Source organism: Centroberyx gerrardi, chromosome 13, assembly GCF_048128805.1.
Source record: "Centroberyx gerrardi isolate f3 chromosome 13, fCenGer3.hap1.cur.20231027, whole genome shotgun sequence".
Lineage (NCBI taxonomy): Eukaryota > Metazoa > Chordata > Actinopteri > Beryciformes > Berycidae > Centroberyx > Centroberyx gerrardi.
Window position 1 is genome coordinate 12,184,459 of NC_136009.1, and position 129,463 is coordinate 12,313,921.

A 129,463-nucleotide genomic window follows, 5' to 3' on the forward strand; every position below is an offset into this window, starting at 1 on the left:
AACAAGACAAAACCTCCATGGAGAAAGGGAGACAGGTATTTGCCTGTGGGAATGTGTCATTGTTAGGGCTAATAACGCACAAGGTGTTCAACAGAGACACAATGCTATTATAAATAGGTTCCAACAAGGTTACTCCAAGTGTGTGTGTGTGTGTGTGTGTGTGTGCATGTGCGTGTGTGTGTGTGTGTGTGTGTGTGTGTGTGTGTCTGCTGTAAACTAGGTCCTGGGGAGATTGGGGTTAGAGCTGATGGGGGGTTCCTTTCCCTGCGGGACTCCCACTGCCTCATTAGGAACATATTCTACTTCAATTTCCAGCAAATTAAAGGAGGGGGTAGTTAGAAACTTGATTTGTAGATTGGGGCCATAAAGGATGGACTATTCTCGGTGAAATGATTAACAAATTGAATTCTCAAGTTGTTGATGTGTGCTGAAATAAATTGGACCAGATTAGACCAGATAAGAGCAGATCAGCGACCACCCACTACTCACACATACAGACCAACACTCCAAGACACACTTCAAGATGTAGGTCATCTTTTTAAGAAGAATCCGATTTGTCATCAGCTGTGATTATCTTTAATTCATCCATAAAGCGCTTGCACCATTTTAGCTTTCAAGATAATGGAGGTAGAATTTGTAAATGTAGTGGTAGTGAAAGTGAGCAGAACTAATTATCATTACTGAGAAAAATTGCATGCAGGATATTCAAAACTATTTCCTAACCGCTTCACAACCGCTTCACTGTACTGTGCTAGTTTCCTTCAAGTATTTAAATATAATTTCTCAAGGAATTGGTTTTTATCCTGTTGACTTGCACTAACACTGCTAATAAAGTGTAAACCAATGGCAATAACCTGCTCCTAAAATCTAAATAACCAAAAGACTGATGCAAATACTTTCTTGGCACTGAAAAGAGTCAGACTTCATAATAAACCAGACAGGATCCTTGAAAATCGTATCCATCCCTTTAACTTCACTTTCCTTGTCACTGGAATTTAAAAAAGACCTAATATGCATCTCCATCTCCCCAAATTCAGATATTCTCAATGTACAGTTTGTGGCAGTTGAGGTGTGAATGCCACCACTACTCCTTGAGGTTTGACATTGCAGATGAAGGTGGAGGAGCATTTCAGTGTCGCACTAATCAGCTCTCTAAAGTATTCCACTTTATTTTAGCTAATCAGCAGTATTGCCCTATTCCCCTCCATAGACTCCCATTACGTTTGATTGCGTGATTGACGCCAGATTTGTGCTGATAACCCCTACGTGAGGAGGCGGACCCGGTCCTTACACACACACACACACACAGAGATGTGCATCTTCCCACTAGCACACAAACAATAATGTATGTGCTCAGGGACACTGGCACACACACACACACACACACGCACTAGGCCAGAAAAGCTTTAAAATATAGCCTGGGTTGTGTAGACCCAAAAGACTAAACCATCTTCATTAGGTGACAGTTCCCCCGGTGGCTATTTGACATCCCAACAGGCCCACTATGGTCATATATACTTCACAGACATTATCACCCTTAAGTGCCCTATAACCCACACAACAATCACACAGTCTTTACCTCTTATGACACTGCATTCACTATAGTGCAATCCAACAACAATATCAATGTATAAATGCCACCCACCCCCCCGCCAACTTCTATTTTCATTGTGAGGGGATTGTAAGTCATTTGAAAACGAGCCCTCAGTAAATTCAGGCTGAGGCAGTTTCTTTCTTTCCCTGAGGCAAAAACATCAATAGCAGAGAGAGAGGCCAGGACAACCTATAGCATAGGACAGATCGATAGCGCAACAAACTCAGTAAAGATTGACTGGAGAGCTGCCTGGATACGTCCTGCTTTAGATTTATGATAGGAGGAGGACACAAGCCAACAGCAGAAGCTAGAGGACAGGGAGGGAGAGAGAGGGGGAGCGAGGGAGAGTGACGGGGAATCGGTGTAATTCTCATTTTTTAGCATTTTAGGGTCAAGTGAATCCTCACCAATGTCTTACAGAGAATATATCAATTTCAAATACCGATGAATTACACGAATGGGCTTTGTTTGCGCTTTTTTGTAGAGAATAAACACCAATAAAAAAAACAACTCAAACTGTGTTAATCTGAAAACCATTCTGTCTTTATCCCTATGTTTTTAGCTATCTTCCTTCTTCCCTATTCCTAAGGATAAAATAAGATGAAACCTTTCCTGTGAGAAAAGGAAAGGGAAAAAGGCGATATCCACAGAAGCAGATAGTATATGTTCGACATTCCAATGGGAAAATTACTGAAACACAGACAAGATGAAATGAGAAAGATATCAGGTTTCATTGCTCCTCCACTCTAACAGAGAAGCCGTGCCGTATGTCACCCGGCTCCTGCATGCTCTGACTGGTGCAGCGGCCTTCCATAGACTCGAGCTAATTGAATATCCTTATCTGGCTCCGAACCCCCTTTTCTCTGGTAAATGAAACAGAAGCCAGTTGGAATAGCAGCACATTTGTATTCACCCACAAGCCCTCACCCACGGACGCTTGCAATGTCTCTAGACGTAATGTAACACACACACACACACACACCTACTGTACTTTACTGCAGCAGCACGCAATCTTGTTTTTAGGTTGGGAGATCAGTGAACCAGAACCAGACCCAGCTATTTTGCACTGCACTACAGTCAAGCACTGTCCTCCATAGAGAAGCTGTCTTTCACACTAGTCTATTACGTCTCATATGATAAAAGTTCTGGGAATTGTGCTAACAGCCTCAAGCTACAGTTTGCCTCCATGATTTTTTATTTTTTTTTGGTTATGAAATTAAGTGCTGCAGTTTTTTTTATGCCCCCTGGGCCCTTTAGTGTAAATTGATTCTATTTAAAAAGGCTTTTTTTTCCCCCCAGTCTGACAGAGAAAAGAGGTGGCTGGGGAGCGGAGGGGAGCGATAGAAAATGGACTCTCGAGGAAAAGAGAAGAGAAGGCGAAAGGAAAGGAAAGGAAAGGAGGCGGCTGCTTTGTTCGTGAAAGGGTTAAAAAGAAAATGGCAGGGACAAAAGGGGGGGACTGCGTAGACCGCCAGTCCATTAAGGGGTTAACAATCGGAAGCAGGCCTATAATGGAGGCTGGAGCAGCTGTATAGGAACTACATCACACAGAGAGGCGAACGCCATAGAAACCACTAACACAAAACACAGGGAAAGAGACAGAGAGAGGAAGTGAGGGAGAGAGCTACATAAACCAAATATAATAATAATAATAATAATAATAATAATAATAATACAAGTAACAGCACACTTGAACCCAAGGCTTATCCATGGACTTCCCAATCAGTACTAGAAACACACACACACACACACACATGAACACATACATTCCCCCTCTCTGTAAACACATGACTGTAGATGCATAATTGAGCATGGAGCCCAGATGCTATGAGTCAAACAGGGAAGCGTTCCTGGAGGCGAACACAATGCGATGATATTCACATGCTGGAGGATTCCTGCAGGAGAGGAGAGGCTCTTCCAAATGACTAGAAGCAGCAATAGAGTTAACTTGACCTTTACCGTCTTAAGGCAAGACTGTGGCATCAAGATGATAATGATATACTAAAGCCATCCTCCCACTCATTCACTCACTTGCTCTCTCGCTCGCTCTCACTCTCTCTCTCTCTCTCTCTCTCTCACACACACACACACACACATGCAAACATACAAATGTTCCCGAATACACAAAAACAAACGCATGCATCCGCACACGCACGCACACACGCACATGCACACACAGATATACACACATACTCAATACCCAGAAAAAAATACTATGATATATATATCATATGATATAACCGTTTTTTTCAGTATTGCAGAGAGGCAGCTTACTGTACATCGCCTGTGTTCAGCCTCAACAGATCACCATGGACAACACAGTCACATTGTTGCTGTATTTTCCATGATCGCTGTATTATATTCTCCAATTAGGTGATATGAGGTAACCAAAGGGGGAAAAAAGGAAAACCGACAAAGCTAAGGAAGAGCAGCTTCACAGCTTCAGCAGCTTGTTCTATTCTAATGTTAAAGCTTATAGCAACCATAATGGCTGGGGATAGCGAAGCACACATATACACACATGCGCACAGTAATTTACATATATTAGACATACATATAGTACACACACACATGCATACAGTCATAGAAACTGAGCCCATCTTTTTTTTCCACAGCAACATTTCTATGTGAATAAAGGTAAGAAATAGAACTCATATTTCTCATAAACAGCTAAAGGCAGACTAGATCGTGAAAAAAACAAAAACCTCTCCTTCCTAGCAGCTCAGCTGAGCCTTTTTGTTCTTCACTGAATATTTGTCTGTGGCCAGAGGAGGCTGTGATTGAGCTTTATAGAGTAACGGTTGTGTATCATGTGCTGTAAATTAAGTGGTAAGGAAGCTCCAGGGATCAGCAGTCAAACTCTAACCTAAAGGCATAAAGACCTGATGAGAACGAGGGCAAGATCCCCGCATCAAAAGAGAGCGTATGGGCAGGGGAGAGAGCTCACAACGCATATACACATTGCAGAACACACACACACACACACATATACACTCACAGAAACATACACTACGCATAAGTGCCACACACACACTGGCGTGCAAAGCAAGCACACACTCAGAGAAGCGTCTCTATATGGAATTTCAAAATGGTGAGAGAAGCTTTCCAACTCGCATTTTCAAGGGCAGGCTGCAAGCAAAGCGTGAGTCTATTGTGTGAGGGAAAAGTAGTATGAAACCACATACACACACCCACACACACACACATCTCTCTACTGCTGCTGCACTCTGCTCTGCTACAAGACAGTTTGACAAACATTTAGAAACAGCCAGTAAGCAATATTGTAACGACATACGAGCTCGCAATATATTACAATATATATTATAAGATATGAGGAAAGACGCACACAAGCATGCACACACACACACACACATATGAAGCCATCACTGTACGTCTGACGCCTTCCAAGTTCCAGCATTGTAATGAATGACGAATATCTGCTTACAGCTGCATTACTCATACTCTCTCTACTCTTTTGTCTTGTGATAATGCCCTAACGCAGGAACAGCCTGAGATCAATAACCTAATTAGCCATAAAGCATATGCATTGCCGTGATACATTATATGCCTGACATCACTTGGCTAGCGTCTCACAGGAATTACCATATAAATGAACTCCGGTCATTTATTAAGCAAAGAGCCGTGGTAGGAACTTGGCTTGCTGCGGAGTAAAAAAAAAAAAAAAATTGCAAGTTACTACACACATTAGAAAAGGGAAACATCACAAGAGGTCGAACAGTCAAGCTACAAATTGCATTCACTGCTGGCAGAGCGCAAACATCTGCCATGCTGCGTCTCTACCCATGTAGCAGGCAGTAAGCAGCGAGGCTCACGGCTACTGAGGAAACCCCCAACACTCTTTGTATTTAACTGGACTGCAAGTAATTCAATACACCTCTCCTTGTAGAGACGCACTCAGACGTAACGCAAGGCGAGAGAGAGAGAGAGAGAGAGAGAGAGAGAGAGAGAGAGAGAGAGAGAGAGTGATGTGAACTATCAAGTGGAGCACTATTTGAACACCACTAGTAATATCAGTGTGTGTGCGTGTGGGTTGTGTGTGTGTGTGTGTGTGTGTGTGTGTGTGTGTGTGTGTGTGTGTGAGTTCACACGTGTTCAAGCACATATGTGTGTGTTACATGTGTGAAAGGCAAGTGTGAAACGGATCGCAAATCTTAAAGATAATCTTGTTCTGTACGTGATTCTTTGAACAAACTCAATACCACAGAGGAAGAGGAGAGCGAGAGAGAGAAGGTGAGACAGAGAGAGAGAAAGGGAGAGAGAGGGGGGGTTAGAGAGAGAGAAAGAAAGAGAGGGTGAGAGAGAGAGATGGAGAGAGAGAGAGACAGAGAGAGGGAAGGAGAGAGGGAGAGAGAGAGAGAAAGAGAGAGAGAGAGAGAGAGAGACACAGAGAGAGAGAGAGGCCTCGCACCGCTATACAATACCAGCCTGATCTCTCCATAGCAACAAACATGGTAACACAAATCTATTTCAGAGCAGGAGTGCAGCGTAGCACTTAAATGCAGTGGACAAAAAATAGGGAAAACAGCGATCAATTATTAAAAGACCTTCGTGTTCATACTTACTGTCTCCGTGTTGCAGGCCACAGCAGAAAATAAGAGGCTCACATAACTCTCTTCATACAATTGCCGATGTTATCAGAGATCTGGAGCCACTCCTTCCTCGTAAACACAGGATGTGAACTAGGAGCTGCCCCGTTTAACGAATGTGTGTGACATTTGTTCAGCGGCGTGTTTGCTTTCAAGGTGTTGGCTGCCCTCGCGGACGGAAAGGTACGGCAGTGGAAACACCGACGCCTAATGAGCGAAAAACAAAAGGGGGCCCTGTAACCACGCTGGGGAGATGACCGATAAGAGAAAGTTTAAATCAACGTAATGTTTCTCCTGGCAAAAGCCTGCCAGCAAATCATAACACTTCAAGCAGAGCCGTCTGCGTCAATTGTTCTGAGCTCCAGCGTTCATAATTACCTCAGCGTTATTACACAGCCAACACAAATACACAGCTGATAAGTTAAACTACTTTTTTTTAGAGAGAGTGGGCAGTCCAATTACCTCAGCGTTTTTCTTTATTTAGACGGTAGGAAAGCTGAAAGGGGCACAGCAGATGAGGCACAACAGCAAAGGTTCTGGCAGGATTCAGTTACAGCATCCTACAACATCCTGGCTCAAAGTGAAACTAGTTAATATAGGCTTCAACAGCAAACATGTTTACAGCGCTGAAAAGTTGCTTAAAAAAAACAGAGGAACAAGTGAAATACTAAACAAGAAGCTTCAATGAAATGAAATCAGTGAAATTAATCAATGAAATCAGCAAACCAGGCAGAACTGGTCAAACTGGTTGGGAAAGTTCAAGTTTCTGGGGAGCAAAATCAGGCAAAATATTCTAAACTACTTTCAAATATAGCAATTGTATTTTCATACCGGTCATTGCTTTACACGCACAGCTGCCATTCCAGTGCACTAAATCCTCCAGACAATGTCAAAGAGACAGTAAGTTGGTTGCAAGTGCCACAGTGATATATACTGTGTTGACCTTTCCCAGATCATATAGGCTGATTATATGCGTGTTGGACTACGGTTTGGCAGGAGCTGCACAAAAGGCTTTACTGTAATAGCTTTTCTCCTCTTTCTGCCCATCCATTCTGCTGTGACACATACGACCCCGTACTCTGTAGAGAGGGGGGCCCGGCACCTGCCTCGCCTCACACACGGCTAGAGCTGCTGACAGGCCCTCTGATCCCAGCATAGATGGGTGCTTTGACAGGGGATGAGAGGGATGGCACCGGGGGAACACATTTACAGTTTTGTTTTCATTTTTATGCCCCCCTCAGCCGATTTTAGGGGCATTTTGGTCCTTTTCGGGGGGCAATTTTATTGAACTGTGAAATAATACGCCGCATATTGGCAAATAAACACTCAATTTGGACCATTAAGATTTGTTAGACCATCACATAAACAATCAGAGATGTTTTCTACTGCCTCAGACTGCCTACTCGGTTGTTTTCTGATCAAACACCGCTCCAGAATCACCCAGACAAAGGCTCCCGTGATTCACCTATATGGTGGCCCACGAGGGACAGCGGTCACATTCACGCATGCATATTTGACAGCTCAGCGAAAATAATGTGGACAGGGTGCAATGCAAAAAAGGGAACTCCTAATTATTGGGGGCATTTTTTGCCTCCCCATTTTTAATTTCACAAGCATTTTATGTACTTTCAAGGGCATTTTTTCCCTGAGCCCCGTTCTTTTCTGACCGTGGACGGTACCTTCCCTCTCAAATTGTGAAAGAATAAACAGACAGTTGTCGGGAAACAAGACTTCTGTATCTCCTCAAAAATCAGCCATGTTAAATGTGAACAAATCCAGCACTGTTTACGCTGCTGTACTACAGTGTCCCAGCAGGGGATATCACCATAGCAGTAAGTGGCAGGAATTAGAGTACTTACACAGGGCATCACAATAGAAGCAGCAACGTGCCTTTCAAAGCACAATGTTAGTGAGGCAGGACACAATATCGTACTACCTACCATCAGTTCAGTTGGCTAGCTATTGGGTTTCGGGTGTGTTGTGGGATACTGTAATTGTATACACTTTATCAGTCTTGCTGTGTCACAAGTGTTTTGTTTAAGGGATTTCAAACGAGGGGCAGGGAGGGGCCGGCTCATTAGGGGCAAGTCAATAAGATGTAACCAGGATCCTACAAATAAACATGAATAGATAAGCATGTCTAGCCGTATCAAAATACTTGGCAGGGTCTGACCTGAGCGAGTGGAAAAGGTTTTGATCCTTAGACAGGGCCGATCATGTGAGCAGGTCTAAGATTTCTTTTTTACGGATTTGTTAGGTCATGACCCACATGGAGTATCTGAGTATCTGATAAATGTGTACAGTAGTTTACAGTCAGAATGAAATATTAACTGACTGCAAAGCGGCAATTATCAAACTAAACTCAAATTGCCATTTTAAGTTTGATTATTTTTAGTGTTCACCACGTTGCCTTGGAGATAAGGCTTTTCAAGCTATATAATGACTTCTTCATCTTGCTAGTTTTAGTAATGTGTTCATGACTTGCATCCTGTGCACTTACATCTCTGATTATTTCCAGTTTTCCAATTTATTTTACCGGTGAGAGCCAGGCAGGAAGAAATGGAAAGATTCCCAAAGTGATAAACAAAGTGAAAGTTCAAATAAAAGTTTGATCAGTTTTAAAGAAGAAAAGGGCATCCTCCTGTATTATGATCAGTAGGGATTTAGAAAGGTTCCAGAGATCTAGTTGATCTACAACTTGGTCCATAGTAAGGCCCAAACAAACTGGAAGCAATAAGTGACACATATCATTTGAAACTACTAATTTGATCCTTCTAAGATAGACTGCAAGCAGAAGATTGGAAGCATCAGAGGCCCTGACAACTGTGCTTCTCATATGATGTTGTAGTATTACCTTCATATATTAGGAGACCAGTTAGCAGACTATATGGTGGTCATATTTTGCACATTCATCTGAACAACTGTGATGCTATACTGCTAGCTATATTAGCCACTTAGGATATATTACAAGACATTTTTGGATTCTTAATTTACCTCATTCATGTCATGGCTTCCTGTCGCCTACTTCTCACAAAAAAGCCCTGACTAAAAACATGCATAATTGAAATAGGACAATGGTAACTGTGGGTCCAGAAACATTAAGTAAATGTTCATTTCATTTCAGTCATTTGGTCATTTTGGTCTTCTGCTGATACTCTAAAATCAAGCCAAGTTCAGAAGAGTCACTTCAAGGTGGTTTGATGCGCCACCTCTTGCTTTTAGTGCCAGCTTGGCCACTGAAAACAACTGCCGCTTTTGAAAAAGCAGTCTGATGCTTTTATTTAGATGCTGCAGCCTCATCAATGCTTCCTATTCTTTTTTTCTGATATCAACTTCATCTTGAAAAAACTTCACCTGCACCTGAAGTAAATGCTGGTCTAGAAAAAAAATCTCAAAATGGTGCCAACCACACAAATTATTCCTAAATTCACAGCAAAAACAAACAAGAAATACTGCAAAACAAATGCCCATATTTCCATTGCTAAGTACAAAATTTGCCATGTTTCACCAACCAGACTGTTGGTGAGTGAGGATTGATGCAATTTTGAGCTGTTTTTTTTTCTTTTTTCTTTAATTCCACTGTGTTTGCGATAAAGTGACAAAGTCTGTAGGTGTTAGCAGCATGGTTCATCAGAAATGTCTCTCTGTTATAGTTTTATTTACCCTAGCATTGCATACTGCAGTGTTGATTGGGTTTCCAGATTTGCTACCAATCTGTTCAAGATCCATATTGTACAGAAGTGATTTGTTTGATTAGCAGCTTTGAGCAGCCAGACAGAACATTCAATTTTTCATCGACTAAATATTCTGTCTCCAACAAAATATATAACTTGTACTTTTAAATACATCCATCCGCACTCGTCCCTAAAAGTTTACTTTGGACTGAATTCATAGCTTCATATTCATAACACCAGACACCAACACAGCACAAACCACTCACAGTCAGTTCTCCATAAGATATAAAGGATCTCGACTGGGGAATAGTTACATTCCCATTCCCAATGAATCTACAGCTTTTAACAATTTCAAATATAGATTTTAGGCCTGTCTGTTGAACCAAGCTGCTCCACGTTTTCCCTTAGTATCATTAATTCTCTCCCTCCTTCCCTCTCTCTTTCTCTTTTTGAACACATACATGCTAACACACACTCCCACACTTTCACTTCCCCTATGACTTCATTTTCTGTAGAGCTATTTTAACTCATTTTATTTCACTGACTTGACATGATATATGCATCTTGTTATACTCTTTTCATCCATGTTGTCATATACTGTCATCAAATTCAGTCGTGTCCTTGCTTGTCATTTGTTTGGTGAGATGTTTTAATAAGGCCCTTGGGCCCATTTGTTTCTCTTCTTCTGTGTTTCTATCCTTGTGCTTCATCGCTGTGGTGTTAGCACTTGGTTTCTATGTTACATCATTGTGCAGCTAAACTAAACAAGCACCTGCAAAACAGCATGCATATTGAATACTGTGCGCTGTGACATGATATTGACTGCGGTTGAGAGCAAGGCAACTTTTAAAGCAGAACATGCAGATTACAGAGTGAGTTTTGAGGTGAGCTCCCGAGGAACTGGCCTTACTGAGAGGCAAAGATTTAGCACAGACCATTTTGTCAAAGGCCTAACGGTATCTGGAAGCCAGAAGCATCCAAATTCCCTCGCTGAGAGACCCTCTGCTCGGAGGAAACAACAGACACTTTGTCTGTTCTCCAGCTGCCAGGGAGCATCATTTGAATATTTTCAGCCTGCTACGCAAAACAAACGGAGGCTTCAGCAGCTCAACACTGCAACATGGAACAGGTGTGTGTGTGTGCGTGTGTTTGTGCGTGCGAGTGCGCGTATGCGTGCGTGTGAAACCAAATGAAACAAAGATAAGTGAGAAAGCTCGCGCATTAGGTTACATGTGTCATACTTTACATTGGTGCTGTTGGAAAAGCTATCGAACGTAGAATGACAGTCTACCTGTGCAAAGACACATCTACCCTATCGATCCGAATACCCCCTCCCCTAAACACACACACACACACACACACACACACACACACACACACACACACACACACACACACACACAACACGCACGCACGCACACCAGACACGCGCGCGCGCACACAACATACACATACGCGCCTGTGTTCTATCAAAATCATATGACAGGCGTGGTCATTGAGTGAAAACGTTAAGGACAATTTGATTTTTGTTATCAGAGGCTAATTAGCTTCGATATCGCATAGCCTACGCAAATGAAAAAAATTCTACCTTATGGTGATCGATGCGTATCCTCTCCTCTCCTTTATGCGGGCTCTCTGGCCACAGGTGATAGCTCGAGCCGTAGTTGGGGCTGTTTTTGCTGCTGTTGCTGCCAGTCGCAGACGAGTTCCCCGCGTATGCCCGTTGTGTTACCGGGGGGGTTACACGGGAGTCGCGGCTGTGTGGCTGCGCCTGATCGCCTTGCACGGTGATCCTCCCAGACTTATTGCGGTCTTGTTCACAGTGCTGCGGACGCTGGGGACAGAGCCCCAGTGCGCCTTGCTGCTGCCGCTGCCGCTGCTGCTCTTGCTGCTGCAGCAGTGGAGCCTGGTGAGTCCTACATAGCTCTCCTGAGCCGCTGGCGCAGTAGTTGATAGGCAAGCTGCTCCCCACCAGTAGCTGTTGCTGCGCTCGTAATTGTGGGAGCTGTTGCTGCTGTTGCTGTTGCTGTTGCTGCTGCTGTTGTTGCTGCTGCTGTTGCTGCAGGTCCTGAGTCCGAGACTCGAATGCTCTCCTGTTAGCCTCAATTGACTCACATACATCTAAAGAGCGCCCTTTCTGCGAGTTTGCACGGATTCCTTCAGGGGAGGGGTCCCTCTGTTGGAGTCTTAAATGACTGTGCTGTTGATGCTGCTGCTGCTGCTGCTGTTGCTGCAACAACTGCCTGTGGTCTCGGTGCCCTCCTGCTCCTCCTCCTCCCCTGCAGCGTTCCACGATGCTCGCCTGTTGGTGATTATTGGCACTCCTTCGGAAACGATCCCCCCTTTTAGATTCCTGGGAAAACAGCAGAGAGGAGGAGGACGACGTTGGTGGCGGCGGTATCGGCGGCGGAAAAGATGGGGAGGGCTGCGGTGGGAGAGGATCGACAGGATGGCGCTGGTTTTGAGAAAGGCTTGCCTCCTGCTCGGAAAAACTGCAGTGGCAGCTTGGAAAAACAGGCTGCTTCTCCGACTGCGGCGGCGGCTGCTGCTGCTGAGAGCCGGCCGCGGCCCAAGGATCCTGCTGCAGGTGCGCCGGCTGCCCGGTACTGGGTTCACCGCCCCGGTGTGAAGGTCGCTGGGCGGTGTCGTAGCTCGCCAGAGGTAGTGGGTCACCGCTGCGAACAGGTCTCCGAGAGGGCTGGCTCAGACACGGCAGCTCCTGGAGGCTCTGGCGGTGAGCGGCGGTGGTCGAAGAGCGGTCTCGGTGGTGAGAAGAGGGCGGGGGCGGCAGGCTGAAAACAGGAGCGACTGGGGCTCGGCTCTGCTCGCTGCTTCCTTGCTTTTCGTCGGGGGTTTGGTGCTGATGGACAGCTCCCGAGTACCGATGCCGCATCCCCTTGATCGCCGCGTCTTGCTGTGGTTGCTCCTTTGCCGTGCAGAGCTCCGACACCCGTTCATTGCGATCAGTCCCAGCAGAATAGGACCGACTTGTATCATTGGTAGGTTTGACCAAGACCTGCCTTAAAACGTCACCGTACAGCCAAAACACCGCCTTCGACTGAATATCGGTCCATTGCCTGCTATGCGCACAGGTTGCAGCGGATCGATCACTCCTTAACGGTGTTAGGTTACAAGAATGAGATTAACAAGATATCGGAAGGTGTTGTATATGGTCGATCATCTAAATCCACTGTGGATCCACTAGATCGACTTTGTCACTGTTGCCATAACCACCATGCATAATCAGAAATCACTTTTACTGCTAAAGCTCATCGGCCCCACAATACCTCCCCCAAATACATCCATAGGCCTGTCAAATAATACGCTTTGCCCACATATAACCCGAACGTCACTATAGTTTATGATCAACTCTAAATGATTCATTTCCCTCCTAGTTTGATGTGACGTCTATAAAGCATTAGCAATAGCATTAGAAAATATGAAAAGAACATTGTACTAAACAGACTTTGAACATATTTCCAAAGCCTATTCCCACTTGTTGGCCCATAGAAATGCAAAAAATGAACAGGGTTGTAGCGATTACCTCATGCCATAAAGCCTGAGCCTCGCAGCCCGGTATTTAATAATTTAGTAGAATATGCCTGGTTTTGTATTACCAGGCAGAAAAATTTAGCATGGGTGCTGCATGCAGAGCCTGCAGTCAGCTCGCAACGCGCAGCCACGCTCACTGCTGCTACTGCATGCTCTTAGTAACATGGTAGGGCTTTATTGTCACCACAGCTAGGAAACCGGCTGCTAGGAGAGTGAGTTAGAGGAGAGAGAGAGAGAGAGAGAGAGAGAGAGAGAGAGAGAGAGAGAGAGAGAGAGAGAGAGAGAGAGAGAGAGAGCGCAGACGGCGCTGTCCGCGGTACTGAAAGAGTTAGGAAGCGCGTCACCAAAATAGATGTTCCTCTGTTGTGGTGTCAACTAGCCAGGGGATGGACAACACTAAAGGAAGGAGGAGCAGGAGAAGACGGTCACAAATTCCTCCTAGCTGTAAGTGGTTTATTGATGGAGAGCCTAGGTTGGTAGAGAACTAGCATTTTACAGCCCTGCAGCATTTTCACGTGTTTATTGCCCTTTACAAGCGGGTTATTGTTTGAAAAAATGAGCAAAAACAACACGGACACACAATTTTAGCGCAAGAGAGAGCAGTTGAGACTGAGCCAGAGAGACTCGGGGGGCTGAGAGAGGAAGGGAGGATAGAGAGGGAGCCAACTTTTACATCATACATTAGCCGTTCTTAATAAGTAATAATACTTTCCTAAAGCTGGCTCAGCCATTTGGAGTTTTGATGGGTCTAAGACTGCAGCGGAGGCACACTTTGCCTAACCACTGGAAGAAAACTGGGTACACTCTGTTTTATAGCTCCGTGAACGACTGCAGGAATTTGGAGTAACTCCGGCCAGAGCTGCATTAGAAACCTGATCATTTTCATTAAGTAATTGGTCGCTGTGACCTGTGTGAGTTCCTTGGCAAGATGGAGTTTCATTTGCTGGTTTGGGAAGCAATGTTACTGCTTCCACATGAATAATTAAATCAAACTTTACAACTCCTATACACACACAAACACTCTCATTCACCCACGCCCACACTCACATCTACACACACACACACACACACACACACACATATATGGCCTCTGAATTCCATTCTTAATGTTTCTGTAGGGTCAGTTATTCTTGAGAAAAAATTAGTAAAATGCTGACAATTAATGTGGTTAATAAATTAATTAATGTATATTTATTCCAAAAATTCAGCACTCTGCAGTTAGGTTACATTAAGGAACATCCATACAGTTAGAATGGATAGAAAGGACTCTTGGTGTATAATGACACACATACATGCATGTATATGTGGGCATATACACACACACACACACACACACGCATGCATACACACATACAAACACAACACTACAACACTCCACTCATTCCCGTCGCCTCTCTCTAGCAAAAACTGCCACCAGAATTTAGTGCCTCTTGGATTTATCCCACATGCCCGGCCCTCTTGGCGGGACCGCCTGTGTTAAAAAGCATATTGTGTGTCAGTCCCTGGTGACATACTGTATTGGCTCCTGGAAGGAGAACAGCGGAAGCTCCGTGACACTAAAATGGTAGAGGAGGAAGCATGGAGGAGGCCAATGGCTCCACGTAACATAGGAAGTAGATAAGAAGCCTGTAATTACAGAGAAAGAGAAACACAACCAGGGCGAAGAGATGTGTGAGCGTGAGTGTGAGTGTGTGTGTGTGTGTGTGTGTGTGTGTGAGAGAGAGTGAGAGAGAGAGAGAGAGAGAAATTGATAGAGTGTGTGTGTGATAGAGAGAAACAGGAGAGAGAGACAGAAAAAGAGAGAGATATATCTAAAAAGAGCAGGTGCACCAACACAGAATAGATCAAAAGAGTTCAATTGAAAAGAAGAGGGGGAAGACAGAAAATATGTTGCACTGTGAAGTAAACTAAAAATAATTATGCATAGGGAGAAAGATTAATAAACTACTACAGAATCAAATATCTCAAAGCAGAATCAACCCCGCTGCAATAGAAAGCAACATTCATATGTGTTATTCTTATAATCTCTATTCCTATATCAATTCAATAAATATCTGGAACATCTGGAACATGAATACCTCTTTATGATACGTTGGCACCTCATTGTGTTTTATGGAATGTGTTCAACTTGATGAATTTGAATCTGAGTTCAAATCTGAATCTGAACTCTTTAGGCCACAACCAAGATTATCATGTTTCATGTTGCTTCAGTATTTTCATTTTTCAGCATGGTGATGGTTTTGTGGTTTGTTATTTTGGAAATTACTTTCTGCTGAATTGTTCAGCATCACAGAAGTAACGTAAGTGAATTTAGTTCCAGGTTAGAGGTTCCTGTGATAAAGGGCAGGATGGTAAGGGAATTGAAAGGCTGAGCCATTATTTTTCCTGAATCAAACAGGTTTGATTAATAAAAGTTACTGGTTTCAATCTAACAAGACATTGTTATTGTATACTGATGGCCTCTACATGAATTTCCCCAAAGGAGATATGCTCTCTCTCTCTCTCTCTCTCTCTCTCTCTCTCTCTCTATCTCTCTCTCTCTCTCTCTGTCCCTCTCTCACTCCTTCTCATATTAAGCGCTTTTCTCTTTGTGTCAAACAGTGCAACCGACAGCTGTTGTGGAGACAAGAGCACACGAGAGTGAGAGAGAGAGAGAGAGAGAGAGAGAGAGAGAGAGAGAGAGAGAGACAGATAAAGAGAGAGAGAGAGAGAGATGAAGAGTGACAAGGAAAGAGAAGGGAAAGCTGTAGAGTGCTATGAGGACTTTGCTGCTGCTTTTAAAGAGACACGGCAGACAGACAGAGAGGCTTTCACACACACTTCTGCTCCTCGGCCCTGTGTGTGGTGTGGAGCAAAGTGAGAGCCTCTAAGCTTCACTTCGCTTTGCGTTTGCCCTGTGAGAACCATGGAGTGGATGGCAGCCATCTTGGATTAGCCTGTCAGTTCACGACATGCCACGGCTGTGGCTGGTACAAGTGCCGCCTCACTCATGTGTGACTAACTGGAGTGAAGCCTCAAGGGTAGAGAGTCTGGGGCCGCCGGAGTGACAGCAGGCCTTGATACAATGTTATGACTTGTGAATAATGTGACACATATTCAACCGGACTGATGCAGCTGGCCTGCGTAAACGCTGATACGCTCCACACATGATAAACAACCGGCGATCCCGGAGATAAGGAAGGAGTCGTGACTCAACCCGGGCCCCGGCGTCGCGGCGCTCGGTGCAGCCGTGAGATGATACAGAGGGCAGGCTTGAGACGGCGCGTCGGCCAGATACAGCCTGCCAGCAACAGCAGCGGCAGCAGCAGGGCCCAGCGCCCAACGGTGGAATTTATCTCTGACAGCTAAGATCATTAGTTAGATTTGCTCCGGCTACTCAAATGACTAAGCAGCTTTGCCATCATTCAGGGAGAGGCAGGTACACGGAGAGCCATTGTTAAATATCAGCTGACACGTTAGCATCCCGAGCTCCAATAAATGAGTGGAAAGATCTGCGCGAGGCGGACAACTTTGATGAAGTGTTTTCTATTACCGCCACAAGCAAAGCCAAGGTGCAGGGAATGATAAAGTGGCCGGCGCAGGCAGCAGCTGTAACGCACAGCCATGCCAGGTAACATCCGAGATGAGATGAGATCCCATTGAGGAAATCAGGGGACACTCAAGAAGCATCCTGGGTAATCCTGTGGAGAATCTGTGTGACACACGGCCATAAGCGTAGAAGAGCGGAGGGGTGGAGTGTCATCCATCTCAGAGGATGGACAAGAGGGCAATTAGACACACACACACACCACCGTCTTAACTTCCTTACTCTGCTTTTTAATTATGAGATTATGACTGACATTATGACTCCTGATTAGAGGAGAATCCAATTGTCAGTGGCAATTATTTCCACAAGAATGAAAAATGATTTGGCAAGACACAGATTGCAATACAGAATACATATATCTATACAAAAATATGAAATCTTCATGTAAAGGAATTGAAAATGAATTGCTGCAAAGTTATCAATAATTTTGTAACGTCTACAGGGTTTAAAAGAGATATATTTAACTCCATTTGAAACATTACCCCACTAGCTTTAAACAGGGAACATGATCCTTTCCTGCCTTTAATTAAGGTATGGCAGTGCTAATGTTTGGTTTGTGCAGGCAATACGACACTGAAAGAAGTGTGAAAGGTGTCATATGAGAGAGCAAATTGTTATTCTTCTCTTCTGACCGAGGCAGCGCTGCACACTGGGTGGCTGGTGGCTGTGCATGAGTGGCTTTAGGTGCACTACAACAAACATCTCCCTCGTTTTCTCCGGCGCGGCCCATAACAGAAGAATTGGACCATCAACCTCTGTTCACACAGCACAGTGATGTCATCAGATAAAATGGGGCAGTCGATGATAAGGGGAAGTGAACGGGACAAAGACAAATATAGACAGAGAGAGAGAGAAAGAACAGGAAGAACAGGGCGAGGTCCATTCATAATGCAGTCTGGTGCTGGAGTGTGTGTGTGTGTGTGTGTGTAAGGTATGTGTGTGTGCGTGCGTCTAGGTGTGAGGATGCTTAGGGCTGGTTGAGTACGTGCGTGCACGCTTCAATGTGTGTCTGTCCACGTGTGTGTGTGTGTGTGTGTGTGTGTGTGTGTGTGTGTGTGTGTGTGCGAGCATACGTGCATACCTGTGTGGGCGGATGGGACCAGTGTGTGCGACAAGAGAAGCTCAATTTATCCGGGTGCAAAATATGGTGATGAGAGGTAAAGAGAGGAGAAAGCTCATCACTGATGCAAAGGTTCAAAGACTCGGCACCCGTCTCATCATCAGAGCCGCCACAAACACAAAGGAGATGACCAACTGACCCCCCATATTCACCACCAGCAGGCAGAAACGGGCTGCCACTGTCCCCTATAAAAAGCATCTTCTATGATATATCCTTCATATACCCTTCTGACAAGATGACACATTTCCATGTCTTCCCTGCTTAAATTGGCCACCTTACGCCATCTGGACAAGGACAGAAAAATGTATATAACACCTATGAGCAACCTTGCATAATCAGACTAGTCTAATGCAGGGGGAGATCCCTTTGTATCACACACACCTCACACCCACAGCACTAACACAGAACTGCTCCTTTTTTTTTTCTGCTTCTTCAAGGTCTATGTCAGATAAGGAAATTCAGTCCTGAAAAAAAAGTCATGCACCAGTACTGTTAGGTGTGAAAATGCAAATGAAGTGGGCTATAAAGGTTATTAGCTACAGATATTAGACCCTGCAATTGCAATTTCATCATGCAATCTTTTCACACCCCTTTTGCCCCGTGATGCTGATAGGAAAGAGAATGAATTAAAAAGGAAAGGAAAGGAAAGGAAAGGAAAGGAAAGGACATACCTTTTATCTGATGGAGGTTGGACAGCCTCTCTCCTTGCAGAAGACACATCAACGATGATTACAAATGACAGCAACAAAATCAATAGTCTCTTACCCAGAATAGGGGCTCTCCCAGTCATTCAGTCTCCTGTCGCTTGTACCATGAAGCAACGGGGAAAACACCCACTGAATTATAGTTGCAAGCACATTCTGAGCTTATTGGCTGGTCCCCCTTCTCTCCTTATGTATTTTTTTCCTCTCCTCCACGTGTTTGTGCGTTGATAAACGCAGGCTTAAGCCGTATAAACACGTTTTGGTTTTTGTGTTGTTGTTTTTTTGCCTGAGCGGGGTGAGCCCTTGAGTCGGCAGTGAAGTCTCATTCCCGCCTCAGTGACATGAAATTAATTATGGGAGGGGCGTTTAATATGATTTACAGGGGATCGATACCATTTCGACTTTTATCAATTCAAGCCGATGAAATGAAATTAGACAAGGTGTAGGTCTCCCGGAGAGAAAAAACGCTGATGGGAGCTGTGACAAATCAAGAAACGCACAGGAGGGGGGGTTTATGACCTTGTGTGTGCTGACGTTACCCGTTACCCCCCCTCCCCTCCCCTTCTTCTAAATTGATGCGGGGATTCCTGATGCTATTTTTAGACTCTTGGTCGTGGAGAGCCGTGCGTGGGCGGAGGAGAGGAGGAGAGGAGGAGAAGAGGATGGAGGGAGGAGAGGAGAGGAGAGGAGAAGAGAGGAGAGAGATGAGGGGAGGAGAGGAGGAAGAGGAAGGGAGGAGGAGAAAGAGGAGAGAGAAAGGGGGGGTTCCCATGCGGACTTCAACTGCAGCAGCATCAACACAAAGCTCCCCGCTGTGAAGGCTTTGAATCGTGACCAGACAGCCGGGGAAAACAGAAAAGGGGGCGCCGTGTCATTTTCTCCACACAGGACGGTATTCCTCTCTTTGATTTGGTATTAGGCTATTTTACACTGCTATTACATAGCCTAGTCGTCTTTGTGGATAACATTTACACAATAGATCTGTGAAAACGTTTAGAGAATTACGTATAGAGTCTCATTGTATTGTAGAAAATGACGGGGGCAGAAGGACGCTGATCAGGGAGCGTATTCAGTAATAATAAACCTATAATTGTAGCATTTAGGTTTAAAATCTATGGCATTTTCACGGCCATTATTACTGACGTAGGCCGTAGCCCTTTCTGTGTCATTAAAGGCTTTAAGCCAATCACAATCAAATGTCATCATCTTGTTTAACCTAATAAGATTAAAATCACTATAGGTTAACATAATAATCGTATAAACCTGGGGACTTAATGTGTCTGTGGTATTCAATAGTGAGATTATAGTGACCTTAGCACACTTTGTGGTAGGATATTTTTAATCTCCCAGGGTATGACTGTAATATTTCTATAATAATCCTATAATATTTGTATGGCATAATGCTTAGATTTATTCTGGGATTGCTAAAGGTCTTTTTCATTGGATATTTCTTCCTCTTGCTGTTTTAGCTGAGCAAATGTCCCTTTATAGCCTATACACCGTTGGGCACGTCTGCTTTGGGAAAGAGAGACTGACAACAAGAAAGGCCAACCAATGCACACAGTTAACAGCCTACAGTATACTAGGCCTACTTTCAGATTTATCTGCAACATGTAGCCTACTGAGATTCAACGAATTGAGCCTACACAATTATCCACAGGGACTGGAATTATGAGAAAAGGAGAGGACGCCAGGCATATGGGGAGAGGTTTTATTATTCATCACCAGCGGACTATTTTTAGCTCCCGCTGCCGTTGGCGTCGAGGGTTTCCGGGCACATTCATAGCAGGTTTCCCCGTCACCCGCAGGTCAGCACGGTGGGGGGAGACCCGGGCATACCATAAAGCAGAAAAACGCAGGAAATGAGAATGAGGAGCAGGCGTCAGAGGAGTCCTCCAACTGGCTGCATTATTCAGCCAGGCGCTTAATCAGAGGTGTGTAATTACCGGGAGAGGCACAAGCAAGCAAACAGCCGCAGAGGGGACGCGGTCCATGTGACAAAACACAAATTATAAAGCACGTCTGATAGACTGTCACGTTTGAAGCCGTTGTAAAATAAATTTTAAAAAAAACAACATACCGGACAAACGCACACCTGTGACCGCATAACAGTTAATTTAATGAGGCTATTAATGCGCCAAGACGATCATACCTGTAGGTTATGTGTCGCTTAGCAACCTCTCTCTTTAGCTATACTGTTCAAGAACTATGTTGCTTGGCGGGAGAATAGCGCTTAATTAGTAGCCTACTGATTAAAAAATTATAATTTCTTCAACATCTGCGTTCAATTGCTTTGCGGTTTCATTACAATGGTGTTACGCACTGCCCTGCTTTGCTTCCTGACCATAGCTGTTGTAAAATCACCGTGAATCACGGCCTCTCGTGGCGTATTGCTTAATCATGGCAGGTTTGGCAGGCCATAAAGAGTAAACAGCAGGTAGAATGCACGAATGGTTCAGGACTTGTACTGTGTTCGCGTTTGTATTGTCTTAGGTGCATATGGCATTTGAAATGTAGCCACCATAACTCAATTAGTGTAAGCTGTAGAAAAAAAACACCACGCGGCTGCAAATACAGCTCATGATACAATGAATAGCCTTCATAAGCAGGTCAGGAAAAAAATATTCTCACAATGTTACTGAAACAGCATTTACATAATTGTTTAAGCTCCTGAAGTTTAATGCTTTGAACCTTGCAGGGATTGGCAAAGTCAAGTCAAGCTGGTGGTGATTGATCTCTTCAATGCACTGTCAGCACAAGTGTGAATAAATGTTGATAGATATGGATTGACGAGGGTATAGGCAAGCTATCTTGGATTTAAGGGGCACCTTGCTACATTCTTTAATCAAAATGAATATCCCACACTTCTAGGGATGAGGAACATCCAGGAACAAGGAAATATCAAGTTCTCACCTAATAGAATTTAGACCGGTGTGAAAAACACAGCTAAAAGGATCTTGAATATAAACTCAATGGCATTGTTTTTCCTTCCAAGTAGGGAAGTAAAGAGAGCAAGAAAGAGAGAGGGGAATAAAGCCAGAAAGTGGGGGGAACAAAGGAAAAATTGAGAACAATGGAGGAGTCCAATGAGGTAAGGGATAAAAACAGGGGGTTGTCTGATAGGGAGGGAGAGGGGGAGAGAGAGAGAGACAGATAGCATCAGAAATGATGGGGAGAGGAGCGATAGAAAGGGGTAGTGGATGGGGGTAAATTCAGATGTTCTGGACGATAATGCTGCCTTATGTCCTAATGAAAAAACCCAGATCCTATCTGACCGCTGGAAAATGTTTAACCCCTCTCTCTCTCTCTCTCTCTCTCTCTCTCTCTCTCTCTCTCCCTCTCCCCCTCTCTCTCTCTCTCTCTCTCTCTCTCTCTGCTGGGGAGTAGAGCCAGGTTCTCCTCTTGAAGGGCCCTAGCTGACTAATCACAGTTGGGGATTAGCTTTAGCTTCTCCTCTCTACCCAAGTGTCCTCAAGGTGTGGAGAGCCTGCATGCCATGTCTGTCCCCCCGCCTGTCGCTCTGTCTGCCCTCCGTCTATCTGTCTGCCTCCCCTGCACACATATCTGGATCTCTTCCAGCCCGCCTGCCTGCGTGTCTGCCTGCCTGTCTGTCTCTCTGTGTGTCAACTTGCCTGTCTCCCCATCTGACTCGGCGGCTGGCTGGCCAGCTGTTTGTCCAGTCTGTGTATTTGTATTCCATGTGTATCTTTCTGCCGGTCCAGCTTTTCTCTGTCTTCCTCCCGGACAGCCTCCCTTTCTTATATGTGGGACTGCGTATCGACACTGTATGCCTCTCTCTGTTTGACTACCTCCATTTTGCTGGGCGTCTTCCCTGCTTGCTGCCTGTCTGCTTCACTGCCTCTTTGCCTCTCTTCTGCTCGTCTGAGAAAGAAAGTGTAGAAAGAAGCCTCAGCCACACCCTAAAGCAACGCAAATTAACCCAACTGCGTTATTTGTACTGCAAGTTTTATACATACAAGTCCAGAACTGGATTGATTTTGAGTTGCTGTGGCTAATTTATAAGGGCCCATCACCAGAGAATTGAACTCCTCATATGGCTGTCATAGGATGCAGATAAATGTCAGAGGTGACATCATCATTATCGTCATGAGCTGAGGTACAACAACTGTCAGCTTTCAACGGTATTGTTTTAGTCTTCAAGGGATGGTTTGACATTTTAAATTTTAGTCTGTTGTATTTTGTCACCAAGCACTTAAGGCTACAGAGCTGTTTTTTTTCTTTTTTTTTTTACTTTTTAGCATGCACATCTCCATCTCAATTGCCCTGGAGATCCACTGTCACCACCAGCATCTCATCTTTTTTCTCGATTCTCAAAATCAGCGTGTGCATACAAGCAAAATTAATTAAGGGCCGGAAAACAGAATGGAATAATGTTACCCTCTGTGTTCATATGTGTTAGAAATATGTTTTTAGAGTATTTGTTTAAAATGAAGGTATAAGACAGTGGTGGTGACTACTGGCCCAGAAACCAGAAACAAAACCGTTCTACCGCAGTGAAATGTCACTTTAAGGCATTCTGCAAAAATGTCTTTTCATTGGTGCTTTATCCAAAAAAATTGCTTATTATCTTCTTCAGTGCTGATACCAATGGACACTGCAACTGTAGCAGCAATATAACAAGATGAGACAATACTGACAACTTGTTGTGAAGTGCAGAAGCTTCTTCCACACAAAGACAAAAAACAGAATAAAATTAAAATTGTGATGGTCCCTCTAATGCTTGACTCAATATCTGTGTTATCATTATGTAAAGTTGTCCTATCATTACAGTTTCATCACATCTACAGATTTCTGTATTCTGGGCCTGGCTCTGTATATCTGTAATGTGACACATCATAAGGGGCCAGACAGACAGATGTGCTTGCTATCCATCAGCCCACAACATCTTCCAAGTGTTGCCCACAGTCTATTTCCCCACGGTGCTGCCACTCTTTAAAATGTGTCGCTTTATTGTTCTGATTTCGCTCTCTGTCTCCGGGGAGCGGAATATGATTTCACAGGACATTAAGTGGATGGGATCTAAGGGAATAGTGTGAAGAGTAGGGGATGGTGAGTGGCGGTGCTGGTGGTGTTGATGGTGGTAGTGGTGGGGGGGATCTGGCCTAATTAATCCCCCCCTCCTCCTCTCCTTCCATCTCCCTCCTTCCCCAATCCACCCCCCTATGCTCGCTGGTACGTTGGTGACTTTCACCGTCGAGTGTGAAGGGCAAAAGGAGTATTCCTCAAATCATAATCCGCCTGACTTTGGGAGAAAAAGGATTAGTCTAGCACTAGCCTGAGCAGCCATGCAAAGGCTCTCACGCACGCTTCAGCATCCTGTGTCTGTTTAACCGTATTTCCTCTCCAAAGACTCAGGGAGAGAGAGAGAGAGAGAGAGAGAGAGAGAGAGAGAGAGAGAGAAAGTACATGGAAACATTAAGGCATCAGAGCGGTAAAGGTTATTCCTTGTTGGTCTTGGTGGGCTGGAATTACATCAGCGCTGGCTGGTGATGAAGCCACAAGGTCCTACAAATCAAAGCACTGCATCCAACCACTTGCACCTTAAATACTGGATAACGCAATCTGGTATATAATTTCATCGGTTTATGATCATGTTCCCTTTGTTGCCTCTCCAGTGGGGGGGTTACATACAGTATATCTCATATAGAAGGCGTGACCTCATGTTTTCTTAATGGCTCTGACCCAAGTATCATTGCACGGGTGAGTGGCGGCGGGTGAGCCTAGCCAACTGTACACAAAGCGTTTGCTCTTTTTCTCCCCGGCCTTTTACCCCGACAGCAGCACAAGAGAACAATTATCTCCCGTCCGACCCGCTGTCAGTCAGCAGCACACCTTCCACCACACTGAGACTGAGAGAGAGGACGCTCCAGCAGAGGTCACAGAGGGTCGGAGAGCACAGGTACACACACATGCTACAAACACACCATTCAATTGACCAATAACTTGAAGCTGCAATAAGCAAAATTTTCGGACCACTAGAGGGCGACAGAAACCGCAACACATTTGTAAATAAAGCACAGCAAAGCCACTGCACTACGGAGGTCTACCAAGGACAAACCTAGCAAAGCACTGTGAATAAATGCTAACAGCTAAGCTAACCGTACCTACAGAGAAGTGTCGCTGGTTACCAGTCTCGCTTTGCTAGAACTTTCACCCGCTGAAGGTTACATGTCCCACAATGACAAGTGAAGAGGTAGGTAGCGAGTTTAATAGTTTAACAAGGTTACTCGCTCGCTTCATCGATTCCGCCATTATCAGAATTTTTTTCAGTAATGGGAGGGGGTGAGCGCCACTTTTAAACAGCGAGGGACCAGCCAAGCTAGTTATAAAAAAAATGAAAAGCTACTGAATGGAGCAGGAGGAGCTTCGTTCCAGAGCGGAATTTGACAACAAGCTTTAGAAAAGAGGTGAAAACAGCAACACAGCTGGCAGTGTGTGGATATTGGTTTATGTCATTATGTCTCAATGAAATCTCCACATAGCACACATTAGTTTCAGGACTGGTTAAGGTCTGATAACGCTTATTGCAGGTTTAAGGTAAGGTAAGGGAGAGGTGGAGGGGAGTGTGTGGTTGGAGGGGGGAGTCCTACGGCTAACACATGCCCCCTCCTGCATATCGGGCACGGGGCTCGGGCAAAGCACAGTCTGATTGATGGCGGTGCCAAGACAACATCTCGTCAGGGGCCCCGCTGCACAAGGGTGCCTAGCAGAGCGATGATGGACGAGGCCGTAGACGCTACATAAAAATCGAACCCCGCATATATAACACATTCCCAGCTCCCTTTTCTTAACCCGTAATGTATGTGATAGAAATTTGTTTCGCAATCCATTCCCGCGGACAGTGATGGATGCCGAAGAGAAAGAGAGGCAAAGGGAAGGAGAGAGAGGGAGAGAGATGGATGGAGGACTGGGAGGGGGGGGGGGGGGGGGAGATTCAGTTGTGTGTGTGTGTGTGAGACACACTGTGGGAATGTGAGTGAAAAAGTCCTCTGTCGATTGTCTCGCCGCCGTCTATCCGTTTCTGGCGCTCACACACACGGACACACACACACACACAAACACACACAGACACTAGGAAAACAGTGTGGTGTTATGGAGTGCCAGTTTGCAGTCGTTCTTTTCGATTATTCTGCCTCTGTGTCTCTCTGAAACAGTTCATATAAAGACTATAAAGGCATTATCCTATACCTGGATATAGTGTGTGTCAATTATATTTATTTACTACATGCTGTATGTTTGAAGCATTTACATTACTCTTTTGTGATAAATTAAAAAATAAGTGTGGCAGTGTCCTGGTGGTTCACTGACCTTAGGTTCACACTATGTTCTAATATGAAATTGTATATTGAAGTTCAACTCATGATCTTTGTCACATGTCATCCTCTCTCTTTTTATATCTCTTTATCCTAATTTTTACTATCAAGCCTCTGGAACCACATGTCAAAGATTCGAAGGTTGAATCCGGCGTCTCCCTCTCTGCTTTACTACTGTCTGAATAAAAAATATACACTACCAGTCAAAAGTTTGGACACATGCAGTTTTCTTTATATTTACTATTTTTTAACATTTTAGAATAATAGTAAAGACATCAAACCTATGAAATAACACAAATGGAATTATGCAGTGACCAAAAAAACTATCTTATATTTTAAATTCTTTAAAGTAGTCTACTTTTGGCTTGATGGAAAGGCAAAGGCTTTGGAAAGAAATTCATACATAGGATCAACTTCACTATTTATATTTGTCTAAAAAACGAATTTCAAGCATTTAAGCATAAGCCTTTAGATCAAAATGGTTTTAAGAGAATGAAAAACATAGTACATTCAATCAGGCGTGTCTAAACTTTTGACTTGCAGTGTAGTTATTGTACACATGTGCTGTTACACGCCCCATCATCACACGTCACACTCTCCCACGCACATGCTTTGCCACACTTGAACACGAACAACAAAACTGTGCATGTGCTCCCCCACGTGTGTGCCGGCTCTACTTGTGGATGTGGACCCGCACACCTGTGCGCACACACAACAACACCGACCACCTCAGCGCATTGTCAGCCTATCAAATTGATTTTTCGTCACGAATCTCCGAGTAGCTAATGAATATTAGATGGGAGCAGATAATACCTCGACCGAGGAGGCCTCCCCCCACTAAGGCGAGTGGGGCTGCACACTCAGCGGTGAAGCGCTGCCCGCTGAGACCAAACCCAGGCACTTTTAAAAAAAAATCCCTTGCAGTTGTGAGCATGATACTGTATAACTGTGGGTGGATGTCATGTGACTGCGAGAGTGAGAGAAAGTGCGTGTGTGTGTACGTATGTGTGCATGTGTACGAGAGAGAGAAAGAGAGAGGGAGGTATTCATCTCCATCTATCTCCATAAACCTCCCATTGGATTTTACAGCAGTTGCCTCTTCATCATGAACTGCGATGGATTGTATTCCAAAGCCCTGGCTGTAAAAGAGGGATTTCAGGGCTTAAATTTTTTACTTCTGTGTGAGAACGAGAGGGAGGGGAGAAATAGCTATGCGTCAGAGATTTTATGTGTACGTGCATGTGTGTGCCTCTGCGTGTGTGTGTGTGTGTGTGTGTGTGAGCACGCATGCGTTTGTGCATGCGAGGAGGAATACTGTAATATGGAGTTGCTCAGCATACATTTGACATGGAACAGCTTAGAAGCTTGTTTCTCCGGTTTGCCCGGCCCCTAAGAGAAGTGTTAAAGATGGAGGTCCTTTTGACAATGTTCCCATTACGTCAAGTCAGTCCTTTTTTTAGAGCAGTGACTAAAGCCCTTGCTGGTGATTTGAATAAGTAGAGTGGTAAATTTGAAGGAAGAAAAAAAATAGATTGAAACAGAATGCACCTACAGCACATCATTTCTTTAACATTGAGTATTTTAGCTCGGATTTGTTTACATCAGAATTTGCTTTATTTTTTTTAGATAAATACACATACAATGTAGACAAGACATACTGCGAGACAGAAGACAAAACAAACACACAAATATACATTCAAAGACAAAGAATTGTACGTGGGTAAAAGCACTGGCGTACATAAGACGGTTTCCTACTGTGAGAGCCAAGACTATAATCTGTGACATCATCAAGTCATCTTTTTTCAGGCTGCTCCGTGCGCAGCCGGAGGAAGACCCTTGTGGTTGAAGCGCGTGGCGTGTTTGTTCTGAGCCTGAGTAGTTTTTCCTGTGCTTTCTGCCTCGTGGGAGATGTAGCACACTTGGTAAAACTGCTATGTTTCAGTGTGTGCTTACACTCAAAGTAAAACATGTTTTGCATCAGATTCAAAGACGCTCCTCTCTACTTTGTTGATTACTGGCCTGCCTTCTGTCGTCCACTTTTTTTGTTCCCAAGCTGCTGACACTAATGGGAAACTGTGGACAATGTAACAATACACGGGGTGCTTTTCCAGGAATATGGGCACGTTTTTGAGTCAAAACTGTTGGTAGCAACATGAAATAAAGCACATTGTAGTGTGAAATACCAAGCAAACACTCCCATACACAAACAGTGGAGCAGCTCCAGGGAGTTCCAGTTGACGTCTTGGTACTTTTGGCCTGTTCAAGGTAACTGGGGTAAAACTTGTGATTTCATGTCCCTTCACAGGCATAAATCCTGCATCTTAACCAAAGGTGTTCACCCTAGACACAAAGATTTATGTGTTTTAATAATGCATCATCTCTAAAGGAAAGGAGGGATTGAGGAGTTCACACGTGTAACATAGCCTTTAAAGGAAGGGGTTTGCACAGGTCCAGGGATGACAGTCATTTTCCTATAAACTAAATTAATATTCAAATCCATCTGTGATATACTAGATCTCCCCTATTCAAAGACATTGGCAGGCCTCAATTGTAAATGGAAAAGATTGGCACAACCTAATTAGCATATCGAAGGATCTACCCAACAGATGGCCTTGGATTATATTCAAGGCTTGGCTCAAGTTGGTGCTATGGAAATGTCTGACACAGGAACTGCCTCTCTCTGTGCTCATGACTACTAGAGACATGTTATGATCATGAATAAACATGTATATGATTTGCAATAAGAGTTGTGTTTTGTTTGGACTGATTCCGGTAAAAGCAAGTGGTTTCAAAGGCTTGTAATTCATCAGTAAATCTTTAATAGTTTTATACTCTAATAAAAAAGGATAGAGTACGAATAAATAGCTGAAATAATTTTCTCTGTAGTGTCTCAGTGTAAGTTGTGACTGAGTCTTGGCCAAAAATTCTATATGATATGTTACAATCCAGGCTTTTTGAACTACTTTTTGCCCATGTAATGAATCACTGATATCCTACCCTAATGTCTGCTATGGCTGAGCAACCAGCCAGGTACATTACAAGTCTAAATCCTGTAAAGCCTTAAAGCTGGTGACAGGGCCGCCAGTGGGTCACTGGTACAGTAGCTGCTGGAAAATGCATTAGCTGATAAGTTGGGCTACCTTGACTGTCTGTGTAATAGTACTAATACAGTATAGGCTGACAAACTAGTCACCCATCATCTCCAAGGGTTACATCAACATGGAGACAGAACCTGAGGGCAAAATGATCAAGTCACAATGTAAACAACAGCATTAACAAGGAAGGGTGGAAGACGTAACACCCAGCTTCAATATCGTACTAGTAAGTCCACATTTTCAATTTTAAATAATCTGCTATTCAATTTATTTCAGTAAAAGAGTACACTATGTTCAAAAGTTGAAGTAAATGTTCAACGTGGCATCCTCATATTTGTGTGTTAATAATTATTCATTCAATATCATAGTTAGCTGGCTTAAAATGCTAAACCTCTTCCTTCAGTGTATCTAGCAGCTACAGGTCTTAGATGCATAGTGAATTGAAGAGCAGGATATTTGCTTTTAAAGGTAGTGAAGTGGAAGTTACCCATAATCTCTAAGTGTTATTCTAAAGGGGAATATCTTTAATGCACAAAACCTTTATTTTTATACATATATATGTATATATACATATATATATATATATATATATATATATATATATATACGGTTCATTCTTAATGCTAAACCTTTTCCCTCAGTGTAACTAGCAGCTACAGGTGTTAGCTGTATGGAGTGAATTAAAGGGCAGGAGATTTGCTTTTAAACATAGTAAAGTGGAAGTTACCCATCATCTCCAAGTGTTACTTTAAAGGGCAATATTTTTAATGCATAAAACCTTTATATATATAAAAGGTTCGTTCTCTTTGGAGCAGCTCCAGATTTTAAATTCTGATGACATCCTAGGTTCATGTCTTAACTCTCCGACGTCTTGCTTTGAGATAGAGTGGTTCGTGTTCACAAAGATGGACTTAATACCATGTGAATAGCTGCTCGCACCTTTGGATTCTGAATGTTAGCGGTATTGTATTCTCCCATATCATGGAGGGAGAAGGCGAGAGCAAACCTGAGAAACCCAGAACTCGACCCAGTGTTTTTACTTGCTGAATAAATGAAAAAGACATGTAACTGAAAGAAAGAAGGGAGTCTGATACTTCAGTGGTGTGTGGCCGGGAAACTCATTAACATGCACATTAACATGGCGTTGGTCAGGCCCCAAACATAGTCCTGACTAAAGCTGGAAGAGAAATACACTGGCTGATGGAGCTCCCGCATTGTGTATTGATGAGTGTGACTGGATAGGATGACAGCGTAAAGTGAAACCAGAGACCCTTCGCAGTATGAGGCGGTGAGGGAGGGGTGGGGGGGTGGGGTGGTGGTGGCTGTGGTGTGATTTAGCATTTTAACATTATCACTTAACAAGACAGGCCTGGCACTCAGCCCCAGTGTGGGCCCGAGGGGGAGAGAGAGAGAGAGAGAGAGAGAAAGAGAGGAGAGAGAGGTCCACCCTATCTCTACCCTCTGGCTCCGTGGTCAACCTCCCCTCTCCTCAATTGCAGATGGAGAAGAAAGGAAGAGCGAAAGAGGTGCAGAGGAACAGAGGGAGAAAAAAACAGAGAGAAAGAGAGGGAGAGAGAGAGAGAGAGAGAGGGAGGGAGGGAGGGAGGGAGGGAGCACTTCCAGTAGAAACTTAATTATGCATGGCAGGGCAGCTGGAGCAAAAGAGAGAAAGAGAGATGGATGGAGAGGGAAAGAGGAGAGCACCCACCCACGCAGGTGGAGAGGAGGGGGTGCAGGAAGGGCAAAGGAGATAAGGAGCGTAAGAGGTGGAGGAGGAGGAGGGGAGGGGGGGGCGGTAGGGGGGGGGGGGGGGTCCGGTGGTAGTGCTCAAGGGGGATTGTGGGTGGTGGAAGTTACGAATACACAAGAGAGCCGGCGGTGTCGACCTCGCTATAGGTGATTCTGCATTAGCACAGTTATTCTGGTCTGTTAAAGGAATAAACAGAAGGAATAAGTGAAACTGAGAGAAAACGAGCGTTGGTCATTATTCTGTATTCTGCAGTGACACTGGCAGACTTCTTTAAATTCATACAGCGCAATCTATCAAGACCCGGCAAAAAAAAAAAAAAAATACTAAAGGAAAAAAAATTCAAACTCATCAAAGTGTGCTCAGCATTACATTTGAAAATGTAAAAGCAGATTTGGAAGCTACGCTGATTCAGAGCTCATCACACACATATAGCCTAGACTTAAAATGGAGGCAGATGGAAAACCAGCAATAATCATGGCAGTCTATATCACTCTTCCAATTCTGAGCTATTCTTTTACCATGACTGCCCCCCATCACCCAGCTTGGTTGAACATGATGTGTATTGTCCCCCCCCCCCCCCCCCCCCCCCCCACCCCCACCCTTTCCTCCTATTACACCTGCCAGTTTCAGGTGAACCTTCTTTAATGGCACATTTACCACAGAGGGGGCCAAAACCATTACGCCTGTGTATTCCTTAATGGGGCCACTTACTGGAAGTGGCGGGGAGGCAGCGTTTCAATTTCTTAAAAAGCTGCCTTACTGTACTAAGATACTGTACCTGCTGTGGTGCTTCTACTCCCCTGGGGTTAGGTGTCCCACTGTCACACACACACACACACACACACACACACACACACACACACGAACAGGCGTCTGCGCATACACACACACAAATCAATGCACAACTGTGCTACACAATACACAGAATCGCACAAAAACACACACACAGAGACACTCACACACGCATGCATGCACACACACATACACACAAACACATACACATGCACACACAGGTATACTAGCAATCCCATGCACTCTCATTCTGTCTTCATCACACACATTGATGGGGCAGAGAACTGGAAGTTACACAAGCAGCTTAGCTCTGATTAGGTGAAGTGTATTGAATGGACTGCTCATGTTTTAACAGCAGCCTCCCCCTGAGATGAACCTGGCTGATAACAGTGACAGGAATATCGAAGGAGGCGAGCTGAACAAGAATACTGTGTGTGTGAGTGTGTGTGTGTGTGTGTGTCTGTCTGTCTGTCTTTACCATGATTGTAAAAAGTGGAGGTAAATGTGGCATGAACAAGAAGTGTCAAATTTAGTGTGTCTGTGTATATGCGCGTGCATTCGTGCCTGTGTGTATGTGTGTGTGTGTGTGTGTGTGTGTGTGTGTTTCCATGTATGTGTCAGTGTGTATCTGATGTTACTGTGAGGCATTAGCATTTCTTTGGTTCATTGTGCAGTATGGCGTTTGATTATATATTTGTTCTGTGTTGCATATAGTGAATAAATGTGTTAATCATGCAATACAATATGACAACAAAGGGCAGAATGATATCTCCACTAAAGATTTTTTTATTCTGTAACATTGGTGTAAGTGAGATTTCAGCATCCCATCTCAGTGTAATTGTCTTGCAGGTCTTGACAGCTCCGTCTTTAGATGGTACATCATTGAAACAGTGTGCAACACCAGCTAAGTAGCACCACTCAGGAGTATTTTGTCAACATTGCATCAGCCACAAACAGCCCAGTCACACACGAGTGTATGGAGGGATGAGATGGAGGGGTGGAGGGATGGAGGGAGTGACGGACAGAGGGAAAGAGGTGCAATGGAGCAATTGGGAGCAGCTGTGAAAGAGCAGCTGGGGTAATCGTTTCTGGGGCCCTGCCTACTCTCTCTCTCTCTCTCTCTCTCTCTCTCTCTCTCTCTCGCTCTCTCTCTCTTCTCTCTTCTCTCTTCTCTCTTTCTGTCTCTCTCTCTCTCTCTTGCTCTGTCTCTCTCTATCACTTTCCGTGTGCCTCTCTCTCTCTGTGTCTCGCCTTTTCTCCTCTCGTCTCACCCTTTTCTTATTCGCTCACTCACTCACCCACACACAAACACACACACACACACACACACACACACATTTTCCATCTCTGTCTATTCCCTCTCTTTTCATTCCACTGGAGTCTAATTTTCTGCTGTGTGTGTGTGTGTGGCCGGTCACACTGTCTGCTACAAGTGGAGGGGGGTATTTCACTGTCTGTATTCCAGAGCAGACACACACACACATGCACATGTACAAACACGCGACACGCATGCACACACACACACACACACACATGGGGCAACAGCTGAGTCTGTATGCCCACTCCAATCAGCCTCAACTTGCAAACGCTTCGCAAGACACCCGCCACGACTTCCGGCATCGGAGCGGGAGCCGGGCTGAGGCCGCCGCCGTAATTGCATCACGTTAGACTTGCGCTGCCAAGTGAAGTGGCATCACGTCGCAGTTATTGCAGCGCGCGCAGGGTGAGAACGTCGCTGGAGCGCAGGCTGCGCGGCAGGCAGCGCTGAGGAAATGAAGCACTCTGCTGATGTGTGTGAAGGACAGCCACATAGGTTTTCACTCTCTGGCCAAGCCGCAAAGTCAAAAAGTACTTCTCTATATCATCAAAAATGGATTAGCCTAAAAAGTGATTTTTGAGGTTAATTAAGGTTAGGGCTGGGCATAAGGTTTCTAGGGAAGTAAGGGGTAGATTTAGAAAAAAAGGTGAAGAAAGGTGAAAAAAGGCCACAAATTGCACAAGCACATGCTTCTGAGAATTGGCCTCAAAAAGGTTATTTCAATACCAATAAAGAATAGAAGAAGGAAGTATGTGTTTTGCACTACTTGTACAGTTGCACGTCTTCATAAAAGGAAGAAACAGCAGGGATGGCAGAAGCTACTGAGTCTCAGAAAAGGTAAGGGGAGGGGTACAATTGTTTGTTATTTGTAACCCCGTCTTTGCTGCCTAGCCAAAAGCATCAACTAGTCTCACACACACATCACATTCATAGCTAGGGTAAGCAGTAGGATTAGGGGAAGATTTGAGAGGGCATGATGGGAGAGGACGTTCCCTCTTTAACACACAATATGAGATGTGCTGCCTTTGTTATCTATAAACTGAAGTTATTAAATTTTAACAAATCTCACACTAGCCTGAATAGCTGCAGGGCCAGCAAAATAGTGTAACCTTCTTCCATTTAATATTGGATTTTGGCCGTTTGTCTACACAGTGACTCACTTGTGCCTGGCAAATTTTCCAATGGAGCAATAAAGGTTTTTATTTTAATGCATTTATTCATCCAAGCATCTTTTGAAGGTCAGAGGACAGTCCAAGTATATCACAGCTTGGGCCACATAAAGGCTGTATAAAGACTCCTAATAATAAAAAAGTTTATTTTCTTTTCTTATATTACTCCACTGTACATTACAGAGCAGGCCACTGATCGAGAATTATTTTCACATTAGTAATCCCTTCTTTCAAATCAGTGAGGCAAATGCTCAGTATATCAGCAACAAGAATAAAAAACAGACTATCAGTATGATTCACACTAGGCATTAGTCCATTATAGGAACAACATTATAAGCCAGGTATGACCATGGTTCTGGGTTAAACAGGCACAACACACATACAACACACATACAGCTACTACATTATTCAGCCTTCAACACAGAGAGCGCTGGCATCAGATCTGGCTCAAGGCAGCGGCGTAGAGCATCACATTATCTGTGCTATACTGCGCTGTGCTTCGCTGTGCAGTGGCATTCAGCTATGCAGCTCTAGATGTACAAAACTAGCCTGCAGTCGGGTTTAGTGGCTGCTGCTGCTGCCGCCACACTGCCCTCTACCAGCTCAGCTCTATTAGTTCAGCTTCACCACCTCCCACTGGCCCCAAGGTTGTGGCAAAGTAGTGGTTAACGTGTGTGTGTGTGTGTGTGTGTGTGTAGGCATGTGTGTGTGCATGTGCATCCATCCCATCACTGGCCTGATTAAGTGGATATAATGACTTGCATATGGATGAACATATAGGGCTAGAAGGGAATTAAGGGAGTTGAGTTAGTAATTGACTTTGACTCAGAGGCCACCGAATACAAAATCCTGGGGACGTTTAAGTTGTATAGAAGAATAAAATGGAAAATGGTTGCCGTATATTAAACAATTCGCATCAATTTTGTTTAATGCTGTATTAGAGCAGTTAAAGGCAATTTACAAAATATGAGTCAAGACCCCCATAACAAAGATTTTATAGATTTTTTTCTCCTTCGTAGTTGGACCCGACTGCTTCTATTTTAAGGGCTGAATAATGTTTGGTTATGAGGTGACAAGAGATAAGGGAACCCCAATACGTCAAAACATTGGTACAGCACTGGAGAAATCAAAAGGACTGTCAACTAGACAGGACAAAAATACCAAAAATGCCTTCTGAGAGGCGTGTGCACAGGATTGCAGGAGAAATGTAAATAAATGCAGAAAGTAGAGAGAAATGTAAATGAGTCAGTGGGCATTTGACATTTGGATGTCAGAGCAGAGAGCGGGCCGATGAGAAAGTGACACCAGCAGCGTCGTCTCTGAGGGAGCGACAAGGCCAATGATGCCATCCAGTGATCATATCTGCGGCGTCTGTGCCACAGCATCACTCATCACAGAGAGGCTCCCGCTATAAAACCAGGGAGTCACATCCGCCGTGATCATTTCTTTGTCAGCTATTTATACTCTCATTCCAGAGATATGTAGACTGGCTGTATAGTTTCTGACATGGCCATAGCAAGGCTTTATGTTCACATTATACGATTTGTTTGAGTCAGTATAAAAATGAAGGGCCTTCCAGTCAGTGTGCAGTTTATTAGATAATATACTATGTGGTGAGAGGGTTTTTTTTTAGTCACAGCATGGCTGTTACAGTAATGTAGACCTAGGCAAAAATGTGAATATGGTAAGATATGATTGATCAAGCTGCATTTCATCAAGTGCTAAAAATAGATTCAAGTACTACTACTGTTTGCTCCAGCCTGAAACAATCTATATTGTATTATACATAATGACATTATCTGATAATAACAAGGCCATAGATAGTGAAACAAGAATCCCTGTCATGCAGGGAGGTAGATGAGAGATCAGAGCGCATGGAAAGACAACAAGATAGTTCTTTTGGTAAATCTGTTTTTCTCTCTCTCTGCCGCGGTTCCCCTGGGATCGTCTAATCACATGATGCTCCTGGAGCTGTCACTGCTGGTCAGGCCGTCTAAATGTTGTCACGCAGAGAAGAAGACAGAGCCGTGAAAAACCCCAGGAGGAGACGGTGGCTGGTGGAGAAGGAGCGATAAACAAGGTGCGCGTTACACAGAATGATGTTAGGGGCTGGTTTCACAGGCATGGATTAAACTTATGCCTTGACTGGACAGTTCATATCAGCGGAGATGTTCATGTCTTAACTGTTTAGGACGAGGGAGACAGAGTGGCCTCAAGGTGCAGCTGCAATTCATTTGCAATAGACTTGCATCATGAGTCCAAATGTGATCAATGTAAACCTTTTGAGGAAATCTTGAGGAAAGCAGACAAGACGCAGATTGCTTCTTCCTTGAGTGAAAATCAGACATTCAAAAGTTTGTTTTTGTTATTAAATTCCACTTTGAACATCTCAGAAATGGACCATATGTCAAAGTCTTCAGAAATGTTATCATGAAGAAGAAGTGAGGCCTAATGGACCGATCATCAAATCAGGTTTTTTCATATTACACAATTCCACTCCACTGCTCCAACTTTTTTTTTCTCATAATCATAGTAGATGAGATCTATGTCATAAGCCTGTGGTGTAAATCTCACCTTAGAGGTTACAGTCTTGGTCAAGAGTCAAAGCCGTACAAGGCAAAATCAATACCATTCTGCTGGAGTTTTCTTTGACACGAGATCTGAAAAATAATAAAATTAATCATATGTTCTGACAGTTTCCATTACATACAAGCATGCTTAGAGCACATGCAGGGGCACACAACATTATGGACACACAAAAACTGGCATGTCAGTCTCCATGTTCACTTCTGCTCCCACACCCACACATGCTCACTGGTAATAGCATGACACACACAAGCACACTGTTTTTTTTTCTCTCTCTCTCTCTCTCTCTCTCTCTCTCACACACACACACACACACACACACACACACGCCTAAACACATTCATACAAAAAAATGTGCTTTCATGGATAAGTTTACACATGGCTTTCAAATGTGTGTTTGCCACTCACACACTCACACGTATACATGCACACACATACACACACACGCGCATGCACATACACACGCATGAAAATACACACACTCTATAAACACATGCACAGACACTTAAACCAACTATAGCATCTTTAGCCTTGACACTTTTACTGTTGGAAACAAGAGCACTGAGAGCCATTTCATTTACATGCAAATTGACACCCACCAGTCCACCGCACTCTCCTGCCTGTTGTGCATGTGTGTGTGTGTGTGTGTGTGTCTACAACTGCGAGTTTGTGTATGAGCGTTCATGCATGTGTGTGAGTACTGTAGCTACTCTGCTGGCACTTAGTGAAGGTGCTATTCTGCCCTGCTGCTTTTCCTGCTCACTAAAAGTAGACCATAGAGAGAGCGAGACAAAAGAGAGAGAGAGAGAGAGAGAGAGAGAGAGAGAGAGAGAGAGAGAGAGAGAGAGAGAGAGATACTCCGAATTCATTTACTTTACTTGGTTCAGCAGCTTTTCAGTTGACAAAACAGGCAGGAAGAGGAGCCCATCAAAGAGGCCCCATGCAGCCACGTATAAAAGGCTATTTGTCTTCTCCTTGGTAGTGAATAATGACGGGCTGGTGCCTGGAAGTGTCCTCTGATCAGATTCCTCCTCTTGTCAGAAGGAGATAAAGGATCACTTGAGGTGATTGAGCATTTTACAGTAATGAGCTTTAAGAGACTCATCATCGCAGCAGGAGGGGAAATGTGACAGACTGAAGGAGGAATGCAACCGAAACGATTGAACCTGAGTACAGTGAGATGAATATTCTTATGGATTATTTCTAATTTGGCAAAATTAAGCAGCTCTTCACCAGTATCAGGTGAAAGGTCAACGCTAGTGTATGTGGAAAAAGCAGTGCAGGAAAGTGAAATGTTTAAAATCAGATATCTGTCGCTCTCTGCTGGTTAACATGAGACACTGCAGGAACCCTGCATGTCCAGGCCTGCTGTCACATCATGTCCCGGTCTCAGCCTTTTCCTTCAAATGTGCATTTTGCCACTGATATGAATACATGTAAAAGTGCATGCATGTATTAATCCTATGTTTTAAATCCGGGTTGTGTTTAATTTATAATTCATTTGTATATTATTTCCCTTTGTAAAGCTCTCAGTGGGTACAGTGCATCTGAATATGACTGTAATTATAAACTCTAATATATTCTGATTTGGGTTTTTTTAGCCTCCAATACAGTGAGACAAAGAGTAGATTATCAATGTCAACGTTTAAGAGTCATTTGGAAAATATTGTTCAATTTATCAGTAGATCTGTGAATAGAATGAATGTCGCCGAATGACAGAAGAATTGTTTTTTTTTGTGTTTTTTTTTACCACTGTATGATGATGCAATCATCAGCACAACTGGCTCAAAGACACAAGCTTAGAGTAAAAGAGGTTTAAAGGTCAAAGGTCATGTAGAAATAAACTCCATGGCAGTGAACATCAAAAGCATTAGCGTTGTATTATAGTCTGTAATCTGTGGATACAAAGATTTGTGACTTTTCTGTTCCTACTGTGAGTTCCTAGTCCAACATTCACAGTAACACTGGGGACCAGATTCACCTTTTGATGCTTTTTCTGAATACATAGAAAGTAAAACCAATTATACAAAAAACAATTGTACATACAACCCAGTCCCTCCCTCCCCAAATAAAACCAATTAACCAATCAATTAATGTAGGCTGATTTCATTTGCTATGAAGAGTCATTTAGTGAAGGCCGCAGTATAGAGTGGCAGATAATCAGCAACATATTTGATTATCCGTCGAGAGAATTATTCACTCCCCAGTGTGAGGCCCTGGCCGGGTTAGAGAGATTATTTCTGTTATTATGGTGTTGAATGACTTGGCCAATGGCCTCAATCCGATTTAGCGCTATCAGAGAGAGCGCCACTGTTGTAAACCGTATTCCTCAAGTGTGTGTCTGTGGGCTTACGTGTGTGTGTGTGTGTGTGTGTGTGTGTGTGTGTGTGTGTGTGTGTGTGCATGCGTGTGTTTATACTTGGAGCTGTAATCTTGTTTAATTAAGCCATTTGCAATTTCAGAGATATTTTCTCTGCAGGTTTCAATTATTCCAATCAACACTGGCATAACGCAGCACAGACAATTTGCCAGTGTTACTAAGTGTTGATTTTTCAGTGACAATTATTTGGAACTGACAAGTGTTGATTGGAGTGTTGTTTGTTCATTCATAGAGCTGACATGGCTCTGGAGCGGCTGTTCAAAACTATCTAAAAGTGTTAAATTAACTGTGATGGGTGTGAACTGAATAAACACTGGCATAGTGTTGATTTTTACACTCAGAGTTAAATTAGCACTGATGATGTTGCTATAAATATAGTGAGTATAATATGATGTAATATGTATAAAATTACTCTAACTTATCTCATTTGGGCTGTAAGCCTGGAGCAATTGCAGAAATCCCACTTTTTAAATGTTTGCACTTCTCGCACTTCTCACTAGTAGTGAGATGTCATGTGAAATGATGAGGAAATTACAAAAAACAATTGAATCATGAATAATCATCAAAAGCTTTATTACAGTGTAGTATGAGGTTTGCAAATAAGTTAGTGTTTGAGAGTTTGGCACATTTTCTGTCATACAGATAGAGGATAAATTATATTCATACTTGATATATTCATCAAGATAAATAATAGTCTCAATTTAAAGATCCCTCTATAAAACCGCTTATTGCTGTGATTTTGTCCATCTTCAGCACTCAGTATGGCATAGCAAAGCATTTAATAAATAAGATAATATATCTATAATTACTGCAGTATTAGGAAAATTACTTTATTTCACTTCGAAGTATCTCAAAAGTTAGGCAACTCGATAAAGGTCGTTTCAAACAACCTTGCACCACAGATCACAGTATTTAAAGAAGAGGGAAATTTTATCTTGATACAAAAAGTGTAACAACTTAAACCACATCTAGCAAAACTGGATCAGCTCTTTCACGCTGCATCCTTTCTCACAGCAGATGTCGGATAGTCTTCCAGCAGCACGTCTCACGCGAGAGGACTGGGGGAACCAATGAGGAGCCAAGAAGAAGTCGTCGCTCTCCCCGTCAGACGGTGCAGGGCTGCCGAGGATCTCTGAAGTGGCCTGGTGCTCCTCTGTGGAGAATCCCTGCTCCCCTGTGCACAGAAACAGAGAGAAAGACTGAAGCTGTCATCTGGGAGTTAGAGGGATAGCAGAAGAACACAGGAGATTTCTAGTTTTCCCCTTATAATCTCCTACGATACTCCAATGAAAATACTTTACTCTCTTTTGGATTCAGCTCAACTGAACAAGGGTATGCGGTTAACAAGAAGAGGCAATGCAGACCAATGAGAAATAAACAAATAATCAAGAGACTAGCCTTCCCAAATATCTAACTCACATGAATATCACCTAGAGCTTTGAGAATTGTACTGCTGATGCTATGGTGCTTATTGAATGAATGAATAAATGAATGAATCGATGAATGAATCAATGAATAATCCATGAGAATATTTATCTTATTGTATTTGGGGTCAGATATTCATGCAAAGCTAAACATATTGCAAGACAAGCCCAGTGGCAACATCATTACAGCATTGGAGATAATTATGTTGCTTGGAGGAATGATCACTTCTCACACATTGCTCTAAATGTTTAAAACTTCAACTATTTCTTACATGTATTCCTCCATACTTTAAATAAGCGATGTCTCTCAGTCAGTTAACCCTAGGTATAAGGCAACATACAGTACTTACTGAGAGAGTTGCCGTGATGCTGGTCTAGCTCCAGGTCCGGGGTGCTTCTCCTCAGTCGGGAGTTGCCACAGGACGAGACGGCCAGACGGATCAGCTCCCTCCCGCATATCTTAATCCTGTCCTGAGCGTGGACCGCACACACTCCGGCCACCAGCACCACCATCAGAGACACCACACACTTGGTAGCAGACATGGTGCGATGTGTCGCTGCGCTTCAGTAAGTCAGCGGAGACAGGCAGAGGGAGTGAAACGAAGGAGTGAATGGATGGATAGATGGGATGGTTGGACAGGTGGAGAGTTCAAAGGATGGATGATGACTCCTGAGGCGATCATGAGGGGTTTATATAGTGAATGAGTGTTCGGTAGGCAATGCTGAGCCGACAGATTCTTGTAAAGATTCATTCAGCCTTGGTGAGAGAAAAGCATGTCCTGATCCTGAGCTCAACGTGAGATTGGTGTGAAGTCCCTTCAAGGCTGGAACTCTCATTGAGATAAAAACCTGTCAGGCGATGATCTATGGCCGAAGGGTTAAAACGTTTTAGGTCCAGGTCCTAAATGAAATAAAGTTTTGGGCCTTGTTCTGGGTCAACGAGCCTCATGAAAACATCCCACTGCTCTTTTTATGTTGGGACCCACAGACGAAGTACCGTGACCCATTTTGATGTTTGGTCCATAGTTTAAGAACTCTGCATTTTTGGGGGCATCAATTCCACACCACAGGCTTTTTAACACAACAGGGCTGATCTGCACGTTTCATCTTCATGCTACAGAATTTCACCCACTGTAATGAATCAGCAGGCAGCACTCAACTGTACACTGCTGTTTGTTTTGTTTTGGTTTGGTTGGTAAAAACTAGGTTATTACAAGTAGAAGTTAGATGAATTTCAAGCATAGTTCAGATGCCAGTAGGCCCTGTGCTTAGTCTTTATTTTTCTAACTTTGTTGAAGATCCCAATTTGTCAATTGGCCAATGTACAAATGTCAACATTCATGTATGTTTGGTTGGAAAAATGTCCTCATTCTAATAATTACAGAGAGCTGATTTCCTTGGACATGTGCTGCTTTTACCTCTTATCTTGACATATCTTGAGGGATTGGAGCTAATTGGAACAGAATGCAAGCGGCACAGAAGATGTCAAGGATACTGACGCAACCAACCAGAAACATCGTCACTCCAGGCCGGACTGTAGACGCATAATCATACTAGAGATGACTGTTTCATATTTCAAACATTGATGAAAAATGTACAATTCAGCATTTTAAGTTCTTCAGTATAACTTAATATGCCTTTGTTTGGCATTTCAACCTCTAATGACGATGTGGCTGCTTTAAAGTTCCCTCAGTGGTGATCAGTGATCCGTCTTTTGTTTCTCAGCTGCTGTGCAGGAAATTTGAATTTATAGTAAGATAAGGAGTGGAAAACACTTACTTTGTTCATTCCTTTTGCCTTGCTGATTCTTATTTCTGTATTTATTTTAGAAGGCATCAATAAAATAGAAATTCATAGTATACATCACAGTAAGTCATATCAAACTGATGTAAGTTATATGAGAATACAATTTGATTCATATTGGTGGTTGTCTGCCTCATGATTATCACTGACTGGAGGTCATAGTTAACCCACCTTTCTTATTTATCACCGCATCTCTGCCTCTGTGTGTGTGTGTGTGCGTGAGTGTGTGTATGTGTGTGTGTGTGTGTGTGTGTGACACAATAGAAACATTAAGAATTGAATTCACAGTTGCATGTGTTATTAATAATAGATAGATTGATAAAAACAAAACAAATGTATAAAATATCAAAGGTCTGATCAGAGATGGGTGGAATGAGAAATTTGGGGACATTATTAAGGATCATCATGATACTGGACTTCTGTACCATTGACTCCTGAATACTGAATACTTCTCTGCTTGGACTGCAGACAGTCTACGGTTATCTCTGAACAAAAACAAGGGATTTACAAGTTGCACGACCGCATTTGTCTGTCAGCATACAACATATACGGTGATAGCAGATAAATTAGTCATACCTTCATGGAAAAAATGTTTAAGTGAAGTGTTTGTTTTCTAGTTCCAGAGCTATTTTTCTCTGTCCCGCTCCTGAGGACAACACAAAGTTTAAGGTCATTCTAAGTCATAAGCTTCTGTATGGATGTAACTTGTACACTAGTTTTAGGTGTTTTACTATGCATACTGTTTCAAGAGGATGAAGCAGTTGTAACAGCTTCCAGTCAGTCATTCCATGTGAAAATGTAAATGTGTTGGAGTGGGTTTATAAAACCTGTAGCCTCTTCCTCCTACAGCATCCTCCATAACAGCTATTACCATCACTTACCATGTGACAGATTCTCTCTGCCCTGATTCATCTTCCTAATGCTTTGATTGTAGATGAGATGCAAGGTCATCCTCTATAGAGCGAGGAAATTCCCCACACATAGCTTCTACAGAGAGACATACGGTTGCGACCTTAGTGAAGGCAATGCCACATTTATTCACTGAGGCAAATGTCACCTTTATCCTGCCGCTATTTCCTTTCTCTCTAAGATCCATCATGCTTTTAGCTTTATTATCATATTATTATGCACACAATTATGCAAATACTCTAACAATGTAATATAATACACTGTAATAATTCAAAGGAAAAAATAAATGAATAAAAAAATATATGCTGATATAATATTAAAGGCTATTAAATTGGTTTGTAAATTAAATTGCTATTAATCTGAGTAAATTAAGTTTGCTTTTTATCACAGTATTTACAATACATACAGAAGAATATATTGGTCTGTTCTCACTGACTGAAAGGTATACATAAATATTAGTTTTTTGCATGCAATAATTTATTTAAACTAGTTGTTGAACTATATGTAGTTATCAATTCCCCACCAATGTGTGTGTGTGTGTGTGTGTGTGTGTGTGTGTGTGTGTGTGTGTGCACATTCATGCATGCGTGTCCCTATTGTCCCCACTGACCGCACCTATTCCTGTTTATGGTGCAGACAAATTCAGCCTGGTTGAGTAATGGCCTAAGCCAGTGACATGAGACGGTCAGAAGCTCTCGGTAGTCTTGAGGTTTAATTGATGCTGACGACGCTATTAAAACCATTGGCATCTCTCCCGTTACCTTATCCTGTAATCCTATTAGACAGGCAGCCATCGTCTCTCCAGTGAATAAGACTGGTGTCTGCCAGCAGAATGGACTCCACAGTTTACAGGCTTTGTGCCTTTTGAGAGGAAAGTGGATGGTGTGTTAAGATAAAACAAGAGAGAGAGAAAGAGAATATTCTGGTCTGAACTTCAAGTACAAAGTAGAGAATTTTTATTCAGCATGGAAGATTTTTTCTCAGCTTTTTTTTCTTCAAATATGATAGAGAAGTGAGACTATGTATGTACAAACATATTCACACAGAACATATTTAAATCTAGGGGTTTGGGGAAGTCAATCTATGAAATAAAAAACTGATTTTCAACCTTAAGAATCCAAATGTTATCGTTATTGTTATATATATATATATATATATATATATATATATATATACAGTATATATATACAGTATATTGCAAGAAAGAAAAAATAATGACACAGTATTCTGCAGTATTTGCATATATTTTAACACTGATTGATAGATTGTACTTCCATCTCTGAAAAAGGTATTTCTACTTATAAACAGAAAATATATTAAAATAAATAGAAGGGCTGTAAAATGCAATATACTATAAAAGAGTGTACTTTTTTCTCTAACCTTCTGGGTTACTGTTGCTTCAACATTACTACAAAAAATGTAAACAAAAAAGAGACATCTGTCACTAGTGGACAAATCCTCAGCATTTCACAAGCAACTTTGTACTGTCACTTGTAGAAAAGTCTGGTTTATATGCTAAATAATGTTTTCCTTGTTATCCTCAATCCTCAGTAGTGCATAATTACAATACTGTCTTCAAATACATTTTATGTGGTTGAAGTCAAGGACTCTGAGTGGTTTCCATTGCTTATACACATCTTTTTACATAAAAAAGCAAAAGACATTCTGTCTGACTTGCTGCCTGGTATTGGCTAAACATTCAGCATTTGATTGGTTGAAATAAAAGTTAGTTAATTTGTCTTGATTGTAAAGGAAAATGTGAATGTAAGAAGTCAAAAATAGTTCATTCATAGCACTTCCAATGAAACAGCTGGTCACACAGATCACACTGCCCTTAAAGTGATTAGTGTAACATTGCTCTGTTAATAATATTACCACTTGATCTCCTCATGGCAAACATCTAGCTCTGTTCAGCCAGAATTAGTCGCAGTCAGGTGCTATTCTTGGAAACAGATAACACGCTGTCCGGGAGAGTCATTGATTCCTGTCCATTTGACAGAAGAGTCATCACCCATAGCGTGCAAACAGCGCCTAAAGCTATGGTTTAAAGCTTATCTCCACTTGCCTCTGCCTTCATTTCCCCCCTTAGATTGTTTACTTTCCTCCATCGCATAGGCTCAGGGTTGGAGGCAGATGGGGTCTTAGACTCTCTAGCCCCGTGGGTGATAAGGCCATTTAGGGTTAGCGAGGTCGTGGATAGGCAGCTCTTCTCAATCCACGGTCTCATGGGTAGTGTGCCTTCCAGTGGGCCGATAGTGTATCTCATCATCTGACTCCTCTGGCTGCGGTTCAAAGCAGCTGTCAAACTTGCGCCTCAGACGTTTCCTGAGCTGGAAGGTGCGCTCGATGTTTGAATGGGTGTATTCCTGCTCCTTGAGCTTGGCGTAGTAGTCGGAAAACTTGTTGAACAGAATGGAGATGGGCATGCCGTTGAGGATGATGCCAAAGGAGATGCAGCAAAATGCCACACAGCGGCCGAGGTAGGAGATAGGGACGACGTCTCCGTAGCCCACAGTGGAGATACTCACCTGCAGGAGGAAAAGAAAAGAGTGAAGGGAAGAGTGCTGAGTTGCATTCTCAAGAACAGACATTTCCAATTCAAACCAACATTAAGCCAGTTGAACTACATGGCGTCTGACTGCAGTCGTGTTCCTCGGACAAACCTCACAATCATGTTTTTCACAACTCCACCCCTATTTTCAGATAGGTGTTTGGCCTTTGCATTTCACATGAAAAAGTATAAAGGCTTATGAAAGCCATCACTTTGTTCAATTTTAATACAGGGGATGGTGGGAAGGTAAAGCATTGGGTTTTCCTTCATTTTTTCCCTTTCAACCTGCTTCAAATCGCCCCTTGTCCATGAAACTGGCTTTCTGACAGTCCAATAATTAAGATGTTTTTTGTATTGACAGCACTGATCAGTTCTGTTGTCACATGTTTATGTAAATACTGCTGAGAATAAACAGTATCAAATAAACTTCCAGGAATACACCGGGACTCTTTCCTTCTCTTGACTGCAATCAATGTGTCTGACCAGAGAGGATACGCATTACACCGTATTAGACAGGATTAGACACGTATGAGTTAACAGCTGCCACCAGATAAATAAAAACCAAATGTCCCTAAATCAGAGAATCACAGAGAACCGATACTGATGATGTCTAAACACACTGTAGTCTAATGCCTTGTTTCAGGAAGTTAAAACAACAAGTACATTTTGAAGATTATATTGTTATTATATTGAGCAACACAACAAAGATCAGAGGAAAATTTTATCATCTTGCTCAATTGGCCATGTAATGTTTTGTCACTTATGAGGAGAAACAGGATCCGAAATGGTATCCAAAATATTATTGAAACAATATTAATATTATAATGATGTAATTCCACAGATGTAACAGCTTTCTCTTAGTACCTTTACTTTAGAGACTAGAAGGGGTTTTTAGACATTTTGTCTACTCATCATAATCACTTTTGCTAAAGAGGAAGCACTGAAAGGTCAGAGACTGAAGCACTGTGGTTTTCCTGCTATTTTGTATGGTTTAAAAACCTCAAGAAAAAAAGCATCCAGAACCAGAACCATGCTTAGTTTGCTGGATTTTGGAGGTTGTGGTGAAGCCTACTCACCGCAGCCCACCACCAGGCACCTGGTATGCTGCTGAACGGCGTGCCGGGCTGATCCACCTCCACAGAGTGCATCAGAGCGGAGAAGGTGAAGATGCCCATGGCAATGAAGAGGAACAGACAGCACACCTGAGGGAAAATAAGGAAGTACACTTCAACAGCAGGGTCCATATGCATCTGAAAATGAATATAATTACTGATCTAGGATCATCCATCAGCTCACATGATGAGCTTTACTCTGACTCTGCTATTTTACATAATATATAATACATTTATGGCCCCCAGATACAGTACTTGTCAAAAAGTGTTGAGCCAAAAACTGACAGATATGCTCCAATGAAGACTTGTAATATGTGTGTGTGTGTGTGTGTGTGTGTGTGTGTGTGTGTGTGTGTGTGTGTTTGTGTGTGTTCCCTCATTTGTATATATTGAAAACTTGCATTTATATGTAGTATATCGGCGCTCTAGGGTGAAAACATTGTAACTCCAATTTTGTTTAGGATTACATGCTCCTCTATGGGTTGAGAAAGTTCTACAATCCTTGGGTTTATTAATCCTGTTCAAAACCAATTAGATAAATTAAAAAATGCCTGGCTGTCAAGGTAAAAATTAGGCTGTTTTTCTTAGTTCTTGAAAAGTTGACAGTTTGAAGATACAAAGTTCTCACCCAACAACAGCGACAACCTTTTTCTTTTGTTTGTTGTTCCTACACGCAGCATACCTGCTCAGAGCACTGGCGGATGGTGAAGCCAAACGCCCTCATGCCTGTGGAGTGTCGAGCGAGCTTCAGGATACGGAAGATGCGCATCAGCTTGACCACCTTGAGCACCTTACTGACTTTGCTGACCCTAGCCATGGTCTTCAGGTCTTCCTGCGCACTGACGTCTTCGGAATCTACAAAAAACATCTCAAAAACGATCTGGATGAAGTAGGGCATAACAGCCACCAGGTCAACAAAGTTGAGGGAGCTCTTCACAAAGTGTTTGATGTTGGCGGTGGTGACTAGGCGCAGGAAGTACTCCATGGTGAAGAACAGGATGGAAGCGACCTCGACCCACTCCATGTAGGTTCTGCCAGAGACTTTGTACACCCTGAGCTCTTTCACTGTATTCAGGGTCATGGCAACGATAGAGATGAGCACAAACAGGCTGGAAAACACGGCAAAGGCTTTGGCCGACAGCGAGGAGTAGGGATTCTCCATCAGGTCCCAGAGGGCCTTCCGGATGACTCCAAGAAACATGATCTGGTAGCCCTTGTCGTCCTGGTGCGGCTTAATCTCATCAATCAGCTCCTGGTTAACCTTTAGTTGGTCTCTGATATCGTCCACTTTCTCCTCAAACAGAATGCGGCAGCACCTGAGGAGAAGCAGATAGTTTATTGCCCCAACAACAGGAACTAGTTTTCACCCCTTTCACATACACATACCAATAGCCACACACAGACAGTAACACAGACCCAAACCCCACTACATGTACTGAATATTGAATATCTAGAAAGGTCTTAGCATACCTTGGAGTGTCCTTCATTTTTAGCCCCCAGAACTTCATCTCCTCCTCAAAGTTGATGGGGCAGAGGCTCTCCATCACCCACATGACGTTGCTGCAGTAGAAGTGGAAGATGTAGTGGAAGAACATGGGGTCCCTGTCAAAAAAGAACTCATTGTTCTGAACATTGTAGTCATCACAGAGTGTCAGACGCTTGACCGGATCATTACAGAGGGCGAGGACTCCAATCCTGGTTTTTGGGTAGCGGAGGACCAAATGCTTGGGGATGTGAAAGACCTTTCCCCCCACATTGAGGTTGACGATGTTTGATTTCCTTGGGTTTGGTATGGCTTTGTTGTGGTCTTCACTGACACCTTTGTTGCCAACAGAGGGGGTGTCAAGATTGTCCATAGATGTCCATGCTTTCACGGAGCTGTCCTGTGAAAAAGGGAATTCGCTCTCCTCTTCTTCAATGCTCTGAGAAAAACTTATGTCTCGTTTTACCGTCGCAAAAAGACTGGAGCGGCGCTTCTTCAGCACTTTCAGCTTGGGCTTTAGAGCTTCCATGTCGGCAGCTCCTTAGGAGACAAGCTACTAACGAGGCCGCAGTTATCTCTCCAACAAAGCTCTCTTACCAAGTCCAGGTCAAGTCAGCGAATGAATGAAAAGAGCTCTACAATGGCGACAGTATTCCACAAGATCTCCATTTAAACAGGATATGGTCCTTCGATAAATTCAGCCATCAGGGTGAAATAAAGAAAAGAAGATAGAAGGAAAGAGCTACCGTGTTTGCCGCTCAACGTGCAAGAAGATCAGCAGCATGAGTTGGGGATTCATCCTCCTCACTGATTCTCTAATCCTATTGCTGTTCTTTCTGTCCAAACGCAAGTTAAAAATACTGTCTGTGAGGATTAGTGTTGTGATTTAAGGCTTTGAGTTCTGAGAGGAGGAAAGACAGAGAGTGGCGTGATGGCAGTCTTCCATTGCTGACTAGGCTGTTAAAAGCCTTTGGACAGGAAGTTCAGGCAGAAACTACAGTAACCTACACTGGTTATAGCTATAGACTTTTTGATGTAGGCATTTGTCATAGCAGCTTTTTACTCTAAGAGAGAGTTATCTTGGACAAATATAAATGACACATAACAATAATTGCAAGGGGAGCAGATAAACTTTATTATACACAAATTTAGAACCAGGTGGTTTCACAGGCCCTATCCATTATGTCAAGTTTGTGTGTTGTAATTTATAATGTATGAAATATCAAGAAGCCAATAATTGGTGTAGGTTTTTCTCTATGGTCTAAACACAGAATTAATGTTGTTCTTCTTATTTCCCAAAAAAATACGATACAATAAGGTTTATTCATTTAAACATTACAAAACTCAGTTTCATCTTTTATGTCAGTAATGGCAAACTTATTTATTTGGAAACTGAATCATTTTCATGTTCAATTGAATTAAATGTATTCTGTAATAATATATTAGATAAAATCCCCTATGGAGAAGTCAAGTTTTTCTCAGTGACCTTAACCCTAACCCTAACCACCCTCGGCTGGTTCCCTCTAAAACAAATTAGATAAAACAAATTAGATAAAACAAATAAGATGAAAATGAGAATATTACGAAAAATAGGTCTAAATGAAGTTAGATGGCCTGGGTTCTCTGGTTTTGACAGGACAGTCCATGGCTATATGGATAACAAATATGAATTCTTCAATTGGATGGTATTGCCTTGTTGTTCATTGATCTGCTGACGAGGCCTATCAATCACATTTATTTTAAGTGTCTTCTGCATTCATTTGATTAGCACAGAGGTGCCACCATATGGGGCCCCATATTTTGAGAGGGCAAAAGAATCAGAATCAGAATCAGAATCAGAATTCTTTCATTATGCCAAGTATGTTTGCACATACAAGGAAAGTGACTTGGTGTGGTTGGTGCGTACATAAATATAGCAAATACAAGAAATATCAAAATATTAACGAAATATTAACAAAATATTAACAACATATATACAAAATATATACGATGTATTGCACATGTTAATTGTATGGTGAGGTGGGAGATGTTGGTGTTGCAGGAACAACAGTGCATTTGTGTGTGTGTGTGTGCGTGCGTGCTTATGTGTGTGAGTGTTTGTGTATGTGTGCAATGTCGTTGGGTCAGTGAGAGGCGCAGAGAGGTGCAGTTGTTTGTGTAGAGGGAGAAGAGTAGAGGAGAGAGCACACAGCCTTGTGGGGCTCCAGTGCTGATGGTCCGGGGTTCAGAGACAAGCTTGCCCATCCGCACGTACTGCTTCCTGTCTGTCAGGAAGTCAAAAGAGTGCAATGACACGCTTCACCCATGTGTCATCAAAATGACAGATTATGCAGACTCTAGATATGTCACTGCTTATATCACTGGCAAACGTGACATGTTATAAATAATGTGCACATGCTGCTTTTAATGTATGTGTATGCAGACTACCATGTGCAGCTAAAAGAAAACAAATCATGACACCTAGTGAGACACAATAACTACGTTCATTTTAGCATTAGTGACGAAAGACACACAATGACAAATTTTCTGGGGGGTAAATGAAACTATCCCAGTCCAAAGTCTGTGAAAATAAAAGTTCAATTTAGTTTTTTAATTGCAAGAATTCAACATACAATACCAAACAGGGAACATATAAATTGCATTCAGGCATGTAGCCTAGAAAAATGGGTTGCAAACCAGCGGATTAAAAAAACACACAATCACAATCATATCGTTCTAATTATAGGCCGTAAAAGGTTATCATTAGTGATATTCGTAATGGTACGGCCCCCTTCGCACCCGTTTTGTGTGAATGGTATTGTCCAAACGACCGGAAAAGGAACTGCGAATCTAAAATATAATTTTAATCTTAAACGTTTCTTTTTTTATTCTTTATTGTATTCAACAGCCTTATGATTAAATAGGAAGTTAAATAAAATTGGTAACAAAAGATAAATTGAAGGATTGAAGTTGAGATATATACAATCCATGCACCACGTGACTTCCTTTCCGGTCTAACCTGACAACATGGACGCCAGCCGCGTGCAGCCGATCAAGCTCGCAAGAGTAAGAAAATGTCTTATTTGGTGGAAATAATGACATCTAAGCAAATTTGTGCTAACATTAGTTATTAATCTTGCATACGGGTCCAAATACTTGAAGCTAAAATGACTCTGAACGTCTTTATTTTCAAACGGCTCTTCGGCCGTAATTCTCCCATCGTGGAGGCCCGTCCATGCTACAGTTTTAGCTACAGCACAACGCGTCAGCTAGCTAGCACATCGTTAGCCTGTTCGAGTTACTCTTGGACACATGCTGCCATAATAATACACGGAATTAACTTGTTAATGTGTGTAGTGCTCATCTAAGTGTATATCTTCATTTCAGGTCACCAAGGTGCTCGGAAGAACTGGTTCCCAGGGACAATGTACACAGGTATGCTAATAAGGCTAACATTTCAGTACTCGTTCTGTAGATTAAACGTTAGCATTCTCTTTTTTGTTTTACTAGTTAACTTTGGCATCACCAGATGTACGTCTTGAAATATTGTGGATGTAGTTTTAAGTCTTTGAGCACTATCACATGCTCAATATCTGGCTACTAATAGCTGTTTTTTCTGGAGTTGCTGACTGTTAAGAAATATTTGTAATTTCCCAGTGTCATTAATGTTGAAAGTCAATTCAAGCCAGTGCTTGTGTAATGTTAAATGTTCTAAAGTGGACCACTATAAATTCATGAGAAACCTCAACTTAATTTGCTCCATTAACCCTAAACTTGGTGGCATTTTTTTCTCTTGTGCTTTCTGCTTTCCTGCAGGTCCGTGTTGAGTTCATGGATGACAGCAACCGCTCCATCATCAGGAACGTAAAGGGCCCAGTCAGAGAGGGAGATGTGCTCACGCTTCTGGAGTCTGAAAGAGAAGCCAGGAGGCTGCGATAGGTGAGGGGACACAAACCCAGCCATGTGTTAGCCTGTTAAGTAATGGGCATTAGAATACAGCTGACAAAAGTATTATAAAGTGTATATATCAGTTAGAGGAATATTTAATTTCTAAATGTTTAGACCATGTGCCATGGAGTGCCGAGTATGCAGGTTTTTGTCCCAACCAGTCACTACACCAGGTGGTTTCATTGATTAGTTTGTCTTCTCTGGTTGAAGGTGTGCTAATCAGTGAAATCACCTGGTGTAGTCTTTAGTGGAACGAAAGCCTGCATACACACATTTAGTGTGGATTGGAAGAGACTGAGCTGTAGGGCTGTCAACAAATATTCTAAATTCGATTATATAATCAAATTGTAAAAAAAAAAAACAGACATTCGATTGTGAAAATTAATATTCGATTGTGAAAAAAAGCAGCACTACCGCGGCTGTCTGCCTCGCGAGGGCCTGAGCCGCTGCACTGAATGCACTGCATGACGGACAGAAGTCACACAACGTCACTTTCATTGATTGAAAATGAAATGTAGGTCAAGCTGAAACGAGCGAATAATTCAGCAACAACCGTGTGGTAATGATGGCAGAGAGTTCACAACCCCCCGCAATCTAAAAAGCCCTGTTTGGAAATACTTCGGATTTTGGTCAGACGGCAAAATTGTGGAACCTCGAGATAAAGTTGTATCAAATTGTTTATTTAAACCAGTATGAATATTACCTAACCTGTATAAAAATTTGGCTATCGAATAACATATCAATTACGAATCATTCATTTGATCTCGCTCCGAGAGACAGCGCGTTCTCAGTTCTCACTCTAGCAGAGAGAGAGAGAGAGATCTACGGTCTTTAAATGAAGTTTTACGGTATAGGACATTATTTTATTTGTTTATTTTGAAATGTGTAGGTATGTAGATCTTTTATAGGACATAAAAATAGATATTCGAATGGTTCGAACCTATGTGTATTTTTTGAAGGAATAATCAAACGTCATTTTTGGCCAATTTTGACAGCCCTACTGAGCTGCTGTCTGGCTCTTGATGGTGGGTGCAGCATTCTGAGTTAAATGGCTGAAAATATGGCAATGGTGTCAAACAGCCCACCACGTCTCAAACTGAATCCAAGTCCACTAACTGGTTCGCAAAACTGGTGCCACAAGTAAAATATAGAATTATTTTGCTCACGGTGCCAGTAAAGACAGACACTCAGCAGACATCAAAACTGCAGTTGCCCAAAACTCCTGTACAAAAGTTGCTACAAAGCTGTCCAAGTCAACAGTTGTAAGGCTGTGTTCACTTTGCGGAGCAGTTTCTGCTAAAAACTCCATTATTTCCTATGGAAGGGCTCAGATTCTGCGCTCACTGCTGGCTGCGAGGGAGAAGAGGTGAAAATAGTTCAACGTGAACTAACATTTCTCACAAGACGACCAATCGAAATGACACGCTCAGGGCTACTTGGTTGCCTGACAACAAACTGAGCACCACCCATTACCGCTTCGCTTCTGTTTGTGCCACTTCTTTCAAAAGCGAGACAGATCACGGATTTTAAGCAGACACCGCTCCGCAATGCGAACACAGCCTAACGCCTTGCTTCATGGGTTTTCTGTTTCCCGTGGTGTCTTAGTATTAAATATTAAGATGCAAAGCACCTCATGGATCCAGAAAGTAACTCGCTCAGTCATTCCTTCATTCACTCGCGCACTGTTAGCCAATCTGCCACTGGTGGCCGTTAGGAGGCATGGCACACAGGATGCTGAATATCACTGAATGGCAGGGTTTTCAATCATGTCCCACGGGGGCCGAGTGTATGCAGGTTTTCATTCCAACCAAGACTGCACCAGGTGATTTCACTGATTAGCACATCTTCTACCAGAGAGGAAGAACCAATCAGTGAGATCACCTGCTGCAGTCTGTGGTTGGAATGAAAACCTGCATACACTCGGCCCTCCATGGTTGAATACCCCTGCTGCATGGTCTGCAGTACTGCTGAACTGTGCGCTTCACATCTGTGACACTGTGTCCTTGTTAGATATTCAAAGTCAAAACTGTTGTCACTGTATTGTCACAACACTACATTAAACCCCGAGTAAATGTAGGTGGTCTTAGCCCAGTGGTTTTCTGTCCTTGGGACCCAGACTCATGCTGGTTTCCATTCTAGACTTCTAATCGGGGACAATTTTACACCTGGGCTGCCAGGTGAATGCAATTAACTGCCTGGAAGGATAGAAAACCAGCAGTACTTTGGGCCCCAAGGACAAGGATTGGAATCCACTGTCTTAGACTCAGAATATAATATCTGCTGCTGTACAATCTGTTACTTTTATCTGAACTGAGAGACTCCATGCTGTGGCTGTTATGTCCTAGTATCTGCTGTTTACACAGATGCAAGAGACTGACACAGCTTAAATGGGACACTTGCTGTTTATATATTGACAGAACTACAGTAGTCTTACTCCAGCGTTTTCTCCCAAATCTGTTTTTCCTGGATGAGTTAAATGTTTGATGGTATGTGACTTATCTCTTGTCTTCACAGTGCCCGGTGAAGCTGTGAGGTGCCGATCCAACGCTTGTGGGGCAGAAGTCGTTCCCTTGCAATGGCCTACATCTCACTTGTGCAGATGTTTTGAAATAAATTTGGTTATTGAGGATGGAATTCCTGTGTTCTCATTTTACAGCAGAACTGTTTTTTCTAACCAAAATAATTAATTGAGAAATGACATTCCTTGAGGTTGCAGCAGTCGACTGGCTCTTTGGACTGAGAGACAGGAGAGTGTTGTCACAGTTTGCTAAATCTTACTCAAATCTACCAGTGTATTTCCTTATGGGTGTTGATTTCAGTTGACAGTGGTCTAGCTACAGAGGTACTAGTCATTTAGTGCAGTGATTCTCAACCTTTTTCATATCAAGGACCTCTAATTTAGTTCACATTAGGGCCACCGACCCCCATTTGATGAGATTTTGTCTCTTGGACCCAAATCTGAGAATATTTTTATTGTTAGATATGATTTTGTCCAGAATTCCAAGACTATCTGTACTGTAGATAGAGGGATAACGGTGAAACTGATCAAAACAGTCATTCTTCTACATTCTCTAATTCCATTAATGTCTTATAAATGAAATAATATTGATGTTAAACAATTCATCAATTTCTTCAGGACCCCCTAGAACCCCCTCAAGGACCCCTGGTGGTCCCTGGACCCCACATTGAGAACCACTGATTTAGTGCTTGTACATAAGTGTGCAAATGTACCATGGACTGTGACAAAATCTGTAGAATGTAATCTTTTGCAGCAATTTTTCAATAATCCAGTAATAATATAGTGTGAATGCTCAAGTTAAAGCTATTTATGAGGTGCTTGAGTGCTCAAACTTTCATTAACTGAAAGTGATATCAGCCCATGTAGTTTAGTGTGTGATGGTCTGGTTGTACTAGCATAACTGCATATTTCATGGATTATTCCCCCAAAATTGGTATTCAGATTTTGTAGCTGTATTGTAAATATCTAGTACCTGCAATAAGGTAATATGAAAAATAATGTACACTAGTAAATAAACAGCCTAGAATCAGCAGTTAATCTAGCTACAGTCCCCAGAGATGTTCAAAACCTCTGTTAAATTGCTTAAGCACATTCTATTTTTGACTTGCCCTAATGACATCTGGACACTTCCAAAATCTCTAGTTTCAGTGAGGCAGAAATATCACACTGCTGTTGATTCTAGAGATGTTTGTATCACCATGATAAAAACAAAGTGTTGGGTCACACCACTGTTGTGAGTGCAAGACAGATTGCATCAGCTGCTGGTATTATCTAATCCTTGCTTCTTCTCTTACAGTTAGAATCTTAATGTGGTTCAGTATGTCTAAATCTTAAAAAAGAGATGGAGAAACAAGGTTCAAGTTATACATTTTCCATTCTGCCCAGTAGAGGGTAGCATCACTCCTAGTTTATTTTAATTAGAATTTACATTGATCATGTCGGTGGCCTCAAACGGTTCAAACAATGTCTATGAACATGATCAAATGTTTCCCAAAGTGAGAAACCAAGACCAATCTGATGTGAACAAGAAACACTTTTAGGAGCTGCTCCAGTTGGCGATGAATTGAAGATTTGTTTGAGGACTCATAACTTGTTTGGCTCTCACAGCCAATAAAAGGTCTATTCATGGTGGTGCAAGATGTGCCGATACCCCAGGAAAACCACCCATGTTACTGTGGTCGTAAAAGTTGTTTGATTGCCAATGGAAGCACTCACGATAAGGATTTTTTTTTTGATGACAAAGAGTCTTTGTACTTTTGTTTTTAGCTTTGGGAGAGACTTGTTTTTGGCCACAAATATTGACTGAACTGTGCAGGATCTTGGGAATAACAAATGACTAGCAACCAGTGATATTTCACACCAACCACATGGTGCAAGACAATCTCACGCACCAATGCTGCCTGTGATTTGTGCAAATTATGTGACTTGATATTTCAAGGTGTTGATTACAACCAATTTATATCTAAGCACATTGTCATTAACAGCATGATTTACAACGATTAAAATGATTGAAATAAACCTTCCAACTTGGTTTAAATAGAATGCATTCTGCAAATCTATACTCCCGTGGTTTAAAGTGAGAGTGTTGAGGTCACTGGCTGAAATTCCAGCTTGACGGTTAAAGTAGGCAACTCAGTAGTTGTTTGAATAGAAAAGCAGGTCAAGCCATTGACAGTTTGACTTATGGGTGGTGATGTAGTGCTTTGGCTGCTGTAGGTATACTGTATGTTTTAACGACCCTGCATTTGGCAACATTCTCTATTTGCACTTAGTTTGACCTATTTTCTGCATTACTTGGAATGGACCTGCTGTTTCAGACCAGTGCATTTATTGTGGTTTTGGAAAACAGTGATATTAATTCAGGGTAACTGCAAGATAGTGCTGTGCTATAGCATACTTAAAATTGTTACAGTATACAGTATATAACAGTGCAGGGGGAAGTTAACATGTAGTTCAGTTACAGTTTAGTTACATTTTGCAGTAGTTTACAGGTTGTTTGACTAAATCCCATAATGTTTTGGTTTCGTGGGCATTTTGCTGTTTGTTTTTAATTTACCACCAGATTTAATTCTGAATAAGAGATTCAACATTGTCATAAAAGGTACTGAGGAAGATCAACAGATTGGTATAATTTCTATGGTGAGTCATTCCAAAAACTCTATAGCATCGTCCATATATTCAATTTTAAAACAGTTTAGGTTGTCATTTTTTCTTTCTTTTCTTTAAATTCCAGGATGTAATACTTATTTCCACCTTGGAGAGAGTAGACTTTGGGGAAATACTATCAACTAGCATGTTACAAAGCTAATCATAATGATGTGCAGTTGAAGTCAGTGTGTTTAGTGAGTAGTATTCTCCTTGCAAAATGGTTACCACTGTATACTGTACAGTTGAAGTCAGCTTGCTGATTATGTGAGTATAAATACATTTTTGATACACTCGTGTCTTGGTATGGTAAATCAAGTCTTTGTAAATCAAAATCAAGGGGGAAGCACAACTGTTACTGCTTTCTTATTGGAACATGGAAAAATGAGTTTACATTTATCAAGATATGCTAAGACCCGAGAAAGAGCGGGTCTGTTCATAGCTTAGTTAGTTAGTTAGTTAGTTAGTTAGTTCATAGCTCTGTACACCAATGACGAAAACTACAACAATGTACCTGTTTTCCCTGACTATTGATTATTTACCCTCACATACTCCAGTGCATGCAGTGAATGCAGTTGCCGTTCCTGAGGCTTAAACGTTGGGAGAATTACTGTGGCTGAAACCAAGAGGGTATCAACAAGTAATGTGACTCTAAACTGGTAAACTGACACCGAGCTACAAACAAGTCTTGGCAGCATTTCATGAACTCGCAGTAAGACGTGGAAGACCAAGAACAGCATGCTGGCACTTGACACCCCGGAAAGAGAGAGAGAGACAGATAGTAATAGAGAGAGAGAATTAGAATTTAAAAACAACTTTGACCTCTTCGGCTTACAAGTCCATTCAGAAACCAATGCATAAATCAGGATGAGCAGTGTTTATCTTACACTACCTCCACACATGAACAGAAAGCAAAACCGAAAAAGGAAAAGCGTAAGAAAAGCAAAGATTCAAGACAGAAGACTGCATTCAAGAAGAAGTGGTGGCATCATCCACAACTGTATATAATACACCTCCAATGCCCCATGTGAGCATAAACAAGTCCAAGTTGCCCACCAGTCTACAGCAGACATGCTCCACCCTGAGGCGAGCTGCCAGGAGACCGGTTGTCATAGAAACCAGATCTACAGAGCCGGCGCCCTGGCTGCCTCCTCTGGCTGTATCTTGACCCAAAAAAAAGAGAGAAAAGAAAGAAGAAAGTAAGACAGAGATTCCAAGTAGGTTATTCAACAGGTTTCATAGTCAACAACATCTCCAGAATGGTTGAAAACAACTTGGTGTCGCCTTACTCCCCTGTCATCATCACTCCACACCTCCGCCGTCTCTCTGCCTCACCCACCCATTAGGAGCAGTGGGTGGCATGTGTTTACCATCTCTCTCTCCCTCCCTCTGAAACAGATACATATACACACACACAGTGTTCAAAACAAATATATTCCAAGGCCACTCCCTGTTTGTCTGCATCGCCCTCAAGGTCGAACCCAACTGGGGAAAAACATCAGCAGGGTGAATGGCAGGGGCATGTCTGTCTGCAGGCAATATCTGGAATCTGCAACACTATGCCTGTCCCTGTCATGTGTGTGTGTGTGTGCACGTGTGCATAGGTGTACGGGCAATTAGGCATGGGTGCAGTCTTGCTAATTTTGTTTTGTCTCTCTTTATCTTAATTATATCATATGGATTGGACAAATTATGCATCCAGCTCCAGTGTGTAATTAGACTTGTAGTATGTGGATTGAATGATCCAAGATCCAGCATCATCATAAAGCAAAGTTTTACTTTGGCAGAAGATCTTCACTTTTTGACACGTATTCTATTCTATAGTATAGTGGGAGTTCCTAACAGTCAAGCACCAACATGGCCCAGCATGACCAACATGAAAATCTAGTCTCAAAATCAAACTTCTATCTCATATAAATACCAAGCAAAGTAGGCCCCCATACTATTATTTTATTCTCTGTCCAGGGTCACACTAGTTACTTCCTGCAATTACCAGTATAAAGAAAGAAGAAATTTCAGAGGTTAACTGTTAATGAACACCTTAGTGTGTTTGTGTGTGTGTGTGTGTGTATGTATGTGTGTATGCTAAAAAATGAGAATGTTCTACCAAAGGGAAATACCTCTTTACCTCTTACCTACTTTTTTACTAAATATCCAGGAACACTAGTTAAAATCGGAGATCATTTTGTGGCAATGTGGAAGGCTGTTGGAATTGGAGGAACTTGGCAGGAGGCGTCGTCCCTCCGCTCCTGCTGGGTAACAGGATGTGCAGCAGGGAGGTCATGGAGCCTCCAGGGGGAGAGAGGCCTCTGATTTACAGACCTTGACCCCCGGCTATGACTTAGGTCACGGCCCCGAGGTTTACGAATGGGGCCCATAGGGGATGGCAAGAAGATAGTCGCCTCTGAGGACATTCGCTGCCCCTCTCTCTCTCTCTCCCTCTCTCGGTTTCTCTTCCTCCCTTTCTCACAGTCTCTATCTCACCCTTTCTCGCTGTTACCCTCTCTGCCCCCCCACCCCCCACCCCTCCAAGCCCCCTCATCATTGAACTTTAGTGCACCGTGCCTCTCTGCAGATTATCCTTGTTTCCTGCCACTAATTGCAGAAGGTGAAAATCTTAAATCAGGTTTAATCTGCCTCCAAGAGAAAGGCCAAGTTTTTGTAGCTTACGGCAATGGGGCGAGCGTTAGAAAGCAGGGAGAGAAAAAATAGACAGGAGAGATGAAAACGTGAGAGCTTACTCTGACATTAAAAACATGGTGTGTATACAGTAGCACTTCCCTCCCCGGTACATGCTAATTATGTTTATTATGTTTGAAAAAGCAAACAGAGCTTTAATTCACTCCTGTCCAGTAAATTATGCTCAAATAACACACGGGACCTTGAAAGGGGAACATTTCGAAACAAATAGCTTTGGATGTAAGCGTAAAAAGAAGCCCTCACATATGTTTGTGACCAAGAGAAAGGTATCACAGGGAGAAAGAAATATACACATACGACAGAAAGACAGAAAGAATGAAATGAAAAGAAAGAAGACAGCTTGCAGGATGGGGACAAAAGCCAAACCAGCATCATCATTCTCTTCTTGTGCAGGCCTGCATTCTTGTTTCAATCACATGTAAGCCAAAGTGCAGAAAGGGTGGAATGCATAGTGTGAAGGTCAGAAAAACAAGCAAGTCGTTTATTTTTGAAGGTGGCGTCCCCCACAATGCATATGAGTTGAGAAATATCGGTTTCCCACAATTCCCTGCACAACAGCGCCGTGGCACAAACAGCAGGTGCACAGACAGACAGGAGAAATGAAGAGGGGCAGACAGAAGTGTGGCTGTTGTTGCCGGGCCTGTTCTTGAGTGATGGCAGCGGCGGGGGGGCGGGGGGGTAGAAAGAGTTGTTTTGAAGCTCTGTGACCTCCCTCCTTCAGTAAACACTGCTGAAACAAAGATTTGTGGACTGTGTCCCCTGGACTGCCATCAACATTGCTGCTCAGCCATTGTAACAGAGTCAAGTATTGTTCAACAAGCAGCGCTTTGTGTGGCAGTAAGGGCAAAGCTGCGATGTGATCAGGCATGTTTTATGGCTACGGTAACAGGAAACAGCAAACCCATGATTTTAAGGTGAGATATAGTTTCAGGGATTACTCCGGGTCAGAGACACGGTGCTTGATCTCAGTATTCACCTGTTACCCTGTTACCACACTGATTGTTAAATGTGAAATGTTGCATAATTGTTGCTGTCCTTACCCAGTAACGTACAGCAGACATTAGTCAGTCTTAATTTAATCGAGTTGAGTCTTGCTAGAGAAAAGGAAGCCACGTTATGTAGGTTAAAGGTTGTTTTGATCTTTCATCTGTTACTTAACCGAACAATCAGGTTTGTTCCCTCTGCCAGAGGAAGAGACAGGCTGTGGCCATTTGAAAAACAAATGCCAAACATCACATATGATACAACAGTCAACTGCACATGCCGAAACCCTAAGGGCCTTTTGAATGATTCTGGCTTGATTTCTGTGAGCCAATAAAGATCCTGCAGGAATTTGGCGCGCTTTTGCTGTAATTTCACAGCCGTCGAAAATCAAAGTACAGCAATAAAACTGCCTGCTGTTGACACACCTAATGAGAGATCGGGACACACTCTCCACAGCTGGGTCAATATTTAGCTGGAACAAACTTTAATGGAATTCGACAAGTTAAGATCCAGTTAAGGCGAAGAATATTTGCCCAATCTTTCCATCTGCGATGACAGGTCACTCTGACCTTCTGGCTGTGAACGGTTGCTCTGACCTATTGTTTATTCCAGCATTCATGTATCAAACTACTGACCCAGGAGGACAAACAGGGGGAAACAATATTGTCATGGCCTGTCAGAATTTGGGGGTGGCACACAACCCACCTCTGGTTGCCAGTGACCACCTGTGTATTTCCCACCCTGACACAAGGTCTCTATATCTAGAACAGCATCCTTCACTCTGTATTACCAGTTACAATACATAAACAACACAATGTAATATGATACAATTTATTTACCTTACAATTTATGATGCAATACAATTTGGTACAATGAAACTTTTGTGTGCAGGATCTATCATTGGGAGCTGTATCCTCTATATAGATTAAAGGTGAGGGACTTTCAATGCCTGTAAACAGAATGGTTTTAATATTAGCAGAAGTGGCCAGAGACTGGACTTGTCATGTGTCTGCTGACAGCTGTGTGCGATGGCAAGCACACTTTAGTTTCAGATTACTAAAAATATGAATGAAATATGTAACTGTCTGGAATAACATCTGGAATAAGAAAGAATCAAAAATAACTTCTCTAGTTCAACCACTTGAAATCACCAAGGCTCATCTCAATTTAACAGACAGAAAATATTACAATTTAAAAAACATTCAAGGTCATTTCAGCTGGAAGTTTTACAGGAATAGCTGAGGAAAATCACTGGCATGACCGCAGCCAGGATAAAATTCATGCAGGACTCGCAAGACTGCCTCTGGTAGTTCCATCCAGAGATCACTTACGTGTCACAAAATGAGGATGCATAGGTCCTACTTTACAGTATTTACAATCAACTGTAACCAACTTCACTGAGTGAAACGTATAATACTTCACAGGGCCACTTTTTTCCACAATGTCAGTTCAAGATCATAGGGATTAAAGATGGAGCTATTCAACAGATGGTGAGGGATCGTGGACTCAGTGTGACATTTGACATTTGTGTCATTGAAAACAAGCCCAAACCAACAAACATAAACCTCTTTTTATTAAAACTAATGTCACGTAACTTATGGCAGAATTGAGCCCAGGAAGTAGCGGGGGGCAGAACTTAAAACTGCTCCTACAATACAAAGGCCTTTTGATACTGTATGTTGCGCTACAGTGCTTATGCATACAAGTGAGGAACCCCAGAGAGTGAGTAGATTCAAAGCAAATGCAGCTAAGGTACTGTCCTTTACATGCCTCTTGGAGCAGAAAGAAGCGTCATGAGTGAATCAGTCCCGGGGAAATGTCAGCGCTTGTGAAGAGAGCGCAGCTGCAGTGCAGTCACAGGTCAGATCCCCTACTGTCCTGGAAGAACACTTTGTTACTCAAGTCTTCTTTAATTTTCCTTCTCTTTCGCCCCAAACCCTCCTGCTGCTCAGCACTTGACAGTAAGAGGCTGACTGCTCGCTACCCGCATCTTTCCCAGACCGGGCCTCATTCACAGTTAAATCCCACTCCAGTTAAGAGTGTCTCCTCCATCTGACCTGCTTTCCACCTCCACTCCTGTTGATTAAATAGGGAATTAACGGCGTAATGAATTCCAATCATTGTGATTAGTATATCCAGCGGCCCCAAGTGGCCCTTAAACATTGTATGCATGCTTGAATGTTTAGCAGGGGGCTAATTAGTTCATGGGAGGAAGGACGGCTCGATAAACAGAGGCACAAACTGAGGGGTTGATTTCTGGGACAGGCCTGAGGAACAGCAGCGTGCTCTCAGGCTCTGGGGAGACTAAACAACTATTGCTTATCACGTCTGAGGCTTTGGGTCCAAGAAATGTAAAGTTGCGGTCTGGAGAGCTCGTTTAACACCAGCAGCTGCTCCATTTAAACACAATTCCCAGACAATAAAAAAAACCCACACAAGTTATTTACAGCTAATGACTTTAGCATGAAATACATCCTTGACCTTGGTGACTTGTTCTGGCCTCCGCAGAGTGAATCTGGGGTAAACAATACATCTGGCACTGCAGGGTTTCTCATAGTTTACATATCACACATACACCATGTTCTTTATATGCAGCTATAAATAACTCTTATGTTTTCAGTGTATTCAGTGTATTTTTCAGTGTATTCATAAGCTATTACTACACTGTTAACCTTCACCTATAGTAATGCATCATATACTGCCATAAACTCTGTTTTGCATAAGATGCAGAAATGGAGTTTCAGTTTCACTATTAGTGCATTATTTTACAACTTGAGTCATGCAACTCTGGATTTATTTGCTGGAAGTGAAGAAAGGTCAAGGCAAGAAGGCAAAATGACTCAGATTTTCAATGCAATGTGTCACACAGCTGCCCTGATATTAAATGTCAGTACACTCACTCAACAGAATATTGTTTTCCTCACTGTTGTCTTTCCCAAATGTAGCCACTGCACTGAGCCTATATGGATCAATCCGAATATTGATTGCAATCTTAAACTGGCGGCATGTGTTTGCTCAGTGTGCTGTAGCAGGGCCTAACCTAAATAAATGGCTCTAGATTTGCAGCACCATGTAAAGAGCGGACAGCGTACACAGCTGCTGAGGTCAAGCGCGCTACAATTATTTACTTTTCCCAAAATGGGTTATGTGTACATTCTGTACTTTTCTGTTTCCTGCCAGCTGGGACAGTCATTCAGGCTGTGAGGAGTGAAGGAACTGAGGGAGAGGCATGCACAGCGTCTGTGGAAGCGGAGACATGTATGGCTCTTCCATCAGTGACCGAGATTCAAGACCCTGAAGTAAAAGTATCTCATAGGCAAAAAAATAAAAACACGTTCCTCTGTATCATTTACCACACATGTCTATGCATGTGTATGTAAACCGATATGCTATGGGATGTAAGGAATGTAAAAGGAGATGAGTGTGTGTGTGTGTGTGCATCCAAGCATGCATGCAAGATAGTGTTTGTATATGTGCATGAGTGAAGTATGTTTATGTGTAGGTAAAGTCTCTGGACAGCTACCCAAAGAAGTCACTGGAGCATACAGATAGTTTGAAGTTCATTTATTCGGTGCACGGACTAACATTTCGACGCGACTGCATCTTCATCATAGTTTTAGCCTGTGTTTATGTGTATGCTCTGATACACGTGTGCATATCATGCACTAAACAGAAAACACACTCTTTATGCCTGTATTCATCCCTCCTGCCAATGTTACAGCTGACACAGGAAAGCTGAGCTGCAGCTGTCATCCATGTTGGCCAGGCGTGCGGCCGCATGCTGTTTTGGTTAAAACTGAGCCAGATACCGGCGTGTCCAGCCCTGTATCCCCCTCGCATGACTCAGACACTGACATTAGACATGACCTGACTAAGACTGACCGCTCTACACTATACACATTATACACCAGGACACTAATGCACAAATGCAGACACATTTGCACGCATTGTGCAGAAGAACACGTGCATTGGCACACGCGCACACGTACAAACACACAAGACCATCCAGCAGCCACAGATAAACCATGACCTGAGCAAATACCACCATGCATGGGATCACAAGGTGGACACTCGTCCCTCTGTGGCACATGTGAGCAAAGTAAAGAGCAGTACCACAGGTTGACAGGTTGGCATAAAGGGTGCAAGTCTGAAAGTCTTAAAGCTTGAGATGAACCATTATGTTGTTGCCACAACTGCAGAACAATTTCAGATTCACATTACCAGTTCACAGGAGCCTCTGTAACACTTGTGCATCTCTTGTGTGACAGTCTAACTCGGGGTGACTAAGTTATGAAATCGCTTGTTTATTCGAAAAGGTCTGGTGTAATTGGTAAAATATTTGTATGACCTTCAGTATTGTGACTTTCACCTCACAGAGGTAGGTGTACTCAGTGCTACACAGACCTATTAGTTGTGAGTTTAGAGTCAGGTCAAGCAAATGTAAATAATTTAGACAAACATGAAAGATTAAACATGTTGTTTTTTTGTTTTTTGTTTTTTTCAATGATTAGTTTCTGCCAAGCTAATCAGTCAAAAATATGTTCTAACCATGCTCATAATTCCCATGATGCTTTTCTGGTTTCTGTGCCAACTCTTGGTATTAGTTGGTAACAGCTGCTATGCCAACTCTGTACACCTCACTGTCAAACCCATAATAACAGAAAAGCACATATTTCAGTTTTAATATTTCAGTTTTATATATATAAACATATATATATAACTGAGATTAAAAACGTTAAATCCAGCTATTACGTTCAACAAAGCAATGTGACATCTGTGGAGAATCTCACTAAATGGACACCTACCAAAGTAAACTGACCTAAACTAAAACTATTAATCTATACACAACCACACATTCCTGGGTCTTACATAACTTCATCATCAGTCATATATCACCAAATTCTTGGCCTAAAAGGGTCTGTCACATGTTTCTCATGTGGACGTTTTAGTGTGCATGCTTGGCAGGATGTTACAAAAACAAAAACCCTGGTGGAAATTTGGAGCAATGCCCTCATAAAAGGCAGTGGTCAAACGTTCGTCTGGGGAGAGAGAGAGAGGGAGCCTTGGGAGACGCTTCGATACGGCCTGGGGACGGTTCCCATCCAAGGACAGCATGCTGGCGTCCTCACAGGAAATCTCCAGATCTCTCTCAGGATTGCCTGGGAGGTGGCGACCGAGGCTGTGGTCCTGTTTGTGCACGAACCCGAACACGCCTCGTCTCTCAGGACCGCAGGCTTCCATTTGCCTCGGTGCCACGGCGGATGCAGTATGCGGGCCAAGGGGCGACAAAAGTAGATCAGTCACTAAAGGGGCCTCATAGGATAAATGAGCAGGTGTCAAGGCTGAGCACATAAACTGACATGCTCCCGCTTGCACCACTAGGAGGCGGTAGCGTGTTTTACCAAGCTCATCTGCTGGCCTGCTAGCGAACTGGGCCTCTCACCAGAAAATGGGAATTGGAAAATTGGTTCGAGGCAAACGTTTTCCACTGCACGTTCACAGGCACATTTCTTTGCACGTTTCTGTGTGTGTGTGTGTGTGTGTGTGTGTGTGTGTGTGTGTGTGTGTGTGTGTGAGCGCAGACGTGTGTCTGTCAGCCTGTGTCTCCCCTGCTGATGACTCAGGAATTTGTGTGCTTTTTGACAAATAACAGAGACAGAGGAAATGTGAAAAGTTGTGGTCTGTGTGCCTGTGTGCTTATTATCTATCCCAAGTATGAAGGCCTCTGTAAATGGTAAAATACACAGTTTAGTTATAGTTTTTGAGGAGATTTACTTCTTAATATCCTGTTAGTTCCTATTAGTTAGTTGTTTAAAATTGAAATACATAAAAAGAAATCTGTGAAGTACAATACACAAAATCCGTGAGGCAATCAGGCGTGACCATTGTGGGAAGTTCTTATTAATAAACACATTACCCATAGAAATCTGTTGTTTGAACCATTTCCCTCCTACAGTTAGTGTACCATCCCTCCTAAAAGAACTTTTTCCATGTTGATTTTGTGCTGACATCCCACCTAGAGCAGAGCAGAAGGGAAACACTGACTGACACTACACTTCAACACCATGTATGAAGCCCAGCATCCGTCCTGTAGAGCTAAACTCCCTGTGATATCTCAATTAGCACAGCGCTCCTTAATGCGGAACCTATCCTGAGTGACTTTTCTGCTCAATCACAAGACAGTCATGAGCTCCGGTCACTAACCCTAGACCACTGTGGCGATGCAGTCATCTAAAATATCACCCCCATGTCTGCTGCTCACGAACATCTCAGTCAAAAGTGAGGAACCTCTCATTAAAGGTTGGCAGGTGATGCTGGGTGCGCCTGGGTCCTTTGCCTCAGTCTTATGATGTAGAGGCTGACTATTATAATGTTAAGTCTCTCATGACTATGTCCACTCAGTAAAAATGTGATCTTGTGCTGGGATACGGATCATATAATGTCTAATACAAAAGTAATTTCAATGAACAGTTTTTCCTGTTCTAAAATGTTTAAAGTATTCAAATTATTAAAATATATTCCGATATGTAAATCTGAGAAACAATAGTGGGACAATCAATGAAGATAAAACCCAATTATCTCAATCTTCTTCTGATAAAAAAAGACCCAAATGGACAAGAGGCTCGCTGCTTGACAGGCTCCAGCACCTGTTTTTTTTCCTCCCTCTTTTTCTTCTTTCCATCCCCTCGTACATGAGCAAGTCCGGGGGCTTCACTGGGATTTACAGATGTTCTGTGTTCAGAATCTGGGTAAAAGGTCGGCATGCCGGCTAGGATGGGAGCGGCCATTTTGGGAAATTGAATAAGCAGCTGTGTGGAGGTGTGGATCCAGTGGCGATCAGTCACAGACCGACTAACTGCTGGGCAGGTTGGCTGGGAGGAGAGAGAGAGAGAGAGAGAGAGGAGACAGATCCCAGCAAACCTCCTCCACTATCCTTGAAGTTATACAGTTACACCTCCTATTCATTCAAACCAATTGTTTAGTCTCTCCCCAAGGAAAGACTTAAATATTTTTATTAAATATTACAGCTTGTTTTATTCCAGAAATCCTCTTTCCTGCCAAGATGAAATCACAAGGATTACAGAAATGTTTAATGACAATATCCTGTTGAATTCTTGAAGCACTGTGTAATTCTGTTTTCAAGCCACAATGGAAGCAAACATGACTCATCCCTTTATTTGACCTCAGTGCACTATAATTACAATCTCAAAGCAAAACCTGGGAGTTTCCTATACAGTAAGCGCGTCACATAAAGCGGCCTATTCTCGTTACTCATGACTACACCTCATGACGACTACTACCTGCTCCGTGTCACATAATTATCACGTCAAAACAAGGATCAATCAAAGTCTTGCAAATATACATCAGCTACAGGGAATGTCTATATGTCTGCGTAAGCTTCATCAAGTTTCCATTACTATACATCCAACTCCTCCTGACTGACACACGTCTGTTATTTAACTGAAACACTGCGACGGCTTGGATTTCACTTATTTCCAACAACATAAATGTCAGAGGAAACAACTAATGTTCCTTTACTGTTAAAATGAATTAGCTGTACATCTGTCGTGATGCAGACATCAGCAGATTTCTGTGACCTCTCATATCATTATCAAGCTCTGTAATGTCCCAGAAGAATGCAACAAAGCACATATGCTGTTTCCATGCAAAGTCATGTACCAGTGGGTATTCAGGTTCAATTTTTGTTTGAGTTAACATCTGTATAATCAGCATTACTGGGGGGAGGAATTCCAGCAGTTGTGTGGTTAGGACATCACGTTCCTGCTTGTACCGGCTACAAACAGATACTTCTCAACCCTTCAGGCTTTTCTTCATTTACGAAAAGTGCTTCAGCAATAAAAACATCTGAAGGGGTTTCATTCCAAAACGCCATACGTATATCCATTTTGGAAAAAAATGTGGCTACCTGAAACTCATCAGGCATTATTTGAAAAACATAAATGATTCTGTCCTCAAAAAATGAAGTATTTTATAAGCAAATGTCTTACGATGGCTTCTAACTTCAATACAAACCCATAATGTGCTTAACTTCCGTCAATATGGGAAAGTGGGTGTCATTTTGGAACGAAACTCTTCATCTGTTTCCATTCAGTGAGAATCCTGCAGTTACTAAGCAATTGAAACAATATGAATCATCAACACACTTGATAATAAATCCTGTCAGCTCAAACAAATAAAAGCAAATTTGACCTCAATGCTCTTATTTAGAGGAAAAGACCAGCTTCGACTGAATGAGAAAAGCCTATTTTTAGCCGGAGCACAAGCCGTCTTTGGCCGTCTTTGTGGAAACCCCTCTCTGCCAAGGCTCGGGCTGAAATAATGCATGTTTGTTACATTCCAGACACATAAGCGAGGGCTCTGTAATGCCGCTGCACTGAGTTTCCCCTCTCCGCACTGTAGGCAGTCTCCCAGTTACCTTTCACCTACTTAGCCTCCGCCGCAGACAGGAGAGGGTTAACCAGCTCCTTCTTGTTCCTTTGTGGTCTGGCCCTGGATCACGTATCGCCTGTGAGCTCCCCAGCAGAGGGTGTTAAGAATCTGGGCCTTGGGAATTGCCATGGGCCTATAACATGGGCATTCTCTGTGCTGTGAACTTTCCCCTAATTCTCACAGTCCTCCAGCCTCCCAGCAGCAGATCTTTGCTGAGGAGCAACTCGGGCCAAATCATACGCATGTTCCCCTCCTGACGTGCGCTGCGGTGCCAATGACTTCATTCAAGCACAGCATTCCTCCTTTTATCCCAGCAGGATGATTAGGTTTATCTCTCTAGATCAGTCAAGTGACATGATATCCGTCTGCTGTGTTAAGTGGAGAACAATGTAACTATTCTACGTTAAGGTTATTAATTAAGAATAAGAGAAATTAGTGATTAAAATAATTAACTTCTCATGAAAGGAAGTCAGAGTAATTGTTTTTACGGCTTCATCATCATCATTCAAGTCACGTATATTATCTGTCCAAACTAGCATTTTGTGCTGAGTAAAAGTTGATTTGAGTTTCCTTTGGTTGTGCAGATCAATACATTTGTTATTTTGTAAGAAAAACTATAATTTAATGGACAGCTTCCTTGATAAGCACATATGAATCACAATAAAGTATTTTTCAAATCTTTCACTGTCTTTATCATACCTCTCTATATCAAACTATTCATGTATGAAACTGTCTCACATTCAAGACTTTATTGTCCCAAAGGGAAATCATCTTGCGGCAAGGCATTCAATACAATACATAATCAAAATCAAACAGATAAAATGCAGAGACATACATGACATACAATAGCAAGATCAATAGATTGAATGAGGAGAGTGGAGGTTATCTTTCTGTTACAATGAAGCAAGTTTACAGCACATGGAATAAAAAGAGAACTTCAATCTCTTTGGTCAACGGCTGACCTGAAGGAAGTTCAAATTCTATAGTCTATAAATTCTATAATGATCTGAGCTTTGTCTAGGACCTGTCCTGTATCAGTGAGGGTGGTGAGCTTGAATCAGGCTTATGATAACATTATCAATATAACATTATCAACAGCCAATTTCAGGATGTCCCTGTCCTGATGAATGAATTCTCCAACTTATTCAGAGTGATTACAGTCAGTGACGAGAGTGTTCATTCAACAATACTTCACAACCTTTTATACAATAATGTGTAATAAAGGCTTTACATTTATCTCACATCTGGGCACATCAACTGTAAAAGTAGAGCCACTTGCTGGAGATAATTTTCAGTCTCTCTCTTGTCTTCAACTGTGCAGTGATGGAAGCCAACCTTTCAGTTACATCATGTCCCTCCTCCTACGCCTCTAACATAAAGAGTTAACAGAGAGGTGGAGGAGGGACAGAAACCTGAGAGTAACTCCACTCCTCCCTCTCCTCAGCTAGCCAATAGCGAGCAGCTTGCCGGTTAGAGTTGAGGGCTGTGAAACTATATAACAGTAGTGCTGTGCCCATTCAGCCAGGAGCTAGAGCTCTCAAAATCAACTCAAGGAGACAGGACAGGTTGCTGCACACTTGTGCAACAATAAAACACAGGATTTTAAGCAAGCCTTCAACTATCCAGCTAAACAGCAGCAATGAAGACAACACTGGCATCTCTGACACTTTGCCTGGTGGCGCTCATGGCCACAGGCTTCCCCTTTGAGAGGAAAGGAGGCTCACCGTCCAGCGGCACCAGCAAGGAGAAGCGTGTGCGGTATGCGGCGTGGGACGACGTGAATGTGATCGCCCACGGCCTGCTGCAGCTGGGCCAGGGGCTGAAGGAGCACGTGGACAAAACCAAAGTCCAGATGAGGGACATTTCCACCAAACTGAAGGTCTTCAACGGCACAGTGACAGAGCTGGGGAAGGAGAGCCAGAGGCTGCGGGCCGAGGGGGAGGCCCTGAAGGCTCGGGCCCTGGGACTGGAGGACAGAGAGGGGCGGCTGCTGAACGTCACGGCCGAGCTGAGGGAGAAGACGGAGGAGATGCAGCAGGAGAGGAAGACGGTGAGCGAGAGGATGAGCCGGCTGGAGGAGAGGGTGGACAGCATGCTGCAGGGAGACGGGGTGCTGCCTGACACCAACGCCGCCAGGAACTCCAGTGATGCCCGCATCATCCAGGTGAGAATGGAGAAAGAGTTTCTCTCTGTGTGATAGTGAAGTTGAGATTTTGTTAGAGAAGGCAGCATGTTAAGTTAAGGAGAGTGAAGCTAATGAGTTGGTTAGAGAGGACAGGGAGGCTGTAAGAGGATTATCTCTTGTCTTTGTCCATAGAAGGTTTCCACTGTATGCAACACAGTATTCCTGCACTCATTAGATAAAGATATTAACATACAGTACACACTTTTTGCAGGAAGCAGACTGTTAACTTACTTACCATGTGTTAACATGGGCAACACCACATAACAATGTCTTCAATGATTTAAAGTGATGTTCTGCAAGTACAAAATGTATTTTTACATTGCAGTAGATGGTTAAAGTGATTCTCCAATAGTGAGTGAAGGCATCTGGAAGTGAAGAGCGACAGAACAACTAGAGGCAAAGCAAGAAGCTCCTTTTGATAGACAAGGACAGTTGGCTTGCATGGTGGGTTTTTTCTATGGGCTCAAAGGGACTGAATAGAAAGGCACAGAGGGCAAACAGCGGGTGGGTGGGTCGGTGGGGGGGTTGCTGGTTAACTAGCCTGCACTGCACTGAGGAAGAGCGTGCAGTACGTGCAGGGAAACACTAAACGTTGCCGGACAAAGGGATCTGCACGCACCAGTTGCAAGAATGTGTGAATCATTTTTTACAGCAGTGATATTTCACAACCTGGAGAGCACATGGGCGTGTGACACAGTTCATTCGGGTTAAGAGATTTTCTTAGCTTTGCTGCTCTGCATCTGCAAGCCAGTGTTTATGTGAATTTGAAAGCTTTTGTAGTGGGATGGAAAATCCCGCGCGGTGAGTGAGTTATGTAACCAAAGCACAGCCGGCCGGGAAGGACAAATGATTGCTATTCAGGGGTGGAAATGTATTCAGACGTTTGGGCCCCGCGTCATGTCCTACTGTTCAATGAAACGCAACGAAACACTGTAGAAATCCGAAGCAAACACACTATTTGGCCTATTCTTTGTGTAAATACTGGTGAATCTTAAGTGATGCGTTCTAAAAATGCGCCACGGGCATGTTTTACGCACAGGCTCGACATGAAATAAAGTTATGATGAAAAATGCTAAAGAAGGGTGTACCTTTGTGTTTGTTTCAGCTGATGCTGGAGGCTCAGAACAGACGCATTGATGACCTGGTGGAGCGGATCCGTCTCCAGCAGGAGAAATTGGACAAGCAGAATGTGCGCATCAGAACCCTGCAGAGCCAGGTAATGATGTATTACAGTCATGCATACAAATTGCAAACACACATGCTGCTCTGTGAGCTTTCTGATGTCCTGCAGGGTTTTGTTTTGTTTTTATTTTATTTTGCGCAATTTAATCAATGATTCGCAACTTTTTTCAGATTCAGCAAACAAAACAGAGGCCAACCCTGAAGAGCAAGGCCGACGGTTCAGTGCAAACTGGCAGCACGGAGCAACGCGACTCCCCCGTCGGTAAGTAAAGCCAAGATGCGTCCAAAATCCCCCTTGATTGCACTGACTTAAGTCGCCTAGATCAAATCTGACGCCAAATGTGGCATGCCATCTGTTTAGTAAGGCCATAAAGAAGCTTAAATCAATGGCAATTAAAATCAAGGAACCTGCTCAGTGTGGAAACACGTTTTTCAGCTCAGTCTGGCGCCAGAAATAACAACTGGTCGAGGCTATTTAGCAGTTATTAACAGGATTATTCAGTTTACCCACCTCTTTATCTGCAGAATGGTTTACCCACCTTTTTTAGGCTGACATAAATCTTAATGACACCAATTCATAGTATGCATGATTAATAGTAATAGTAATTATTAGGTGAAGTGAGTAAAGTAAGTTAGGCCTATATGAAGATATAGGGACTTTAAAAAATGCATAAATCACTGCTTTTCTAAATATATATATATATATATATATATATATATATATATATATATACGGTATATATAGATTTAGTTGGATTTTGGTGGTTTGTCTTATGATCAACAAAGAGGAGCTTGAGAGGCACAGAGAAGGCCTCAGATAAACAAACACAGGACTTGAGAGACGAGACATGGGAATCAACATTGTCAAAACACAAATAAGGCTCAGTTGAGTCCTCCCACCGCATTCTGCGGTGTACGGTAATTGCAACAGGCAGTAAATGATGCCCTCAGCCCGTAGCCCCGCCAGGCAGCTGCTGCTCCCATCTGAACTGAGCCATGACTGGCCCAGTAGTCATAATGCCTGCTTTCATCCGGGTGTATTGGACTGGAGGCAGGCCAACTAGGGAAGAGTTGAGACGGAGAGGTTTCTGGCTCACCACATCTCAGTCTCACTCCAGGACTCCTGTAGTCTTCAAAGAGGAAGAGAGCTTGATGTGTGTGTGTGTGTGTGTGTGTGTGTGTGTGTGAGGGGTGTGTCTTGAGTTAAAAGCCTGTGAATGAATGAATCTATACATACTGAATAAACAGAGCGCAATTCTATTTACTGTTTTTTTAAAGGGCTGGTTAAGTGAGCAGGTGTGGCTATAGGTAGAAGGAATCGATTCTAGCTCATCCCTCTGTTTCTGATGGCCGTAGAAGACAAGTAGGTGAGAGGTGAACACAGCAGAGGGAACAGTTGAGTTCAGTCAGCCAGTACAAATCACAATAAGACCTCTGATGGCAGCGTTCTGACATCAGCAGGATTTGAGGAATGCCGTAAAAGAAACAAGTTTCCCTGGCCAGGCTCCAACTGGGGGAAAGTTCAGCAGTCTTGGATGGTGTTAAGTCAGGGTCACATAGAGCCCCAGCACAAAAGGATTACTCACTGATCATTTCTGTGGTGGAGAGAGAGGAGGGAACCAGGAGAGGTGTGTGTATGTGTGTGTGTGAGAGAGGGGAGGGGGGCTTTGCACAAATCTAGCATGCAATGTTCCTCAGATTACGGTGCCTGGGCCTGCACCAACAGAAAAAAAAGGAGGAAAAAGAGAAAAGGCGGTCTAATTTTACCGGTGAACTTTGTACAGATATCCTTTTTGCTGTTTTTGAAGACACGGGCCTCCTCCCCGTTTTCAGACCTCCCACCTTCTTCCCATAAAACAAACACTTGTACATCCCCGAAGAATGCGCAACCTTTCCCCCAGATCTGTCAGGGAGTCAGACATCCCTCCCTCCCCCCCTCCTCCTCCTCCTCCCCCCTTCTTCAGTCATCCTCTCCTCTCCTCTCCTCCCCCCATCCCTCCTCCACGCAGACCCCCACCTCCGTCTCCCTCCTCTCTCCCATTGTAATGAATAAGAAGTGTGCCAAAGTTCAGGCGAACCCCTGACCTCGAGGCAAACCACAGCCACAACTAGCCATCAGAGTTCATGCCTCTAGAGCAAGGGTCATTCAGCACAAATGAGGTATTGTGGCTCTGCGATCAGCTGGCATGTTTCCACTGGAAAACAACCACCAGGCCACAGACCAGTCAATCAAATTTTAATGATTAACAACACAGATCAGCCCCTATTTAATTAAGAAGATGACAAATCACAATGTTTTTTTGTCATGAGTAAAGAAATGAAATAGCATCGCGTGGTGATTTCATAAACAAGGCTTTTGTGTTGCTGTCTTCCATGACAAAAAGGATTATTGGAGTGGCTCTATTAGTCATCAGGCACATGGCAGCTCCAATTGGCCCCAGAGGGTCCTGCTTTATTTTGCTGCCTTCTCCAGTGTCCCTTACAGCACCCGCCTGCATTCCCCCCTCCACTCTCCGATCACTCCCTGTGCATGCAGCAGCCATGCATTCCTACGTCACCGACTGGCTGCTGCCCACGTGAGGGAGGTGTGACCAGCTGGAGAGAGGGGGATCTGAGGGAGGGGGAGAAGGGGGTTGAGGAATGTAAGGCTAGTCGCGTGTAATCAATAGCCCAGGAAGGCAAGCGGCCGAAAAGAGGGAAGTCTGCTTGGGAACTGGGAGAAAGGTCATGTTTATTACGAAGAGAGGAGTTCTCACTCGCTCCCTCTCTCTTTCCCTTTGTCTCTCCTTTGTTCAGGCTAGGTCAGAGACCCTCGCAGGCATTTTTATCTCCACATTTACTGATAAGCTCACTTGGAACGATAGTCTTTTATTTGCAAACACTCTGCTTTCACAGTGCAGAGAAACAAAGCCAAAGCCTGCAGCAGATAGGATCCCAAACTGTGAATGACCTACTTATGACAGTTGGGAAGAGTAAACCAATTCAGATTCATAGTCCCTTTAAAATAATACACATTTCAGAATAATTCCTAAAATTGCCTCAAAACAGTAATAGTTTATAGCTAAACAGGTATTTCAATAGCCACAGGTGCTGAATACCACCAGTTCAGTTCGATTTCATCACACTGAAGTGTGACTTCCCTCAGTTAAAAACAAGTGTTGGCACTTGGCAGAGAGGAAGTGGACTTTTACCCTCAATGTTACAAACAAACGGCACGTTGGCTGTCCCTCACAATGGCAGTGCAAAGTTCAAGGGAATAAAGACAAAGAAACAAAACACCTTTTGTTATCTAAGACAAACCGTAATAAATAAATTGGATGGCAGCCAGTGTAGGGGAAAGGTGAACACACTGTTTGGGTTGTAGGGCCTTGAATTGTATTCAGTCACTGTGATAACGCTGTGTGAAGGAACCTTCTGTGTTAACAATGTTGTGTTTTTCTCTCCTTTGTTCTCCTTGCAGAGATGGCATCAGACTGCCATGAGCTGTTCCTGAGAGGAGAGACGACCAGCGGAGTCTACACCATCCAGCCGTTAAACGCTCAGCCCTTTGAAGTCTTCTGCGAAATGACAGCTGGTAGGTGGAGCAAAACGTCCACAGGCCAGCCTCATGTTGCCCTTTGTGTTCTATTCAGTCTAGTTTTACCAACAATTGCTAACTACTCAGACAATCAGTCACCAATTTCATACAGAAGAATAGCTCTAAGTCTCCAAGCTGTACCAGAAGCTCCCCTAGATCTTTTGTCTTATATACACACCCTTATGTAGCAGGAGTGATATGGAAATGATATAGACTAACCTTGTTGCTCTCTTTCTCTCCAGACGGTGGCTGGACAGTGATCCAAAGGCGCCAGGACGGCTCAGTGGACTTTGACCAGCTATGGCAGGCCTACCAGAAGGGCTTTGGCAGCCTGAATGGTAAATACATGCTCCTTGGATCTTTCTCGATCTCACTCACTAGAGAGGGATTAGTTCCCTCACAACCACTGCATCAAAGAGCAGGAACTGGCTTCCCAAAGCATCTTATCACTGATTAGCTCAGATCCCCATAAGTCCTCTGAGGCAAAGAGAAGTCAGTCAGTTTCTCAGCAGCTTTTTCACCCTTTCTCCTCTCCTCCCTCTCTTTTTCTCCAGGAGAGTTCTGGTTGGGTCTGGAAAAGATGCACTCCATGTCTAAAGATGGCGGCTACATCCTCAAGATGCAGTTCACCGATTGGAACAACGACATCGCCTCCATCCGCCTCCCCTTCCGTTTGGGCGGAGAGGAGACCAAGTACTCCCTCCACATTCAGGACACCGGCACCTTCAGCCCCCTGGAGGTTTCGCTGGCGACTGACGCCACCTCCGGCCTGCCCTTCTCCACCCGCGACCAAGACAACGACCAGAAGAACGACACCAACTGCGCCAAACACCTCTCTGGTAAGTTCTAATCATTTTTGACAGAGGCATTTGCCATTCAACCGAGTGAAAACACAGATTTGGTTACTTCCTAATTAGAGAAAGACGCCAAGCCGTGACTAGTTCATGATAATAATGCAGCATCTAATCTAATCTCCCTCCTCCCAGGTGGCTGGTGGTTCAGTAACTGCGGCCGTTCCAACCTGAATGGACGATTCTTCCAGAGCCCCCCTCCCAAGCAGCGGCACCAGAGGAAGCAGGGCATCTTCTGGAAGACCTGGAGGGGCCGCTACTACCCTCTGAAGTCCACCGCCATCATGATCGCCCCTGCCGAGATTGAGAACAAGTCATAAAGGACAAAAAGGAGATAGAAAGAAAAAAGCAAAGAAAGAGAGGGAGAAAAGACGTTAGATCCTGGACTTTTTCTTTTCTTGGTGTTGGGGCGATTAGGAAAGGGGGTTCAAGTTTCCCTCCCCTCTCGGTCTGGTTGTCTCCCAGTGAGAAAGACTTCACAACAGAGCTGAGGCCTTCAGAAAAAGAAGCCAAAAAGAACTCGTGAGAACTAAATGGGTTCCGTGTTTCCACCGCTCTGCTTCCCGAAAGCCAAGCAGACGTTTCTGTACAGCTGTAGCCAGAGATGGAAAAAGAGACAAAACGTAACAATACAGACATGGGTACTGAAAGTATAGCAGTGGAAAATGATTTATACGTTGCACCGCCGCAGTAAACCAGGCTGTCGATTCCCTCTGTTGGCGTGAAAGCCGGGGCCTCCAGGTCGAAGCTCGAGTCGCAGCGAGTCCCGGCCTGCGCGCGGTGTTGCAAGCCACAAAGCATTTTGGACAAGTTAAGACTCATCGCCAGACATGGAGAGTCTTACTGTGAGCTGTTGTTGAGGTTGAATGTGATTTTCCTAGCAAGTAAACAGCACTGTCAGCTCAAAAACAGCTTACAAACTGAACTGCCCCTTGTTTGTACAGGATGCAAGTAGGAGTGAAAGGCAGGCAAATTAAGCGAGCCTCTTAAACCCAATGGTGCGGACCAAATGGTGACTTAATCTAAACAAAGAGTCATTTCCCACATGAACAGAATGGCATTAGTATCCAAAAGCATTATGTAAAGATACAAATCACTGTAAACTAGGATTACAGTGCCTCTTAAGAAACTCTGTGATGTCGGAAAGTGGTTCTTTGTCAGAATTACATTTTCCCTCCGTGGGGCACTGAGAACCATTCCAGCCTTTGTACAATATATTTTTTTGCCTGCATTTTTTAAACAAAGTAAGCGTATACTTCACTGACTTTAATCTTCCTGCGGAGATTTGGAGAATTTTAAGTCATATTGACTGCCTTTAAGATACGAGAGACATCTTTTTGTACATAGTGTATGAAGGAATGTCATGTCTTTTCAGAACTTTGAACTGTAACTGTCTGTCGTGATATCGCCAGTGTTCTTGTGACTTGAGAGTTTGTTGTTGTAGATGTTGTTCCCTTTCTTTATTTAAATGCCGTAAAGAATCAATATATATATTTCTGGTGCTGCCTGTTTGTAATTTATATTGTCTGTTTCATGTTTTCCAGATGTAAAAATGTTTTTTATGAGAAAATAACAGATGTTTGGCCGTAACAGGCCAATAAAATTGATTTAAACTAACACTGCCTCTTGTCTGTGGATTATCTTGCACTTCTCTGAGAAAGTATCCAAAAGTTTGCAACATACATAGAAATTTCCCTGGCACTCATCCCTTTGCATGCCAGATTGATGAAGAGACAAAGACTCCATGTTTGAATCTGCGTCCCACATCGCAGGCATGGCAGGGCGGGGGTTAAGCAGATCTAGGCATGCAGCATCTCAGCTGGCAGGTGACAGAGGAATGTCCCGACCGTGCTTAAGCTTGCCAGAGCGCACAGCACCCAATAGATAACCAACATCTGATGGATAGAAAATGTTAGAACAAATTCCTTCCTTGTTCTTGTTTCTGAAAGTGATAAACATGTCACAGAATCATCTACTCTACTCTGATAGGCTGCGACAGAACATTTGTTAGAATCTTGTCTTGGTTTTCCACAAAAATATTGCTGCTGAACATTCATTGATTTACATGTAACATGTACATGTAAGGTGAAAACAAAGGAAAACTCAGTTCTCCCTCTGCAGTCATACATGAAAATAAGTGAATCAAATATGGTGTTTGCCTTCAGGTTCAATTTGCATTTTAGCATATTTTATGCCTCAAGAAATATTGAGGTCAGGGAAACATTTTAGAGTGAGACCAATAACCAGTCATAGTGTTATTATCCATTCATTTAGACATTATCTCTAATAAAATAACAAAAGAAAAAGCCATTCAATCTCGCTTTCCCAGACTTTTACTGATCTAAATTGTGCAAGATGTATGTTTGGAAGAGGCACACACCATGTGACCCTGTTAATGCTGGTGGGAGGGGGCGGATGGATTTAATCGGGGGTGACTTGATGGGGCTCTAAGGAAAAAGTAGGTTTTGAGAAATACTGTCTTAGATCATTTTATATCACCACTTGGTTTTGCCAGGAATGAGAAAATGTTGGAGTTGTCCCATTTGTGACTAAATGTTCCAAATGTTTGCATGGCCATTACCATAAAACCAAATGATGTGTTCTCAGTCCAAAGAACCATTTGAATATTACATGAAAAACAAAAAACAGGAATTATCAGCTGAGTTCAAACAAGGCTGACTAGAGTTGTTAATCACATATTTATAGTTTCTTTGAGGGTTTTCTTGAGCGTGACTGACACAGGAAACGGACATGATTGGGTTTACAGTTTTGGGGCATTTTCAAATGGTTGCAAAGATCCAAGTGAGTTCAGTGAAATCCATTCCATGTCAAACAAGTTTATGTTTGATTCTCATATGAAATCTCATATGTACGTCGCTTTGGATAAAAGCGTCTGCCAAATGGGAAATTGTAAATTGTAAATTGTTGATTCTCACTCACTTCAATCATGTTCAGTAATGATAGAACATTAATTTCCAATGCTGTAGATACTGGATATACAGTAAGAACTTTACTATAGCTTAAGATTTTCAGATGTTGAAAATGCTCCACCACCTGAATTGAACTGAACCCATCCCTGATGCCAACTAAACAAAAATGGTTTGAATGAAAGATTATTTTCGGACTGCAGGCCTAAAATGTAAAGTCACTGCAGCATTTCGAGGAGGCACATGGCAGACCTCTTGTATCTTAACCTTAAGGAACTTAGCAGCTTAGTTATATTAACAGGAAGTAAACTTCAGTAGCTTCTCGGTGTCAGCTTTGATTTTTCAGTGCAACACTGTCTGCTTGCTTGCCAGGCTTACTGTTAATGGCTTACTCAGTGTCACCTCGAAAAGCTAGAGGGACAGAAAGGGAACATCCTTGATCCTCCCAGCACAGGGAATTGGTCCAGGATCGACCTCTCTAATAGCTCATCAGATGGGCTGTGCTCTCCTCTGACGTCTCCCTACAGTGTTGTAATACAGCCTGTGAAAGTCTGTGCCTGTATTCACAGTCACAGAATAAGAGTGTTGATGTAAGACTACTTTCACCTTTCCAAGGGGTGATATCAAGGGTGGATGAAGGGGAAAGGCTTCCACTCATTAACTATAGATTTTACAGAACTAAAAAGCTGTTTTGCTTCATACACTACCAGTCAAAGGTTTGGACACACCTGATTAAATGTTCTATGTTTTTCATTCTCTTAAAGCCATTTTAGATCATAAGATAAAGGCTTATGCTTAAATTTGTTTCTTAGACAAATAAAAATAGTGAAGTTGATGCCTATGTATGAATTTCTTTCCAAAGCCTTTGCCTTTCCATCAAGGCAAAGGGCGGCTACTTTAAAGAATCTAAAATATAAGATAGTTTTGATTTGTTTGACACTTTTTTGGTTACTGCATAATTCCATTTGTGTTATTTCATAGTTTTGATGTCTTTACTATTATTCTAAAATGTGGAAAATAGTAAAAATAAAGACAAATGTGGTGTGTCCAAACAGTTGACTTGCTCACCAAACCCCTTGTTCAACTGGTACAAAATACCCAGTGAATATCATGGACAATCATGGCCATCAGTAGTTCTAGATGAACGCTGCTTTATTTTTAACCCTTGTTTTTTGAATACAACCATTGGCTGACTAAACACCTATCCTGTATCTTCCACATTCTCCAAGGTCTTTTTAACTCTTATAATGCCAAGTCCTTATATCTGTTAAGTAACCAAAGCGCTGCAACATGGCTGATACTGGGGCTGAGGAGCAGGCGTTTCTGCTGTGGTGGTGAAGCTGAAAAAGGGCAGCAGAATCTCTGTTGCGTTACAAGATCAAGGTTAGGCATCAATCACCTATAGAATAGTACCCATATAAATGTAAGGGGGCGGGGGGGTTATCAATCAAACGTTACCATGGCAACTGTACTGTCCCCAAGGGGAAAGGGGCTGAAGGACTGACAATTAAGCATCCTCTGCTACACTTGTGCGAGGCTTCGGAGAGCTTAAAAGCCCTGGCTGTCGTGGCAGTGGAGGGTCGGGCTGCTGCAGCTCTGATGTTAAGAATAGGACGGGGGGGGGGGATGCATTACCTCTTCCCTCTCTGTCTGTTTATATCTCTCTACCTCGCAGCATGAAGAGCCAGGAGGGTCAGAGTGGAATATTAATGTGGAAAAATGAATAATTTTGAGACAAGTGTATCTATGGCCAGTGAAGTAGCCTGTGCTTTTATCTGGCAATAGGCTACATGTGCAAAACCTGAAACAGAATATATGCTGCACCTGTGAACAAACTGTACATCTAACACATCTACTGCTTTAATGATAAGACTGCAGTAAAAGGAATATGTGATTTCATCATACATTTATTCATTATCATGTACAAATTGTATTCCGGTGGTACAAAGCTGTTGTAAGACTCCAGTGCTCACCCTCCTGTTGTCTTTATTGCAGTAAAAAAAGGAAATACCAGCATGATCAAAGAGTCAAGAGGTACTTTGGCAAATATCATAAAGTATGTTTTAAGAAGGCAAGCAGACACCTTGAGCAATGTAATGTGAGGGGAGAAAACGGCGCAAAAATATCAATGAGCGGCTTCAATCGACACTCATTATAAAAGAATAAAAATTCATAAAAATATTTATTTATTTTAAACAATACACACTTAAAATTAGTTGATAGAGGAAGAGCCTGGGTTTTCTTCCTTTCTTCATCATTACACAACCTGCAAGGTATATACTCACAGTTTGTATGGATATTGCAATTCTGTGTCTGTGTGAGCGTAGGGTGTTTTTGTATGAAATAAACTGCATGTATTGTGCATGTATGTATACTGGTATATCAACTCATGTCTGCAAATATGTGTATAGATTCCATTTCATATCCAAGAACTGTGACCCCATTCCTACCACTGACTCAAGTGAATAAAACAGGTGGGGGGGGGATGGAGGGGGGGAGGGGGGGACAACACAAAGACGTTTGGCAAAAACTGTCATGGTTCCGGAGAGATGAGGACGTGGGTGAGCAATGAGTCAATGTGACGCAGCCTGCGAATATTTCTCCATATATCCTGTTTTTGTTCAGTTTTCAGGGTGTGAGACCAAAACTCTGTCCTCGTAAACCATACCCCAGACTGTACACAGAGGGGGAGGGGGGGGGGGGGAGGGGGGGATGGAGGAGATGGAGCAAGCAAACGAGTAACAGAACAAGAGACAGAGAGAGCCAAAGAAGGAAGTGTAGTCGAGTAGTGAGGTGTCTAGTTCGTAGTTTAGAGTGGCTTGTGGCTGCAGAGTGTCTCTGACAGTCTCTCTATGACAGGGTGACAGATGGGTGATGGGGTTGGGGTCGGGATTGGGGGTGTGGTAGGGTGGGAAGGGGGTGGGGGGTTAGGGAGAGTGAAGACGGGTGGGGAGCTGGAGGGGTAAAGGAGGACAGAGGGGAAACTAGACTTCACTTCTCCCCTCTTGTCTCATTTCAGAGGTATTGTTGTAAAAAGTGCAGCAGCATTATCTCGTAGTGCTCTCCGGACTCAGGGCAACGGATACTGTGTCGCTCGTTGGGGTAGACCTGGAAAAATAAAAACACAACAATCAATTATCAATTTACTAAAATGACTAAACTTACTTAGTGCACTACATGTATGTATCCTAATAACTAAATTAAACATCACACTGGTCTAAGCTGATATACTCAAAACATTTACTAAGCAGTAAGGTTGTATGAAATTTCAGACAGCCAGAGTTTAATACATCTGCTGGCTTTTGTAAGATATTTGGAGTGCAAAATCTAACTTCATACACATGTTATTGAGATATCAGTAAGACATCAGTTCATCAGAGATATGTCCATATGTCTGAATCATTCTTAAGTAAATGATGTCAACCTGGCATAGAATGATGATATATGGCAAAATCAACAGAGGTGTTAGTGCATTGCGGAGAGTTTGTGACATTAACCTGAAGCTGGTAGGGCTTCCCAGCACGGATTATCTGTGACACTAGGAAATTGGTGTGGAAAAAGTGCACGTTCTCATCTAGGAATCCATGGAGAATCAGCAAACGGTTGGGCCTAGAATGACAAGGGTTAGGACGGTTATACAATAATAAGGTATACGGTGTCAGTGCCATTTCACGTTCATTATTCTTAAAATAACCTATGCTGCCCCAAACTGCAGTTCCTATTCATTAATCTGTTGTTGATGAGAAAAGGCAAAGACCTCACTGATTGAGAGCCATTTATAGAAGTGAGAAATACTGTAGCTGCAGGGACTCAGTGACTTGCTGAGAGCTGATCAGCACTCTGAGGCTTAACTTTACAATCCAAGAGCAGTGCTGCGACATGCCGTGTGTAAAGCCCTCAGGGCCTCCGTCTCTAAACACTGAGGCTTGACTTAGCCTGCCACCTCTAATTTTATTATTTTCACCTCTGCCACAGATTTGATTAACCACATAGGAAAAAAAAATCTGAAGCGTTGTTTGCTTGCTTACACAGCAACGAAACTATCACACTCTTAAATAGATGAAAAAAAAAATCTGTTGTCATGTAAACCTATGTAAACTGATAACTAACATTCCCTTAAACATAGACACATAGGCATGGGAAAACACTGAGTTACTCCCAGTTCAAGAAGTCTTTATTCTCATTATTCATAAGTCTAATTTCAGGCCTGGGGTGCCAATAAGCCCATATCATGACCCTCATCGAGGACACCAAGGGTTTTAGAGCGTGCACATGAAACTCAAGACAACTGCAAGTCTTATATAGGACTTTAAAATAGAATTACTAAGCCCTATGTTTGGCACAGAATGCCCAAATTGTTTCCTTGGTACGTTAATGTCAGACTGATTTCCACAGAATATGAAGCATGAATTTACAGGATATAGGCAGTAACCTGCAATCATGATCAAGCATGTAGAAATATCTATGCAGTTACCGTACACAAGGTTAAGTTAGTGTCAGACCGAAGCCAAAACATCTATGGAAAATTTCACAAGTTGAAAACACTAAACTCAAATCACTCAATTAAATCTCACTAGACTCTCACAGGCTCAAGAGTGACTCAGGTGAGCACAAATCAATATCATTGTTTTTTTTCACTATTTGAAACACACTGAGCTCATGTGAGTGTGTGTACTGACTCGCTGGGCAGCTTGTCGACGTGCAGCGCCACAGATCCCTCCTCGTAGCCCTGCTGGTTGTTCTCAGGCACGTCCATGTAACGCTCTGTGTAGCCCGTGTCGTACGCCATCCACACAGTCACTGGGGCGCCGGCAATAGCCACCTGGGAGGGAAACACAATGTGCTCAGATGGAACAGAATGGAAAATAAAGAATAGAATATTTGGAAATGGAAATTTGTCATTTGACAGAGTAACCCAGTACAGAGATATAATTTTGGGCATCCGGGTGGCTCTAAGTCTCTCCTAGTCTTTCCTGTCTCTACTTTGAACCATCTAATGAAGTCAAAAATGTCAAAAAAAAGAATCTGTAAAAATGTTGAATTAATTTCAAAGAAAAGAAATCTGTATTTTGATTTTATGGTTCAAATGCACGTGTTTTGGCAAAGACGGACATTGGTAAAAAAATAAAAAATGTAAAAAAGTCAAAGCTATGATGCTGTTTATTGAATTAGGGCTAGTAGCACTAAAGCGTTATCCAACACAGACACCATGTGGATGTAAGAGGCAACTGCATCACAAGTCCAGTTACAGGACTGCATAATTTTCCAGGAATTATACAGTTAATTCTCAGTTCACCAACAGGCAAAGGATTCTTGCACAACAGTCATCTAAGTTCATGGAAAATGCATTCACCGATGACAGAGTGATATAAACTACACTGTTATTTTTGGCTGAGAGGAGACAGCAGAGAATGAAGTGAGTCTATGGCAAAAGGATAACAGGGAGGGCTGAAGGACGAGAAGCATTTTTCCTTCTTGATGGAAAACAGGAGTGTTAGCCTCCTCACCTTGAAGACGTTGGGTCTCTGGATGAGGCCCATGAGGGAGAGGAAGCCCCCGTAGGACCAGCCGTGGATGGCAACACGGCTCAGGTCCACAAAGTTAAACCTCTCTGCCACATACTGCAGCCCCTCCACCTGGTCTTCAATCTCCACCTGGCCCTGAAGAGGCAGATATGAGCAAACAGGCACAGACAAATGTAGGACATAATGATGTTTCACTACATGGAACTATGATCCAGGTAAAAATGTGTTATTTAGCGTAACCACAGAGGGGAAAACGTCATACTGGACTCTTTCTTTACCATTTTGTTTTTCAGCGCTCCTTCAAATTCCAGGCCCCTCTGACAGGATCCCCTCCCATCAATCACAACCACAGCGTAGCCCAGAGAGGCCAGCGTGTTCAGACGGAGGTACTTCATCCCCTTGAAGGAGTTGTTAACCAGCTGGACCTGGGGACACACACACAAAAAAGGTATTTTCAACTCTTACCCCAAGTCTTCTTTATCCAAACAGCAATACAGGTTTCTAAGCTCCATTTAGTGAATACAAAAGGATGGCAGTTGCCATAATGAGACTTCAATGAGACATGATACCATATGATCACATTACAGACCCTGTGTAGACCGTTTTAACCACCAACCTGTGGGCCTCCATACACGAAGAGGACAGTAGGGTGTTTCCTGCCAGGTTGCAGGTTGTGAGGCTTGTACACCATCCCATACAGCTGGAAGCCCGACTTCCCTGGGAAGTCGAAGATCTCTGGCGGATTGTAATCTCCTGGGCAACCTGGAAGACACACAAACAAACGTGGTTCTTTAGAACTCAATGGTTAGGCATGGTGCCAACACTGCCAGGGCTTGTGGTTCGACTCCCAGTGGAATCACGCATGCTAAAAAACAATCAACTCTGACACAAAGCCCTCATGATGACGTACGTGGCCGAGCAACACATTATCTGATTGCAGTCAGGATAGTCTGGAGGACGCCAATGTAGATCGAACTGACCGTCCTTGATCTAATCAAAGCCAGACTTCAACTTTCCCCAACAGAGTTGGCTCTATTGATTGTTCCAAAAATAAAACCACAGATAGCTGGGCAACCTTCACATTTGGCCCGACTCCTCTTATGGCAAACTCAAAGAGCCCAATTATGTAAATACAGACTGATTCATTTTGAGGAGTTTGCTTGATCAACCCCACGGTTAAAGAGGGAACCAGGTCCAATGAATTGATTGTATTACGAAGTGTGAGCCAGGTCTCACTCCCACTCAGTGTCTGAAATTAACTTGTTGCCTCATCTGCCAAGGACTGGTAGGCTAAAAAAAAAAATGACCTGCCAAGAATAATTTTCACTGTCCAAAATAATTAATATACATTTTTCATAGAAATATATCATCCTACCGATTTGCAATGCATTTTGCTTATAGAATCAGGTACTGGGTGTTAATTTCAAGCTTGCTCACTCACTTATACAATAGATCAAGTCTTTAATTCATCATGAAGTGCAACAGAACTTTATATAACTCAGGAATTCAAGAGTTATCATCTCAAGAATTAACTGGCCAGTGTGGCCAGTAAACCTTATTGATTTAAATTTCACCAGCCCTTGATGGATGTTAATTTTGGCCCTTGCTCCCACTCCCACAAAGTGCACCAAGACTGCATAACATTTAACTGTCTGGAACAAAAGATTTCTGGATGAAATCTTTGGTCTTTAATGATTTTCTGTTACCTTGGCTTACACAGTGATGCAGGCCTGGGAGGAACGATTAAATAATGTTGTGTGCCATGGGGGAGCCACAAATAAGTCTTGAGATGGTTAGAAATTTTGATCATCAAATAAACATTTAAAAAACATTTCTTGCTTACATGAGGACCACAAGGTGGTGACAGATACTTTCTATATGCTACCAACTAGGGAAGGTGTATCATAAGCCCTTTGTAGCTTTGTCCTATGTTGTTATTATTATTGTAGATGCATTCCAAAGCCACAAATATCATAAAGGGTCCAGGAGTAGTGCCTCCTGTACACCAGAATTTACTGATGCTTTTACGATTTTTCCATTAGTTTGTTATATACAATAAACAAAAACGGGGTTGAACATTTCATTGATCATGTTAAGCAGGTTTTTTTTGTTTGTTTTCTTACACAGCTGCATCAGGAAAATACATACACTGGTATATTTCAAGCTCCCTTTTGCTGCTATGTTTGGAAAGATTGTGAGAAGTCGGTCTCTCTCTTGGTTCAAGACACTGGGATTTACCACTGAGCCTGTGGGAGGTGCTGTAGGTCTAATTCAATGAAACATCTGTGCTGGGAGGTGACCCACCCTAGATAATGCAATAGGGGATGTTTCCATCAGATCCTGTTTAAAGGTTAACAGGTTTCCTTACCTGGTGATTCCATCATGCTGGCCCAGAACTCGGGCACCATGTGCAGCGGGTCACCTTCTGAGCCAGTCAGCTTGTAGACGTGAACACAGGGGGGCGTGCTCACATTACTGTAGTGGCTGACAAACATGTCAAAGTTCTGCACAGAGTGAGAGGAGGGGAAGGGTGGAGAGATGAAAGGAACAAAAAAAATATCAGTGGTATAAAGAATAAGTACAGAATACAGGCAGTGATACATATAGAGAAAAAGGGAAGAAACAAAGGATGAGAAAAGGAGAAGAGGGGATGCCAAAAAAGCACAATGCCACACCACATCAAGTCCACGTTACAGGCCCCACACGTGCTATAAAAGTGATTATTCATTTTACATGGGGAATCACTATTTCAGTGATTTTTTTTTATGGTTAACGTTGTATTGGAAAAGTGAGATTGCTAAAAGCTACCACTGTAAAAGTTAAAATAGATGTACAAAATTATCAAAAAAAAAAATATAAATAAACATATTCAGTAAATCATATAAATAGGAACATTCACTAATTAATGCATGATGAATATGGCAATTCAGGAGTGAAATCCAGATCTACACAGATGAAGCTAGAATGGCTTACAGTGAATGTCCACTGACACCTCCTATTCATTTAAACGAGGGCACGCGTAGAAATTTTGTGGAAAGTGAAAGTCAAAGATTTGCAAGCATAGCGGCAAGGGAGAGCTGTCGAAAGTAGAGCTCAAGTCAAGTGAACTTTATGCAAATTTGCACCATCTGCAGCAAGCGTTGACAAATGGAATGCTGTCTGTTTGATTGACATCTGCTCATAAAACATCCTCGTCCAACTTCCACCTGTTTCACCGCAGAAAACAAAATCATAATGGAGGAGAAATTGATCCTTGCCGTCTCCAGTTTTCCCATTAGGTATGACGCATCTCTTTTTGAGCACAGGGACAAATTAAAATGTGCAGCAACATGGAAGAAATTGTGGGAGTGGATGGTGGGTGAAGACTGGAGAAACCGTACGAAATAAACACATCTCTTACGCAACTATAAGCTAAGTAGTGTTCAATCCAAATGTTATTTTTGGAACAGCCCGTTCACTGAATCACTGGCGTGGAACACCTGTTATCCAAATCACACAACCCCTGACGTAATATGAAGTCATTGTTTTCCAATAGTGCACCCGCCTGCCACCCCAACCAAGACCAGGTGGTCACACAGTATGACATGGAGTTGGACACAGTCAGGGTCTGGCCAGGTCTCCAACGCAGAGGAGAAAAGCTTCCACCTGACCCATTCTTGTTAAGATGCTTCAGTGGCAGGCTCTGATTCAGTGATCAGACAAGGACAAGAGAAATGTCTAATAGATGTGTAGTGTACCGTTAAATCTACTACACTCGGGCCAATCTGGAGTACAGGGCAAGTTAAATATAGATTTTGAGAATTACTGTTTTTTTCCTCCTCAAAGATTTTTTCTTATTTTTTGTTTCACGTTTGCTGGATGAGCTGACATGCAGACAGACAGATAAATACACGGTTGGGTGGATAGATGGATGGACTGACTGAATGTGAATAGCTTACATGCGTTTGTGGATGAGCAGAAAAAACAGATGGATGTCTTTACCTGGCTAACAGAGCAGCTATGAGAGAATCCAGGCTTGGTCAGTCTGACCACATCTCCAGGCGACTCGTAGCTCGCCACGTACAGGTGGTGCTCCAGAGGAGTGTCCCTGGTGCCCTGGAAATACACCAGCTTTGTCGCCTCGTTCACCCAGATCTAGCAAGGGAGAGGGGGGAGAAAACGGAGAAAGATGGAAGGTGGGGTGGGGGGCAGAAAGAAAGGAGATAATAGGATTGAGGCCCTGAAATAAGAGTAATAGGAACTAAGAGAGATAACAATGAAAAGGACAGACTATTTTAAGGGACCATCAGTAGGGCTAGAAGGGATAAGGTACATATATAAGGAAGATCAGAAAATATAATTAAACTATTGAAACATCTATAAAGCACGTGTCAGCTGACTGACAGGGCTGATCCTTGCCATTTGGAAACCAGACCATTTAAAATTTGGATATTCAAAACTGTATGGGGTGCTTTCACTTGCTTCATTTTGCATAACAGTTGAATTAAACACATTACTAGGAGGGATGCAAAACAGTTGCCACAGAACGACGATAGAGGGCTGAAGTGACAAAAAGGTATATATTGTATCCAGCTTTGACTAACCTTGGATCCATGTCTTGCCAGCACTTCCCACTCCCCACTGGTCAATGTAACCTCCTCCTTGATTGCACATTTGAAGTCTCCTGGAAAAGACAGATAACAGAATCAACATGCGCCTTGACATACCCAACACTGTGACATAAATCCTAACAAATAAGCCCTCGGATGAGATAAAAATACCATTAGCTTTCAAAAATTACAGAACAATGATTACTGGGATGGATACTTTCACATAAATGCAGAGGCATGTCCCGGTCTCTTACCCTCTATGTGTTGGTAATCTCCTGCCCAATGGTAGCAGCCCGGTTGTAACAGGGATGTGATTTTATACAGATGGCTGAAGCCCGTTTTAGACTCATTTACCCAAATGAAAGTGAACTCATCTTCTGTCGTTTGAATAAATGGATAGAAAATATCATGAACCTGTGGAAGAGGGGGAGAAACAGTCAATTATTACTGAGGTAAAATACTACTCTAAAGATATTACAAACTGCACATCTCTTCTCATGTTTTGGTCACAAATCAAAATATTTTTTTCCTACAACCATTTCGAACCAAGACATAAATGTGTCCCGGCATGCTTTCCTCACAAACAATAATCCCAGCCCCTTTCTTTGCCCTCCCCCCTTCCTCACCAAGAAAATCATTTCTGCTCAAAACTATTTGGGACTATGACATTACTTGCAGTCCTCTTTTTTTGTTAAATCATAGATAAGACTAGGAATGCATCGATCATAATCGGCTGATAAAAATTTCTAAACAGATCATCAGTGATCAGACGATCACTGTTTAAACTGTCTGCCCAAAAACGTTTATACTTGTTATGCACTTTTAAATGATGTGCCGTTGTTAGTACAAAGTCTGGGTAAAATGCATAATTTCAGTCGGTGATCTGATTGGTGATCAGTCAATCACACTCTTCACAATCACAATTTTTTTTTTTTTTTTAAACAGCCTGGTCCGTGCATCCCTAGACAAGACTGCTCTAATGCCCCCTCTCTTCTTCTTCTCTCCTTTATTAGGTTGATGAAAGACATTTCTGCACTCCAGCCCACAGCTCTCACATTGATCCAGACGTCGGTGGTCTCTTCATAGATGATGTATGGCTGTGTGTTGCTGGGCAGGGCCTCCAGGCTGTCCTGCCTCTGAGCTGGGTCATCTGTGACCGGGATGAAGAGTGCTGGAGGCAGCAGGGCCAGCTGCAGTTTCCTCTGACTGCGGTCCAGCAGGACTGCCCAGCCACTAGGGGGACACAGAGAGGGGACGACACTCAGAAGGCTGCTTCATACTGAAAGGCCTAACCACTTTGAATAGGCTTTATTATGAAGCTGCTCAATTTTTCAGTTTCTGTGATACTCGGTTACGGTGCTATTGCCATGGGGCCACAATCAACAAGAGGCAAATTCAGTCAGTCAGGGGTGAGACACTTCACTCTTCTACACTGGTGTGCAATCCAACTTGGTTTACAGCACTTCTTAGTGGAAAATCCTTTTCTACAAATCATGTCTGTTCTTTATTGAGCAGCATCACAAAAACAAAGAAGTTATATTATTGGCTAAATGTAAATTAACTATGAATCTTCATACATTAACTGCATATTTTCACATAATTCCCACAATCCTCCTTACTTATCACCACAAAAGCACCGTGGGACTTACAGAATCTATACTTGTTTTAATCAGCATTGCCTACAGAGATAGTTTGTAAGCTGGGCTGTAGTTTCAAATTACCAAGTAACACCTCTGATTCCATATTTCAAACACTCTTGAGATTGCACAGGCCTTAACAAGCCCCACTTTGCCCTGCTGTGCAAAGGTGGCTATTAAATGTTAATTAGACGAAGGAATAAAAGCAAGAGTGTTCACTTCCTGCTGAGAAATGAAAAATGCATCAGCTCATGCCATACAAATCAAATTACACATCAGAGAAAATCTTTCATTCCATTAAAAACAAAGCAAAATCATAAACATTAACATCTCCTCAATCCATATACTTTTTAAAATGTTAAAGAGGAAATCATGTAGAAAAGGCTGCATCCACATGCATCTCAATTCATATGATAATCACAATATTAATTATTATTATTATTATTATTTATTTTGCATGGGAGTCAGAAGAGTGAAAGCTGTGACACTCACTATTTGCCGTCACTCGTCCATCCGGCCCTGGCGATGTATTCTGTCCCAGGAAACAGGGAGGTGAAGGGGACGACCAGCTCTTTATCTTGCGTGTTCATAATCTGTAGGGGCACACACACACATTTTAGGGACACCTAATAGGTATTCTGGAGAAGGGAGAGAGACGAGGAAAGGCGGTAAAAGGCTCTTACTCGTCCTTGATGGTCTGTCTTGATCTCTACCAGTTTAAGGGTGGCCTGGGGATTTTTGCTACCTGTAAATGAAGGAAAGATGTCAAAAATGTCAAATGGTTTAATAGGTTACCATCAGATCCAATTTACTGTTCTGAGCTTATAGCTTCCAGTAGGCGATTTAAAAGTTTTTCTACATTTCTCACCTGCACAATTTGTGACAGTATAAAAAGAACTCTGTGTGTGTGTGTGTGTGTGTGTGTGTGTGTGTGTGTGTGTGTGTGTGTACAGTATATGAGGATACACCGACCTGTACGGGGATATCTATATGCATCTGCCTTCCGCTCCTCCAGTGCCGGAGATGGAACATGAATAATCTCTACTTCCGTCTCATCCACCTCTTCATACAACAGGTACATGGTCTTCCCTCCATCAGGGTCTGACAATGGAAGGAGAAAAAAAAGACAATGTAATGAGTGTGACACAGGAAATAGCGTATGCACAACCCAAAAAGAACTTAATCTTCGGTGAGGGGTGAAATTGACAATGGAATACCTGCACACTGAATCATGCTGCCAGAAAGCTTTACTTTTGCAATATTTCAGCGCAATGTGGGTTTACCAAACAGCCAAACAGATAAAACTTTGCATAAGTAAAGATTCACTGTGTGGGTATTCCTGTGTTCATAAATGACAGTGTCCAACAACAGTTCATTACGACACACAGTGAAGACACACGTCACAATGTCTGTTAAGGAGAGTGTGTAAAAATGTTTCATTCATTTTTTTAGTTTTGGTGTGTGTGCGGCCATTTCTATGACGTAGTTTAAATAGTATGTCATGTCCTTGGTTTAATTCTTGTGTTTGCCATATTTTGTCATATTGTATCATTCCTGAATATCTAAGCAAATGGTCACTATAAAAACACAGAGAGGTAAGGGAAAGCAGGTATACACTCAACCCTCACTCGAGATGTAAATGATGCAAAACAAAACAAAAACTAAAAAAGTATTTTTAGAATGCTCAGGGACCAAATCAAAACTTGCAATAAAATGGTAATAATACTTTTTAATGAGTTAGCTGTACTCAAATGAGTGTGTATCTGATGTACAAATTACTGACCTTCTACTGCTGAGGGGCTCCACCAATAGCCAGTGAAACGGTCAAACTCTTCCTGGATGACAAATGTTGCTACACCCGCAGACTTGGGGTCCTCCTTAACATTATCCATACCTGGAACAGAAGGTATAGATGGAGTCAACAGGGAAAACAAGCTTTCAAGATTTCTAGAATGGAGATAAATGTATTCTATAAAATTACAATACAATTACATCTCAAAGTATTTTCTTTTCATGCAGTGTGAAATGGGATAATGATGAAAGAGACAAGGAGAATTGGAATCATCCAATACCGAAACCAAACTAATCTATTCCACCATTTATCCCTTTACACTGAGTCTCATAAAAGAGCATATTAAAGCGATTCAAAACAAACCCAGAGCCTTCAGACCTTTGTGGCAGTAGGTGAGCCTCCTCTCCTCGCCAGTCTTGATGTTGGCCATCCACAGGTCATTATTGTTGATGAAGGCTATGAAGTCAGGGTCTCCGGGGCAGATCTTGGGGTCCATGCGAGTGCCTGAGCACTGGGTCTTGATCTCCACAGGCTTTAAAGGAGCAGACTGCTAAAACCAACAGACACACTCTCAGTTGAAGGGGAAGAGAAGAGGGCACTTGGATGTAAAGACCAAATTCATACAAACATGGTGTGAATGCAAACAGTCCCACTAACACAAACTGGGTATGATTGGAGGCATGTCATTGATGATAGATGTGGGCAGACGTTGGACTGGTCAATTGTGAATGAATAAATAAGATTAGCTATGTCCAAGATAAAAACAAGACTTACTGCTTGCTTAGTGGAATGCTTGGAAAGCGCTTTTACCAATATACTCATTATCTCCTCTAATCTCATTTCTCCAACCCAAACTGTTTGTGTGGGCAAGTCCTACACACAAATCAGTTGTCCATAAAATATTGGCTGTGACAGATCTGTGAAATCCACACAAGAATATTATGTGATGGTAGTAAACGTCTTGCTTCGCCCGTTTGTTCAATCAAAACAATTGTCCTTTCTTGTTGAAATAATTTCAACATCCTCTGAGATCCTATAGAGCAACACACATCCCAATAAAAATATGCATAAAATATATAAGATACAAGATAAGACTTGGCACATCGGAACTCACCCTTCTTACTAAGGTAGAGAATTTACAAACGGTGGACAAAATAACAGCAATACCACATGAAAAAGCACTTTACTAACTTGGAAGTAGCTAAATCAAAATTACAAAAGCAGATACATAAGCGAGTCATATTAAGTCGAATGACAATTAGCAGTATGTATCAGCTTTATCTGACAATCACCCATTTTTTCTGTGACTTTTCAAAGCACCAGGAAGCAACCAACAGAGTTCCAAAGAGGCCAAATAGTCAGTGGCTGAATTGCAGGTGCATCTGTCACAAAAACTGCAACATTATTTAACCTGGTAAGCGTAACGTGGTAACAGTCTCAAAACATCAACACACAAAGATGCATGACTTGGTGTAAGGAGCATGAAACCTGGTTATATGGTCTGATGAGTTGTCTTTCACCCCTTTTCTACATCCTGATGGGTTTACATTTGGAAAGAGCCAAAGGACGCATTCAACCCACAATGTCTGTTGCCAACTGTTAAACATGGTGGTTGATATGTAATGGTATTAAAAGACATTTAATACTTGAACATTTGGATTTAGGACAATGAACCGCAAAGCAACACAATTTTATGCAGACAAAAAAGTGCATTAATTCTGTTAAAAATTAATGGCCTACACTACACTGAGAGTCAAAGGAACCATATTGCACTGATGCAAATCGCTAAGACCCACACAGCGATCAGCAGCAAGAGCACAGCTGTCACCAGACCTGCTTGGTGACGTCCTGTGTTTCCTCGAATTCTTGCCAAATAATTAATTGCCAGTGGGGCAAACCGGTGACACTGACCTAATGGGCGTATTCAAAGTACCAGTACCAGGACCGGTACACAGGAATCCTGAGCTGGCTGACCATTACATTGCTCTGATTTACATCTGCCATGAGCATCTAAACTGAAGACAAAGAAGAGCAGGGTACTCACGATGAAGCCATTGTTGCCTCCGTCCTGACAGTAGAAGAGGCTGTTGCTGGCCTGGAAGAGGAACAGGCCCGTCTGGGCGTGGTAGTCATAGGAGGTGATACCAAATGCTCCCAGACGTTTACGCTCTCTCAGCAACTCCTCTTCTCGGGAGTAGGCCCCCTGGTGTGGTGTGGCCTTAGAGGAGGGATTAGAAGAGGGATTCAAATCAGACACACAATATAGCATGAATTCCCAATTTTCTTATATAATTTTGAAATCTAAATAAGGGTTAGCCTCATTCTCCTTACTGTGCTGTATGTAATATGATAGAACCGTATTCAACTGAACCAACCCCCCTGATCAAACAGCAGTCCAGGTTCATATAAAGGTTGTACTGTACAAACATTCCTCTCATAGCTTATACCAGCCTTGCTCAAACTTTCAGGTTTCAGAGCGTACCTCAGGGACTAGCCACAAATGATACTGCTACACCTGCAGAGACCGCTTATCTCAGAACGAAACCTGGTTTACAGTAAAACTAGAAAAAAAAGTAAGCAAATCTTTACAGAGGAGTGCTCAACAATGTTTGAGAAACACTGTCCTATGTTGTTTAGTAATGGTACAGCAGGAGCAGAGAGAGAGAAGACGTTCACCTGGAAGTGATCCAGCATCTGTTTCCACGACAACACTAACAGGGCCTCTTTCCGGATCTTCTTGGGGATTTCTGAGTAGAGTAATGAGTTCTCTCTGCTTCCATAAGGCATTCCTGATAAGCACATAGGAAAGAGGTGAAGACAACTTCAACAACAAAAAAAAAAGAGGCTTGTAGCTGGAAAAGGAGAAATTAAACGCAGTCGTTTTCTTGTCATGAGGCAGCCATATTTCATTGCCTTGAGCAGTGGACATGATTGGGATCAGGTGGAGGCCGGGGAGGGGGGGGAGGGGGGTGTAAATAGCAAATACAAATCATGAGTTGATAAAGGGAATCTTATGTGCCATCAGCGAGCAACAGTCAGCTTACCGAGGTAGTACAACCGATGGGAGTGGGGACCATTCTCATCCTTCTTCTGCACAAACTGGAAGTCATGGGGGGCCTTGTTGGCAATCATGCCCGAGTACTTCCTGCTACAGTGGATGATGTCACGGAGGCCGTCCCAGGAGTGCTTCTCCACATAGAACTGAGACGGGACATCCTCCATCTCCACCACCTCTGTGCTGTCCGAAAGGCCGTCCACAGCCGTCATGCTCACTGTCACACAGCTGCATGGTGACATTAAACATGTAAACATACACTTGCACATTTCTTTCATGGCGTCATATATAAATTTAAAAAACTATGTGCAGACATCTGTCAAAGAGGGGATAATTCCATCTTCCTCAGCATCAAAAATTGTTTAAAAATGCATGAGCGGGTATCATACTGTACCTTTTCCAGATACCCTCTGTATTGTCAGAAAGCTTGACCTTCTTGACTCTATGCATTCACTGGTCAACACACCTCACTCAGACTCTTCAACCTATGAACAGAGACAAAGTCAAGTACTAAGATCATTCAAAATTCAAAAATATTTCACCCACAGGCGTTAAGAGATAGCAACACCAAAGATGGTGCGGGTGAGGGGACCTGGATTCTGAATTATGGATGCTATGGACACACGCTAGCTGTGCACTAAATTATGAGCCTCCTTGCTCTACTGATAATCTCTACAATATTCATAAGCGGGGATAGAATCTACAGGTCAATGTGTGCTGCACTCCGTTTTTCAATCAATCCTCAGACTAAAAACATACTGATCAAAAATGTGTATAACACAGATGCGGAGAAAACACAAATACTTAATTCTCACTTAACATATGGACTTGGGCACATTCAGTTGTGGACTTCAGAACTACAGCCTAGAGCGACAAATGTTCCTGAGGCTCATTATTCCTGTTGACTCTCTTACATATTGTCTTTGGCCGCACAGAAACTGGATCAAATTGTTCTGTTTCATTCCACTGACAGGTTTCTAAGTACACAATAATGCAGTAAAAATCTGGTTTCACTGGCATCCTGGTGACTCAGTGGGCTAAGGCATGTACCATGTAACTGTGATGTCCTGGGTTTGAATCCGACAAAGGACCTTTGTTGCAGGTCATCTCCCTCATGACATGAAATTACATCATGACATCAAATAAACAACAAAAATGCCACACAAAAAAAAAATCTTAAAAAAAAAAACCTGTTTTCAGAGCCCTAGTGAAGGAAGACTGCAGAGGTTAAGGAAATACTCAATATTCCTTCCTTGAAATCTGCATATTAGAGGAATGGAGGAAACCCTTATTATCCCAAATGTGGTAGAAGCTGCTACAGTATTTCCTACAGATTATCTGTGTCGGTAAGACGCAAATAGCAGTGGAAATGACTTCATACACGCAACAAATTAAGTGCTTTTCATGTTATGGTGTTAGTTTTGGAAATATATTTGTGGTGGGCTCTGATATTGTGGTGAGGCGCCACATAAGTATAACAAACACTGAGCTCACGGTAAGCAATAGAACACACTCAATGAAGGCAACGCAGTAGTACTTAAAAAGAGTAAATATGTTGATGATGATGTACAATAATGCCTTAGTTAACGCTCACCTAAAGCCCTTTGTAAATCACCAGCCCCATGAAGAGTCGAGTCAACAGTATTACAGAGAGGTCAAGCGGTCAACTGGGACCTGACGGAGACAACTGGGTGAGGACTGGACCGAGGGACTTATGAATGGGGAATAACCAAATATAAATCTGACAATTCATCTGGAAAACAGGAAGTGTAACTATCCTACTGACTGTCCGCTGACAAAAAGCTCCCACTAATATTCAACTTTAATTCAACATGGCCCGTATCTTATTGTGTCAAATATGTGTTGAAATTAACAAAAATATATGCCAATTTATACACATTGTAAGGCCCAATCAGTTTAGTTCCCAAATTTTAGTGGATTGCTTGATAGCCTTTAGCAAGCTAGCTATGTGGGTGGGGAACAAATAGAGTGAAATCGTAAATGACCGGTCCCGTTAATGTTAACAGTTACGTTAGCTAGCTTACAACGAATCTTTGTTCTCGAATTTCAGCTAGTCAGTCACACTGGCAGAAACACCGGCAAAATATATTTACAATGTCTCCATTTCAGCCGGTGCTAGTTACATTGTAGCGGTCATTAACGAAACTCAAACCTGTTACAATATAACAACATCAAACGATATCAATGTAAAACACAAAGCTTGGTAAGATACATTGTGACATGACAGCTCTCCCCTGTCAATTTCGCTTTCCAGCTAGCTAGCTAACGTTAACCTGGCTAAGAGCTAGCTAGCAGCTAGCTAATGGCTACTGGTTTCCTTTAAAAACAGACACTTAGGCGAACGTCCCTAAGAAACAAGCCAAAGTAGGGGAAATACTTACCAATCTGGCCACTGTTTCTTTTACCAACAGTCCTAAGCTTTACTAGCTTGGTGTCAATAAACAAATTTTGCAAGAGCTAAAGGTTGTATCCATGGCCCAGAGTGGCCAGACGCAAAATGTAGCTTGCTTTCAGATCGGGGAGAAACAGGAGGAACCTTCACCCTGGTGGCTGACGCATCGGCACTTTTTCAGGGCCGCACTGCCGCTCCAGGGAGGCGTCAGCGGCAGTCAGTGCTGCGCAGTATGTGGCAGGAAGGTTCATCATAGTCAAGTGTCGAGATCAAGAATTTATGACTTCAACTTAATATTTAATAGATTGTGTGTAATCGTTTCCTGAAGATACCTTATTGCTTACCAATCTTCCTTCCGTCTTCTGGTAAATATGCTTGACATTTACTGTTCTGTTAAGATACTACCGTCAAAATAGGGATGAGGAAACAAAATAGTGGAAAATCTAACTCCCGTTACCAATAACTGAAGGTGGTGTCCAAAGGCCCTGAACATTTCCCTTACCACAGAGCTCTTTTAATCAAACCCATGTATCAAATTTATTCGTGCATTAATGTGCCTGTCTGCAAGTCAGCTTAGAAGAAATATACACACATTTACTGAATATTAATATTTCCAACACTACAAATGACAAAGATTCAACTGTTTGACATGTTCACATTCCAATATGACTTTTCCATAAAAGCATAATTATGCTTGATTCTTTCACCATGAAGCAGTCCATATTGTAATCAACACCTAAAAAGATTGACAACTCAAGCTTGTGTGACCATATACTAGCAAATCATCTTCATTTTGGTCTTCCATGTTGAAGAATGCAAGAGAGGCAGTGTTGTGTGGGGCACCCAGTTTTTTATTTATACAAAGAAAACAGCCAGTCTACTTCAGAGGGATGAACCGAGAAGAGTGTGTAGCTCCGATACCGGGGCGACCGTGCTTGACTGGTTTGTAGGTGATGGAGAACTCCCCCAGGTAGTGGCCGCACATCTCAGGCTGGAGAGGAGAAACAAACAGCTGCATGTTAGTAACAAGATAAATACGCACCCTACAACTGCCAGTATGAAGCCATACAGTAAAGGAAATGGTATTCAAAATCCTATATGGTAGATGCCAAACAAGTGGTAAAGAGACAACTTATGTTAAAATGGAGGCAGTTGGCCAGTCCTACAAGAAACTGCAACTTCAACTGCAGCATCCCACAGTTATGGTCCAAATGTAATCATAACCCAAGTACTGTGACAAGACTCTTCCATTACATAAAACAATGTGGGCATGTCCAGGATGGTGGAAACTTTGCCAATTTGCAATAACTACTCAACCATTGCTTAATTTGCCAAATGTGCATGAGAATATTAACCATTATAACCAAATTAACATTTCATGATCTTGAGTCTCATTCAGTCTTGATTATCACCACGTTGCTCAAAAAGTGTACCATTAAAGATGATGCAGATGTAGATAAATCAAACCGGTCTGACAGCTCAAACTGTATCCCGGCGCTCTCGCATCAATTAATGGGAGACCACTTGCATACTCTGAGAAGGCACAGACCCAGACTGACCTGGAATTATGAAAGCCTTCAAACAAGATTGTGGCTTTTGTTGCTTACTGTAGAGTAGGTCAAACAATGAGTAGCCACATTGCCTGGACCCATGCAGGCCTTGTACACACAAACCCGTTCATGTCCAATTCTGAGTCTGAATCCTGCCTAAGCGCATTAATGTGTCGGTATGTTTTACACACACGTCTATACTGTCCTAGATTAACACCCCGCCCCCCTCCATGTCAACCTTCATTGAAACTGAAGTGCCTCTTTCAGTCTCAGGAATGTGATCATAACAGTGGGTGAGGCAGTCTAATTACTTGGGGGAAATACATTTGCTCATTCTGCTGCCCAATAACTCCCACCTGAGCAGTAGCACCTCACCTTGATTTCAACCTGGTTGAAGGTCTTGCCATTGTACACGCCGACCATGGAACCGACCATCTCAGGCAGGATGACCATGTCCCTCAGGTGGGTCTTGACCACCTCTGGCTTCTCCATGGGGGGAGCCTCCTTCTTGGCCTTGCGCAGGCGCTTCAGGAGGGACTGCTGCTTGCGGCGCAGGCCACGGTTCAGCCTCCTCCTCTGGCGGGCGCAGTACAGCTGCATGAGCTGCTCACTATGAAGGAAGAGTGTCAAACTAAGCCCTTGGCAACCATGAACAGTAACAGTACAGCTGCAGTTAGCTGGTTATGAAATGCTTAATTTGAAAGCATCCTCTTAGCATTGTAAACTAGATCAAACGAGTAAAACAGTATACATTTAAGAAGACAACATAGTGCAAAAAAGTAAGCGACAGACAGTAAAACTATAAAAAATCCATCCCATCCATTTTCCATATCCACATTTTCCTATTCAGGATCATGGGAGGCTGGAGCCAGTCCCAGCACACATTAGACAGAAGGCAGGTTCACACCCTGGACAGGTTGCCAGTCCATCACAGGAATTACTTAAATAATTGTATTGCTACAAATGCCAATGTAAATGTAGTGGAGTTGGTTCACTACATAGAAGATTAAATACACAGGTACTAGTGTGAGTATGTACAGATTTTGCATGGACTTATGTGAAGTCAGTGAATTCTCCAACTTCTTTGAAGATATGCTTTTAATTACAACTTTGGGAAGCAGCACGTCAGGCATCAAGCTAACCTGGAGCCTTAACGTAAATGCAATGCCAGTATAATGAATTGCTCCCTACAGCTGACCATCCCCATGGCCAAGTCTCAGCTTCAGGATGTGTCAGAAGGCTAGAAAGCAATTTAACACAGTTTTGAGTTGTCAGCGTCTCACTCACTAGGACATGTCCAGAAGCTGGTCCAGGTCCACACCTCTGTAGGTGAACTTCCTGAAGGTACGCTTCTTCTTGATCTCGGTATCCGCCTATGGAAATCACATACATCACATTTAGCATATCGTTAGCATTTTTTTACCATATAGCCAACAAGTTAGCGAGTAGCAAACCATGACTGCCGCTTTTCAATACGAGAACAGCGGAGTAGCTACTGGCCCTCGTTTGAAGACTGTAGTTATGGTGAAATTATATAGTCTTGTTTAGCTACTTATAAAAACTGAGTACGGTTGTACCATTGGGTTAGCTTAGCCATCGTCGGCCATAGCCGGTCATAGCTCAAGCTAATACAAGTCAATGAACAGGTTTATCTGACGTTATGTGCCATAATTTACTAATCGACTGTTTGTGAAGGCGCGTGACAGCCGGATGATCCATTCAGTTATCCTAAATAATTATTAGGGAGTGCAGATGTATATAGATTGTTATAATCAGGCTCACGAAGGCTTGGGCACCTACCATCTTGCCTGATGTTCCGGGGAAAAGAACATCTACAAGTCTCGTTAGGCCTAATATCGCGCGACTCAGGTTAAGCATCCGGTCTACTCCATTGTCTCTTCCGGTCCCAGCATGCAGCGGTCCTCTTTGAACAGCAGATGGTGCCATCGGACAGTAACGCGTGCATCCAGTGCCAAAATTACTGTATCTTGTATCTAATGTCTTCCATTTTCAATGTTGTTTCTTTTTAGCTATTTTACTCCAGAAACCAGATCTAAATCAGAATCTAGTATAGTGTTAGTCCTACATATCAGGAGAACAAAAACAATGGTCATGAAAAGAAACTGAACAGAAGAAACAATGTGAATGGCTATCTTGCTTTATGAAAGGCATTTCCTAACTATTAACAAAAGTCTATTCATAGTATTCTGTTGCATAACCTGTTACATCACCATCACACGTCTTGGTAGGAAAACAACAGGTGATTGTAATAAATTAACAGGTGATTATAATCAAATGACAGCCACAGCCAATGAGCTGTGTATATGGTAAAGCACCATATTGGTAGGAAATGCATGTGACATCATGGGGATACTATGAATAGTTATTCGTGGTCATAACATCCATCATGGGAGGGGGAGGGAGAGGAAAGTAACGCTCTCCCCTCCTCAACAACTACTCTGCCCTTGAGCAAGGCACTGAACCCCCAACTGCTCAGGTGCAGCTGCTCAGTAGTATTACGACTCGAGGCTTATGAAAATGTGGCAACTCAAGATCAGACTGCTGATTCATATGAAAAGGACGAGTACGCAATACTAGATAAGATGTGCCTAGTACACTCAGCTAGTGTTTCATAATCTTTTCTGTCTTGTTTGAAAACACTATTCCTCTTGTCAGCGGTTTTGTCATCTGATCAGTTTGGGTTTTTTTTTTATCACTCATAAATATGTATCCATACTCCTCATACATAACACATCATCATCAGCTCATACATAATCTTCACTAGTCATTGACATCAAATCTGAGCTACTACTGCAGACTAATCAAATAAATGACAGGCCTACTGTTGTGTCAAGCGCTAAACAAGTCTTCCCCAGAGCTCCTTTCCCACTGCGCAGCCAAGGGCATCACGAGGCAAATTCAGGTCAGGCAGGCAGTCAGTCAGTCAAGTAACGCTTACTGAGAGGTCGCTTCGTGAGATGGCCACTAGAGGGCGTCTTTGACTAAGAGATGGCCTCTCGCCTATGGGCCAAATGTCACATTGAGTCCCATACTGATAATGTTATATTGGATCTCACACTCATCCCACATTGAGCCACACTCTTCGGCGTCAATTTACAGATATTCACATCTTCTGCTGTCCTGCAAACCTTAACGGTAGGTAATGTTATTACCTGTGGTGTGTGACGTTGGTGGAATAGGTACTAATAAAATAACAATGCTGTAGTTACAGGGTAACAAAACAAGAAGTCTGGCAATTAAGGGCTAACGATTTTGTAATTATGAGAGATTATAAGGTAGTTATGGTGTAACTGTTTTCGTAATTACTGCATACATAAAAATGTTATTGCTGCTTAAAGGTTTATGCACTGGAAAAAGGCCATTGTAAAGTGCTACCCATGTTTCTATTAACTACATGGGTTGATGCACAGGTTGTCCTGGAAAAAAGAAATTCTACACCTAAAAATCTGACTTGAAGATTAATAACTTTTCTTTTTATCCCCTCAGATATGATAGTAGGTAGTAGTAATAGGTAGTAGTAATATATAGTAGTAATAGTAATAAGTAGTAGTAAGATTAGAGTGAGCTAAAATACAGTATCTTAATAGTTAGTATGTGCTTTTTAATCATGTGTAGTTTATAAACCATGTACGAAGTGGGACATCTCTGTCATCAAAGTTTACTGGGGCCTGAGCTTCATCTGCTGAATCATAATGCAGCTGGACAGAATGCAGCAGAGTTCATAGAATTTAGAATGTCAGTGTCATAAAGGAGCGATTGACCTGAACACAAACACAGACTCACAGTTTCATCTCTGATCGGTGTTCACCTGCAAATTGAGACGTGAGAAAACTCACGTTGCATTCATTTGGAGAAACATCAACAATATCTACCTTTTAGAAAGGAAAACACGGAGAGTGATTTACATCTTGGTAAGCCACATGTATTTATAATTTTATTATTTAACAGGAAAAGATTACAGAGGATTTTGCTGAACAGACAAAGAAGAGACAGTCAGGAAAGAGTAGTTGTTTGTGTTGAAAGATTTGCAATTGTGTCCAGTTCTTCCTTAGTTTGATTTACATTGTAAATTCACAGTTAGATTTGTTGTTGAAACAAAACTAATGATGAAAGGCATAAGATGAAGCTATGATGAAGCATGTTGACCTTGAATGAAGCTACATCAGGTGGCCTCATGGTTATTTGATTATTAAGATGTTGCCATTGCATTTCTTTCAGCATCCATGCAAATGGTCGCTTGACTCAATGCCCTTAAAGTCGAGATGAAATGAAAAATGCCTTTTAACCCTTTTAGATCACATCCCCGGTCATATTGTGCACCTATATACCAATATATGCCAAAAAAAATACAAAAAATCAATTTCTTTGTATTCTTATATCAAAATTCAATCATGTTTTCTTCCTGTAAAACAAAATATGCTGTGTGCTTACGTAAGCATGCCCATAACCAATTTCAATCAATAATATCATGACATCCACCCATTAGCTAGCTAGCAACAGCATGGTACTTCGGTGTGTCTTCGGGTGTTATGACACGCCCACTTTTCAACGTTCAAATCAAATTCCTCCCAACGTTATGTCCCGCCTGTCTTTCCTGTTTCACTCGGAAATACGTCACGATACGGAAGTTAGATACTCTCGAAATGCCGTTTCATCTCGACTTTAATTACGATCGCCATGAAAACATCAACTGCATGTTTGCGAAAGTCCTGAAGAAGGAGCATTACCTTTATGCTGAAGCCTCTAGTTTCTCTGGAGTGACTGCTGAGCTCGACTGTGACCTTTTACCCCAGTCTGCTGTTGGTCTCGGCTCCAAACCTGCTTTTGGACTGCTTTTGGATTGCGTACTCTATCATAAATTAATTTCAGTGCCTTCACCAGACTCTCCACCTCCTTGAGCCTCATGGTCTGCTCATGGTTGCTCAAGGCCTTCTCTTTCTCGAGCTTTTCATTCAGATCCATTTTTTGGTGGAGGGCTTTCATCTCCTGGTGGAGGGTCATCTTCTCCTCATGCTGCTTCTTGAGCCTGATTGCAAGCTTTTCAGTGGTCAAGGCGATCTCTTTCTGGAGCATTTTCATCTCCATTTCCTGCCGATGTGCCTTCTCCAGCTCATGGGCACTCTGGAGATTTGCTTTCCACTCCTTCATTTCTTTGAGGAGCTCCTCGTTCTCTCAGCGGAGGAACTCCTCCTCTGCCTGAAGGTTAGTGGCCTGCTCCCTGAGTCCCTCCTTTTCTTTCTGGAGGGCCATATTCTCCTTCTTGCAGGCCTTGAGTTTCATGGCCTACTCCTTCATTTCTTTGCGGAGCTCCTCGTTCTCTCGGCCGAGGAACTCCTCCTTCTCTGCCTGCTCACGTCTGTAAAAGGCCTTCTCTCTCTGGGGAATTTTGAGCCTCACCTTTTCTTGCTGGAGGGCCATATTCTCCTTCTCGCAGGCCTTGAGTTTCATGGCCTGCTCCTTCATTTTCCTGCGGAGGTCTTCATTCTCTCGGCAGAAGAACTCATATTCCTTGTCTGCCTTAGGCTGCCCGTGTCTGCTTTTGGCTATCTCTTTGTTGAGCACCTTCAGTTGATGCTGCAGGCCAATATTTTTGTGTATTTGGTCCTCGTGTTCAGAGGACAGCTCCTTATAGTTGCGCTAGATGCCCGCCTTCTCTGCCTCACACACGTTCAGGTTCCTGGCTAGTTCAATGGGATCCATGGTCTCCTCATTGTGGAGTTGTTCTTTCCACTCCATGTCTTGAGAAGAACCTCCTTCTCTTTGAGGAGGCCTCTAACAATAGTTTGTCTCTAATAAAATCCTGTCTCTAATGATATCCTGTTTCTAACAAGAGCGCGCTGCTCTCTTTTCTCGAGATAAACGGTCAACTTTTAAAAATAGCTGCCCCACGATACATATTGTCACATTTTTGTATTGCGATACAGTGAATATCGATATATCGTCCCATCCCTAGTTTACAATGTACAATTTGGAAAATATTTGGGATTAATCTGAGTGACACACTCATTTGGGCAAAATGAGACTGAAAAAAGTGACAGAAAGTGACAAAAGTTGCACTACTTATTAAAAAATGAGTAGTACAAGTAGTACAGCATTATGGTAGTTTTTAGGTAGACAACTTAAGTCTTTTTTGTTAAAATGATAACACTTTTACAGACTGGAGATAATGAATGATGAACTTCACATAATTGTTTTCGCCCAAAATAGATATATATATATTATAGATATAAATAGATATATATTTCTGACGTCACGTTGAGATATTTCCAGCAGCTACAATGGAATTTAATAGCGACCTAAAACATCAACAGTCAACACCAGGTTTTGGTGTCAGTCCCTCAGAATCAAAGAGCAAGGGCTTCATTCTAGAGCTGCCATTTTGCACCGACATTCAACAATCATACAGGGAAACATCCATCGTAGAAGAGAGACCAATTTCTCCACTGACAGTAGCCTCAATGGACCAGAATGCAATGCAGCCACAAGACATGTTGTGTTTTGAATAAGGGATGTGACTCAAACTCACTGTCTTACTATCACTATCTGTATCTCTATCGCTCTCTCCATCTGCACATAAAATCCACAGCTGAACGCAAGAAGTTCAGACTGGGGGTTGTTGAAAGGCATTCTGGGAAATGTAGGAAATAACTAACTGAAGTACAAGCAGACGAGGCAGGTTAAGGGAACGTGGGTACAACATAAAAATAAGTTCTAGCACTTCATCACAAAAGAACTCCTGGAATGCATTGAACATAACAGATTGATGATTTATAACAGTGTAAAAAGTATCAGAGGGTGGAGTTTTCCACAAGGAATGCGGGCCTAACTGAAAACAGTTGCCAGTTTTTCCCACAGCGCAGCCAGTCAGTCAGTCAGGTAGTCAGGTAACGCTTAGTGAGATGTCGCTTCGTGAGATGGCCTCTAGAGGGCGTCTCTCGCCTATGGGCTAAATGCCACATTGAGCCACACTCTTCGCTGTCAATTTACAGATATTCACATCTTCTGCTGTCCTGCAAACTTTAACGGTAGGTAACGTTATTACCTGTGGTGTGTGACGTTGGTGGAATATGTAATTTAACCGATAAACGTGGAATAGGTAATTTAACCGATAAACGTGGAATAGGTAATTTAACCGATAAACGTGTCACGCTAGCCGAGCATTGCTCCCACACTGAGTCCCACTCTCTGCCGTTAATTTACATACATCCATATCTTCCGTTGCCATACAAACTTTAACGTTAGGTAACGTCATTACCAGTGGTATTTAAGTGACGTTAGTGGAATTGTTTAACCGATAACCGTGTCGTAATGCTTCAGTGCATTGAGTTGAATTGAACACATGCACCGTGGGTCTGTACAGGATCTGTGCTCGTTACAAATCAAACCACACATCAGATAATGAATGTACATCTTTATTACACTTTATTCACAAAAACATATTTCTCAACTCATTTTTTTTTTCCATTATCAAAAACAAAACGATGGATCCAGAAGAAAAACTATAGTCCAATACCAAATGTTATTCAGAGTCAAGGTACAAAATAGCCTACATTTAAATCACAAATATGCATAAATAATAACCTTATATGATCAAATATAATCGTATGATTGGTCCACGCATCAACCATTATTTAAGCATGATTCATTGAAACATTATACACTGATAAAAAAAAAGAATCCAGTATTCTTGCTTGGAATGTAGAAAACTTCACTAGAGTATATTTTGAGGAATTTTTTTTTTCAATGTCTTTAATCCAAAGAAAACAAGCTTGGCTCCAGTTGGACCGGTTATGCAAACAAAGGAAATATTTCCTCTCTAAAAAAAAAAAAAAAAAAAAAAAAATATTACACAGGAAACAAAAGACAGAAATGAGAAAGAGTAGAGACAGAGTAGCATGGTAAGACAGTGGTGTGTTCCCACAAATCCATTTTGTTCCCTCATCTGTCTCAACAAACAACCAAAAACTGCTTACAGTATGTCAATGAGCAATACTGAATGGATGCAAGCAGTAACAAACAGAAACAAATGCTTGTCTATTCATTCACATGAAAGAAATACAATTTATGTTGTTTACACAGAGGATACAGCTATTAGGGATAAATACAAGCTCAGGTGTTTTGATCTCTTTAAAAACACTTTTTATAAAGTCAATACAAAAACTCCCTAATCTTTCATTTTCATTTTCATGTTGCCCTTGCATAACCCTAGGGATTTCCCTTAATGTAACCAACGGGTCAGATAAAAAAAACATTGAACAAGGAGAAATACAGAGTGGAGCTTTGGCACATTAAAAAAACTCCCTGGGATACAAAAACTACTCTCCGCTCAGCCAAAATACTGGCTTTTGTGGTAACACTCCAAACACAATAGCCTTTTCAAAAGCAATGTAAAAAAAATACTAAAATAAAATAAAAAAAGTGATATGTGTAATGTCGGTTTTGCACAAAGAGGGGTAAGAGGACAATTTTATACAATACTAAAAAGGATACCACCCAATAAAATGGTGAAACATCCAATGAATATAAAAATAAAAAGCCTGCCTTGAGGTTTTCTTCAGTTTTTCTGATCACGCCTCCTTTATACAACCTCTCCTTCCCTTCCTCGCCTCTGGCCTTCCTCCTAATAATCAGTCCCGTCATCTTGGTACACCTGCTCCTCTTCCTGGTAACCTTGGTAACCCTCGTCCTGGTAGTCCGGGATGTACTCGCGGGCGCCGCCGGCCCCGTTCTGGTCCTCTTCGCCCTCGGCGCCTTTGGGGCAGTACTTGGCGTCGTAGATCTGCCGCCCCAGGCCGAAGTTCTGCCCGCTCTGGTTGGCTCCCTGGTTGTATCCCATCTGCAGGGACATGGTGCTGTTGTCACACTTGTCTGTGCCCAGCTTCTGGTCGTAAATGGCGCGCCTGGTCCCCGGGGCCGTCATGCCGGCCTGGTGGGGAGAGAGAGAGAGCGAGAGGCAGAGACAGAAATAAGGGAGATACAGAGACACTTTATTTACTTTTCCTGAATACAGAATACAGACATTGACAAGTCCCAACCAAACTGCAGATTGCAAACATCCAGGTCTCGGGATTCTCAGCAGTATCATTGCTTTGTCATTGCACGCACAGTATTGGAACTGGGGCCAAGCTGACTTCTAGGCCAAAGAGATTGAGTGTCAACTTTCCTTTTGTTGGGAACAATCCAGCAGCCTGCAGCTTGTTACGAGACTAAACATGAATACCAGTCCGCTCACCACAACAGGACCAGAGCAGAACCAGAACCAGGCTGGGTTACAGGGCATTTCTTTTGCTGCCCTGAATACAACAAAACAAACTACTTTCCTAGAAAATGCGAATGGATTATTCTACTACATCAAAAGCTATGGCAGCAATGGAAGGATGGGGCATAACTGATGGCTCAAAGCCCCTAAAGCCCTAAAGTTTATTTCCACTGTGGTCCTTTAGGCTTCATGACAAGTAGGAAATACGCTACAGTACCTGGCTAGCACCCTTGTTGGTGCCCATCTGCAGACTGATGGTGGAGTTGTCCATGGGGGGCTGGATGTGAGCTTTGGGGTCGTACAGGTGCCTCCTGGTGCCATACGCATTCATACCTGCCTGGCTGGCACACTTGTTGGTCCCCATCTAAAGAGACAAACAGCAAAATAAATCTATCATTTACCGGTATGTACAATACAATGTCACACAATATTGCAGTAATATTACTGCAAGGCAAGTCATTTTCCTAAAAGTATGCAATACCACGCAAACAATGGCCCAATGTATGCTTTTAACCTTCAGTCAGTTGTCATCCACGGCTACAGTATATTCAAAGGAAGCTGTAAAACAGTCAGTTGCATTGTGTGTTTTTCTCTCTGTTTAGGTAGCCCTCATATCTCTTTTTGACATCTTGCTTGGTGTGATGGCAACAGCAACAAAACAGACAGGCTTGGGGAGGCGCTGAGAACAATGAGCAGCTCTTTTACACAGAAGCACGGTCTGCTTGACAGGAGACCGGGACAATGTTTGGTTTCGCAATAGTTTCGCCATGCGGCAGAGAGCGTCACTTTGCAAACACGTGAACTGACATACATCTGACATACCAACACATACGAGCTAAACTCAAGTCGGATTTTGTGGAGTAATATTTTACAACCATGTCAAATACTTTGTTGTTTTCATGTGGTTTGGTTTTGAGGGTATGGCATCCTGAGACTAATTTGTTATTTGACACTGGATCATCTGATCAACCACATCCATGAGTATCACCCTCACCTCAGTGCACCATGTGTTGACATAAGCTACAGTTTAAACTTTAAACAGTCACATATAATATGATGTATTTGACTGTTAATCAAGGTTAACAATCAAATTAAGTTGTCATAAATAAATGAAAAGTACATTATTAACACTGGCAAGCAAAGCTTAAATAAAGGAATGTTAGAGGTAAGGAGATCCTGCTCCTGATTTTAAGCTGAATTGTATAGGAGAGTTCAGCTTTCACTGGTTTGGGTGCAGAATCCGAGATTTTAGGAGCCAGATCTCAGCTCCTCCTGGCTCTCTTTGCATTTTAAACTAACTCTACCTGCAGTCCAATGACACACTGTCCAGCCTTCAGCTTCTCCTCATCAAACGATCTCTGCTGCTTGTCAGCGTACTTCACTCCAATGTCCACCCGTGATTGGCAGCCCTTGGTCTTGGCCTAGGAGAAGATACAGTGCAGAGAGTTGTCATGTTGGATATCCACAAAATGTTACCTCAGTAGGTTATTATCATCCTGTAAGCCTCTTATTAAACTGAGGGAATATACACCAAGTATATCATCCTGGATCAGTTGAATTACTATATTGTATCAAACATATTTCCAATACAGCATTCATGTGTTGTACAAAACATCAAACTTTGAAACGGCATGTTTGCACAGTGAACTTAAGACATATTGTTCCCATACGTGTTCAGGTGCAAGACAAGCTCATCCATCTGACAAACGTTTTGACATGCACACATTTTTGCCATACTTCTGCTGTGAGTCCAGCAGGAAAACTTTACTCTGCATTATGCTACAAAAACAAGAGGTACATTCCTTCACTGTGTACTGCTACAGACACGCTAGGAAAACCTTATCCTTTCCTTCCAGTACCAGCGTCTGATAATATGAGTCTCACCATGCCAGCGAGGGCGAGCAGCGTTGTCTGGACCTGCGTCATGTTCCCGCTCTCAAAAATGTCGTTGGCCTCGAAGATATCATGAGGCTTCAGGCCGTACGTTGTGATGGCTTTGATGAAGTTCGTCAAGTTCTCCAGCTGAAACCACACGACACAAACAGGATCAACAACAGTGTGTATGCAGGATTTAGGATTAAGGAGGTGTGTTCACATGCTCCTTCTCTGTTTGCATAGCGTCTTAATTTCCTGATTGAAAAGCTGCATTCACACGCCTGGAAGTGTCTGTGTGTGCAATATTCAGCCATCTTAAATGATTCACATCAGTAAAGAAACCAGTTTCAGAAGCAGCTCACATAACTTCTAAGCAGAACAAAAACACAGCCAACATACAAGTGTGATCATGACTTGGCATGATTCAGTGTACTGGCATCCAAAGCACATTTTCATAGCAGAGGGAACCATTTGGTAACTATGCATGAATGTAGGTCTGTAGCTGCATGCAGTATTGCCACTAGTGTCAATAAATTGGCGTTAGAAAAGGCACAAAGTGACATTATCATAACACAATTAGAATAATTTCACCACACCCTAAATTAGTTCAACCCACACCCATGCCATCAACCAGCTCACCTGATGCCAGTTCATTGATGACTGGTTGATCTTTTTCACAGAGCCTGGCTGAAGTTTGTTGATCAGGCTGTGAGACAGAAGCAAAGAGGAACAAAAAGAGATATTTCATTTCCCCTTTTTAAAAACAGGACCGTAGATAATGAAATGGGAGATCAATGCACTCATGGTTGTTTCATGAGACGCAGCAATGCTTCATGTGACTCCACAAATGAAACAGAAAACGGGATCACAGATGATGCATGCAGTTTGGGAGTACAGATGAACAGTCGCTTACCCGCACAGAATGACTCCGTTCTTCAGGCCTTTCTGGAAGTCAGGGCCGATGCTAGAGCCGGTCACGTCCTCGATCCAGATCCTCAGCTCCTCCTCCTTCTGAAGGTCGTACTTCTGAGCAATCTGATTGGGCAGAGAGGTCAAAGGTCAAATGTGTTCCACGGGTAGCTAGAATAGCCAGTAGGTAATTTGTTAAATAATGGGGGGGGGGGGGGAGGGGTATATATATCTTTAAAGAGCATTCATAGTGAGTCTTGAAAGAGAATGGCACTATCAAAAAGTAACAAGACAAAACGTTGATGTGATAACTGAGCTGTGTTTATAGTATTCACAGAACTTTGGATAATATTGCGAAGCCTATGTTAATTATTTGTCCTCAGAAGTTTATTGTGACTGGATGTAATCATGTTTCATGGTCATCTTTAAATTTCAGTTTGCCCCAATGTGGTATGTTACGTCTAAAGAGGGTTTTTGTGCTTTTTCAGCCGTATAGGGTGACACTGACATGACCCCACACACACACACATATACAAGAACATCCTGTTTGGTAAACTGCTAAATTCTCCCCTGAAGCACAGGAAGGTAGCTGTTGAAAAGGGGAGGGTGGGTTTTTATGGGACTTACCATGGCAAAACAGATTGACTTTCTAGTGAGGGTGTTATTGACGTGTTACTTTGATTTATAAACCTTCTGATCAATAATGTAAGTGTGAGACACATACTAAACTGGCACCGAAAGAGGCCGTTCAGGAAGCGCATGGTCACACAACAGGCTGTTGTGTGACAAACAGGAAAGCAATGCTAAAACCAGAACTGCAAAAATAATCACCGACAAAAACTATAGAGTTCTACTGGAGGAGAAGAAATGTACAAGATATGAAGTTGAGTGACTCCAAGCAAACTCTCTCCAAGGCAAACAGTCTCCTTCTGTCCCCGGGGCTCTGAGAAACTAACTGAACCACAGAATAACATGCCATGTACGAGTTGGCTGCACTCGGCTCACAGTTGGTTGTATTCCTAAGGAATGTCTGTCTGTCTTCTAATTACATTTGCTTCATTCGGTTATCCCCATATTAAAAACAACACTGGCTAGTTTAATTGCCCACAAAGAATCCTACAGATGTAATTTAGAGAGACAAGCTGAACTCAAGGAATTTGCCCCACAGTGCTTGGATAAAAGAGTTGAATGAGGCAATAAGGGGAGACAACAGTGTGTATTTATCCAATGAATGACCGCGGTAACACTCAAGAATGTCGCGTATCGCAGCTGGCCTGCTTTGAATTCAGTATCCAAGCCTTTGCGACGTTTCCCCGTATTTTCAGTATCTAGCAGTTCTAGGGAAGGAGAGGGGAGGGAGGGAGGGAGGAAAAGTGCAAATCCTTAAATGCCGCACATTGCACAGAGGAGGCTACGTCACCAGTGGCAGGAAATACCACTCAGCTCAGCATCTCTTCAGCTCTCCCCTCAAGGACATCACCAGTGAGACAGAGGAAATTGATGTCTTTTCTTTAAGTCCAGCACACGGGGGGGGGGGGGGGGACAGGACCCTCTCGCTCCCATACAAGGGCACAGCCGAGGAATGCAAACTGAACGGTAAATCAGCTGATGGTGGGTCAAAGACACGTTGGTATGTGTCAGGGGGCAGACTGACCTAAACACCCTTAACATCCCTATGGCTAGACAGACAACTTTAGTCAACTTGGAGCTGCAGTTTATGTTCTCTTTTGTATTTCTGATCTTTGACTACATGACAAGCAAAGAGAACAAAGTTTAAACAAGAAAACATGGTTTCTCTTTGAGATCAAATAGAGGCTCCCTGCAGAGTTTCAAAATCACCCTGTATAGTAGCTTTACAGTGCTATAACACTAGTAAGAAAGGGACAGATCATTCCTTATTTCCTTAGCGTTCTGGGAAAAGTTGTCAAGGTTGTGCAGCTCAGTGCGTTTTATCTCTAGGAGACACACACACACACACACACACACACACACACGGGCCCAGGCGCTGCAGGAACCTAATCTCCAGAATCAACGCTGGTATTTTAAGTGGATCCGGATGTGCACAGATCTCTGCAGACAGATCCAAATAAACAAGGTGCTTTTACCCCATCGAGGCTGCTGTCTACAAAGTTACACACGACCAAAGAGCTGGGCCCTTTTGGAGACACGGTTTGCTTTGCTTTGTTTGTGCGACAACAATCCACACAGGTCTTGATTTCGGCTATAGGATGACAACTCTCTTGATAATTCTTTATCTTTGCTTCATTCTTACAGATTTGACTCGGTTTGAGCGGTGAACAGTCAGACAGAAGTTTGCTCATGTTGAATAGCACGGCACCTCAGCACAAGGAGGAGTAGGAGAGTATCTTTGGTATTTCAACGAAGTCATAACAAGAATCAGGGAAGACAATAACGAGGATGGGCGGCTTCCATTCCAGGGACTAATAGGTGAATTACATTATGTGCTAATGCGCATCACAACGCCGGGCAGCCGGCTGCACCCGGAACAGAAAATGCTGGAAACGGGGATAACAAATTTTGCCACAACGACATACTTCTTTGCCAAGAGGGACAACGCCCATAGTCTGCTTTTTAAGTGAGTCTCCTACATGGTAGAATTAATAGTCTGCATTTGAAGATGGAAAACTGGAATAAATATGGGCCTAGTTTTTTTTACCGTGACGAAGCAAACTATGTTGAACTCTTTAAAATAATTTCCAGCTCTTTGATGATCTTTCCGTCCACCTCTCTCTACCTTTTGAACCTGTTATATGCAAATCAAAATGGAGGCCAGGTGAATCATCTCTACAATAACGCATCATGAAATTTACTCAAAGTGGATGATGGAGAGAACAGTTGGATATAATTTACCTCACATCTATGGAAATATATAGCCTATGTCTTACTTACCTTGTTTTTGACTTCCGCAGAAAATCCATAGGCGGGACCTTTATTAAAGCTAGCCATTGTCAGTGACTTGTCGATTTACTTTGTGAGTGAAAGAAGTCCTGCTTGAGAATAAAAACTGCGCTAAATAATCTCTTAACTTTCTCTTCCAATGAAACCTCGGAGTGAACTAAATACTTCCTTTCTCTTTTACGGGCCACCAATTAGAGCGCTCCCACAGACGGCTACCAAAGATCGTCACTCACCTGTCAAGATAGTTCACGTCCTGTTCCAAACTGTGGAGCCTTGGCCAACAGAGGCGGGAAATCATCTCACACATGCGCACAACTGTCTAAAATTTAGAATATTAATGAATATTCAGCTAGCAGGACAGCTAGCTAATGTGCACAGCAGCTCAATAATCTTCATGAATATTTATTGCTAACATCAGACATCATACTGCGCATGCATGAAATAGGAGCATTAGTTGCACTTAGAACAATAGACGTTATACCTCTTAGAGCGCTTATGTGCAAATGTTTTATATCTATTTGCATGCTTTTTATGCAACTCACGTGCACATTGTGTGTATTGTGTGCACACAATAGCATGCCTTGCACAAGAGTTAAAACTTTGCTGCAACAAAATATAGTTTCCCCCACAGAACGGACACTCCTGGACTCCATATAGACATTCATTCATTCCTTCCCCATGCCAAAAAAAGAGTAACGACGACGGAAGTAGGCAGAAGCGAACACTCTCGCTTCGCTGCAGCCTCTTCGGCTGTCCGCTTCGTTAATCGATTCTAGGCTCCACCTTTCCCCTTCCCTTCCTTAGGTCGCGATTGATATCAAAAACTCCTTATATGGAATGAAACTTCCCAAATTCCTGAATGGTGGGAGTGCTCCACCGGTCCCACCCTGCATGCCAGACGCGCAGCAGCCGAGTCTGGCCGTCGCACTTTCTTGAGTCACCGTCGGGGGAGAAAAAAGTTTTGAGGAACTTAACAAAGTACAATGAGCTACTGGGGTGACGTAATGGTAGTGCTACCGAGCCAGCTTTTAGATAATAAATGAACCTCTGCTGCTCATTCCAGGGGTTTTGAACTACTTTGGAATGATGAGAATCTACAAAGCTCTGAATTAGAAAATGAGACTATAGCAGAAAACTTAAGTCGACCCTTTAGATTCTTAATAAACTGTCAATATGAAGCAAATTCGTGTCTACAGAGGCCAGGTGACTTCTGTTCTGTTCACAGTAAAGGGCAACAAAAAAGAAAAACAGTCATGTTGATTTTTTTTTTCTTTTTGCATTAAAAGGTTTGTGCTCCTGTGTGTCTTGTGCTTTGCTCTGCTTCCTTGTGTTTGTCTTGTATCATTCTAAGATGGATTGATTGTTGATCAGTTAGATCTAGATAGGCTCTTTCTCTGTAAAGTCCTCTGAGGCATGCTTGTGAGAAAGGGCTACATAAATAAACAAACTTGACTTGAGTTAAGCAGGGGCAATAGGTTTTATTTGAAGAGGAAAAGTAGTTGAAGTGTTGTAGTTAAAGTGTTGCAAATATGTAGCAACAGTATCACTGCCTCCAGACCTTCAGTTACAATTTATCTGACTCAGTATTCTTCTGAGATCACACTCTAGTCTAACAGAAGAGTCGAGACACTGTTGCCAACGCACATGCTCACTTCAGATCCGCTCTATTTAAATGACAATGTAACATTCTTTAATTGTCCTTAGTGACATTCCTGATATCTGAATACCATGAAGCAATACAACAGATAGATGCTCTATTCACTTGGTAAACAAAGGTAGCCTATATGTTGCCACTACACAGGTATTTACAAAACAGGCAACACCTCGGCTACTGACTGTGACACATACCAGGCCGGTTTCCAGACCAGCCTGTAACCTAGTTAAGGACAATAGTGCTTTAGGCAACAACCAGGGAAGTGTAATGGCCACAGATGCAGTTACAGAGTCTACTTTAACATGATAAAATGAACAATTGGTTCAGCTATGAGGCCATGGATACATTCAGTGGCTTCTTCTGGAGTCTTCATCTGGGTAATGTGACACCTGCATAAAGGTGACAAGTGGAGGGAATTCAGCTGGGAGCCATCATGGACAGAAATGAGTGTTTCCGTTTCAGGGACCCACAGATGTCTAGACTGATTTGGCTTCCACTTAAAATATCTTCTAAAAGGAACCAGAGGGAATGTCTCTTCCAGGGACACTGACAGGGTTTCCTCATCGATACATTTCAAAGCACCCAGAGGCATATACTTCCTGCTGACCTACAGTATCTCAGATATAAGCAGAGATTTGTTTTTCTATTTGCCAACGAGGCCCAGGAGCATGCAGGTTTTCTTTCCAACCAATCAATGCATCAAGCTGATTTCAGTGAATTGCACACCTTCAACCAGAATGGAGGAAACTAATCAGCTGCTGTAGTGTTTTGGTTGGAGTGAAATCTGCACTCTTGGGTCTCGCTATAGAGAAAAGGTTAATACTGATTCTAAGAAGAGAAGATGGGAGAAGATCAAAAGCTGAAGAAGAGAGGAAGGATGTCGTCATCACCGGTGCCTCTCCTCAGTCTCTGATGACGTGGCTGGTCATAAACACAGCTGTATTTCCTCTGAGGTTAGATTGTATTGCAGGTGATTACATCATCCAGGTGCGGAGGAGAGTGATTCAGTCTGAGAGAGACAAGACACCAGAGGTGATGGCAGTTACTCACCTAGACATCTGATGAGGTCAACTCACTGAGTCATGGCAAGGAGTGACGTCGTTGTGACACCCCTGGGTGCAACAGACATGTAGTGACCTGTAGACATCATGCAGGGCATGCACCCGGTTAGAATAGTGCTTTTTAAAATCAGAAATGACACTTTCGGACACACAGGGACGTTTTTTCAGCGTCCCACACTAGACTAATGAAATAAGTCCCACTGAATTGCAAGTGCCTGCTCTCACCACTGAGATATACTGTAGTTTACCCAGACAATGGAGAAATACGGACAACTTGCACCCCCCTATGGATGAAAGGAGTAAGTACAATAAATTACTCATCCATACTTTCTCCAACCATTTGACAGCATCTCCAAACTGCTACAATGCATCTCAGAACAAAAGGCAGACACAGACAGTTCAGTTCGACCGCATAGTATCAACTAAATAGACTTTCACACAATTGTAAAAGATGCACGAAAGATGAGTCGGTCGACTGAGCAGAGAATTTAGATCATTTTATTTTTCAAACCATTGAGAGATGTTGTTAAACACTGAACAAATAAAGATGCCCCAGTCAAAACTCCAGAAACCAGATTCTCATCGACTTTTCTTTAGCACTTTCCTTTATTGCGCGCTTTGCTATTGTGCGGTGTCTCATTGTCTGCAATTTTACCCATACTGGATCAGTGTAAAAAAAGTAAAATAAACGGTGCATATACCAGCGTTATATTGATCATGGAATTTGGAATCCTCACACATAAACCTAGCTCCAAGGACAGGCATGTTATATGCGGAAGCAAATCCAGATTCACCATTTACCAAGGCACATTGGTAGGGATGAATGACTGAGTGAACGAATACACAGGTTGTACAGAGTCCGATCATAAACTAAGTCATATCATATGTGAGCAAAAGTGGTAGTGAAAGATGAGTATAAAAGGAAACCAAGAACCTAATCCGTATTACTCATGTTTTTGTCGCATGGAAAACATCAAGAATGTCTGATGTGCACAACTTTCCCTCCCTCTCTCTCTCGGTTTTATGCTTGATTTATTAAAAACATGGAAGCAAAAGAAATGCGACCTCAGATGCCATCCTACATGTCTCTAAAATCCCACAAAATAGATTCAAAAATAACTTTTGATGTGTGTCTGAATAAGCTATGTACACAAAATTGGAACTTGCGGGAGCATCATTCACTATACACACTTTGATCAAGTCAATAATGAAATGACCAACAAGTTGTCAACTTATGTACAAGTGCATACAAGGTCTCAATCCTGTACATTCACTAAGGCTGTTTAAAGTTTTGAAAAAAATCTTGTGATGGAATTCCAGAAGGCAAACGATATCTAAAGGAATGGAAACAAAGTGAGTTACAGCATTCAATCATTTTCTCTTTTTTTCACCTCAAAATGCAGTTACGCATCAGCACCATCTGATTTGACATTCTTTCATATTTTCGGCTGGGGAGAGGATTAGTGGGTGACGAGAAATACATATCACATGAACAAATTTGGAGAAAAAAATACTGATTTAGCACCACGCTATTTTGACTGAACCATTTGAAACCAAGTAACTTGTTTGAATAATTTTGCTCTTGAGAATTGAGATGGCATGGACATATTGAAGCTCAGTGATGAGAAAGACAGAGAGAGAGATAGAGAGAGAGAGAAAGTGGGTGAAGGGTGGAGTATGGAATGTTGATGACCAAATGCATTGGCCAACCCTAAAGAAAGACCATGCAAAAACAATGCTATGCCTCTTTTGCATTGCAGAACAGGCCAACAACATTGTGATGCAAACAGGAGGGAAAAAAAAAAAAAAAAAAAATTACAGTTTCTTTATCTGTTTTGATAAACCTTCCACAAAAAGAACAGGTCAAAATAAATAGATGCATACATGATACGAAATTTATAATTTACTCTTTATATCTCACATAAAGCTTCTTGTAACTGCCGACCATGCTCCAGTCTTCCACACCCTGGGCATGTTCGGCTTTACCTGTGCTAGATGAACTCTTTCAACACCTTTCTGGGCACCAACATAGCGGTCTGGACAGAACAGCTAAACCCCAGCCTTCCCTCAAATAGAACCCTGGTTTGTAATTCCTTGTTAGTAACTAGACGGCATGAAGAAGCGGACAGCATCATCCCAGTGAGCCAGAAATAGGGGTGCGATTCATGCACAGTGGCATATTTTACCCACTAGAAAAATCAGAAGATTGACCAGAACATTGAAATTTCAGCTGGCGTGTGTCCTAATCCCATTCATGGCAATACTGTCCGCTCCTTTTTGCCTTCTAGGTTAGTAGCAGCACTCTGCAAACAGGGCCTCATCATTCCTGTGGCTTTCATTTTGAAAAATAAAACAGAAACAGCCCTTGACAAACTCAACTATTCTTTTATTATTTTCTCTTTTTATAATCTTTCTATACCAAAATCTCAATAGATTATCGCTGACAGAGGGAGAGGCATGGAGGGAGTTTAGCAGGCCTGGCCTTCCCCAAACTCACAGTGGACAAACAAAATCACAAAAGTATCCCGTCTCTGTGGAGAGACGAAGGAAGGAGCGGGAAAGGACAGCCGCCTTCCCGGACTCCTCAGTCTAGGCAAACATATGGCAGGATGTTCAATTTGCTTTCGTCCCCGTGAGGGTCCAACGATATGCACTCTGTCCAGTCGTACCAGGTGCCCTTGGTGTCGTAACAACCGTTCACCCCCGGCCAGTGCAGTGTGTGTACCCTGTTCAGATCCTCGTCCGTCAGCTCCCGGCTCACGCCCGGCAACTCCCCTACTGAGCTGTCCGTCTGCAGAACGTGCGTCTTCCGCGCATCCTTGACGTCGCGCTCTTCCCGTTTCAGGTACTCGGACATGAAAAAGTGTGCACTGGGGGCCTGGACCCCCGAGGAGGTGAGCACGTTGCTCTGAAGGTTCAAGTAGGACTGGATGATTTCGTTCCTGGACAGCTCCTTCCAGTTTGTCTGTTGGAAAGGGTTACGGGTGGGGGTGGGGGTGGTGGTGGTGGTGGTGGAGGGTGGGGGGGCTGGAACCGGGGCTGGAGCTGGGGCAGGGGCAGTGGGCTGTTGTACAGAGCTTTCAGTCCTCTGCCTGGACTCAGCAGGGTCAGGTGTGGGGGCTTCCTCTGTCTGAGAGGGTTCTTTATGTACCAGGGGCTTGATCTGACCTGTGACAGGGTCAAAGGTTATCCTGCGTTCTTTTAACCTGACAGGCTTAGTCGTATCCTCTGTTCTCTGGCCGTCTAAGTTGACAGAGTAGTCTCTAGACCTGTACTTCTTCCTCCTTTTTCGTTCTGAGGTGGAGTCCATCGCCCCCTCTGCGTCGTCAGGCACGGCCGTGGCCACCTCAGACGAGGGTCCGAGTAGTTCTGAGTTGTGCTGGGAGAGCTGGGAGTGGGAGGGGGGAGGGGAGACTGATGGGGATTCCAGTGTTGCTGCTGTGTCGTGTCGAGGGCAGTGAGAAGGGACTTCTGACGAACCGGCCCAGTGCATTGAAGACCTGTGGGAAGAATGTGGCAGCCTGTCGCCATGAGACGCTTGGGCTGGGGAGGTTAAAGGCTGGGACGAAGGCAAGGGGGAGCCCCTAGAGGATGGGCTTGGGATAGACGTTACTTTAGGTGCATATGCTGCAGAGCGCTTGGTCATTGTGTCTTGTTTCACGCTCCTGGGGCTGGTAGTGAGGCCGCGGGGGCTTTTGGCTTGATAATACCCCCCTCCTCCTCCACCAACACCCCCCCCTCCTTCATCCAATCTGGCCTGTTGCTGCATCACAGCAACCTTGATCAAAGAGGAAGTGCTAGGTAGTTTGGCCACTCCAGGGGAGCTGGGGCGAGGCTTGACAGCGTTGACTGGGATTCGGTTGTGTTTATCATTCTCGAGGTGCTCTGTCCTAGATCTGTCAGGAGACGGGACAACCTCCTGGTCGGGCAGGGCATCAGGACTGCCCGCAATCCCATTGGTGGGTGGCGGGGAGACAGAGTTATCATACGAAGACATCTTTGAGATTTTTTCTGGTAAGTGCACTCCACTGTCTCTGTGTTCTCCTCGTCGCTTGCGACTGCTCGATTTCTCAGCCTTAGGCGAGTATGTGTTGTGAACATCATTTCTGATTTTGACTTCAGGGACACCCTTGGACACAGAAATGTCAGGGGGAGAGGCATCTGTTCTGCAGGGGTGAGAACCACCATTGGTAGACCCAGGGACACTCGCAGCCAGCCCACATGATGGCGTCTCCGCTGGCCCTGGCTCAATCAACTTTTGCCAGTTCCGTAAGAGTTTCTTAGCACGCTTGGCAAGGTCTTCATCCTTGGTTTTCTTTCTCACATCATTGATCAATTTTCCTAAACGGGTTTCCTGTATGAATAACGAGAGTGAGAGAGACAGACAGAAAGATTAGGCAACAGAACTGCTAGATAAATGAACAAAAAAGTTCATATGGAATCAAGTATCTTACCTCAAGTGCTTCTTTGGTAATAGGACACTTTTCCAGATAGGTAATTACTTCTAATACAGCCACCATATTGCAAATCTGCAGGGGGGGTTAAGAAAGAAAAACATTGTTTATGGAATAGACAAATTCTTACCATATTACACCATCAGGAACTAATTCAGTTACCAGCCTAGTATGATAGATTACAGAGGAAATTACATTAGAAGTCATAGTTAAGTTAGATTCTTAATAACACCACTGTTAAACGAAAAATGATAACACTGACAAATAACATTCACATGGATGATTATGCCTCCTTAATGAATGTGATGTCTAAAAAACTCCAGTTATTGGACAAATTCAAAGCTATCCAACCGTGTTTGCAACGTGTATGAGTTAGGGAGTAGCTTACAAGCTAGGAAATGTTAGCTTGCCTGTTAGCTTGATAGCCACAGATCGACGTTAAAAAGTAAAGACGGACAAGTGTCAACTCAGGGAACCTTGATCACTCCAAACACGTTTACTATAGTTTGACATTAGTTCAAAAATGTGATACAAAAAGTAATAAATTAAGTTTGTGCGAGTTTCTGGTCATATCGAGAAAGTCAACCAATGTTTAAGTGTTGACTGATTTAGCTGTTAGCCAATTTGGCTACCGCTAACATTTAACTAACTTGGGAAGGAAGGCTCCGACTATTTCCTGAATGGTAGCTAATCTAGCCAAGAGTTACCTCCCTCACTTCGTTAACATGAAATCATTTAGTTACGTGTAAAGATTTACAGCGAATAATCCTGACCAAACAGCAGAACATACAGATGAATCGACAGTAAAATAAATACTTCAGAGGAAAACGTTTACATGCGTTTATACCGTTAAAGCTACGCGAACCCGTTCCTTTCCATCAAATAGGCCAAGTCCGGTTGGGTGTTTTGGCTAGGCTAACAGCTAGCATGCTACATAAGCCAGCCAACGCCAGATTACTGCCTAACCATGGTAACGCTGTTGCTAGCTAGCAAGCTGTCAACTCAAGTGCCCAGCGTCTTTCCACCAATGCATGCCAGACATTTGACATGTTGGTTTAAACCTAAATTTGAAGGACGCATTCACTTTTACAACAATGTAACACCTGAAATGTAAGCGTTGGGTAACGAACTACCTAGTTGAGTTTGCTGAAGTGCAGGTAAACAAGCTAACGTTAGCTAGCTAGCTTACTCACATTGCTCTGACTGTCGATGGCCTGCAGCAGCCGGTCCCTCATCTGCTGCGGGGTTGCTGAGACCGTTGTCATTGCCTGTTCGGTATGATCCGGAGGATGGAGGGAGGAATCCTCCAAAATGAAAACCGGGTGACTTGATGAGACTCAAAAGCCGCTATAAAAATATATCAGGCAGCCGAACAGCATATTTTTCTGTCGCCTGTAAGCTAGACGGCTCGCTATATGTCACATGGAGTCGGAAATGTGTGCTGTGTTGACCGTTGGCTGTTGCCTGCTCGGCGCTCTGGTAGCTCACTACCAGCTGCTGGATCTCAACGGCCTCCTACTGCATTCTGGGATACGATGAATGCGCTTGACGTCTGCACGTAGCCAAGTAAACATCTTTGCTGTCCACCCACACTCCTGGGTATGCCCGTTGTCCACCTAGGGTGCTGCTGCGTCGTGTCTTCACAAATCCACCACCCATGGCAACAACTGTTAATGTTTGTGAATTTGAAGTAGGCTAGTCTATAGAATAGGTCGTCTCTTCCTAAATGTATATAATCCTTTCTGCCGGGTTAGCTATCTAAGATGTTTTTGTCAACTGAACCACAATAAAAAAGGTACCTATTACAAAAAATATAGGCTGCATTGAAAACACCTGAGCACCATGTAAAAAAAAAAAAAACATACAGGGGATAATTCATCATGTTACACAATTTAGGAGCACTTTTACTTGTTAACCAAAAGATTAAGATTTGGAAAACAACAGCAACGAAGATTAGAGGAATCTTATGGATGTGATATATAGGCTATAGCTATAACTACAGCTATTATTGTTACATACAGCCCCGATATAGGCCATTTTCTCTTTCTGTCTTCCTATGGGAGAGAACCTCACATCAAAATCTATTTAAAAAAAAACCTAAACAATGGTATAATCCTGTTAGATTTAGTATGGACAGTGGTCACTTTTTAAGCAGTGGGGACATTCAAGTAAATGTTAAATATTGTTTATCACAATATGTAGGTTATGACTAATGAATATTGACGCTCTATTACAGTATTTCACCAGCAGATGGAGACCTGCAGTTCCTAATGGGGAACCACACAGCAGAGCTTGGCCCAGGCAGCAGGAGGAGGCCAAGTATGGAGGATGTGAGGATGCTGTGAACCGATGGCCCAGGTTGAGAGTTTCAGGACGTTTAGGCCCATGTTGGCTGCATTGTCCACTGAGCAATTCACCCTCAAGGCAAGGGGTCAAGGAGTCCGGGACACATTTTGAGATGGAACAGAACCAGGTTTTCATAAGTCTTCATTATAGTACCACGGGCCTGAAGTAATCGACACTGGTAAGTTCGTCCTTCTTGAGCGCAGCAGCGATGTTGTGATTATTTTGAAGCAGGTAGGGACTTTGCTTATGGGTGGTTTAACACCAGGGAACACCAGGACCAGCTTGTCTGCGCAGAGTCTAAAGGTATGAAGGTTCCAGGAGAGAGTCCAGCTTTCCTGCTTTTCCACAGCCATTCAACATGACAATAGAGGGAGTCGAGGTCATGGGCAGGTGAGGGGGAAGGAAGTTCAAACACTCTCTCCAGTTTAGTCCTGTACTGTGACTTGGCAACTGTAATGAACTTTAGCATTATTCCTGTGTATTTCCCTTCCGGTGGGCCTGCTCCTCTTCTGCTTTGTGTTTCTTCCTACATGTTCTTGACTAAGGCCGGGCCTCCAGGTCGACATGCACTGTGCTGGCCTGTTGTGTCAACTATGTTGTCACACTAGTCAAGTCAGCTTTATTTGTATAGCCCTTAATCACACTTAGAGTCTCAAAGGGCTTCACAACGCCCACTTTATGAAACAGTGAGTAAAAACAACATCCCCCAACCTTCGACCCGCAATGAGAACAAGGAAAAACTCCCAACAAAAACTTCAATTAGGAAAAAAAAAAGAAAGAAACCTTGGGAAGAGCTAAACCAAGAGGGATGCGTGCAATGGGTGCTGAGAGTGGGCAAGCAAAGATTAAATATTGATAACAAAATGAAACATCAACAAAAAACACAGAATAAACACAATAAGAAAACAAGATACCAAAGAGAATGCTTAACTTACGGAAGATTGTTGACAGTACTGTCTGCAGCTCAGACCACCTGTGTTCATGATGTGGAAGGTCATTAATGAATATTCAGAATTTTCGCTGTCCGCTCGATGCATATGCACCAGCATCGTGTTTTGGTGGGACGGTTCATTGGACAGAAAAACAGCACAGCTCATCGACCCGTAGGCCCGCCTCCTCATGAATATGTGATTAGCAGGAGACTGCGGAGACGTGTAACGCAGACTTCGCTCACGTCCCTCACCTAGCGGACTCACCAGAAATCTTACCACCTGCCATCTTGGTGGTTACTTTTGTCATACCCATCCCACATACAGAATGTCCAAGTTTCAACTCCGTCCCTTGTTGGTTTGGACAGAGTGGGGGAGGCAGGGCAGATGCTGGGTGCGAAGCTGTGGAGTGGGCGAGGAAAACGAAATCATGTAAGGTGTGGGGGCCGCTAACTAGTCCACCTAATGACAAAATGAGACTCGAGAAAAGCCTTTGCTTATTCAGATATATTTAATCTCATTTCATTTACAAATAATAATGCAAAGATACAAAGACAGAAGCCTTCACACAAGAAAAATACATCAGGTACGATTCAAACAGAAGCTTATTTCATCCTTAATATAGCACACATATACAGCCAACTTGGATTTTTTTTTTTTGGTCTGATTTGACATTTTGAAATAGAAAAAACACAATTTGAAGAGCAAGGTTTGATCCATTCGTTTTTAAAGGGTTAGCTCAAAAGAGTACCGGCTTGCCAAGCTGTGCTGCAGAATGCTAGATTTTGCATATTCGATGAGCATAATGTGTCCTGTTGCTGTGAGCGCACTGTAGGTGTAGTGCACCCCAACACCGCAGTAAAATGCATGTGCAGTGTTTGGATAAAGTAGTACTGTACTCTGAAACAAAATACATTGTATAACAATTTAGCTGCCATTGTATGAGGCTTGAACCAGCAGTGGGCTGTCCTCAAAATGCACACAGAGGACTCATCGTTGTGGCTCGTCCCATGTGGGTTTCCCGTTGTGTGATCATACATGACTATGACTCTGTTTCATCTTTCTGATTCAGTTTGAGTCTCCCTTTTTACATGCTGTCACTAAGACAATCTATACATAAAGGCCTACAGCCTGACTGTACAGTTTTGATATCTGCTATTTCTCCTAAAGGTGACTATTATAGTTAGAGAAGATGCATACAGTAGTATTCACTGCAAGAGAGTGTATGACAGGAGGTTTAAGAAACACAGGTAGAGCTAAATACTTGCTTAAAGCAAAATATATGTCAAGGCATTTTTTGAGTTATTCTGAAATTCAGTATCATGCAGAAAAGAGATTCCCCGGCAGGATACATCAGTCACATCTCTGAAGTTATGCTGCAAGAATTTCAATAACAACGTAATTCTGTTCAATGTAAACAATGCATTGACAAGTTCATAGTTCGAAGTTTGTGTGTGTAATAACATGTACCCTAACAAAATCTTTTGAAAATAAAATGGGAAATAGATGTGTTCCAACAGTTAATAGGACAGGTTAAAAAATCTCATAATTCTCCCATAAGTGCATTGAATTTGAACGTAAAGATTTAAAGGGCTGCTTCATTAACTTTGGCTTTTTGGTCCACCTGTTGCCTTAACGCTGAAAGCAAAGAGAAAAAGTACAGTGCTTCTGACAGATTTACTGTAAAAACAAAATCAAATGTAATGAAAGTAGAACCTATTCTCATGTCAGTCTCTCATTCATGTCAGTTAAAGCTGTTTCATCTGTTGCACTATTGAAAATTTGGAAACTTTGATGCCAGGGAGCAGTCAATAGGGTAATTTCCGCATCGTAAAAATCTACAAATCAAATAAAAGTGCTTTCTGGTCTTTGAAATGCATGTGGATGAAGGTCAAAATGAAGTATAATTCCTATAACTTCAAAACTACAGGAAACAGCCCATGTCCTTTAACAATGAGGATACTTGGTTTGCCATAATATTGAAATTACATAACTGATGCACTGTTAAATTCTGTATTTAAAACAAATAAACAACAAAACAATCTCCATAATTTACACTGCGGATGGTTCATATGTAGTCTGTTATTCCAGATAAAGTATTCAGCTACGTCGGAGCATTTCGTAGAGAGAAAGACAATAAAATTGCTCTGTTGTAAACTCTTGTCTCTGTAAACATTGGCGTAACACCAATGGACACCTGAACATTGGTGCATAAAAAGGTGGCAGTAACAGGCGACACATCAGTCAGAGTTATCTACATAATCACAAAAAAGTTCAAACAAAGACCGTAACAGAAAAAAAGGACCTGCAAAAACTCCAGGCGCACCAGAAAGTCTGAGGTCCAGAAGAGGAAAAAATAGAGCCACAATGACATATTGCAGCACAGTAATTCTCAGTGCATTTTCTCACTTTGACATCATATCACATGAAGCACAGAAAACATTGTTCCTAGCATAAAGCAATATACATAGCTAGTCTATAGAATTGCCATGACAGAATAAAATTCGGTTGGTGTTGCACAGCACATAAGCACATATACAGCAGTGTAGAAATGAATAAGTACCAAAGAATAGCATCTACATGTGCATAAAAGGCTGATTACCATATTTCTGATGCTTTTAGATTTGACTTAGCACTTACGTAGCCTACACATGACGCTGAACCAAAGGAGACAGAAGACAGTTTTACCAAACAAGAGAAACAGAACACTTAGACAAAATTGAACAAGGCTGACCCCACCATTCACTCTTTTAGTTTAAGTACATTATTTTTTTTTTTGCATGACATTGCTTTAAAAAGAAGAATGTGTACAGTATAGGGAAATAAAAACCAAGCCAAAACAGGGAAAATATGTCTTCAGATTCATGCAGTCACAAAATAGGAATTAAAACCGTTTACTCACCGGGACATTCGAGGGGGAAAAAACAAACAATCAAACAAAAAAAACCAGGCAACAGAAAATAACAAAAATGCATCATAATTCA

The 129,463-nt window shown here is 42.7% G+C and overlaps 8 protein-coding genes across 11 annotated transcripts; 2 read left to right on the forward strand and 6 right to left on the reverse strand.

The window, feature by feature from the left end:
• Window positions 1-40,229: 40,229 nt before the first annotated feature.
• Window positions 40,230-41,228, reverse strand: insl3 (insulin-like 3 (Leydig cell)). Its single transcript, XM_071896285.2, has 2 exons — window positions 41,036-41,228; window positions 40,230-40,435 (listed from the first exon to the last, which is right to left on the reverse strand). The coding sequence occupies exons 1-2, from the start codon at window positions 41,226-41,228 to the stop codon at window positions 40,230-40,232; spliced, it is 399 nt and encodes a 132-aa protein (XP_071752386.1).
• Window positions 41,229-45,607: 4,379 nt separating this feature from the next.
• Window positions 45,608-49,072, reverse strand: LOC139909307 (potassium voltage-gated channel subfamily V member 2). Its single transcript, XM_071896335.2, has 4 exons — window positions 48,531-49,072; window positions 47,743-48,376; window positions 47,025-47,150; window positions 45,608-45,925 (listed from the first exon to the last, which is right to left on the reverse strand). Exons 1-4 carry the CDS (start codon window positions 49,070-49,072, stop codon window positions 45,608-45,610), a joined length of 1,620 nt encoding a protein of 539 aa, XP_071752436.2.
• A 2,401-nt stretch (window positions 49,073-51,473) lies between these two features.
• Window positions 51,474-55,097, forward strand: rps28 (ribosomal protein S28). Its single transcript, XM_071896334.2, has 4 exons — window positions 51,474-51,588; window positions 51,910-51,957; window positions 52,339-52,461; window positions 54,985-55,097. The coding sequence occupies exons 1-3, from the start codon at window positions 51,550-51,552 to the stop codon at window positions 52,459-52,461; spliced, it is 210 nt and encodes a 69-aa protein (XP_071752435.1). The 5' UTR covers window positions 51,474-51,549; the 3' UTR covers window positions 54,985-55,097.
• A 16,209-nt stretch (window positions 55,098-71,306) lies between these two features.
• angptl4 (angiopoietin-like 4) lies at window positions 71,307-79,183 on the forward strand. Of its 2 annotated transcripts, XM_071896302.2 has the most exons (7): window positions 71,307-71,933; window positions 73,060-73,170; window positions 73,308-73,398; window positions 76,597-76,710; window positions 76,956-77,051; window positions 77,268-77,552; window positions 77,700-79,183. In XM_071896302.2, exons 1-7 carry the CDS (start codon window positions 71,409-71,411, stop codon window positions 77,882-77,884), a joined length of 1,407 nt encoding a protein of 468 aa, XP_071752403.1. In that variant the 5' UTR covers window positions 71,307-71,408; the 3' UTR covers window positions 77,885-79,183. The 2 variants fall into 2 exon arrangements, with proteins under 2 accessions (XP_071752403.1, XP_078143953.1); XM_078287827.1 differs by lacking the exon at window positions 73,060-73,170.
• Window positions 79,184-82,382: 3,199 nt separating this feature from the next.
• On the reverse strand, window positions 82,383-99,618 carry LOC139909278 (dipeptidyl peptidase 9). Of its 3 annotated transcripts, none has more exons than XM_071896295.2 (21): window positions 99,492-99,618; window positions 97,484-97,574; window positions 97,079-97,317; window positions 96,711-96,823; window positions 96,079-96,252; window positions 94,413-94,581; window positions 94,026-94,136; window positions 93,215-93,343; window positions 92,926-92,987; window positions 92,735-92,835; window positions 91,661-91,838; window positions 90,860-91,019; window positions 90,600-90,679; window positions 89,998-90,150; window positions 88,385-88,520; window positions 86,633-86,778; window positions 86,295-86,441; window positions 85,999-86,151; window positions 85,171-85,313; window positions 83,989-84,100; window positions 82,383-83,599 (listed from the first exon to the last, which is right to left on the reverse strand). In XM_071896295.2, exons 2-21 carry the CDS (start codon window positions 97,537-97,539, stop codon window positions 83,507-83,509), a joined length of 2,655 nt encoding a protein of 884 aa, XP_071752396.1. In that variant the 5' UTR covers window positions 97,540-97,574; window positions 99,492-99,618; the 3' UTR covers window positions 82,383-83,506. The 3 variants fall into 3 exon arrangements, with proteins under 3 accessions (XP_071752396.1, XP_071752395.1, XP_071752397.1); XM_071896294.2 differs by having other exon boundaries at window positions 94,413-94,584; XM_071896296.1 differs by lacking the exons at window positions 82,383-83,599; window positions 83,989-84,100; window positions 85,171-85,313; ... (6 more) ...; window positions 90,860-91,019; window positions 91,661-91,838 and having other exon boundaries at window positions 92,734-92,835.
• Window positions 99,619-100,332: 714 nt separating this feature from the next.
• On the reverse strand, window positions 100,333-102,908 carry rps15 (ribosomal protein S15). Its single transcript, XM_071896316.1, has 4 exons — window positions 102,853-102,908; window positions 102,340-102,425; window positions 101,428-101,662; window positions 100,333-100,493 (listed from the first exon to the last, which is right to left on the reverse strand). Exons 1-4 carry the CDS (start codon window positions 102,853-102,855, stop codon window positions 100,380-100,382), a joined length of 438 nt encoding a protein of 145 aa, XP_071752417.1. The 5' UTR covers window positions 102,856-102,908; the 3' UTR covers window positions 100,333-100,379.
• A 5,561-nt stretch (window positions 102,909-108,469) lies between these two features.
• On the reverse strand, window positions 108,470-116,190 carry cnn2 (calponin 2). Its single transcript, XM_071896312.2, has 7 exons — window positions 116,027-116,190; window positions 113,121-113,242; window positions 112,847-112,913; window positions 112,217-112,354; window positions 111,637-111,753; window positions 110,550-110,696; window positions 108,470-109,999 (listed from the first exon to the last, which is right to left on the reverse strand). Exons 1-7 carry the CDS (start codon window positions 116,081-116,083, stop codon window positions 109,694-109,696), a joined length of 954 nt encoding a protein of 317 aa, XP_071752413.1. The 5' UTR covers window positions 116,084-116,190; the 3' UTR covers window positions 108,470-109,693.
• A 3,042-nt stretch (window positions 116,191-119,232) lies between these two features.
• On the reverse strand, window positions 119,233-124,665 carry crsp7 (cofactor required for Sp1 transcriptional activation, subunit 7). The gene is made up of 3 exons (XM_071896305.2): window positions 124,398-124,665; window positions 123,205-123,279; window positions 119,233-123,104 (listed from the first exon to the last, which is right to left on the reverse strand). The coding sequence occupies exons 1-3, from the start codon at window positions 124,467-124,469 to the stop codon at window positions 121,335-121,337; spliced, it is 1,917 nt and encodes a 638-aa protein (XP_071752406.2). The 5' UTR covers window positions 124,470-124,665; the 3' UTR covers window positions 119,233-121,334.
• Between the last annotated feature and the right edge of the window lie 4,798 nt (window positions 124,666-129,463).

Excerpts from the sequence above, each read along its gene's own strand:
- insl3 (XM_071896285.2), bottom strand. The coding sequence starts at position 41,228 with ATGTCTGCTACCAAGTGTGTGGTGTCTCTGATGGTGGTGCTGGTGGCC. Across the intron at positions 40,436-41,035 it reads GCATCACGGCAACTCTCTCA|GGGAGCAGGGATTCTCCACA; the intron begins GTAAGTACTGTA and ends TTCTGTGCACAG.
- LOC139909307 (XM_071896335.2), bottom strand. The coding sequence starts at position 49,072 with ATGGAAGCTCTAAAGCCCAAGCTGAAAGTGCTGAAGAAGCGCCGCTCC. Across the intron at positions 47,151-47,742 it reads TCCGCCAGTGCTCTGAGCAG|GTGTGCTGTCTGTTCCTCTT; the intron begins GTATGCTGCGTG and ends ATTTTCCCTCAG. Across the intron at positions 45,926-47,024 it reads GTGCCTGGTGGTGGGCTGCG|GTGAGTATCTCCACTGTGGG; the intron begins GTGAGTAGGCTT and ends TTCCTCCTGCAG.
- rps28 (XM_071896334.2), top strand. The coding sequence starts at position 51,550 with ATGGACGCCAGCCGCGTGCAGCCGATCAAGCTCGCAAGA. Across the intron at positions 51,589-51,909 it reads AGCCGATCAAGCTCGCAAGA|GTCACCAAGGTGCTCGGAAG; the intron begins GTAAGAAAATGT and ends TCTTCATTTCAG. Across the intron at positions 51,958-52,338 it reads CCCAGGGACAATGTACACAG|GTCCGTGTTGAGTTCATGGA; the intron begins GTATGCTAATAA and ends GCTTTCCTGCAG.
- angptl4 (XM_071896302.2), top strand. The coding sequence starts at position 71,409 with ATGAAGACAACACTGGCATCTCTGACACTTTGCCTGGTGGCGCTCATG. Across the intron at positions 73,171-73,307 it reads TCAGAACCCTGCAGAGCCAG|ATTCAGCAAACAAAACAGAG; the intron begins GTAATGATGTAT and ends AACTTTTTTCAG. Across the intron at positions 73,399-76,596 it reads GCAACGCGACTCCCCCGTCG|AGATGGCATCAGACTGCCAT; the intron begins GTAAGTAAAGCC and ends TTCTCCTTGCAG.
- LOC139909278 (XM_071896294.2), bottom strand. The coding sequence starts at position 97,539 with ATGCATAGAGTCAAGAAGGTCAAGCTTTCTGACAATACAGAGGGTATC. Across the intron at positions 92,988-93,214 it reads ATATAGATATCCCCGTACAG|GTAGCAAAAATCCCCAGGCC; the intron begins GTCGGTGTATCC and ends CTTCATTTACAG. Across the intron at positions 83,600-83,988 it reads GGAAGCCCTACCAGCTTCAG|GTCTACCCCAACGAGCGACA; the intron begins GTTAATGTCACA and ends TTATTTTTCCAG.
- rps15 (XM_071896316.1), bottom strand. Across the intron at positions 101,663-102,339 it reads CAGCTTCTGGACATGTCCTA|TGAGCAGCTCATGCAGCTGT; the intron begins GTGAGTGAGACG and ends CTTCCTTCATAG. Across the intron at positions 100,494-101,427 it reads TCAACCAGGTTGAAATCAAG|CCTGAGATGTGCGGCCACTA; the intron begins GTGAGGTGCTAC and ends TCTCCTCTCCAG.
- cnn2 (XM_071896312.2), bottom strand. The coding sequence starts at position 116,083 with ATGGCTAGCTTTAATAAAGGTCCCGCCTATGGATTTTCTGCGGAAGTC. Across the intron at positions 113,243-116,026 it reads CTGCGGAAGTCAAAAACAAG|ATTGCTCAGAAGTACGACCT; the intron begins GTAAGTAAGACA and ends CTGCCCAATCAG. Across the intron at positions 111,754-112,216 it reads TGCTCGCCCTCGCTGGCATG|GCCAAGACCAAGGGCTGCCA; the intron begins GTGAGACTCATA and ends ATCTTCTCCTAG.
- crsp7 (XM_071896305.2), bottom strand. The coding sequence starts at position 124,469 with ATGACAACGGTCTCAGCAACCCCGCAGCAGATGAGGGACCGGCTGCTG. Across the intron at positions 123,280-124,397 it reads CCATCGACAGTCAGAGCAAT|ATTTGCAATATGGTGGCTGT; the intron begins GTGAGTAAGCTA and ends CCCCCCCTGCAG. Across the intron at positions 123,105-123,204 it reads TTACCAAAGAAGCACTTGAG|GAAACCCGTTTAGGAAAATT; the intron begins GTAAGATACTTG and ends TTATTCATACAG.